Source organism: Coturnix japonica, chromosome 2 (genome assembly GCF_001577835.2).
Source record: "Coturnix japonica isolate 7356 chromosome 2, Coturnix japonica 2.1, whole genome shotgun sequence".
Classification (NCBI taxonomy): domain Eukaryota; kingdom Metazoa; phylum Chordata; class Aves; order Galliformes; family Phasianidae; genus Coturnix; species Coturnix japonica.
Genome location: NC_029517.1, coordinates 55,164,013 through 55,308,191, shown reverse-complemented (window position 1 = coordinate 55,308,191; position 144,179 = coordinate 55,164,013). Strand labels below are relative to the sequence as shown.

Genomic DNA, 144,179 nt, shown 5'->3' with positions numbered 1-144,179 from the left:
TGAGATGATGGAATGAAACACACATGAGCATCATATTTACATGCCTGTTACTATGAGTTTTTGATGACACAAAAGATTCTTAGTTTTGACTCATTACATCAACAATAACTAAAAATCAACAATATCAATAATTTGAAATATTTTAAAACAGAAGAGTTTATAATACAAATGTAAAAAATATCATGGGTTTTTTTGGTTTGGTTTTTTTTTGTTTATTTGTTTTGTTTTGTTTTTTTTTTAGAAGTGGTAATAAGCTCTCATGAGAGTTGTGTCTAAACTAGTAGGATTTATCAGGAAGAATATAGGAGCGTCACCCAATTATGCTGAGAATAAGGATAGGTAAAGCATAGCTGTAGTTAAAATTGGCAATGGAGTTGGAGGACAAGAAGGAACTCTATCTGCATGTTAAAAGCCAAAGATAGATGACAAAAAATATATTTCTACGACTAGAGAAATTTATGACAGAGAAACAGAAAAGGTACCTGGCAGCTTCTTTTTTTTTTCTGACTTTATTAGTAAGGCTATTCTCAAGCCCTCCAGATCTCTTAGACACAAGACGGAATCTGGAATAGGAAAGTATAGCGCACAGCACAAGAAGAAAGAAATAGGGACCTCTTGAGCAAATCGGCCATACACATACCCATGAGACTATGGGGTTGTATCCAACATGGTTGCCAGTGTTCAGTGATACCACTGTCTGGTCATGCTCTATTATCCTTAGAGGTTCACGGTGATTGGGGGAAGTTCCTTAGGAATAGGAATAGACAAACATATCTTCCTCCATTAGAGTCAAGAAGAAGGACCTTTGGATCCATTTGATAGTCAGCACGACCCTAATCTCCTGGGAAAGAGATACATCAGCTTTTCTTGGAAATCATATCCAAGGACAAAGAGGACAAGAAGGTGATAATTGGGAACGGTCAACATGAAATTTCTAAGGTAAAGTGTGCTTGATGAATCTGATTCCGTTTTATGATTAGATGACATGCATGAGTGGAGAGAAGTGAAAACTCTTTACTTTGACTTTGGCAAGGTCTTTGACACAGGTTATACTTGAAACAAGCCTTCTTTTAGATGCACATGGGAAGGCTGCAAACCTGGGCAGAGACTTGGTATTATATATGAGAAGAAATACATTTTTAAAATTACATGATTTCAGTGATAACAATTAATTTGTCTTGGAACAGTCAAGATGATGCTCATTCCTGAGGTGGTTCAACAGCTGATTTCTTTCAACAATGAAATGACAGAATCAGTGACCAAAACAAAACAAAACAAAACAATATTTAAACCAGTTAAACTAAACAGTAGAGTATTTTTCTGAAGTTTTCTCCAAGCCAAAATTGTCCCCTACTCCCTCCCCAAAATTTTTAATCAAAGTCCTAAATCTGAGACACTCCCCACTTCTTCCCCCCCACTCCTTTACTTCCCCCAGACTAGTTTTTCACCAGTATTAAATACTGTGTTCTCTGCACTTATTTACTTGTTTTTAACTACTAAAGTTACAAGCTGTTTTTGCTATGTCTGAAGTCCACAGCCACTGGACGTGATTGAGTTTACACTGATGTTACTAAAACAATTTACTTTTTTATGGTGACAGATTTTGTTTACAGTTCAAGGGGGAAAATATCATTTGATTTGCCAGGTTTGAAGAAATGATTTATGTAGCATTTTCTGACTACTGTAATCAAAATTGAAGAACTTATATTACACTCTGTGCACAGTGATCTAAGATCTCATTTATAAACCTAATATAACATATAACAGAATACTGGACAATCAATCAAGAAGTGGAGACACTGATGACTAAATTATACAAAATGTGAAAGATTCATGACTGAACTGCTGAAGCTGGATTTCTTGGGTACTGTAAATATCAGAGAATTCAACCTATTTTAATGCAAGTTCATAAATTCAGTTTACAAGCTAGTGTAAAGAAGAAAAAAGAAATAAAACCACCATGAGTAAAACATTTCTCTCCTAAGAAACATGACTTCCCAGTTTCATATTTTATACACTAATGCACTCCAAGATATAAATATAGTATGCAGGTGAAACTAAATGTAAGTTAATAGGAACCATTTGCATCAGGAAATTAACAATTATTTGTTTCCAAGTTACAACACTGAATTTCAGCTTTTACTTCTTGTCCAACACAGGGAAATCAGAAGCCAAATTATATCTGATTGTTGTTTCTTGCAACTTGTGAATCCAAGCGATTCTGACTAGAAAATCTGACAAATCTCAAATTAATTGAGAGACACTGTTAAAGCTAATTTTGATTGCATGAATTATGAAAATGAATTTATTTATGTAGAGGACAAATGTTTCTGTGTGATGTAATGTGGCCTTTGGATAATGGCAAAGCCCTGAACAATGAGGGATTCAAGAGCTGTGTCTGCCAGATCTGAACAGTGATGCCTGAACACCATTGTCACTAGGAACTGATTATTAATTTTCCTTCCATTTTCGTCTTCCTGAATATCACTCTGTGAGGCAAGTGCTATTGATTTCTATGTGCTGGCACAGTAAGGCTTCATGTTCAGACACAGCCTTTGTGTGTTTCTATAATGCAGTTAACAATCAAGAATTTGTGACACTTTCAAGTGAAGCTGAACCACAAAACATTTATATTAAACCTTTACTGAAAGTTCTGTCATGGATCTAAGTGTACTTTAGGAGATGTTGTTGAGTTTTAATGGGATATCACATAGACATATCTTGACCTTTCTCTAGCAGAAAAATATAGGAGTGGATCTCCTCCCATGCATTGTCTCATGGGGGAATAACTTTTTAATAGTAAAAGGTGAATTACTTCAGTCTTTGACACTTCTGATTAATTCCTTCTTTACCACACTAACCACAGATTTTCAAATATCAAAATTAACATGAAAGTATAAGAGAATTTCTTCTTATGTTCTAGTTTGCCTTTCTTAAGGTAACTTTCTTAGGTGACTTTTTGTTTGATCTGTCTTGTCAAAAATCACTCTCAACAGTAGAAGTGGAGACTGAGGCTTTTACCAGTGAAATGCCACATGATGCCATCAGTTTTTTTTTAAGTACAACTCTGCACTGAGCTAAGTAAGCTTCTCTGCATGAAACAGCAGTTAATGGCTTACTTTGGCAACCTTGCACAGGGTATGGGTTGAATACATTTTCCAGCACATTATCAACAGTTCTCAGCATAACTCAGAAAGAATCCTTTGACACCTTCAAAAATATTTTGCAGTTATATATTTTGAATCAAAATTATGTTTTGTCATTTGACTATATACAACCTCATTTTTGAGTGAGAAAACTAACATTAGATGATAATATGGGTTTTTTTGTATTTTAGGATATATAATTTGAAAACTTTCAGCCTTTCCTAAGTGGAAAGAAATGTTAAATGCTATACCACTGAGATGTACATTTTGTTTGAATGGTTGTTTTGCTTTGGGTTTGTTTGTTTTGGTTTGTTTTTTTGTGTGTGTTTTTTTGTTGTTGTTTGGTTTGGTTTTGTTTGGGTTTGTTTCTCTTGTTTCCTACTAGGTATCATATTTTTTTTGTTGTTTGGCAGTTCTCTAACAACATGGGCTTCTTAGCTGGATATAAGGAAAAACTTCTTTACAGAAACAGTTGTTAAGCTCAGGAATAGGCTCCCCAGGGAGGTTGTTGAGTCCCCATCTCTGATTGTGTTTAAAAACCATTTGGATGTGGTGCTCAGGGACATGATTTAGTGGCGGTTGTCAGAGTCGTAGGGTTTGGTTGTGATTGAACTTGATGATTTTTAAGGTCTTTCCCAACCTGAGCCATTCTATGATTCTCTGACTTGCTCTTCCATGCCCCATTATTCTAAAAAACAAATAAGAAATTGTAACCACAAGATTAAATGAAAATAGTTGAACATATTTGCTAAAGCCATAGGTACAATCTTGTAATAGTAGTATTTTAGTTTGTTTAATAGAATGTGCAAAATTTCACAGTATCGGAGAGAATTTGCTTTCAGAGTTCATGTATAAAAATGTTTTCCAAGTTGCTTATGTGTGACGCTTGAATTGACTAAGTTCTAGGAAGAAGGGCACTCTACCCTTAATAAAAAAGCAAGAGTTTTATAATTACAGATTTTTAATATCTCTTTAAAAAATTAGTCAGATACTTCAATTTGTTTACTTGTTCAAAAAAACACACAAATACTAACACATTATTCCTACTGGTTTATTTGGAAAAGATTTAGTAATTTCTGATGACATTTCTCTACAGTGAGTAATAGATCCTGCATCTGTTTCCTCTCAAGTTAAATACCAAATATTTACATTCTTCAATTCTTTCCAAACTATATTTCCACTCATTCATATACAAAATTAATTTCAAGTTACATATAGAATTTGAAACTTCCTGAATCAAGGCTATATGCAAGCATTTGATACAGGCATCCATGGAACACTGTGATTACAAAGCAACATTCTGAAGATACTTCAGTCTTAATACTCCTCCAGAGATGTCATATACTTGCTGTGCTCTCTTCAAAACAGATGACTGTGCTTCCTTTATCTATGACAAAAGCTGACACTGAATGTCAAATACGAATATGAACACAGTTGCTGAAATACATTTGACATGCATTAAAGCATAGTCAAAACCATGCTACAATGTCAACTCTCTTCTGCAAAAAGAAATAAGCACTGAGCCAATGTGTTCTTTCACCAAGACATGCAAATCCCAGTGGGAAATTTCCAGATTACTAACTAGAGGAGACAGAATTTTTTTCTTTGGAGATTTCTCAGCACAATTCTTGCATTTGGAAAATGATTACAGTTTTATTTCTCAGTATCAAATATGCTAGGATAGATAATCACATTCATCAAGTGTAGTGTGTAATAGGTCTTCTGTACAGACTGATAAAAGCAATGTTATAATCAGCAACCTAAACATACAATTGCAATCTATTACCTGCAGCTGCATTGTAGGAAGCTTCTTAATGCTCTAAGCTAGCATTTCAATTTTAAACTATTTTTTAACAAATAGAAAGGAGTACTGCTGCAAGTATAACCCACGTTCAGGTTAAACTTCACCTGTTTACTTTTTTGTTGTTGTTGTCTTTACCAAAGCAGGAAGCCAAAGGCACTTGCTTTGTAGTTTTTAACTTTTAAAGAGATATTGATAGATAAAAAAGAAAACCATATCTAACCATGTTTGGAATCTTCCAATGGGTGCTGAGAGAATATAAGTCCCTCTCACTAGATTCCAAGGATAATAATGGTATCTCTGAGATAGAAAACAAATCCAACAAGACATCAGAAAAGAAGGAAAAATAAACACAAGTCACAAATCATATATCCTAGGACATACCTCACTCAGTTGCTCTATTAACTTTTAACTCTTCTCAAATAGTTTCCTCTGTCAGAATAAGAACATCAGAGAACTCTATAATAAATGCACATGAACATATATGGTATTTAAAAGGCAAAAGCAACAAACTTGAAAATAAAGTTATTTATTACAAACTTAACAATGACTCTACTAAAAACATCAGGCAGTGAGTCACTGAATATGAGATCTCTAAATGGTATCCTTTATGAATGCTATACTTTATACCATTGAAATCCGAACACTGAAATCTCATTTTTGATAGAATCTGTAAGCATACTGACCAATGTAAAAATCATTGCAAAATATGCCCTGACATTTCTTTATATAGAAAGGCATTAAAATCAGCTTATGTTTAAATTAACTAAACCCTGGATATATTAAGGTACACCCTGTAAAATGAATGTTATTACTACTATGTTGTTAATTCTTTTTAAGATTCACCATTTATTTATCTACACCCTTGAAGAAAAATCTATCAAATATAATGCCTCAGCCAGGGGATCAAAGAACAATTCACTTTTTCAGTATATCCAACTTCTCTGCCTGTAAAATATCTAAGAGTACTTTTCTAAATGTAGATTCCTCCCTACTGATAGTTCTCATCTATGTAGGTTTGCCAAGAGTGCAAACACTGAAGAACACAATCAAAAAGATTCACAAAAATCATGTACAGAGAATAGCAAGCAGTGGAAAATGGTCTAAAGGATACATACGAGAATCATAGTCAGATACTACGGAATTCTGTTCTGGATTATAAACAGTCACATCTTCCTTGGTTTTTGTGTTTGTTTGCTTTAAATAAAGTTGATGTTTCTAGACAAAGCATAGCTTAAATTCTAAACTTGAGCACAATACTAACTAAGGAAACTCATCTCCGCTTCTTTGCACTGAAGAATAGGCTCTGTCAAGGTATTAGTTCTTTTTGTGAGAGTCAGCCACAGTTATCTTTTGTGACCTTAAAAACAGGAAATTACATTCCAAATTAAGTATTAAATTACTTAATTTTATTGAAGCTCACAGTAAAGTGCATATTGAAGTATGGCACTAGAGGGTGGGTTATCACATGTGACAACTGATGATAGTGGCATGGTTTACATTGCTTTACAAATTATTTCAGCCTATTGATTTATAGGTGAACACAAGACAATAACAAACCAGCGTGAACTAATTTCAGATTCATACTAGTCCATAGAAAACATCAACATGTGTCAGAATCACTCAACATTGAATGGTATCAACATTGTAATATACTTTCAGAACTAAAAGTTTATATTTGTCTTGTATTATGTTTGATGATGTTTTTACTTAAATACAATGCATGACACAAAAGGCCAGGGTAGAGTTATTTATGTCTCCATTTGTAATGATATATACTTTATCCTCACAAAACATGCTCTTTATGAAATATATTTTCTGCATAAAAGGGATAGCCTCTGCTTTTACCTTTATCCTGCAACATATATAGTGGCATGGAAAAGAAGACATTACTATTGTTCACAAACCATGCTTGGAAATCTGTCTAAAAACGATCTTCTCATACCAAAAAAAAATGACTGAAACTTTACCCTGTTATTGTGAAGAAAGAATGCTATCTTCTTCCTACTATACATTCCATTAACTTCGCTGCTATAAAACTAAGAGCAGTCATGGCTAATATGACATGAATTCTAGAAACGTTGTTAAGACATCTCTCTTTTTAGGAACATTGAGGCTGCTAATTTAAATCCGAGATTAATTCAAATATGTTAATCCACTGGCTTTGCAGAAAATGAAGGATTGACAAACCCTTACTTTAAGACTCATGGAAAATATTTTCCTATACATCTGGAAGCATAGAGTAGTGCAGCTGTTTACAGGATCATGATAGGTGTGTCAGCCAAATAGACAGAGTACTGTACTGTCAAATCAGATTTCTGTTCTCTGAACTGGAAGCTATCCCCTGTACTTTGTTAGATATATGAGAACATATTTCTTAGACCCTTTAGTCAAAAATAGTAACATGACTTACTCCATTCCACAGACTGTGGAAATTTCCTTTCTCACACTACTTTTCTTCAGTAAAGAAGACCTCTCTAGGCAATCTCATGGCACTTTAATTATTTAGTGGATAAATAATTAATCAAAAGATTGGGAAGATATGACAGGATAAAATGATTTATTTTCTCAAGACGGGGAGGCTACCAGTAGCATCCCTACAGAGATCTCTGAGGGAACATGTGTTTTTCAACATATTCTCAAAAGGGCAGAATAATAAGGTGGTAGGATTTGCTTTTGATGCTAAGCTACTAAAGGTATAATGGGAATAAAGGAATAACTACACAAGTGCTTTCTAATACTGGCAGATGAAACTCGTAGATAAATGTAAAATGCTGTACTTTGGATAGGGGAAATCAGTCCTAAGGTTACTGGCAAAATGATGGACTCACAACTGACTTAGTGCTCATATGAAATCTTGGAAGTGTCATAGATTTAAAAAGGTTAGTTTACCATTCAATAGTGGTCAAAAATAATCAATTTAAAGCTAGAAATTACTGAGCAAATAAAACAGGAACCAAAGTGATTTCTGCCACATTATGAATTTGTGTTTCAGTAGCATCCAGAATATAGTGTACAGTTCTGGGCACGCTCCATCTGAAAAAAAAAAAAAAAAAAGACTCAAAAGATTCAGCAAAATGTTGGAGAAGGCACAGAGTAAGTATGAAAAGAGTGACTTGGAAAGGTTTCTGTGCAGTGAATAGTGGAAAGAGATGATTAAGAGAGACATGAAAGAGGCCTGAAAGGTTACAAGGGGTAGTGAGCAGGAAAAAAAAAATAGGGATCATTTTTCACTGTTTCTTCCAAAACAAGAATTAAGTGATGTCAGATGAAACTAGAGGACAGCAGTTAAAAACAAAAGATTTTTTCCTTCACATGATGGATAGATAATCTGGAAAACAATGACAGGATACAGAAGACAATAAAAATGTATGAATGTTGCAAAACTAATTTGAATTTTCCTCCAAGGATTTGTTCACTGAGGGTTAATAAAATACAGGATACATTCTTTGGCATCTATCATACATACTTATACTTTGTTCCTATATTCTTGCCTAGGTGTAGTTTTGTTACACCTGGAGATGCTATTGGCTACACAGATTATTGATCTCTCACAGCACAATCACTGTGTTCTTATGTCAGATCTGCTCTGCTCCTGGCAGGGCTGTACACAGTTATTGTGCCAGGAATTAAATGTTTGCCTCACTGGCAACACTGTCCTAATTAACCTCTTTTTATTACTCATTTGTTAAGGAAGGATAAGGCTTTTTTTCACATAATGCAATATTAGAACATATATACACATATCAGACTATTTCTGCTGGAGTTGGAAAGGTAGCAGGGAGAGACTGAACTCAAGATAGCTGAAACCTTACCCTGATTGAATACTCTGACTAAAAATGTATTTAAAAAGAAAATAGAAGAGAATAATATATATATATATATGAAAAGATGATTATTACCTGTTTTACTAGCAGTGTTCAACTTTAGCCAGTTCTTGATGAACTGCGATGTGTAACAGAATGAGCTGTCATTAAGATTAAAGAAGATGTACTTTTTCAGTTGTTCTTCAAAGTAGGAGCATTCTTTATTTGCAGTGAATTAGCAGAAAATCAGCTTTAAATTCATCAAATCCTACTGAGATGCATTCTTTATTACAAGGTAATAGAAGTAGTGGAAGCATTCCTTTGTCTGTTTCCCTTCACCTAGATTAGCTTTTAGTACTGCTTGTTCCTTATCTGCAAATACACACATATATACACACATACACGCATATATATATATATACATGTATATATATATTCAGAAATCTACAGCTTTTTACCTAATACTAAGAATGGAGTAACTTGAACCGACAGTATTCTTCCTGAAGGTCACTTTCTAAGGCAATAGTATATCTCTAATGTGAAAACTATTAAAAAGCACTAAAGCTGAAGATACTTACACAGAATATCTTAAATGTTTTTTCATGTTTTAGAAACAATATAAGAACATAACTAATTAGCAACGTAAAACCTACACAGAAAAAGTTCAATTTGTTTGTTGGAAATAGTGTTTTTATTCAAAGAAGGAATTAAACATTATCCCAGAAATAGACCACAGCTATTTCTATATAAAGTATGAACTTTGAAAAATGAGAAGCATAAGTCTTGCAATAACTATCTCGCTATATCAAGAATATAGATGAAAAATTTGGTAGTTAAGCTAAATCCCTCTCAAACACATGCTGAAATATCCATTATATTGTGACCATTTGTAGCCTTTTTAAAATTTGATTTTTAAAAATCCTATTAACTGAAAGTATTAATATCTTCATGATTACTTTTGGTCCTTGTTATAATCCAAGATTATGATTTTAGACTGCATCGGCTAGGAGTATGAGTTCTCAAACAAGTAATTACATAAATTTCAAACCTAAGTACATGGGAAGAGGACATATTGGTCCTGCTCAACTTTCTGTGATATCAGCTGCTAACTAGTCTATCTGATACAGCTACTGCAGAACGTTCAGATTTTTATGTACAAAAAAGAAAAAAATCCAGTTTTCTTACCGATTTGTTTCACAGTGACAGGTTCTGAGTTGTCTTTTGCTTTCCTTTTTTTTCACATTACTGAAAACTTGTCTCATGTAACTACATCCACTACATCAGCACTGATTAGAAACTCAATTTAAAAGACTGAAAATTCTAGAAGAGTTAATAATAATATGAAAATGACTTCACTACAAATACTGCATGCTTAGCAACAGAGCCTTAAAACTTTTCTCTTTTACTGTGTCTTCCCTAGAACAATAAAGATACAATTATAAACCTTTTTTTATTTCTTAATATGAAGAAGTAAATAAAAGTAATGTTTGCATTGATATTAATTGTATAGCAGCTTTAAATTTTGACTCAATTCATATTATAAATACATGCCCCAAACCTCACAGACTCACTTGCAGCAATATTCTCCCAGGTTCCACTAACACTACACAAACTGTGCAAGGAGGAAAAATCAGAAACATGCCTAATAAAATGTGCATTGTGGTATCTATGATGGTGGTATCCGGCAGACTGGCAAGTTATCTACTGTGCCAAATACTACAGAAACCATTTCAAAGTCAGTAGATTAGATTAACTTTTACCCATGTTAACTCTTCTCCCCCACTATCTTTTGCATGCAAAATTGCATTCACAAACAATGCCATGTGCCTCCTCCTTACTCTCCCAATATACACCATGCATTAAATGCGTGAAAAAGAAGGGAAGAATGTGGCTAGTACAAGCACTATAATATTTCTCACTTGTAACCTGGCAGAGGTTTCCATAGCTATAACTAACCTTAACTGCATGTTGACACTGAGCTATGCACAAGACCTATACTTACTTATTCCTTTCCTTACAGCAAAACTGGGTTAGGTAAAAGGTAGTTGCTTCCACGCTGAAGAACTCTACCCCATACACATGGAGTATTCAAATGACTTTCTCAACCAAGATTTCACTGAACACACGCACCATTTTCCATCAGCTGGATGAGGAATCCTTTGACTGGGTTCTGACCTGTAATCTGAGGCAAATCTGTTTGTTCATTTATCTGAAGTTGATTAATTTCATTATTGATCACTGCAGCTTTTTTATCATGGCTACACTGTCATAGGTTAATTCTACTTGCTGTGGTCTTGGCACCATATCTACTGAATTATTGACTTTTGTGCATGGTACTCCTTCATTTTGCTTAACCACAGTAATAAATCTTCAGCTCTGTTTTCAAATAAACAACATAGCACTGCTTAAGTGACTTAAACTTCACTCCAAGTAAAAAGTCCTGCAACCATTAACTTGCAAAGCAATTTTGGTTTCTTCTATCCTTAGTATTCTGTTTGCTTCAAAAGTTGTAGTCTTTTATGAACAACAGTTAATTTTCCTGTGATTTTCAGGATAAAAAAGCCTAAGTTTCCTTTAAGAAGTTCTCAAAACAAACAAACAAAAAAAAACACCACCACAAACAACCTGATTACTAACTTCATATTCATCTGAGTATTTCCTACAACTCCCAATGACTCTCTGTCATAGAGTTACTTATATTCAAACCCCACAGTGTGGGAGCAGGAAAACACTGACCTGATATCAGTTAAGTAAGAAGAATACTGCACTAAACAGAGCTAGATTCTTTACTTCAAAAATTTTGACTTTTATTTCAATTAGAGTTCTTTTCACTGAGGAAAAAGCATTGATACTGACAGGAGAAAATTACCTTGAAAATAAATTCAGAGAACCACAGAAACCTCCACACCTATCATTATATATTGTCATTCAAACTCCAACAACAGGGTTCCATATTTGATCACAGAGTGCATCACAAAAAAGAGTAAAGCTCTTTGTTAGCCTACAAGACTAAACAGTCCTTATTTTAAAGATGTTCTTGGAGAAATAAATATTTGTATTCAAATAGCTACTGGGCATGTTCAACTGTTCTATTGTGAAGATTATAAATTACTATTTGCATTTGATTTCAATTCAACCTTATTTAACTTTTTCAGATGTTTTGTTGCCATCCTCAAGGAAAACGAAGCTTGCTATTGTAGTCACAGATGCTATATGTGAGAATGATGCTTTTGTCACCAGAATATTATTGTATTTAAAAATATCACTCTATTTTTTTTATGTTGAGAAAGATCCAATGTCTTTGCAAATAACTTCAGAAGAAAATGATATAAGCATACCCTAGTTTACACTGTTATAATAGCTCAAGAGTCCTCATAATGAGTGATTAAATAGCCAGTGTATAATATCAGAAAGAATCACAATAATGTAGTGTTTCATTGGACAGAGTAAGAAACTATAGCATAGTAAAAATTTATTTCTAAAGTATTTTACTGAATACTTTGATTTGATGAACTGTCAGGAAAAGTCTCTGCTGGAGATAAACTGGAAGCTAAACTGAAAAGCAATTAAAAGTAGATTATGACATTAAAAGCAGGGAAATGAAGTGGGGAAGTTATTTTTTGATTACACATTTACTTACAAGTAAAAGTCTTCAAGATAAATCAAACCATAAGCATAAAGTTAAGCTTAAGATCTCTTATTAAATAGATCACTATAGATTTTTTACCATGGCTATAATGTCACTGGTTAATTCTATTTTTTGTGGTCTTATGCTGAATTGTTGAATGTTGTGCATGGTATTGATTCATCTTAGCACAAAAGTCAAAGGTCAGAAAAATGAAAAGATTCAGAGGAAGTGTATAGTGTGATTCTTTAAGGGTATGGTATGATTCATTTAAGCCAAGCACCTGCTTCTTTCATCAGAAAAATATGAACCCATTGGAACAGGTCCAGGGGAGGCCACAGACATGATCAGAGGGCTGGAGCCCTATTCTAAAGAAATAAAATTATAACTTTCAACGTGTTATCACATCTTCTAATTTAGAGGCAAAATAGAAAGTCTTATATAGAGAGTATTCAGCAGTATTCAAGATATTTGGCCGACCAAATGCAGTAGGATGACAGTTCTCTGTCAAAGGCATTAATGTACTGACCAGAAAAGTAACATCTTCACTCCTTTTCCAAACATAATACTTCATATCAGAAGCTTTCCAAAAGCATATTTTCCCTCTAGAAAAATAATCCCCTATCTTACACAAAAGTTAGTTCCTTCATTTCTACCCAGTCAACACAGTACTAGGCTGATTTCATTAAGTGGTCCAAGGAAGCAGTACATGGTATCAAATATATATATATAAGTATATATATATAGTACCAACTTTTTGCATCCTTTCATGACCTCACTTGTTCAAAAGCCTGAAGTATTTCCCTACCAGAGTTCTCACTTGATTCAGTGTAAGGAGAGGCTTCATTTTCTCTTTTCCCTTTCAAGGACTTAAAAGCTCTTCCTAACTCTTACCTTCTCAAATCCATTGAGATTCGTTTAACAGCATATCTGAACCTCTTGGCAGATTTCAGAAATAAGTATTAGGTACTGGAAAGAGAAATTTAATAGCGTGGTGAGGAATATTTTACCTGCAAAAATGTGAATCTTCAGCAGGGATTTTAGCAAGTAGACATTATTCTTCCTTAGACAAAACTTTATAGAAAACTAGAACAAAAGAAAGCTCACCGGTAGCAATTTTAGTAACTTAAGAGAAAGCAGTTAAACACATGGAAAAAGGAAATTCAATATTTGCTACATCTAACTTCCAACACCTTTTTTAAAATAGTCTACCCAGCTTCCTTCAGACAGGCTCCTGGCCCTGCCCAGCATTCCCCTCCCTGTTCCTTCAGCCCAGGACCCTAATTCAGATCAGCCCTGTGTATACATGGGGGCAGTCCCAGTCCCAGGTGCCAAATATCTCCTTGGGGATGAGGCCAGGACCAGAGCAGACCAAGCCATGGGCCCACCAAATTATGTTGCCATTAGGTAGTAAGCACAAAGCCTGCCACTGACTCAATGATTCTTTAGTTCGGTAAATCTGATTTTGCTATTGCTAGAAAAATGCTCAACATGACAACACAAGGATCAAGGCTTGTCTATCTATCTGCAGTTCTCTGGAGTGTGTTACTGTTACTGTAAGATGATGAATAATCACTACTAGTTGTATTTTTGTTAAGCTGTTAATATATTCATTGTGCTAATTCAGTTTTGTCCATAACAAGATTTTGAGTTTTAAGAAATGTAACTAACTTTATTTGGATATCTCATTTTCAAAAGTAACATAAAACATTACTGAATTTGAGTGAGTGGAAAGGCTGAAATCTGCTCAGCTAACTGATTTTGTAAACGTCATTCAACTTTGAAGTCTTGTACAGTAACTGTCTTAACGCAATCATCTGAATGCCCATATAATTGAGGTTGGTTGTTTTGACAGGGATTAAAGGGAAACATTTTTGTGCTATTGATCTGACTTTCAGAGGTCTCATAAATACAGCAATATTGTAATTCAGTGGAACTATGTTTCTTTAACTTAAATTATTCATTTAGCTAAAATACCAAAAACTTGATACCTTTTCCAAGATCCATAATTTGTAATTCAGTGCAAGTGTTTTACTGTGATTCCCCAATCTTCATGCTAAAGTAGGGGAAAAAAAAAAAAAAAAAAAAGAAAGAAAAAAAAAAGAAAAAAAAAGAAATGAAAGAGTAAACAGAATCCTGATCCCTTTCTTCCCAGCTCACCCCCACTGAGTACACTATAATTGGACAGCCCTAGAGTGACATCTACAGATCAGAATAATAGGCAAAAGAAGTAAAAGTCGCATCCACTCATACTTCATTAGCTAGGAAACAAGAGTGAACTAATGATTAAATACTGCATTAGGTAAAAATAGAAGAAAAGGAAATCATTTTACCACAAAACACACTTGCCAGGAAGTAACAGGAACAATTCAGTCTACCTGTCAATTCAGATCTTCTGTCAGCAGTTTCCTACCACCACCACTTCCTAACAGTTTTAGAAAAGCTTAACTCTGCTCTAGGAAAGGAACATCAATTGAGTACAGCTTAGAAATAGTCAGACCTGGGGAAAAAAAGTCACCTGATCAATCACTCTTTTTAGATGATGGATCTCAGGAACTAGTAGGAAGTAGAGCTTGAGGAGTGATAGCAAAAAGACTTAGTACAATACACTGTGAAACAACAAAACTGTACGTTATCAATAAATATAAAATTCCATGACTTTGCCAGTAGTTGTGCAGACTGAAATACTTGCTTTGACACTAATAAGCAGAATCGTTGCTCTCTTTAACTTCATAAAGGGTAGTTGTAATGAGGCGTGGTGGGGGTGGGGGAGGGCAGCCTCTTCTCTCATGTAGTGATAGGACTAGGAGGAATGGCCTCAAGCTGTGCCAGGGGAGACAGGCTGGATGTTAGGAAATAGTACTTTTCCAAGAGAGTAATCAGGCACTGGAATGAGCTGCCCAGGGAAGTGACGGAGTCACCAAACATGAAGGTGTTCAAGGAACATTTGGATGTTGTGTTGAGGGACATGCTTTAGTGAGAAATATCGGTGATAAGTGAATGGTTGGACTGGATGATCTTGTAGGTCTTTTCCAACATTGGTGATTCTATGGTTCTATGATCATGAATTACAATTCAGATAGCAAAGCTCTTCTTCTGCTGTAAATGTATTATACCACTGTACTCTAGTTTATGGAATATTTTAAACACATAAATGTTAAACATAGCATTCAAAAATTAGTAGCCATTTCTGAAATAGGGAAGCATTTAATACTGGCTTTAATGCACATATGAAGAAAAATCCATTCTGTTGATAAGGACAATGACACCATGAAAAAAAAAAAAAAAAAACACAAACCACAATGCGTTTTTTTGATCAGATGGCATTTCTGGAACTAAACACATGATATTTTAATACCAAAAGAATGCATTAATATAGTAAAACTTAGTCATACACAATGGAGTCATGCTGAAAGTCAGAAAAGTTGGAAATGTCATTAGAACATTCATTAGAAGATAAGTGCCGGTTGCAAAATGATTCATGATCCCTTTAGACACAATAAGAAATGATAGTTAATTTGGAACATGCAAGTTTATTATAGATCAGCAAGCTTTGAAATATGATTCTGAAATGATGCGGCTTTCTTGCTAATACCAGGTTGTGACAGTCGGTGCAATGCTTTTGTGTGTGATTAGAGGAAATGTAGGGGAAATTATCAGCTTTTCGTGCTTTTAATTTTATTAATCATGCAAAATCTGGAATAAAATTCTGATATGCATGTACCATAAATTATGTCTGTACTATACGGATTTTTAATAGAAAATAGGGAAAGAATAATGAATTTTAAAAGGCAGCAGAAAAGATAGGAGCATGAGCAGGGGAAATAGCACAATAAATAACACATTTGCATTAGGCATACAATCCTTGTCAGGAAAGAACAGATGGTTTAAGAAGATTTCAAACTTTCTGGACATGACAGGTTAATTTTTACTGAAAACAAGCTAAAGATAAAGCCAGTCTGAGTGAAGGTGAAATGAAAAAGCTAATGTATGATGTATGATACCTACTTTGGGTCATGCAAACAACTTTGTCAATGAATGCGTATGTGTACTGTCACTCAGAGTAAATATGGAGCTCAGTCACTAGTATGTGTTCTAACACAAATGAGATACAAGAATTATCTTATTTAAAACCAAATGCCCCCAGAAATCTGTAAGGTAACATTTCTACTCATAGCAGTGATGCACATCAAAAAGTTAAGCAAGTATGATCATCACACAGAATGCTATGGAAGATTTCAATATAACTCCCTTTCTCATATATGCTCAGGGTATTAAAAAAAAAATAAAAAATCAAAGAAGAGTCATATAATCCAAGAGAAGCACAGACACTGCAAGAGTATGCCATGTTAAGAAAACCAAAGCCCACCTGGATAATAATCTGGTCAGGAATGTGAAGGGTGACAAGAGGGATTTCTACAGGTACAGAATAAAACAATGTATCCTGAGTTGTAAGGGACCCACAGGTAACACTGAGCCCAACTTCTGGCTCAATACAGCACCACCCAAAATCCAAAGCTTATGTCTGAGAGAGCACTGTCCTAGCACTTCTTGAACTCCAACACTTACGGTGGTACCTGCTGCCTTGGACAGCCTGTTCCATGCCCACTGCCCTCTGGTGAAGAGCCTTTCCTCATATCCAGCCTGAACATCCACTGGTGCAGCTTCATGTACATCTTCCAGAAATTTGTTTTCATGTGTTCCTCTGGGTACCTGGAGGAATTAAATGAATTTTCTAACTTTTCTTAATTCATTTGGTTTTATGCTCCCAAAAGAGTGATGAATGTATGTGACTTTTATTTTCATAGCCTCCATTTGTCATAGATGTAAGAAGATATTTTTTGATGTAATTCTCAGTACTATTCCTTCAAGACAAAAAATCCCTGGGGTAAATGAAATGTACTTCAGAGAAGCAGAAATCCACTTTACATAGTTAAATGCTTTTAAATGCTATCTCCCTATGAAAAGCCCAGAGAGCCATGCATTTCTGATAACCCAAGAGATTTCCTATATCTTTATGGAGAAAATTGAGTTAAAAAGGTAATACTGAATTTAACCTAAAATTATATGGGACTGAGGTAGTACAACGTTTCAGAAAAATAGCAATTGTTCAAAAAATAAAGAGAAAATACACAGGGAATCATGAAATGTAAGTATTGAGGAAATTAGTTCTTCTTTTTCTGTGGATAATTTTAGGGTTTTTTGTTGTTTTTTTTTTAACTCATTTTTATTTTTCTTTTCTGTTTTTTGTTTGTTTGTTTGTTGTTTCCTTTCATGTAGCTCAGCCTATTAAAAAACAAAAATAATATTTCAATTATAAACTATCAAAATGCATCCATATGACAACCAAGAACATCCTTGAGGCAGAATGAAACTCCAAAATCCATTAATATCCTATGAAGTCAATTAGTCAACAAACACTATCAACTAACCATATTTTACATATGGAAAAAAAAAAATGTTTGTTTTTTTCTCAAATACAGATCTACATGGGTACCCGTATTATGAAAATATACAGCCAGATTTGTAACATTTGTAACAAGCATTCTGCTTCCCTAATTTTTAATATGACAACACATCCCTCGAAATAATAATCTGCCTTTCAAAATTAATGATCATTAGCACTGTAAATACGTAATTCATTAACGCACATATTCTATTAACACTGATAAACACTCCTTGCTCACCACTGTGTTGTGCTTGAAGAATTTTTGAAGTCTCCATTTTGTTTATTTACTTGTTTATTTATTTTGCTGGCAAGATGCAATAAATTATTACTTTCTTAAAGACACAAGAGAAACTTTAAGGTACACACCATGCTGTCTAAAGAAGGTATTTGAATGAGGCATATCAAGTACCAAGCAGCAAGACAACCTTTGGTCAAAAAAAATACACACCCATACTAAAATTATAATTATCTTCCTAAACAGGGCATAATAGTATAGAATTTCAAACTGGTAATCAATATATTAATAAATATATATTAGTACATTCTCATTCATTTCTTTGGCTCAGTAGGACACTTACCAAATGCTCAATAGGAATGTTTTCCTACAAGAATCCACTCTGAGTGCAATAGGTCTACAACAAATCTTCTTGTCTATTGAACTGCAAAATCCACATTCAGAATTGTTAATGGGTTTCTTCCCTGGCCAACCTGACAGCTTTCTACCATGTAATGAATTATTTAAAGCAGTAGATGTTCATTATCTATATTTGAGCAAAACATTTGACACACATTCTCTACTTGCTGTTGGAAGGTCCTTGCAGTTTGAGCTCAGCTTTTTCTAAGTACTTTGTGATCAGGAAGAGGCCCTATAACTGATTCCATCTTTCTGCTTCCCAACCTCAAAATCGCTAACCACATTCATGACAGCAGGGCTGAGGAACTCATTCTCACACTTATTCAGTGGTTGTGAGACGAGAGTAGAAGTACCAGGTCCAAAACAGGACTCACCACAAAAACAAGGACATCTTTAGCAAACTACAGCAAATGTCCAGGAAACCCAGGTGAACATGAGGACAGAACACAGGACACATGAGGACAGGCTGACACAGCTGCCTTGAGTCATTCTGGATAAGAAAATAAGATACATTCTGCTTTCTTCAGCTACATTTTAGGACTCTCCCACAGCCAGGCTCTTCTCTTAGCTCCACAGTGAAATCACAAGAGGAAGTCATTCCATGTTTCACTACAAGCTGTTCTCATTTGAGAAGGGAAAACAAGATTAGAACATCAAGATGGCTCCCAGATAGAAATGGGGATCCTGGAGAAGCTCTGCAGTCCCCTCTGTTTTGAGCCTACATGGTTACTTACCAAGCTCCAGCAGCTTCAGCTGCCGCCTGCCTGTTCAGCACAGCTTGGAGTACGGGTTTGGCCCACATGCCATCCAGATTTCCTCCCTCAATTTATCTGGAACCCCAGAAAACATCCAGAAAATATCTCTTGTTCTTGGATACACTGAGATAAGAGAGACATGAGAGACAACGTATAATTCCATGAAATGAGAGTGAGATCCCCTGTACTTGCTCCATGTCATAGACAAGAATCCATTGTAGAGATGCCTTAAAAGACATGAGTGAGTTCAAATGCAAAGCAATGATCTTGGTTATCTTGATAACAGATGTTGGCTTGTGTCAAGGATCTGCTCAGGATCTTATAAACCTGAGAGGATCAACACTGACAATTGAGCAGCAAACCTGGTATCCCACAACCCCACAGGAACTCATGGGAAGAATCTGTAGATTCTGAGAGAGCCAAACCATCACATGGTGAGGAAGTTGAAAGGTTGTCATGGTTTTGTGATTTTTGGTTATTGGTAATATCATGACATCATGTAGTGCACTGGGAGTTAAAGAGTTAAGGCTCCAGTTCTGAGCACCTGTACAGATGGTAAAATACCTTTAAGGATTTATTCTTTTCCATCTCTCCTATTCTCCACTGCTCATTTGCACAAGGACGATTCATATAATGGTAAAGCTGGAAGAGAATTCTCTGTTCCTGGTAATATTAATTCGCAATGGAGAAAGTAAAGCTTCAAATTTCCTTCAAAAAGGACTGATTCACTCCCTGACATTGCCTCACTTGATGCCTTTTTACCTTTCTCAGGTTTCCAGATTGATGGAATGTAGAGAAAGTAATTTGAAGGTCTCATAAGGAAATTCAAAGTAAATTTAACTGTTTTGACCCCAGTTAAATAGATCTCTATCTCCAGCTAGTTTGATTTAATCTGTGAGGAAAGCAAGGAGGAATCTAATGTAATAATATTTTTATCGATGTATTGAAAGAGTATTGCATTCCTTCTCATGACAGTCCTTATATGGGCTCCCTGACCTCTGCAGATGATTCATAAGTTCTACTTTATTGAAAAAGCAATGTTGGTACTGCCTCCAGTGCAAGAAATAGATTTAGTGTCTCTACTAGACATTGGCCCTCTATAGACACTGCTGAGAGATCATTAAGAGCTTTGATAGCAGAGCAATCCCTATGTTACTAAGCTATGTACATCTCTTTCAAGTGAGTTATACATAGAATAGATATAAAATTTGCAAATATTTATTTTCCAAGACATAACACGTTAATCCATATAAAATGAAAAGAAATAAGAACGTAGTGAATGTTAAGTAGCAAAGTAGTACTTTCCTTTGGCTGTTACGTAAAGCATAAATCTAAGTATTTTCTGCAAATAACCAAGGCGGCTATTCCCCAGCTTTCATAAATTCACATTTAATTTTGACCTAATTTGTACTATGACGACATCTACCCAGCATAGTACAGATGAAATACAACAAGCAGAAGTTCCACTTTTATAAACGATATAAATAAACTACATTAGGTGCATATAAAATACAATACATTAGATGCAAATAAACTACATTAGCAGTCTACACCAAATTTCAGCATCAGTGAGGACAATCAGCTGAGATTTTGCCCTCATTCTTACTTGTGGCAGAAAGCACTGCTACAAGAAAACAGCAGCACCCAGTTACCTCATGCACATTGAACACAGGGACTGTAGCACAATAACAAAAGTGATTATTATTTTTCTTCATAGGCGTATCTATTTGCCAAATCCGTACATGCAGCTAGTTGTTTCATTCAATGACCACAAGATGGTAGTCCTGTCTTAAAAATAACATGCTGACAAGGGTTTACTAAATAAGGGAATGGCCATCTATCTCCTTTGAGAGCTCAAGGTTTTTCGTATCCTATTTCTTTGAAATAGCTTCACGTCTACTGTTAAAATTAGAGAACGGGAGATTTAAATCTCAGCTCAGTTTTCAACACAAAAATACAATATATTCATAGGGAAATAAAGAAAATACAATTTTGAATTAACACAATCAGTAATTTTAAGAACGCCAAAATATCACTTGTGTTCAGTGTGTAAAGCTCTTTACTCAAAGGACATTCATTTGTATTATGGGCCCGAGTCTGAGAGTTTCTTGTGATAAAAATAATGGGTGAATTATGTATATAAATCTGCTACTTGGGCTTTCATAGCACTAAAAATCTACTAAGCATCTCTAGTTCTAAGAATTCGGGAAAGGTTCACAACGCATGTTACAATCAAGCAACTAGCTAAAGGAATCTTCTGCGAGTTTTCCTGTTCCATATCTGATTCTAGCAGTTGGTAGTTCAAACTGGGCTGAGCAGCTAATTCATTTTTCGCATGCATTGATCACCAGGTGACTTGGTTTTATACATTGAAAGGTGGATTTTAAAATATGTTCTTTGAATCAAATATTTAAAGTCAATCTCTTGGTTCAGCAATTCTTACTTATGTGTACTAAGCTAGAATCCCAAAGGTAGATGTGCAGTCCACGGTGTTTTGAGGAGCAGAACAAGCAAGAAAACATCCATGAGATTTGGATTGTGGTTGTAGCCCCCAGTTCTTCAAAGCTGAGCTAGTTTCCTTAGCCTTTGGTTCATTCCTAACAAACACCACTGAATAAAAAGTTTATTTTCTTCACCAAAACTGGTAAAACACTCTACAGTGATGAGTTATGCCAAGTGTAAGGCAAAATAAGTAAATAGGGTGCTCCCCCAGAAATTCTCTGGTACCCAAGATCATTGAGTTACAGACAGATGAATCATTAGGTGTACAGCTTTTCCTGACAAATCTTGTTTTGTAACGAGATTGTGGTCTTCAGCAACAATTCTGTACAAAGTTTGGTTTTGTCTACATAACATCCTACAGTAACTCCTGCCTACAGTGGTCATTAATGGCCTTGTTCAAAACCAGCATCTTTCAATCTCTGTACCTGTAAGACAAAGTTTTTCATGTGTACAGGTTTTGATAACCATAGTTATCAAGAGTATTGCCGGATTTTGCTTCAAACCTACAAGTTTTAAGTACATAGATTATAAGTCTAAAACATATTCAAGTATTGCTGGAAAAAAATAAATAAATCCAAACATGATTTAGGTGGAGACCTATCACCTGTCCATGAAATCAGGAGTGTTGTTACCTATTCTGTCACAATGAGATGACATGGCTGGAAAGGATTTAAAATTCTACACTGTTCAAGACTTTGTTCAAAGAAACTTTTCATGAGCATTATGTATATGGATTGGAGGAAGGAGTGTGTTGTTTTGTTTTGTTTTGTTGTTTTTTTTTCCAGTAAACATTTGAACATCTTGGTATATCAAGCATACCACAGAAAGTCAGAACATCTTTTTTTCATTGGTCCTTTATGACAGTTCATTAATTCATTAACAACTGAAAGACAAGATAGGTTCAGAATAATGTAATCATGTGGGAAAACATCAATGGCTGTCCAGAGTCGCATGTGGCCTATGGGCCACAGGTTAGACTAGTTTGGCTTAATGAGTATTTTTATAAAGGAAGGAAACAATTCTATCACTGACTTTCTCCACTGTGAAATCATGAGGAAGGAGAGAACACCTTAAAATGAAGGAGTTATATTCACAAGAAAGCTTATGTACCATGTGATGAGTGTCTTCCTGAATCTATATCTCTGTCCCAAGAAATGCTATAGCTGTGATGGAATGTGTGCTGGGCTGTAAGTAGAGGTGCTCCCAAAGATGATTAATTTTGGTACGCTTAATGCAAATGTTGAAGGTTTACTTCTTAATGAAAATCTGTAAAGGCATAAAGGTCTACAGATAGAAACATAGGAAATCCCAAGATATTTTGTTTAGAAGTAATACTGCAGAAGGAAGCAGAACAGGGGTAAGCAGAATATTACACTTGTTGCACCAACAGCAGCTTCCTTTGTGTTTGAATACAGTTTTTAAAACACTAAAAACATTATATATTCAGAAATCTATTACTCTTTCAGATAACATAACACAGTACAGAGAAGAGCATATGCAAGACAAAGAGACTGCATTTATGCAGGTACATTTGTCTTATTTGATTCCTCAAAGACCCTATAAGATAACAAGATAAAGAGATATATTACATTCTGCTTTCTCCATATTTAGCTATCTCAATATTTGTACACAGTTTCAGGGTTTCATCCATATTAGCTTTATTAGAGAGAAACCTAAAAACAATGGGGATATTTTCCTTAGATGTCAATGAATGTCAGCAGAATTATGCATCAGAATGAAATTGCATGCATGAGTATACACAACAGAGGTCAATTTTCACATAAATTGCTTAGCTTGACTTTGGTCCAAACAACAGTAGCTAAAGCATCTGCTCTCTGGCAAGCAATTTGCTTTTCAAAGTAAACTTCTCATGTGTGACTATCGATTTTATGATTATGTCTTTTCTCTTTATTTTGCTTCAGTAGTTCAACTAATAGCAACAATAACTGCTGTTATATTTTTGTATTCGGCGCAGGAAATGTCAGATTGTACGTGGAAACACATTTACATGCTATACATAGAGCCAACCTTTGTAAGAAAACTTCAAAACAGAGAAATAAAGAAAAAAAAATATGATCGATTAAATCCTGTATTATATAGGTATTTGAGCAACACAACCAGTTCCAATGAAATATGCAATGCGAAAAAAAAAAAATAAAAAAAAATTCCTTTAATGGATACAACTTTAAGAAAATTTAATATGTTCTGTTAAATTTCCAAGTATCAAACATTAAGCAGAGTTTATTCAGTACATGAATTTAAAAGCAATAAGCTGGATCAGAAGCTTTTATTTATTTATTTATTTATTTATTTTCTGCCTTATTTTCTAACTGTTCACTGTATTTATGTTGTCGCACGATTAATGCATTCTTCTGGAAAGCTACCTAAAATTAATGCCAATATTTCATGAGATTCCAGAGGTAGTTGAAGTGTTTATATGATCACCAATAAAAAGTATTCTTATTTACATCTCAGATCCAATCAAGACTGCTGTAGTTCTACATCTGTAAACAGAAAAACAGTGTGAATTTGTACATCTTCTATATCCGCTAGTTTTATTTTACTATTCTATCAGAGAATCCAGAACAGCCTGATAGCATGTGCAAATTCCAGATTAATAATGTGGTTCAAAATCTGGGCAGTATCTGTTTGCATAGGTGCTGAATAAATACAATAGCTTTTAAGGGCAGGTCTGGATTTCTACAACAGCGCTCTCTGAGACATAGGCAATCCCAGAAAAACTTACATTAGAACTTATCTAGTCCAACTTCTGGCTTCAAGTATCTGAGGTAAAAACTAACTGCCAAAATGTTACCCGAGAAGAGACCCTGAAGGTTTGAACATCATATCTGAGGTGGCGCTTGATTTTGTTCAAGCAGCTGACCTTAAAGGAAATACACGTCAGAAATTTCACTTCAAAAACATTTTTGTAATCTCAGAAATATTAGTTTAGGTTATTTAGTCTATCTCAGACTTGGTGATCTCACCTTTTATCACAAATTTTGTCCCTTCTCCCAGTGCAGCAAGCTGAAAAATAAGCATATGTATAGGTCAGAGTTCCAAGTATGAAATCCAGGAAGGAAATCACTAACATAAAGCAAAAAATAACTCAAAAAATGTAAGCTTTTGCAGAATTGCATTTGTCAGCAATCCTCCTTGAGTGTCAGTAGCTTAAATTCAGATATAAGCACAGACCCACCTCTCCCTCAGATTTCTGTTGGGGGGGAGGAACAACATTTATTTTAGTAGGAAAAACAAAAACAAACAAACAAACAAACAAACAAAAAACCACAAATCATAGCCACAACTTGGACACTAATTCAGTCACAGCTTAATCAGCAGTGTCAAGACTCAGAGAACAACAGAAATTATATCTGTGTCATCTTTAGGAACAAAAATGGAAGTGGTCAAACAATCTTTATGGACAGAAACATTACTAACTAAAGAGACTAAACTAGACTGTTACAAGATGCAAATTCAAATCCTTCAGAGGAAATACAGAAAAACAAACAAACAAAAACCTTAAGTGAAGAAATATAGCAAATAAATGTACAGTTGTTCACTGAATGCCTAAAAAGACTTGTCTCCTGTTTCTCCTACTGTCCAAGAGAAAACGATCTGGGGATTGATGCTCAGCTGAACATGAGCTAGCAGTGTGCCCACATGTCCAAGAAGGCCAATGGCATCCTGGCTTGCATCAGAAACAGAGAAGCCAGAAGGAGCAAGGAGGTGATTATCCCCCTGTACTCGGCTCTGGTGAGGCCACACTTTGAGTGCTGTGTTCAGTGTTGGGCCCCTCGCTGCAAGAAAGACATTGAGGCACTGGAGCGTGTCCAGAGAAGGGTGATGAAACTGGTGAGGGGTCTGGAGTACAAGTCTTACAAGGAGTGGCTGAAGGAGCTGGAATTGTTTAGTCTGGAGGAGGCTCAGGGGAGACCTTACCACTCTCTACAGCTGCCTGAAAGGAGACTGTGGCAAGGTGAGGGTTGGCCTATTCTCCTGGGTAACTGAGATAGGACAAGAGGAAATGGCCTCAAGTTGCTACAGCAGTAGTTCAGATTGGGTATTAGGAAAAATTCCTTCACAGTGTGGGATTGTAAGATACTGGAACAGGCTGCCCAGGGAGATGGTGGAGTCATCATTCCTGAAGGTATTTAAGAACTGTGTAGATTTGGCACTGAAAGACACTGAAGCCAGCTTTATTAGCTCACTTGTCAAAACGAAAACTAATTTAAGTATTAGCACATGAGTATCTTCTTGTCATTTTCCAGGTATTTTGAGATCTATTTCAAATATAGACGAATTGCATTACTCAGCTTTTTAACTTCTTGAGTTGAACATTTCTCATCATAATTGAAAGGTTTTAAAACATATCTCCCAGAAAGAGATGGAATGAAAAATAACTAATTATGATAACTGTGAATATTATCTAAGTTCTTCCTATAAACCAGAAGCAATAGCATTAATAGTTTCACTTTTTAATCCTTCTGGGCATGTATGTTGTCCATTCTTATTACTAAAATTATCATTGCTACAGTTAATTTTCTTCCAGTGTTTTGATTCTCCATTTTAAAAATAATTCTCTATTTTAAGTATTTCAGCATAATGAGGCAAGTTCCAGTAAACATTTAGTTTAAAACAGTGATAAATTCACATTTGTACTTAGACTGAAATTAAATACAGAATTATCTTGAGCAAGACACTCTTGGGACAAAAAAAAAAAACCCACAAACATTTCTTGTTTAGAACCTCCAAAAAAAAAAAAAAAAACGGTCTCTGATCTGCAGCATATGCTTATTCTGGATAGAAGTCTGTAGTAACAGCACTTCTATACATGAAGGGCTGTTAACACCTTTAGCTAATTTAATGGCCTTAAAAATTCCAACCTATTTTATCTTTAATTGTTATGAAGATTTCAATATACTCTTCTTTCTCAATACTGCTCATCCTAGAGAATGTCATATTACATAGGTAGTATTTCCTATGGTGGTATGATGTTTTCTAATCCTTCTGTTCACTACTTTTCCTGTTTTTGTAAATATTTTAGAATTCCCTTCACATAGACCTTCTCATATAAACCAGTGTATGTATAGTAAAAAAACCCCAAACAACTCATAGCAAACTCAGCATGTTTGAGTGAACATGAGGCTGCAGATGATGTGTTCTGAGGTAAAGAGAAAGCCAGAAAAGAGGGCATGACAGTTTAGCCAAACTAAGTGAAAAACTATGACCTGTGCATGAAGAAATATATATTGTATATATTTACTTACACCAGAAGGACAGTAAGTATTTTCAAAAGTTTATGCAGATGATTAGTCACAACTGAATAAAGGTTTGACCTGACAGGGCAATCTAGAAATTTGCAAATATGCTAGATGATACAGGAATATGACAGTATTAGTTCTAAGTGGGAGAAGCTAAAAAGACAACTGAGCTCTCTTTGTAATTGGAGACGACTCCATACTACATTAATAAATAAAAAAATAAAAGAACAAAACCAAGAGTTGCCTTCTAGTTGTCATATTAAACAAGGTAAACCCCTCAGCGATGTGGCAGAGCTGCCCCCAAAGCAGACCTTGCTCCTTTGCAGTCAGTTCCAAAGTTAGGGACAACATTCAGGACATTCTTACCCACAGAGGTACACCCTGAGCAATTTCAGGAAACAGTGCACGATTTTCTGAAAAAGGCTCTGAACATTTCTAGATTTTTTGCTGCTTAGCTCACACTCTCCATGTGCCAATGGCCAAATAAAGATTTTCCACATACATTGGTTTAAGCAAATGACTTGTTGAATACACAGTGGTTACAAGAAATACATTTGTGTGAACAACAGAGTGCACACTGTTTCTCCAGCTCAGTTCTTTTCTTCAAAATAAGTTAAAGGAAATTTTTATAAGAATTCATTTAAAATCATGAAATTAGCATTACCTGTGAAATTCTCAAATGGTTCCACATATATATGAGTTACAGGAACATTATGAGCCATGTATCTCACAGGTGTATTCTACCACAAGCCTATCTCATTCAAAATCCTGAGTACGTGTAAGTGCTTGGGTGTTTTTTTGTTTTGTTTTGTTTTGTTTTTTGTTTTTTGTTTTTGTTTTTTTTGCTTTTGTTTTTTTTTTGTTGGTTGTTGTTGTTGTTGTTGTTTCCACACTTTATAGAACAAGTTTCTACAACACTGCCATTTGCAGTTTCCAAAATGTTCAACCTGCTGTTGGTTCCAGCTTTTTCTCAGCCAGTAACAATGTAAAATATTAATGAAGTATTTGAGAGCTCAGCTTGGCACAGACATCTCTATGTGCATTACAAAAGCATAATACCTGTAGCAATATACTTAGAAACAATGAGCAAGGAAAATTCCATTAGCAGATGTTGACTGTTTTATTTTTATTCTTTAAAACTTAAAGCTTTGTGCTGTTAGACACATGGTTCTGTCTATGGATATGCTCAAGGAAAAGAAATATTAGAAAAACTCCTACTTTACTTTCTCTAGACTCTGAAAATTACCTCCAATGAGGGAATTAAGGAATGACCTTTAGCATTATGTTATCTCTAGCACAGCTTTTATGTACCAGATTTTAGGAAGGTTCTTCCCCTGGGAAATAATTTCTAAGAGAACTTTTCCATGATTATTTGTTAATAATGCTGCTTAGTACTAATACTATGCGGTATCACTGCACACAGTAATTTATATGTAAACCTGTAAAAAAAAAAAAAAAATAAATAGACACAAAAACAGGCAGGCACCTTGGCCTGTTCAGGACTTTGTGATTTTCTTATCACAGTTCTACAATTCATAGGCTTAACTTCTTCACAATATTCATGATAGTCATTTGCATACCCTAATAAGATATTATAAATAAAGAATGCATCCTTCTTTAGAAAATAGGGTATAACCTTAGCAAAATGAGCCCCTTTGCCTCCAGCTGGCTGTAAACTATACATAGGAAAATGTATTGTTAGAAAAGATTGCAAAAATAATTCATTATTAGGTTCTGGTGTAATGCTAAATGCTAATGTTCATGTACTTTTCAGGAAATATTTTCTGTTCCCAAAACGACATCACAGTTTTGTTTGGTAATACTGATAAGCAATGAGATATAAGTGGAAAGGAGCGCTCAAATTAAGTAACAGACCCTCTTAGAAAGCACATTATTAAACAAGAAACGATCACTACTAGACTATCAACGAGTGGTAGAATAAGGGCAGGAGTGTCTGTGTCATAAAGCTAACTTAGAACATACCTAACATTAGCACTAGATAATTATATGTATCATATCATGACAATAATAACAGAATTTAAAAAAATAATAATGCTTGTTTTCATTCTTACTATTTTAAGAAGCTTGGCTGTCCCTGTTGTGTATTCTTCTTACACTCTGCAAATGATCTGGGTAACTGTGTTTTGACAATCATTTTATTTAACCTTCTGGCACACTTTGGAAAACCACATAATTCAAAGGAAGACTTTTGAGGTATATCTCCAAAGATAAGGTGCTTTAATTTTTCTGAAAATCCAGTCCTTTGAAGTTGTTGTGAGGGTGTAAAATTATCACATAAGCATTGCCTGGACTTTAACTTGTCTTTTCCCTCACTTCTGGTGATCTGAATTTGGCTATTAAAATTTTCCCCACCCTCAAGACAACCCCAAGTACTATATAAACTTTGTTTATTTGTGGGAAACTTCAGTACATCAAACAATGGGAAGGTTTTCATATTAATGACACTTACCATGTGGGGCATAACCTCCGCCTTTTATCTGGAGTTATACCTTCATTAAAGAATAGGCATCTGTGACTGTGCTGTCTGGCTGACCTCTTTCACTGTCTCCATCCATAAGATCAAAGCCAGACCCTGTCCAGCTTCTCCCATCTGCTACCTAACTCCCAACTGCCTCATCAGGACTTGAAGCCCTTCTGCACGCAGCCAGGAGGCTGCTGCACTGTGCCTGGCCTTGTACTGGTGCCAGGGCCTGCTTTTTGGCCAGATGTCCTTGCTGGTTTCCTACACTGACCTAGACTTGCTACTTATCACAGCCTCCTCAGCTGCTGCAGTGATCTTCCCCTCCATCACATTTCTTGTGAAAAGTCTAGAAGTACGTCTTGCCAGCTTTGTAAAATGAATTTGAAAGCAATTTAAGCTGTCTTCTTAAAGTTAAAATTTCAACATGGGGCTTCAGTTTATCTACATGCACTTAGTTTGCCAAGCTGTGACTATTTTCAGCTAAACAAAATCAGTGCTTTTTCTTCTTTGATGATTTATTTAATTATTTATTTATTTTTAAGACAAATGACTGTGTTTCATCGCACTTTCTGCAGTTCATCATTCTCTCCAGTGTAGTATAGAAAGAGGTAAATTTGAAAAACTTTGGAAGTTCCCTTGTATTATACTCCTTGGGGGTAGCTCCAAGAGATATAGTTTGGAGCGTCTAGTAAATTATAGCTGCTATACTATGAAAAGAAAGAAGACAAAGGCTAGGACAGCTTATGAGCAACACAGAGTAATACATGAGTAATCAGAAATACTATGTATGAAAAAGAAAAACTCAAAAATATATTTTTCAGGCGTGACATGATTTATACTACTATTAACATTATCATCTCAGTCAGTTTCAGGGCCTGCTCATTTCGTACTCTGTTGAAGCTAACAGTGCCACATTTTTGCAAATATGGTTTTCAAATTAGAAATTTCAACCATAGAGAGTCAAATATCTGAAGTATATCCAGAGCCTTCATCCCATAAAGCTGTATAAGTGGAATAGCAGAGTAAAACAATAAGGCTAATGAAATAAATGGCTAAAATATATCTGCCTTAAGTAATTTGTACAGAGATTGTGCTTCCATTCAGGAGTTGATTCAGGGTCAAGATTGCCCTGCTTCAAATTCTAAGGTCAAGCTCAATAGGCAGTATCAGTTCTCTTTTGACTGCTTATTGTCTAACCAACATTTATCTCAAAATCCTTTGAGATGTTTTGAATACATCGCAATATTCTGTTATTTATTCTCAACAAGATATCAGATGTTTTTTGTCATGAGCTTTCAAAAGGAGATCCTCATGGTAGCATAGCCCAGCAGGCAGTTCGAGATTTGCATGAGTTGTAAAATGTGGAAACAATTAGCTTTCAACTTTCAGATACCTATGTGTGCATCTCTGTAATTTAACATAAAACAGACATAACTCCTGACATTACTTACTTATTCATATTCTGTTTTTCCCTTTATTAAATAAAAGAAGTGATACTGACATAAAAACTGCTCTTGGGCTTTAATATTTTTACTTGATTGATTAATGGCCATCAGCCAGGAGATGCTGTTTTACCTTCCCAATAATTAAAAAACCAGCAAGGCATATTCAGTGTGCTTTCAGATATTAGAGAACCAGTGAATACGCCACAGGAACCTAGATAATATGCAGCACACTTCTTGAACAACTATCACACTTCCACAAATCAAGAGTAAAACTGGAAATAATCATTTCCAGTAAAGCAGGACTACAAGAATGCATATAGTGGGAAAAAAAATAATCTCAATAACAACCCACAAGTCTCTACAAGTGGATAATCCTAAAAATTCCTGAATAGCTTTCTTAATTACCCTTACTGCTGAATGTTCTCACAGTTTCCATAATAATAATAATAATTATTATTTGTAATTTGTCCAGTTTCAGTATCCATACACCATATCTTTTTTTTTTTTTTTTTTTTTTTTTTAATCTCTTTGACAAGTTCAAGGGATGTTCAAGCTTCAATCTTTTGAGACAATTTAATTATATCTATAATGTTTTCCAAAATGGATTGGGGTCCTAAAACTTTTAATATTTTCATGTTCTCTGGACATTTTAATGACTCTACTTCAATATTAGAGATTGTTTTTACAGCTCTTTGCCAGCCCAATAGTCCAGAACTAATCACATTGCAGAAAGCTGATAAACATTGCTCTGTGGATTTTATTCCACAGACTTTTCTGGATAGGTAACATCCTGCCTTCAAAAGGTAAGGGAGTAAATCTTTACTATTCCTTTTTAAATCAGGAGAAATCATATCAGTTAAGCAACATATTACATTGTAAAATACATATAGTTAAGGTTATCTGTCTACAAACTCTTATATCATTTTTCCCCTCAGGACTATATTGGTGGGAACACTTATGATTAGTTGGGGGATAAACTCATTCTTTAGTTTTAAAGAACTTTATATGAGTCATTACAGGCCACCCAGGATTTGTTCTCTTACAGCTGCTACTTCTTAGTGATATTCAGACACAAATGTACCTTATCTAAAAATGTATTATTTGACAAATACCTAGGGAAAAAAAAAAAGAAAAGAAAAAAAGAAAGAAAAAAAAAACATTTATTAAAAAAAATTGCTTTATTTGCAGTCGGGTTTATAATAGCACATTCCTTTGAAAGTAGGCATTTTAATAACAGTGCTTGATTTATCACTGTTTGCCTTCCATTGTTTTTAATATACTGACACAATATACTTCAAAATATACTTACAGAACATCAGTCAATAACATTATAGATAAGGAAAAAGAACTATAAAATTCAGTTTTAAATCCTAAAGTACCCTTTCTCACAACAGTTAAACTTCTTATAGTGAAACTAACAAGGATTTATGAAAAGAAGTGCTGTCTGGCAGTTAAATTTAGTTGAGAAAAAAATATCCATCTAAAACACTGCTGTGATAAGAGCATTTTTTTTTAACGTGGAGGCCATGAAAATATTAAGTAGATTGGTGTGCCTCTTTGAAGTTCTGCACTGCTGAAATATAATGGCATTGTTCCTAAAAAGATGTTTGATATTTCTTTGTGAGCACTTTTTGAAACCTCTAGCTATGAATAAGTTCAATTTCTCTTCTTTCTTTTTGTTTAAAATCCTTTTCTACCACTTCTTCTTTTCATCCTGCAAGGACTTAACACAGATAAAGGGCAGAATTTCATCTGAAGGGAAACACCAGACAGTACTTTGAAATAACTGCAATGGAATTTTCATATAGATGATGTATGAGAGTAGCGGACTCAGGTAGCATCATACTATGAGTCTGATCTGAATACTTCTCCCTCTTGCTCAGAACTTGTAAGGGAATGAGAGAGGCTCTGATCAGTCGCACTGATTGATACTGTAATAAAAATGGATTTGCTGAACATTTACCCCAAAGATTTCCATTTTCATATAAACAATACACATAATATTATGGTTGGTTTTGTTATTGTTGCTTGTTTTGAGAGAGCGGGGAAGGAAATTTTTTTAAGGGAGAAGTTTCATTGCTTACTCATGACTCCCTGTTGTGGCTTGCATGTACCAAGTCAAAGAAAGATGCCAAAAGTGTTCACTAAGTTTGGTAAGCTGATAGACCAGCACTCAAAGAAATAGAACAGGCAAAAACATTGTGGAGCTGTTTGATGTCATGCTGAATTTCACTAAAGAGCTGTTGAATCAGACAGCCAGAACTAAGCCTAAGTATAGCAGCTGGCTTCCCTAGAAAGTGAGAAGGAAATTTCAGCACCTGAGTTGTCAGTAACTTGACTGCTTGTTCATTCTATCTATCTTCAATTTCACAGTTTCCCACTACAAACTCACTGTATTTCAAATATTCATGCTTTTGCTTTCTCCAGTTTATTGCCCCACTGTCTTCCCCTCTTTATATAGTAAATCTGAAAAACTGAGAGCCGAATGTCTTTAGAGCAATAAAACATATTTTAAAACCTTACTTTTACACCAGGAATCCAATGTTGTGTTTTATAGTATGCTTAAAGATACCTTCTCTTCCATATAATTACATTAGAATATTACTCGAGCACTTTAATAAACAGGTGTGATCATGTATGTTGCGCACACAATATCTTCTAAAGCAAACATTTCTGCTGACCTTTGCAAGAAACACAAAGATGTCTTACATGCATGCGACACTGTAAGATCTGATTGTGAATCATCCATTTGTGCAAAGAGGAATGATCTGCCTAGTCTGAATGGGGATAAAATACATCATTAAATCTAAATAAATAAATAAATAAATGGAGATAACACTTAACTACAGTTGGAATTCACCAAAATCCACAAATGTTCATTTTGGATAGCCTGCCAGTACACTTCTAAGTCAAATAGTTTGACTCAGAGCTGAAATGAACTGCATTTACTGATGAGGAAAAAAAAAAAAAAGAAAAAAGAAAATAAAAAAGACCAACTTCTGCATTTGAAGTAATTATATAAAATACAGCTGAGTTATACTGCATTATACTGATTTCTAAATTAGGAATAAGAATGTGTACAAGACTGTGCAGTCCATGCATCTTCCCTTGTGAATCACAGAAATAACTCTGTAAACACTTTTTTTTTTTTTTGTATGTTCTTTTGTTTTTGTGCCATTAGCTTTTACTTCCATCTACTTAATTTAGGTAGCATGTGGAGGAGTTTAATAACTGCCACATGTCAAATTTACAATAAAGTCACTGATATCGGTATGGCAAGACAGTATAGATGCAGTGAGATGCTATAGCTTTAGCTGGAAATATCAACTAAATTGGAGACAATTTGCCTACGACTCTACAATAATATGTGTAAAATATCTGCTTAAAAAGTCCCAGAAAATTAGGGTTAAAAGAATATTAGGCTAAGAGCATTGTTTGTCTCTCATGTTTGTCACCTGCTGCTTCTTCAGTGCTCAATGGGCCTTCTCACAGCAAAACTGGCTAAGTATTTATAGCTCTTATGTAGGACAGTGCTCAGCTAAAAGGGGATCCCTTATGCACCAGCAATGTGATATCTGCCTGCCAATTAAAGAGGAATCGAGACTGCAATGGAGGATTTGATGTACTATAGCTCGAATTGCTACCTCCTGATGGGAGAAATCTTGTTCTTCACAGATGCTGAACTTGGAAGGGCTTTTTCCTTTTTTAAATACTATTTTTATCCAGTTCAGTGTGGAAATAAATATTCTTCAATCACAATAAAAGCCATATTTACTATATACTGAACAGATTAATAGTGATATAATAGACTTCTAGCACAATTGCTAAGCACTTACACTTTCAGATGTCACAGTTCTATAATGATGTCCTGCTCGCCATGAGTCAGTCTGTAGATCAGTAAGACTGACAGAAGATGACGGCGTGAAAAATCATTTCTAGCATTCAAGTTATCTACAAAAACTTGTTTTAGTACTACAGTATTTTCAGCCTTACTTTGAAAACAAAGATTATCTACTAATTTCATAGGAGTAAATAAAGCATCCTGGGAGTTGCACGAAGTCAAAATTTTTCAACATACAACTCTCAAGTAAGTATCACTGCATTAAAAAGAGACAACAGTACAGATGCTGGTGAAATAATAGTCGATTGCCTTCTCACTTATAATTCTATACAAAACTTGAGGAGATTCATTAATAATAATTCAGACATTATACATTCCCCAGAATAAATGTTATTAACATAAGCTTCCATAACCAACTCATGAACTTGCCTTGAAACATCATCCTCTGAAGCACTAGCTGATGGAGGAAATTAAATAATTTGGGAAATCATTCAAATATCTTAAGTTGTAAACAAGAAACTTTGAGTGTCCTCTATGTTGTAAAAAAAATAATTAAAATTATATTAAAATAACTTTGAGTTCTGGCTATATCCAACAGTAGAGATTTCTTAGCCTTGTCCAGACACCTTTTCCAATATTTAGTTACTAATTTAATTTTTTTTTTTTCCTCTGATAATTAATAGGATTTTTCTTGTTGCATCTTGTTCATCAGCCCTCATCCTTTCCCTGTGCCCCTCCAAGAAGAATCATGCTAGTCTATTCCTTTCCACAAACACAAGAATGATTTTGCTTTGATAGTATTTGAATCTTGTTTGTTCTATGTTCTGAAGTGTACTGAAATTTAGAGATTATATATACTGATCAAAACTCAACTGCTTCAAATTATTTCAGAAATACTTACATTATTTCAAAATGAACCAAACAGGCTGAAGAATTACTGCAAGTAAAAGCTGGCAGTAAAGAATAGTTTTTCCCTCTTTAATCCTGAAAATTCTTCATGAGTCACAAGCACAACATATAGTTTCTGCCCAATTTTATGTATGCATAGAATGCTTTTATGATATCAGTTGTGTTACAGTAAAAAAAAGAAGAGTATTCTAAACTAAGCGTAGGAAGTGTCATTAATCAGTGATTGTTGCTTCTTCCACAGATATCAGCTAAAAAGGGATTTCTCTAGCTGTAGGAAACTATTTATTCTCCTTACACCAAAAATGACACAACAGTCTGAGGAAAGGTAATATTCAAGCATTACTGCTTTAGGGAATGAAAATTAAGTAAACTTCAAGGAGATCAACAACAATCCTTCATTTAAAGAAAAACACACTAATTAAGGTTAGCCTGATAAAGTTCTTAATTGTCTTATAAAATCTGAGACTGTTAAATTTCCAGAAATAATTTTAAAGAGGGATGTTGGAACCAAATTAAGGCTCTGAATTATTTTAGATATTTTTCTTAAAAATGTATTCAATGTATTTTCTTTAGATACGGTCCATAAAAAGTAGAGAGAAAAAAAAAAAAAAATCTGCATTAAAAAATCTGCAATTGCAATGCTTTTGTTGACACAGAGATAAAAATTGTCATCTTCATATATTGTATGTGAAACAGATCAGTTAATTTTCTTCCCAAAAACTTATTCTAGCATATGTTTAACTCCTACATAACTGAAAAAAAAAAAAAAAAAAAAATAAAAAAAAAATTAAAAAAAAATTGTGCTCAAAAAATGTTCAGTGAAAGGTAAGAATAACTGTAAGTGCAAGGAGACTTAATCCTATCCTAGAACTAGCTGTTCCTAAGTTCCTATAGGTCAATCAACTACTGTGTAGGAATATGATATTTCTGCACATCCAGTGTCTAAGTTGTAAACTGTCTGTTGGAAGATTGTGGACTTCTGTGTTGCTAGCACATCTCAGACTTTTCATTATCTTTAAAAAATAAATTAGCAGTACAATATCAAAAAAAAAAGATAGTGATTTGAATCTGTTGTCACTCGTTTTAAACAAGCCTAAGATCATCACTTTTGAAGGTTACCAGTATATCAAAATAAGGTGTATGAAATCTTCATTCAGGTTTGTGTTAGTTATTTTTAGGAATCACAGAATAAATCTTGCAGACTGGCATCACTATGGGATTCTTCATACTTCAAGTACTCTGTGAGTGAGCGAATGGCTTTCAGACTGGTGGTAGTGAAAGTTTAGAAAAAGTTACAATTTACTTTTGATTTTAATTTCTGGTTATTTCTTTCATATCTGCAATGCACTGCTACTATTTTGCTGGTGTTATGTCAAACATGTATGAAAAAAAGCATGATGAAAATCATGTTCTGTCCTTTCATGTGAGATGAGACCTGACTTCAGAAGAATGGGTACAAAGCAGAGCACAACTAGGGGCAGATTTTAACAAGGCAGTCTTGACTATTTTCACTCCCTATGAAACAGAGTATGGGTCTGTTGGGGGAAGAGAAGGAAAAGGAGAACAGAGGAGCTGGGAATAGAAACTACATGGGATATAAGCAATTAAAAGGCTTTATTTTTATGAAAAACTATTCTAAGTATTGTCCCAAAGAGACAAATTAAAAATAACAACTCCTCATCTACTCTGGAACCACACTACCTATCCAAAGTACTGACATTTAGGCTAAATAAGAAAGACAGAAAACATTTTGTATGAATGTCCCGATGTAAAAAACATTGCTGCAATATTACTTTTCAGTGTAAATTAAAAAAATGCAAATAAAAAACATGAACTAAATGTGCTGTTGTTTTTTGTATTACTATTGCATTGCTTTTCATGTTAATATATGAATATAATACATTATTGATATATATATATAATTTATGTATATATGTATATATATTAATAATACATTATTCTTAGCTATACCAAATCAGAAGTGAATAAAGAAGGAATGTTTTGAACAAAACACAAATGCAAGAAAAGTCAAATGATCAGAGCACTTACCTGCACTAAGAAACAGCAGCGATCTTGTGTGCACTATACCCAGCATTTCCACACTGAGATATGACCAGAATATACATGTTCAAACATCATTCCAGTAGTAATATCAGTTCCACCTAGTGTTGTTTAGACTTGCTGAAATAAGTGAAACTAGTTTACCAAAATCACTACTTGCAAAAATAAGACAGAGATTGACAGAAATCCCTTTATGCATGCTGACACCTCATATTCACAATAAGGCTCTTTTGAGCCTCCTGAAGACAGCTTTGCAAGTAAACAAAATTGCAATGAGATCAGAGGCTTTATCAGGTATGCATTGTGACATTATAGATGAGGAACACCTAAACAGGAAAAGAGCCTGCACTGCTTTGCCATGCTCTCAAATGAACAGAAACAATGCAGCTAGGTTAAAAACAGCTTAAAATGTTGCCCAACACATTACATGGAAAACTTCATAAATCTTATGAGGCTTGGAAATAGTTATATATAGCTAAATTACAACAGACGAGCCTTCACATTTCAGAAAAATAAATAAATAAATAAATCAAAGCTTAAATATAATTTGCACCAGCTTGATTAAAAGAATAATTGGAGATGTATTTCAGTATATGGGGAACTCATACCCACTCATTACCCATCTATGTAAGTTTGTGTCCTCTAGGAAAGCCAATCTAGGTAAAAACTTAGAATTGGTTACTTATGACTAATTTAATAAACCTAAAATTGTGAATCAGTTCAAATGAAAGTTTTGTTTTTCTTTTAACAATCTAAGGATATTGTATCTAACTGCATATTCACAGTATTCTTTGCACACTCCTCTTAATTTTCAGAATTAGAATTAATGGTAGATTTCAAATAATGATTAACGGTAAGAAAATGCTTAATCCCAGATCTCTTTGTAATTTGTCTTTTGTTTTTCAGTTCTTTCAAGCTGCATAGCAAGCAACTTTTTGATCATACTAAAAAAAAAAAGAAAAAGAAAAAAAAAGAAAAAAGCTCTTCTATGAGTTTTTCAGGTGGAAAACCATAATTGAGTACAAAATATATTCTGTTGACACGTATCCTAGTTGTGTAAAAAGAATCATTTTCCTGTACAGAAAACTGAAGCATGTAGAGCCCACTGTCTCAAGTGATGGAAGAAATGTAGGATTAAAATGACAATTCATGAAATTTGCACATTTCATCACAGAAAGAAGTGGATAAATTCTAGTTTTGGTAGACTAAGAGAGAAGTGAAACATTAGATGTCCTGTTACAGCTGTATGGGAAACTGTTAATCACAGCCTGAACCTCTGATTAAACCATCTGAGGCAAGTGTCAGGTCAGCTGTGGGAGCACAGGTGAAGGTAATTGTACAGGTATCTGCCTAGCTCGACCAGAAAGAGTTGTGGTTTTTACATACCAGTTATACTCTGCAAATATTACCACAGGTAGTATTATTTTACCGCTCACAAATAGAAAATAGACCTCAAGAATCTGATCTCGATTTTGAAGGAAAGTAGAAGTCTATGAAAGTTTTCCCAGGGGCTTTGTCACTCCCTAAATACTCAGGTTCACAAAACTTTTGAGGACTCTTTGGCATTTGAAGAAAGCTGCGGCATTTTAGCTCCAAAGATGAAACCTGAAGTCCTCCCAGTAGTATGATAAAATCAGATCTCATGATTAGTAATTAGTGCAACATGAGTGGGAACACTCTATCTAGAAAAAAGCAATCCTCAGTGTGGGATAGTTTTGCTCCAGCTGGGACTGCCCATTATCTTGGGTACTAGCAGCCAACTTGCAAGTGTGGTGACATACAAACCAAATGCTATGGCAAACAAGCCAACAAAACACTGGTGGAAAATATGCATTCAGCATGTATGATTACAAAGACCACACATAAGTAAAACCATTTATTTACCACTGCTGAAACTGCATGTATTCATGGTATCATAAAACTTAAACTGGCTTAAACATCTATTTCAGCAGTTTTTTCAGGATAGCTAACAAGCATATAAAATACTACATAATAATGAGTGATTATTTTCACTGGAACGAAATGTCAGTGGAATAAAAGTGAAAACACTGAGTACATCATATTTAATCTAATCTTTAGCACTCTGTTCATCTAAACTGCAAAAGTGAAGTGGCTAGTATCACTCCTTTTTCTGCATCACAAGTAATGATTAGCTTTAGATACTGTGTAATTCCAGTGCTGCTGTTGACCCAATGGGAAACATGCAGAGTATCTGCTAAATATTTATTTAAAAAAAAAAAAACAAAAAACAAAACACAAAACAAACAACAACACATACAGCCCAGCCTTCATTTTTCTTTGAAGAAATTTTAAAAGCAATTGATATTTCAGTACAAAAATAGTACATAATAATATACTCCTAAGATGAGGTTTTGTGTCAAATAGTAAGGTAATTTTACCAAGATTAGTTACACTATGACTGTGTTTAGGTCAGTAAAACAACTGTGCCTGAGACCTTTCTCCAATGCTGAAGCCAGCATTTAAAATGTTAAACGCTTTTCCTTCAAAACAGGGTCATGTACAAACTCTTGGGAATAATTCCTGGAAATGATCACTTCATTTCATAGACTGAACTCAAGTAGCCTGAGAGAGTGCTACTTGGCATAGGCCAAAAGCAATACAAGAGATGTTCTAGTTTGTTGGCAGTACAGATAATTTACCATCATAGATACAGAATACAAATGCTTCATTTGTAGTCTCTAAAGTACAAATAGTACTACCAATTACGATAATAAGAGACTGAAGTAAAAGGAAAATTTGTGAGATACATATGATTGTTTTGCATAATTATGTTTTAAAACTTGTTCTAAGTCTTTAGGTGATTACAAAGATTAAAATCAGTTCAACAATAAAACCCACCACAACAGATTTTAGGGGTACTATTTCAAAGGAAACTGAAAGACTGGGGCAATGTTTCCAAAGGAACTTATAAAATTTCCATTAAATGTATAAAATTAAGTATGTTCCAAACATATATTTATTAACGCTGCATTAACTGCCTGAATATGAATGCTTGTTTGTATTCCCATGCTCTCAAATAATTAAATCATATCAACCTAAATCTTACCTTAAAGAATTCTGAAATTCTTAGAGTTCTGAAATTTTCACACACTTTAGTATTTTATGGTGATAGAATATTGTAGTAGGCAGATATAAGATAACCTTCTTAACAGGATTTTATGATTGACATATGGCCAGTCTTCTAGGATGCAGCTTTGCTAATGATTATTTTGCCACAATCAGATAAAAAGTAGTTAAAAGAATGCTTTAAAAAATTGACCATTTGGGAGGATGGGACTATAAAAATGTATAATGTATTAATTTTAATGTATTAATTTTAACACAAACAGTAAATATGTTTGGAATAATTTCAAAAGAAGATAATGCTTCTGAGTTAAAAAAACAAGCAAACAAACAAAAATTAAAAAATACTAAATGTGCCAGGTGATTCAAATCTACATTTGTAGACAAAAGCATTTTGGCCAGCATTTCTTTGTCATTGTTTACTTTTCTAATATTATTTAGCCCTGCTATTGCATCAATGTTATTAAACTTGTTTCTCTACAATAGTTTAAACAAATCTAAGCTAGAGTTTTTGCCAGTCTCCTGACTTCTTTGCACAAGTACTTGAACCTATGCAGTAAGATGGTCTAAATTTTCATTCAGCTGGGTGATATCCTGGATCTAGCTTATTGTGTATCCGTACATTTGTCTGAGGTAGTATGGTTAGAATACGTAGCCATAAACGGGGAAGGGGGAGAGATAGATAATAAATGTAAATGAGAAAAGAGTAGCTTTCTCAGTGCAGCAATTTAGTCAGGTGCCTCAAACATTTGCTAAATTTAGCCAAACTTCAGGACTGATTCAACTTTGAGACCATAGTTTCAATGCTAATGCATTTAAAGACAGTTGTTTAGTTTCTCATCTATACTTACATTGCATAGAAGCAGCAACTATAACGTTATAACACCATCAGTTGCCTTACATTTGGAATATGCTTATGAATATTGTATTTTAAATTTATTTTAATCAATAAATTTAATGATTCATTAAAAATAGTTATTTGACCAGCATCAACAGAAAACATTTATAATCAAAATGAGAGTTTTCATTATGCACAGCTCTTGAATCGATATCCATTACAGTCTTCTCAGAGGTCATTCCTCTGAATTGACAGTGTTCTCAAAATAAGTTATAGGGAGCTTCAGTTGGGCACAACTGCAGTTTTGCAATGATTTTTTTCCTAGCAGGAGTGCTTACTTACCCTAACTGGATTCCTCTGTAAGTCATTATAACAGCAGTGGCAAGCTTGAAAAGCAAGAAAGAAAATATAATTCTAAAAAGGAACAGACTGGTCTTGCTGATTGTGATTATAATATTTTTCCACAGTAATTTGGAATGGAATTGAACAAATTTAGTTGCTAGGGATCTCCTAAGACCATCAACTACAACTACCTGACCACTTTGGGAATGACCAAAAGTTAAAGCATATTAGCATTGCTCAAACATCTCTTGAGCTCTGACAGTCATGGTGCATAAACAAACACTCTAACAAGCCTGTTCCAGTGTTTGACAACCTTCACAGTTAACACATCTTTCCTAATGTACAGTCTGGTCTTCCCCTGGCACATCTTGGTATTGTGCATCCTGCCATCAGTGATGGTACCTCCCTCTTCTTCCTCTCCTCAGGGAGCTGCAGGGAGAATTGAGGTCACCTCTTCTTCTCCAAACTGAACAGCAAAGTATCTTCATGAAGGCCATCCTCTTAACCCTGTTACCAGCTTTTGCGTTCTCCTCTAGGTGCTTTCAAAGACTTAACATTGTGTTTATATTGTGGAGTCCAAAACTGCACACAATATTTAACGTAAGGCAAACTTGATACTAAATAAAGCTGAAGAATTGCTACTTTTGCCTGTCTGGCTCTGCTGAGTTTAACATACCCCAAAATATGATTTGTCCTCTTGGCTGCCAGGGCGCACTGCTGGCTCATGTTGAGACTGTTGTAGATCAGTGCTCCAGGTTCCTTTCTTCTGAGCTGCTATCCATCCACTCATATCCCAGTCTGTACCTATATTCAAAAGTTTATTTTTCTCCACAAAATTACCTGATCTTTTGAAGTTTTATGCACTTCAACATGAGCTCTGTTTGCTAGCACCTTACTAAATGTAATTCCTTATGATAAGGATGATGGAGCACTGGGACAGGCTGTCCAGAGATGTAGTGTCTCCTTCTCTGGAAATATTAAAGACCTGCCTGGATGCCTATCTGTGCAACCTGGGTACTAGGGTACTGGAACCTAGAGAATCTGTTTTATCAGGGGTGTTGAACTCGATGCTGTCTTGAGGTTGTTTCTAACCCCTGCAATTCTGTGACTCTGACTCCAACCAGAAAGCAAACAAGCATCTTCTGTGGATAAAACAACATGAATTTGTTAATAAATCTATTCAGTATATAATTTCTGTCTTTCATAGAAAATGGAACAGGATTTTGGCAAATCTTTATAGCAGTGAAAAACAAGTTCATTCTCTGCTTTAATTAGGTTTATTAATACAGAAAGTGTCATGGAAGTGAACTCTACTGTACTATACATTCCCTGGTGATCTTAATTCTACCATCCATTAACCAAAGTGCTTGATTTTGTAGTTCCACTGAACATATATTGTTTAGTTTCAGTAGCTTTCAACTTTATCCTTGTCAGATGCTTTTTCATCTTGATGACCTCATTTGTAAGATTAAGATTTCTTACATTTACAGAAAGTTGATAACATCTTTCAGTAACAAATAACTTTGTACAATAGGGAAGCAAATTTGAAGTTTTATACTATTTAAGCTACAAAGGATTTTATGCTGTTTTAAGCTCTCCAAGCATTCAGATACTCAAGTGATCCAGAATTCAATGTTTAAGTGAACTCAAGAGGAATTATCAACCCATAAGGTCAAGAATCCAATGATGACAGAATACCAAGAATTGTTATTAGGTATGCATGATATGGACAATTAACAAACAGACCGAATTAAAGTAAAGGAAGTAGAACTCTGTTATACACATGAATTCTCATTCAGGTGCCTATCGCCACAACAACCAATGTGGAAAGCATGAGATTTTTGCCCACACGAGACAGTCCCACTGCTCCACCTTCAGGCCTACAACTGCAAAATGGGTTTGGTAACCTCAGAGCTAATGAAATACTGAGAGTTATGTCAAATGAAGAATCTATGCTGACTAAGCATGATCCACAAAGATGAAATAAAAGGAAGCAGTGTTACAACTTGGTAACTCCCCATGAAGCAAACAGATTCCCATCTGCCTACTTTTCTCTTTGCCTAGAGGGGCTTGCAGCTTGTTGAAGATTCAGTATCTTCTCTAGAAAATTCTCTGAGGCTTATCCATGCCTTCAGACTACAACCTCCTGCTACTCTTGCCCTGACATATGCACCTGGCAAGTGCCACAGAGAATCTGGAACATAACAGGATTGACTACGCAGCCCTGGGCATAGAAGCCCAGGTGGTGCTATCCTAGAACCTGCTGAAAGGAGAAGGTAATTAGAAATTGATAGATCCTGTAGGTCAGCAACCTCTGTTTGCCTCCACTGCAGGGAACTACCAACATTTGCTGCTTCATCTTGATATTTTTATAGATGATATCAGCAATAGATCCTCTCTGAGGATTGCTGAGAGCTTGAAAGGACACTGTGCACTTGATGAAGTGGAGCGGAAGTGCCTTTGCCAATATTCTGACAAACCTGGTGAGTAGAGCCTTACACTAGATTTACACTAGACATGAGGAAGAAATTCTTTACTATGTGGGTGGTGTGAGACAGTGGAACAGGTTGCCTAGTGGGATTGTGAATGTCCCCTCCCTGTAGGCATTCAAGGCCAGGCTGGATGGGGCTTTGAGCAACCTGGTCTTGTGGAAGGGGTCCCCACCTAGAGCAGGGGGTTGGAACTTGATGATCTTAACGGGTCCCTTCCAGCCCAAACCATTCTATGATATTCTGAAGTATCCCTGGGAAAATGCATTTCGTTGACTAAACTCTTAATTCTCTCATCTCTAGCAAAGCAGGCTTCCACAGTAGCAGCATTTGAAACTCTATTTTTAAACATAAAATAGATACCAAAATTCTCAGTTCTCAACATTGCCATCCAGGGCAATAAGCAAACAAATATAGCCTACACTGTCAATGTGTAATATAAACCTACTAAATCATGACTTCCTTGTCAGCTTTAACTTAGTCCGGGTGGCATGAGCAGTTTGTACCTGCTCATACCTATGCAATCATATTTGTCTGCATTCTCAGCTGCAGCTTAAGCCTAAGTGTCTTTCTTCTGAATCTGACAGTACCGAGACTGAAGTATAACAGTAAAGCTGCTTTTTTTTCTTTTCTTTTCTTTTTTTTGCCTTTTCATATTTTTCTGCCTCACTTTGGTAAATCTTATTTCCATTCCTGAGGCTGCATTTCAATCCAGCTGCTTGTTCCCCACCCATGTTATGATTATTCAGCAAGATTATTCAACTGCAAGGAGAAATTAATTTCTACAACATTTGTGCCTGTAAGCTGGATGTAAGAGCAGGAACTCCAGAAATTATAAGCTTTCATAGCATAGGAAGTGTTACTTACTGGAAAATAAGCTTAATACATGAATGTACAGAGTAGTCAGTGGAATTAGTCATTTGCATCATAATGAATGTCAGCTAGCTGGATAAACTCTTTCACTGTCATATATTTCTTTCTCACATTTTTAGCCTTGGAATTTAAAAGACTTTAAGGGGGTGACTGGCCCATGTGCAAAAGAAGGAGTACAGAAAATAACTTGTCTATATTCTACATTACATTTTCTTTCACGTGAATATTCCACCTCTCCAGACAGCAAAGATAAAATACACATTTAAATGGTTACAGTTCATCTCTCTGCAACTCTACTGTGACCCATCACTGTTGAATTATCATAATTATTTAGGAAGTCAGAACACAACTGTTCTAGGAAATCCTATTAGTGTCACTGTTAACCTCACTTTCCCCCTCGTGAACTTAGCACTTTTAGCCCCATAGCAAGGAAAAAAAGTGATGTGAGAAAATATAACTTAAAGTAAGCCATCAGAAACTCACATGTTAAACCATGCCAAATGTCTGTTGAAATTTAATTAACCAAATAACTCGTGGGTGTCCAACCTTCCAGCTTTCCTGTGCTGCACTGAGTGAAGAGGGATTGTCTTATGCTGCATATAAATTTGTAATTGTTATAATGTTGATAAGTAACAAAACTTTATAATTATATTTTTATTAAAACGTTAAAAGCGAAACAAACAAAAAAGAGAGCAACCAGACCATAAGAGTGGTGGAATATTTGACCTTGTTTTTGTGAAACTGATGCTTCGGTTGAAGCAGCTGCAATGTTTAGACAATTTTCAAGGTGTCCACCTGAGATTTTTGATGAAATTTTATCCTTCCTGTGCGTCATCCTTGACAATAGCTGTTCACAAACATACAGACTGCCAAAAAGCAATGGTATGTGTAAGATGTGATTGTGAAACAAGGGATATTTTTCTCTGCTAAGATCTGGTAAAGAGACGTGATCAAATTTTAATTTCGGTTGAATGTATGATTGCAACTTCAAACACACGTTATGAAAATTCCCAGTTAATGTTGAGTTGAAACATAAAAAAATTAGCTTTTGTTTTTTGAAACCTTGAAATCTATTCTCGATTTCCTTTATCAAAATAGAAAGCAAGGCTGCTTATTTTTCTGTTGATAAGGACTGTGTATCAAAATACATGAAATTATTTGTCATAACTTGAGATTGCCAAAATTTAAGTTATATTTTAAACAGTTGTCGTCTGAAACATAACACAGAGAAGCTGATGTTCACCTTGAAAGTGCATGTTTAGTTCATTTAAATGAATGGTCAAATCCACTAAAAACATGAAATCTGAGAGCCATTTTTCGAGTTCTAGCACGAATTTTCCTTTTGATTCCATTAAACAATTTGTTTTCATTTCACAAATACAGTATTTTTAGCAATTTACATCTTCTATCAGAAAAGTAAATAATGCTCCCATAATCAGCATCCACACTTTTAAGGAAGTCCTGGAACTGGCGATAATGCAATCCCCTGGGCTTTATCAAATTTGCAGCTTTGATGATGATTTTCACGTTTTCCATTTTTTAAGCTTTCACTTACAAATTTTCTTGCTGTGTGATGTAATGATATTTAATCACACGTGAGTTGCTGATGGCAAATACATTATCTTCTATTAATTTTATAATTCTTTTTTTTTTTTAACCAGTTGTCATCAGGATGCCTAGCAGTGCCAGAAGGAAGCTAAGGAAAGTTACTTTTAATGTATTTTATAATGCTTTATGCAAATCATGAGATTTATTGTGTCTTTTAATGGCACCAAAGAAGTCATTTCTTCAGTGATATCATATTTATTAATATCTCTAATGAAAATGGCAGGATAAGACATATCTGTAGTACCACTAATTTTTCCTATTACCAAAGCATAAAATTTGATATTAAAAGTTTTATTCTCTAATTTTCTTGCAATAGATTTTTCTGTTTCATTGATTCACCTGGTCACAGTCTGGTAAGACATACAGATTTTAGGAAAACCTGTTTATAATTAATATTTTTTAATCAGGACACATTATATGTTTCAAAAAATTGCTTAGTAAATTCACCATAAGCAAAGGTTTTAACTTTTTTTGCAATTAAATTTGCTACCATTTAATTAACTTTTATAATAGAGTCTGATTGAGTTGCAACTTAAAGAACAAAATTGTTGAGATGACAGACATTTTCAGTTCTGCTATTTTGTCTTTACAAAGCATTCCTTGATATGCATCAAATTTGGCAGCATGTTTCTGCATATAATGTCTTTTCAAATTGTAATCTTTGAAAACTGACATGATTTCCTTGCAAATTAAGCATAGTGCCATATTATTTGTCTTGACAAAAAAGTACTCATCTGTCCATTTTTCATTGAACACTTCATTTATCCATGTTTTTTCTTTTTTGAGGTTCTGTTTTTCTATTGAGATCCCATTACATATTTTGAAATATCAGTGTTGGCAATCACTGTTTTACTCAAAAAGTGGCATAAGCACATGTAATGAGTAATACATATGGATTTCAATATTACCGAGTGCTTGTGGTAGAAAAGAAAGGCAAAGTCAGCCCATTGTATCCTCCTAATGCCTTAGTTTCTGCTCAGACATTCCTCACAAGATTTGACTGGTTTAAGTTGCATTTCAGATAAAGTATCCTGCCTTCAAGTCTTTATCCTGAGTTGCTAATTTCACCATTTTTTATTATTACTATGTATTCATCACCACTGTTATTTATCTAGGCATCTAAATCTGTAATTGTTGTCTGATATCTGCCTATGACAAAAGTGCACCAATTCATAAAGTATAGCAGAAGCTCTATGTCTTTTTCTTTAAAAGACAATGTTTAAAGTCTTCCATTCATATATTTCAAGTTACTTACATGGGCTACTATGCCCTCGTGTAATTCTCAAAGCTTACAAAGAAAATGGATTTTTCTCTACCTTTTTGCAATCTATTTGATGAAATAATAAATATATCCATGATAAACACAAATAGAACTATTTCTAAGGGAAGAAAGATATTATGCTACTAAAATCCACAGTATTTCAGCTGTCTTGTCTTTCTGGTCTTACCTTGAATTGACCCAATAGTGTAAATTTAAATCACAGCTTTCCCCCAGAAAAGTATATATACTTTAAGCCTAAGGTTTGGACAAGCTGTGTAACCTTCAAAAACTAGGTATTCTTTACAGCATAAAAAAATTAAGTTGTCTACAATAGATTCACATATGAATTTTTATTGTTCCATATGTGCTTATATTTTTGAAGCTGTGAGTTTTCTGAAGTAAGAATCAAGTGCTAAAGCCAGTATTTCCTTTTTGTCAAATATATCTCCACAGTGTACCAGAAAACACAAATTGTAATCTGGTTTTAGGTCATCAGAATAGCTTTATATCCTCTGAGATTTTCTGTCTCAAGTTACTGAATTGCAAGCTATATTTCTCTGGATATTCAGCTCCATTGTGTGGAGAATACAAGGCAATTCTGGAACATAATTCCCAGTTGACTAATGACCAATGAATTCTACTTAGTTTGATGCTTTCATCTCAAATGACACTACTTTAAGAACTATTCTTATTATTATTTTCCAGAATATAAAACACGTTTTTGTTCCATCCTCTATTTCACACTAATGAGGTATATGCTTGGTGAAATAACAGTAAATCAAATTCTGAAGTTATTAAGTACTTTCATTTTTGTGGCTAGAAATGATTAATTATTCCTTCCTGTCTTGTATCAGTTTACAATTAACATTTTAAATTCCAAAAGGTCCTCCTGAAACTATGTAACTAGATCAAGAATACTTTTTTTTTTTTTTTTTCTTGCAAATCTTTCTATCAAGAACTAATTCCTAATTAATTTGATATCTACATTAGCTACTCAGGTGACAAAAATAAGATTTACTCATTAGAGATCAATTTACTAAACCAGTGCAGTGGAGGGTAATATCACTGAACACAATCCATTTTTTGCACTGTCTTACATAGCCAGGCATGTGATGGTAGACAGTCTGGGAAACAATGATACATCTTCTCATATGTCTTTCTGTAAAGTAAGGAATCAACCATTTGTTTAGTATCAGGTCTTAAAATTATGGCAACTATATAAGTTTTTAACCTGGATTTCTAAAGCAATGTAAATGGATAGATGGACAGTATCACCTGCAGTGTCAGTACTGGGATCCATCACATCTCCAGATCTGAAAGATACTGTTATGAAAAGGATCTCAAAATCAGTCAACACTAGGTTTCTTCTAAAAAGTGTTTAGGTTGTTTTTTGTTTTCTTTCAGGAAAGCAAGATTTCTTCACAATCCAATAAAGAACAAATATTTACACAGTGACCTGTGGAAAACAGCCTTCCTGGAATATCTCACAGCTTTTGTCTAGGCCAACCTTTAAGCTGCAGTATAACTTTTACAGTGCCTTTCTGGATGGAAACAGAAGAGGATCTCCTGCATATGTCTCCAGTGGGAAACATGGAAAATATTAGTCTCCAAGCCCAAAGTACTTGCACAAAAGAGTTTAACCATACATATTTTATTTCAAATTTTACTCTGCTGTAATTAGTTTAGGGAATAGACTTCAGTGTTCTTCTCATCACTTCTGTAAAATAAGAAGTAGGCTGACCAGATTTTTTTTGCCCCAGAATAATTATGCAACAGATGGATCTACATTTGCCTTTCAATGCTTTTGTAACAGAAAAGATACTTAGTTCAGCATGAGAAGAGGTGTCAAAGGACATCAAGTATTGAAAATTATGTATTTCCCTAAATGAACAACTGCTCATGCTTTTTTTTTTTTAAGCGTTGTAAATGAGTTAATGTGCTCCTCTTTTTTATTAAACCTTTTGAAACCAATTAAATAAGGAAAGTTAATATAATAGGAACAGAACAAGTTCTATGAGAAATTCTCCTTTTCAAACAAGTCTGAGAACATCAGCATTTCCCACCTGAAATACAGTAAGGAAAGAAGCCTAATAATGGTGTCCGGAATTCAAAATGCTTAAATATTTGAAGTGTTAATTCTTTCAGAAATAGACAATACCTATTCATCTGCATTGTTATAAGAAGGATTATCTCAAATTCCACCTCAAATACCTCATGTTTAAACCTTTCAGAAGAAATAGCTTGAAATGATCAAATAAATTATAAACTGACAGAAAATAAACCATTTCCTTTCAGATCTGAGATGAAAATTATTCTAATAAGGAAGTAACACTTTCTTCTTCGTGCATGAATTTTCCTTCAAGGATATTCCAAACTTCTTATGATAATGATCCTTATCCATATTGACAAGTGAGGTCAAAAGAAATATTTTAAAATATTTTAAAATACATATTAAAGTATGTCACTTTTTTTCCTGGAGGTTTTAATTCACACAGAGATATTTCTTAATTAACTGTTACTACAAAAGATTACATGAAACTAATTATTTTCCTGAATAATATTTGGTTTATGAATTTCCATTATCCTCAAATTTATTCTGTATTTATACTATAATAACCTAAATAACTAAAATATGTAATATTTTATGTAATATGTAATATGTATACAGACAAAGAGACCCAATTCAAATAATTCAGATGAGTTTCTTTAGGCAAAGGCTATGCCCTACAGATAAACAAACAACATAGTCTTTCAAATCTGAAGATACTTAAGTATCTATGATCACCTCACGAAAGACATCTGGTATAGACTAGAGACGTCATCAATGGAAGAGATATTATTTATGCTGAAACCCAGAAAGATAAATATGAGACATTTACTGGCTTATAGGTATCTTCACACATACTTAAGAAGTCTGTGGCAAAGATAAATACTCACTGGTTGCTTGTGTTTAGACAAAAATGGAGAAAAATGGCAGAGGGATAACAGATTTCCTGAAAAAGGATGTTTCTTCTGTATACATGCATACGTACATGAATCTGTTACATGAACAATTGAAAACAGAAAGCCTAAGCTAAGGAAAAAAAATCATTGAAATACATTTTTACTTTTTATCAGTTATCTTTTAATTATTACATGATGTACTTTGTTATAAAACACACTCATTTTCAAGACCAGCTATGCTTTCTGTGGTCCAGGAAAATATGTACCCTTGAGCATACAGTTGATTCCTGAAGGTCTTTTCTAAAGCAAAAAAAAAAACAAAAATAAAATAAAATATTCCTCCCCCCCAAAAAACAGCTTTTTTTTGTTAAGCTTCTTCAGATGACCTTGATATACTACCATACCTAATGATGTTAACTGACCTTCTGTGTTTTCTTTTTATGTGCCAGCTAGCTCTGCACCTCTTTTGACCCCAGGCTTGCCCTTGCTCAAACTGATTAAAGAAGAGATCAGAAAACTTTAAAACCCAAAAGAGACAAGACAAATAAATGACTTTTTCCTAGTTTCTTTCGTACTTCCTGAGGAAAGGAGTTCTACATTCTTAGTAAAATCCATAGACTGTCCAGCTCATAAAAACATCTGGGTTCAATTCTTGTCAGACATGATTGTTATTTGATTCAGATTTGATAATGAAATATTTATCACTGTAGACAAAAGATACTGGTATTCACCTTAACATTTCAAGCTTTTATCAGTTTCATGTGTACTTACCTGGAGGACCTTCTGTCTACTGTTTCTCCTGAGAGGGATAACTAGAGATGCAAAGTAGCTTATATGAAGGGTAGCACTCTATAAAAAGATTAATTTTTTTCCACGTAAATAGATGTGGTTTTGCTGTGTTGTTTTTGTTTTGTGGTTTGTTTGTTTGTTTGTTTCCAAAGCACTGTGCCTGCATTTAGATGTTCCCTGTGAAACCAACATTTCTGCCTCTGAAAAGTCAGTACAAACCTGAGCTACTGCTAAAGGCTGTAGTTTCATCTTCCTCCCTTCATATTCTCTCTTTCATCTCTTACACTCATACAGGTATGCAGAAATTTGATACAAAGCAACAACAAAAGAATATACCAAGCCAACCAGCTTCAGACCAGGTCACATATAATTTTGGTTGACACATAAGGATTGGCTCCAGAATATTCAGAAAAGGTAATATTTTCTACATCAGGAGTCTTTCAGTAATTTAAGTCAACTAATAAGTAGAAAGAAGAAAATGAAATGATGTGTGTTACTGATGCAGCTCAGGGTTTACAAACAGACATTCTGTAGTGTTAACCTACTATACAGTATACAGCACTGTCCCAGGATAGCTGCACTTCATTGAGGAGCTATTTTCACATGTTGCAGACAGTTATTTAGGAGAAGGACAGGCAGAAGAAATTATAAGGCCAATGCTTTTCAGAACACAACTGCATCTACTTCCACAGGAAGTATTTTCCATTCTTGACATTTTATTTATATTTTTCTACACATTATTATTCCTGAAGCAAGTAATCTCATAACAGGGCACTATATCATACAGTATTGTCTGCTAAGGGGTAAAAAGTAAAGTAAATACTTACTCCAGCTCCAAGATTTGTCTTCAAAGTAAAAAAATCCTAGCAAAAGAAATCTGTGGTCTACTACTACAAACTGAACATATCTGAAAGCCTCTGTTGTTATGATCCTATCAGAGGACATGCAGAAATATTGTCAGTAGGATATTACACAACTAATTACAACTAGATATCTGAGCACCTGGGAAGGTCTAGGAATTGGTTCTAAATCATTTGCTTACAACTGAACAGCACAACCTGCTTTCATAATGTTGACTCACTTGTAATTGTAACAGGTGGAGAAATATGATCTGCTGGAATATACCCAATTCCCTAGACAGCAGGAATTAAAAATAGGCTATTCTACACTAAACTACTTACTAAAAATGCAGCCATTTTCAAGTGTCAGCATAGAAACGTTGTCACATCCCAAACAGGCTTTTCTTACTCAAGTAATCCATTATGTAATACACATTGTCTGTGCAGCTCCGTGCTTAGATGGTTGCAGTATCCTCTGTAGAGCCAGCAGGTGGAGAAATGTTTCCATTTAAAAAAATCCAAGTGGGAAAAGACAGTTCAGCAGCTACGGAGGAAAAGCAGCTGGGCTTGCCAAATAGCTTCCTTAGAATCACAGAATCTATACCAGTCTTTTAGTTTCCATGGTAACCCTGTGAGTGTGAGGCTACTAGTAGAAGGATTGGAGGAAGTATAAAACAGAAGACAGGATTTCAATTTCACCTTACAGAATCTAAGTTAAGAAATGTCAGCTTTGGCAGGAAACACATTTAGATTTTTCTTTTTCTCACCCCACGCACAGAGTTCCAGTGACTTTGTAAGAGACCAGTGTGCTGCACGGGGTTTTTTGTTGGTTTTTTTTTTTTTTTTTCAAGACAACATACACTAGCCTCCACCCGTTGTTATAGTTGGCATGTAGTATTTGATAACTTGTACTGAATATAAGCATGGACACTGAAACCAGGGAATATTAGTATCACACAATCATTGTCATGCACTTCACTTGGAAGCTTGTTCACGAAGCAGCCAGCAGTTGATACAGTAATGCTGATGGAACCAGTAACATTAAGCTGACCAAATATGTTCAAATAGCAAGTAGAAATTCCTTTCTGGCATTTCTTTATCTACTGTCCTTCTAGGGGTGAAAAAAATCCACACTGTGCCGGAATAGAATTCCATTCAATATGCACACAGGGTTCATGTAAAGCAACAATGATCACATTCCCTTCATCAAAAAATGAAATTTCTTATTCCCTATTATCACACTGTCTGTTCAATTATCAGCTATATTAAGAGCATAAGAACACAGACTCTGAAAACACTATGGATGGAGAGAGACTATAAACCAAAGAAAATGTGTATTTGAAGGAGGAAGCTTCACAGACATCTTTTTTCAGGCTTATTATTTAAGCTAATATCACAGACTTAAGTACCTAAATAATTATAGGACTATTTTGAAGAAAAAACATCTCTAAACTTTAAATTGCACTAAGATGCATTAGCATGGAATTGTGTCTCTTCTCCTAGAAACCAATCTATGTTGTTTCATTTATTTTCAACTAAAAAATTCTACATTTACAAACATTTTAGTATCATGTGGTCATCACTAACAGTGATTGAAAACTCCAACTTCAAAGTTGATTATATGATTTAATTGCAGTAACATAATCAACACTTGAAGGATGAATTAAAACCACTCTCCTAAACAACTCTGAACTCATTGTTCACATAATTAGTATTCTGTAGTCAAGCTGCAAGAGGAAAAAGCCCTCAGACACACTGTCATCATCTGAAGTGATTATTAATAGTAAATTGTAGCAATCAATATGAAGGCATTGTGAGGACATTTATGCTCTGGATCCAAAAGTCTCATGAAAATGTCCTGATGTTGGAAAATCCTTCAATTTTTTTTCAATAATAAACCAATATAAGGAAATGTCTTGCAGTAAGAAGTGTTCAAATATCAGCAGTATCGTTGAGCAACCTTGTAAGAGAACCTTGTGCTATATTTACTTGTAAATTCATAAACATTCCACATGCTTTCATTCTATTTTCCTGTCTTTAACAGAGAATGCATGAAATTGAAATGTAGGAAGAAACTACTCACATCTTTCAGTGAATGGGTTCCAGATATTTCAACATGGCACTGCATGTAAAACTGGAGGTGGCCAAAATGTAGTTGATGAGAGTTTGATAGATGATAGTTTGATGGAGTTTGGAACTGTGTTTTAGATCTCTAGATCAGCCTCAAGGTGCTTAGTGTTAACTGCATTTACAATTTAAGCAGCCATTCTGTCAAATTTTATTTTTAACCAGACCTGACCCATATGTGGAAAAATGTAAAAAGAAAAATAATAATTCAGTATTAACAAACATTAAGTTTATTACAAAGTTCAGTGAATGAAATTTGGATGAGACAATGATATTTTTAAAGGAGTAGGGGGAGAGTAATAAAAATAATCGTTTAAGGAACTTTTAACTAAGGAATATAAATGTATAGTTTTATTTTTTTTTTCTCTATAAATTCCTTAGGGAGAGTCACAGGTACAAATACTCAGATATAGCTGGGCCATCTGCTACACAGGCATTTAGCTGTGCACCTGTGATAAAATTTAGGGAGAAGGCTGATTTTGTATGACTTGAGATTTCTGCACTTATGTATTTAATCAAACCCATTGGTTAAGCATCCGACTTGACTCATCAATAAGATTTCTGAAGACAGTTTGTACAAGATACTTAATTTTGGCTGTTTGTGTACAGATGCTGCACAATCAGTGAAATACATACTGTGACTGAGAAAATAACGCTATGAATTATGCAAAAAACAACAACATCAACAGCAAACTAAAAATCTATTTGATGATATCACTTTTGAGAAAAATAAGTAACCAGATCTCTAGAGTTCAGGATGGCTTTTCCACTGGTGCAGCCTTTCAGTCTCACATGAACTGATTACTGTCTTGCATGACTTAAAAACAGAACTTTCATTAAGATATGTTTGCATTTTATCTGTGAGCTGCAAAACGTGCCTAGCATGCAGCCTTGCCCTACAAAGCCACAGGCCAGATAGGAATAATCAGATTTCAAGCTTCTGCAGCATCTTGCCATACCATTTTTCACCATTGCAATTTTTCACCATTTTGAGATTTTTCTGACATACCTGCAACTCTTTCCCTATGATCTGCAGCAGCATCTGCAGTGATAGTGCTGAATGAAGGCTGTATGTGGTTCGTCTGTACAGCTGGGATAACCTAGAGGACCAACCACTTTACAGTTTAGGAGTCCTGATGAAATCTGAGACATTTTGTATGGGAAGGTGCCTAATAAGCATAATTAGCCTGTGCCCTGCACAAACCTGCCAAACTGGCTCTAATCCAGATGCCCAAATTAGCCTGGAGCTACATCTGAATTCATGCATCTTGTCAGCCGTGGGCTATACAGCTTCTACAGGTTGTCAGTCAGGTCTGCAGGTTTGCTTTTGTGTGTCCCAACGAAGACATACCTCAGAATGGTAAATTAGAGGCTTTTACCATATAATTGATAGCTCCTTTCTGGGTGAAATATTCTCAGCAGCACTGAGAATAAATTGGTTTAGATATATTAGATTTTTTTATTTTTTATTTTCTAAATATAGAGAAAACAAACCTCAGCTGCTCTCTAGTTACCATAGCAACTGTAAGGTATTATGGCACATACTGAGACCAAATGTATGCATATAGCTTTTTCTACATATAAAACTAACATTTGAATCAACTTCACTTTATGCAAAGAAGATTTTTCCTTATTCTGCCTGTTTGAAGGTGACCCTTTGATGGAAATAATGAAGCAAAGACTTGCAAGGATACTGTTGATACAAAGATGGTAAGAGTAGATGAAGCATTCAGAGGTTTGTGACCCATTTGTGTAATAGAAGCAAAACACATAGCTACTGCTATGTTGAGCTAGCATCAGGATGGGAATTAATTTCATATAAGGCTGAAAAAAAGGTAGTTAGTTCTATGTCAACAGACTAATGGGGCACAAATTAACAGTGGAAAGTTCAGGGGTATACTAAGCAAACACCACCACCATCTTCAGTAAGCCTTTTTCCCAATGACTTCATTTTACAGACACAGCTTGTCTATGTATTTTTTCTCCACATTCAGTTCATGCTAACACTTGAAATTCTCTGATAATTTGGGAAAGAGAACCAGAATATTTAAATTAAATAAATTCCACTACTAACTAAACTGGCACAAAGGCTTAGAAGTTTCTTTCAATACCTCAACTCTGTTAAAATAATGACTATCAGTAGGCTTGAAGATAGTGTACATCTCCAGAACAGAGGTATCTCAAAATGAGTGCTGAGAAGGCTGCCGTATTCTCACAGGTAAGGATTTCTATAGTAGCACAATAGCTGTCACTCCACTGTAAGAGTTTATAATAAGGGCAGAATAAGACCACTAGCAATCTTTTGTCTTTTAAGAGAAATATTAAGCAAAATGAATAACCCTAAATGAATATTCATTATTCATTTTTCAATCATGTAGCTTAGAACTTCCTCACTTGATACAGGGGGTGGAAATGACAGAGAGGGGAAAAAAAGAAAAAATAAAGAATTTTAACTAACCTGTTCTAATTCTGTCAAAATAGTTAAGAAATGTAACTCTCATTAGTTTCTCTTCAGAGATATCTGTGCTTACAGTCAAATTTTTACTGTAATTCAACATGAAGTTCAATCTCACTTGTGGATTTCTTTAAAATCTTTTTTGTCTATTGCAAATTAAATAGGTTAAATTCAGCTCTATATAGATTATAAAATTATTCTGTAATGTATTCCTTTTTTTTTTTTTTTTCCTCTCAAAACAGAACAGTTGCTAACCAGAGCAACAGCTTTAGAAACTTTAGGATGGTATCTTGAGAGAATATGGCCATACAGACAAAAAGAAAAAACTAGGGCGCTGCAAAACCATACATACAGATAAATATATAGTAGCATGAAATAAGATGTTGCATATTAGCTAAGGGCCTTTTTCCCCAAGGCTTCAGCCTTGAGAAACTATTTAGACAAGTATTTCAGATAAGTGGTTGGATAATCAGGCTGTGATACGCGATGAGGGCTGAACTCAGAATGCTGCTTTAAGACAGTTGTAAGAAGCCAGGATGCTCATTAAGTTGGAAATAAGATTGCTCAACAATGGCTGAAGATGGCCAGAAATTCCTTCTGGAGGAGGCTGCACAGTGTAACTACCATAACTCTGAGAAACCTGGTGAATGGGAACTAAAGATGTGACCTTATGACTCCAGGCAAGGGTGGGCATAATTAATGTGCTTCTGTTTTCTGTCTGGCTTTAATCAAATTTAAAGTGTTAGCTTTTGTACTGAGCCTGAAACAAACAATCAGAAAAACATGTTTAACTAGATTTTAAAATGCCTGTTGTGTGTCCCTTGCAAGTACCTTTAATGTTGAAAAGGAGATGGGTTTTGCACCAGATATTCTGCTTATACTTTTATTCAATTCTCCATAGAGCAGGAATGTGCAGAAACAATTTTAATCTAAGACTGCAGAAGACTCACTGAACTGTTGAAGAAACACTGAAGTGCACTTATTTATCAGAAATAATTTGGACAAGAAAATCTGCTTCTTCAGCCAAAGTGGACACTCCAAACTAACACTAAATTTAGTAAGAATGAATAGCTTATGTTTTCCAGTGCAAAGAAAATATTCTAAAATGAATCTCAGAATTTTCTGGATTGGAAAGGTGCTTAAAAATCATCCAGTTTTATTCCCTTGCTGTTGGCAAGGTTGCCAACCACTAGACCAGGCTGCCCAGAGCCACATCCAACCGCATCCATCCAAACAAAGAGGAGAAACACTACAAAATGGAGGAAGAAAATGCTACTCGTGGACATTTTAGGATTCTATAATACACAGACACCCACAAAATAAGAAATTTAGCCTCTGAGTCTCAAAACCCGCTTCATAGGATATCCAAAAATTCTACAACATCCTGATGAAATGTATAGTTATATGTTCCCTAGTTATACTGACATACTGATTGGTTATCAGACTAATCTCCTTCATTCACTGTTTTCACTCATGAAAATTATTTATATGCCACAGCTGACATCTTTAGGAAATATTATTTTTCAACCTTTACATAGCAGATGTTACATTTAATCTCCTCCAGAAATGTCTAAAGTCCTTTCCTTTGTGCACCTCTAAATAAACACATAATAGTTACTTTAAACTTTATTTCTACCCAAAAAACTCTCTATCAACAAGAATTTATACATATAATCCTCCACTCTGACATAAAGCCTTGATAAAGGCAAATTAAAAAAGAAAGAAAGCCTTTAAGCAAATAAAACAAATGCCTTTGGCACTTTCCCACAGGAGCCCTGAAGATATAGAAGGTGTGAAAAAGACAACGCTTTCTGAAATGAAAAATGCCAACCGTTCATATTCAGATAAAATGTTCAATCTCATAGTAAGCCACTGTAAACTAACATGATAAAATAAATTCATGTCTATAGCTAGATATTTTTGTGAGAATACCTATGTTAAGATGCAAAGGTAAAGTACTTCCCCATTCTTTTCCTCCCCTTGGAAAGTATTCTTACAACATAAAAATCCTCTAAGTTCAAGAAAGTAATAAATGCCCTCTGAAAACTGCAGGAACATAGCCATACTTTCATCATCTAAGGGGCTTCATACAGCTGCCAGTTCTGGCCTGAGATAAATTTTCTCCCCAGGGTAATTCACTGGCCTTATGCACACCTAATTCTGACACCTCCACAAAGCCACAGCAAACTGGGCCCTGCCCTTAAGCTTACTGCAGCAAGCAGTTTCAAGTATCACACAGGCACACACCATCAATGGCATAGAACACATACATGGCCAAGCGTGGAGGGATGTTCCAAAAAGTGTGCCTAAGACCAAGCCGACTGAAATATTTTCCCATTCAAAGTACTTAAAGTATAAACACATAACAAAATAAATGCATAGCTGAGCAGGCAGTGGAAATAGTGAAAAAGTTTAAAAACCTGGTGTGAAACATTTAAAAACATTTCATTTTTTGGGGGGTGAATTCTACTCATTGTGTCACTCTTCTGTTACGATTCATTTATGAATAATAATACTGCTACATCACAGTTTGACAGCTGTCTTCCGGCAAAAAATAAAGTCACTTCTGTACCTTAATGAGCCTTTGTCCACCAATCTATCCTGAAAATGAGTCTAAAACCATAAGAAAGGTGCTAAGAACAATGTGACTACTGTCAAGGGACTTGAGAGCAGTCCTCTGGGAGCCCTATTCCGCAAGTACACATACTTGACAAAACATAATCCAAAAAGCTTTTTAACTGGTTAGTAATTTGGAATAGCTGTGCTTCAGAAGATCTAGATGTGAAGAGAGACAGATATCTTTGCAGGGATTTTAGAGGGAGAGAATGAAGATTCCTCTTCAGATGTTTAACTCATAAAATGAAAGCTACAGGAAAATAAAATACAAGTATCTATACATTCTTGAGTTCCTGTATATTTCCCCCCAAGCCTGCTCCCAAAACTCAGAAATTCAAAGGAGCTCTGACCTTCCCCAACAACAGTTTTTGCCGCTCCAGAACTTTTGTTAAAATAATGCAAGTAAGGTATTTTAGAATATATCTTTTCATATGGAATATCCACTAATACATGTATGTACACTTGTAAAAACAAAGTCCCTCAATCTTTCATAGAATCATAGAATTGCTCAGGTTAGAAAAAACTTTAAAGATCATCAAGTCCAACGCAACATAACCTAACTCTAACAACCCTCCCCTAATTCATGTCCCTGAGCACCACATCCAAACAGTTTTTAAACACATTCAGGGATGGTGACTCAACCTGGGGAGCTCCCTGGGGAGCCTATTCCAGAGCTTTCAAAATATCAGTCCCACTTTCAAGAAGAAACAAATGCATGCTCATCATCCTCATGCCCTTTTACTGCATATTAGTTGGCATGTTCTCTGACAATGTGTTGCCTGGCACTGTACGAAGCCTGAAGTTTCCATACTGAAATCTACCTTAGCTTACAATATTTCTGCTTTCCAAGTGTCACAAACTTCACATGCACAGTTCCTTTTAAGTATTAGGAAAACAGCTCAGCAGTTCTTTTGAACACATTTATATTAGAATGTGTTGCTTAGAAGAATTCCTTTGAAAGGACTACATTTGACTTCTGAAAAGTGAGCCAGCTTTGGCTGTCTGCACCTCTACACATGCCCTCTCTTTCATAGAGATGACTACTGCAAATAAGCCCCAGATCACACATATAATAAAAATGAACTATTGTTAACTATAGCCTTCAGTGGAGTCTGGAAACAACTGTTTCATATAAAGTACATGTCTCAGCATCTATATTTAAGTTAGATAGAGTAGCTGGTGAGCATTAAAGCAGCTACACAAATGGATTCAAGAACTTTCCAAAGCATATTTAATACTTAGGATAAAAGTTGGATTGATAGCCCATGGAAACAACTACTTGTTTTGCCATGGAAGAAGATAATGGTAACAGCTGCATGCAGTATTCATGTGGGCATGAGAAGGATTGTTGCTATTGTGAAATCATATTTTCACATTGCCTCAAATTCAAACTTCACCATTACACTAAGGCTCTGGCAGAAAGGCTGGCTGCTGGGATGCAGACAAGATAGGCAGGCATAAATTCCAGAAAGAACAATCTACTTGATAAGATTAGCAGTCAAGGTTTGAATCTGAGCTTTAGCCCTGAAGTCAAACTGAAGGAAGACTCCAAATTGTAGCCTTCTTAGAAGGGCAAGATAAGATTACAAATATATGAATGTTTTCACAGCAGAAAAATATGAAATCATTATAGGACACAGTACAAAACCTTTTAGTTTTAAATGTAATGAAAATAATTATTTAATGTCATTAGTCTCCTCTTCTGACTATAGAAACTGAGGCTTCCAACTCTGCTCATAGGACACAAAAGCTTTTTAGAAAATAATTATATTTATTAGTACAGTGTGGATTAATACTTGATTCAGACTCACGTCCACTATTTAATTACTATAAATTTATTAGTTTTCAGCTATAAAGAATTTCATATACTACTGTGCTTAAACAGATTGTTTTATTTGTTTTGAGGCCGTTATCTGAAGAATAAAAGAATTATTACTTTTGGAAAAGAACAAAACCACTCTAATTTCCTACTGCCTCCTTTTGAAATCCTTTAAAGTAATAAAATTAGTTATATGGGTTAAAACTTAGATGGATTATGAAGAAACAAAATAGGAGCAATGCTGGAAGTTTATTAAGTGTATTGTACAAGGCCTTTTAAAGGCTTACAACATATGTAATGCAAATTGTTTCATCAGTTCTCTTAGGGTAATTTTCAAATAAGCATAAATTGGAGAGTCTCATACTAAATTATAATACCCAAAAAGAATAGTTTATGTTCTTTCAAAGCTGTGGTATCCTTTGTGCATTAAAACCATCCATTCTGTAAAATCAGGATGTGATTTACTGAAAGCCTTGTATAACTGATCTCCCATGGTGGCTTGCCAAAATGAAAACTGTTACTTTATCTTCAGCATACAAATGAAACAGCTTTCAGTGTTGATATAAATAGAAAATAGAGACATCTTAATAGACATCATTAGGTTTTAAAATTTGTTACTCTATGGGCTATCATCTTAAAGAGATTCCTTCATTTTTGCCCTTCTCCATAATAACATAACAGGCAAATCATTCTCCCACCTTTTTTTTTTTTTTTTTTTTTTATTTTTATTTTGCTTTAGTGCCCTGGTTGAGGTTATACACAAGAGAACCATATACCTCACGAACTCTTTAACGTGTCTCATTTATAGAACATTTAGGTATTTATTGATATTAAACTAGTTTTACAACATGCATGCAAAATAAAGGATCATGAAAATCTCTATGCCATGTTTCCAACAGTGGATAAAGCTTAGAAAATACTCAAAAAATCGGCTTACCCAGCATGACTATGCAAAACAGATTATTTTATCCTCAGAATAGCTAGATAATCACAGTAACTTCATGTTCAAAGCACAGTCTTCACTAATCTCAAGTGTACCAACTGTGACCTTGTATCTCCCTTGACCAGACAAAACAAAGCACCTCACCAAATTACTACTGACAAACTCTTCCTCTTTAAAACTTAAATCACTGACAAATACAAGAATGCAACTAAATTTCCAGAGGAACATCTGAGTCCCTTGACTGATGCACTTTGTTTTTCTTGCATGCTTTCTAATTGATGTAAAAGTTAAGTCAGTGGCTTTATAATCAGACATTCCCTAGAGTGCATACAGAATCATTTGGGATACTCGGTACAAAAATCATAAAATAGTAGAGAAGTCCAAGCACTGAGGAAGACCATATACACAGCTAACATTTTCATTTTAGCAACTTTCAGGAGAAAGTTTATGTCACTGTCCTTATATTTTTTTTAAAGGGGAGTTTGAACAGAACAGAAAGGCGATGATCTATTACAGCTCACACACACACAGCCAGGGCTGAAAACACTGTAGCCAACATACTTGAACAAGCAGTAGAGTTGGCAGCAATATTTCCTTATCTTCAGCTTGGAAAAGTACTTGAGAGAAATAAGAGACCTTCACAATATGTTCTTCATTTGCTGATAAAAGTCAATAGTGAAATGCAGCAACCTCAACATCTATTTGAGGCAGCATTCATGAGTTCATGTATTGGAACAAATTACTGTGTTTTTCTGCTCTAAGGACCATGTTCAAAGCTTCCCTCCCTGTTCTAGCTTGAGCCTCTTGCAGCTGCACTATCTTGCCCAAAATCTAGTTCCACTTACTCCTGTTCCCCATCAGGTTTCCACGATGACCCTGTGGCACAGGTGGTAGGAATGCTGCATTGCAATGCTGGGGCCGGGGTGTTTGAATCCCCCCTGTGGCGCAAGTGGTAGAAGTGCTGCTCTGCAGCACAGAGGATCGAATCCCGGGGGTTGGACTCGATGATCTCTAAGGTCCCTTCCAACCTGCATGAGACTATTACTATTACTAATACTATTACTAATATTATTACTATTACTGTTACTATTACTGACTCCTCACTAAACCTTCCTGCAAACTTAAGCTAATTTTCCCTTCAACACAACAAAAACTCTCAGTAAAAGCCAATAAATTGCTCAGTTTTCACCCAATCTTCATACTTCTTTAATATTATTCTGGAATTTATTCTGCTTTCCTTTTCAACTTAGACGATTCTAATTGAAAAAAAAAATAATCCAAAAATGCAGTCCAGAGACTGCATGAAGCTGCCTCAAGGTTAGAAACCAATGGTTGAAATCAGGTGCCTCATAACAAGATCTGTCAGAGAAAACATTAGCTCCCTTATTACAAGTGGTATGGTTAGAGCCATCTCAACTAGATTTTATTTCAAACTAAACTTATTAAATATATATAGAAAATTTTAAATGAATGCAGTTTTTCGTACTTCATTTTTGTACCAAGAATGTATTAACCCGAGGTCAGGACTCATGAGGGAAAGAGAAGAAAGCAGCGACTGAGCTTTCATCCATTTTTTGAATGTATACAGATTAATATTTTACTTTGATTACTTGTTTAAGCTGTATTAGTAATAGGTGTGTACTAATACCCATAGTCTTTATCACTATCTTTTAAGTACCTAGGAACTGTCACATATTTAGAATGATATTTTGATATTCACTATGCTAGAATATTGTACAACATCTTCTGCCCTGTGCTGAGGAAAGCATCCATTCAGAAATGCATATAACATGCAAACCCTTGTACCAATTAACACATCTTGAATGGTTAATGATTGTTCAACCAAACCAGTATATTTAAGCTATTGTGAATCTTTTTCTTCTAAAAAAGAAAATCAATAATTACTCCTCCTAAAGGAAAAATATTTTTAAGTATTCGTGCTTGATCATTATTTCATGAAGATGACCTTAACACATCAGCTACATTATGAGATAAAACATATTTTTCTTTATCACCCAGTTCCTCATACCATCATAATAAGAAAAAAAAAAAAGTGTCATTGCTTATTAGCTTATCTTCTGAGTAAACAAACAGAAAGAAACAACACATAGAAACACCTTCTATGTTATTAAGATGCCCTTGGAGCTGCACAAAGAGATGAAAAACTGTTCTGCTCTTCATACAGTTTAACTTAAATGTATCTCTTGAGTTAAAATATACAAGTGCTTGCACATGGTCAGAAGATTGCACCTTCCTCAAGGAAAACCTCATCTTAGTCAGAAACAGGGCTGGTATGCATTACCTATGCAGCACAAACTGTTAATGACAGCAAAGAAATCTGAACTACTAGAACTACCAGCACTGAAGTATATCAGCAAATTGTACAAGGAATTACTGTTGCATGTCACAGAAGTCAAACTGTAGACAGCTAATAATTTTGATTTAATATTTTTAACACGAGTTTTAGTGTTAATATTAAAACTGACACACTCAGATTTAACATGTTATTTCTAGTATTTAAAGTAATAGTATATCTTACAAATTAATTCAGTATATGAGAAAAATCATTTGCTTTAAAGAGCCTGTTCTATGGCTTTCATTTTCCTATGTTTTTCCTGTTAGTTGCAACCCTCATTCAATAGTTAAAATACATCAATATGTATTTTTTTTACTTCCACATCTATTCAGTGACAGCAGAAAAACAGAGGATCTGCATCATTTGCTCAGCAGCAAATAAATTTCCTTCTATTTATTTTGCTCAGTTGAGATGAACTTATTTCCAGTTTTCTCTCTTGTCAAGTAAGTAACACTTGTTCTTTGTGATGCATGCCAGCCTGCTCACATTAATTAAAACTCCAGTACTGCTTGGTTGTGTAGGAACTTCAACTCATACTTAGGGAGATCTATTTCATTGTTCTCAAGACAGATCCATCTTGAAATTAAACCACATAGAGTTAGGATTGAAAAGAAATTAAAAGGTTGGAATACCAAATACCAGAGACTCCTTCTGCCAAGCGTGTATATGAAGTTGGAAAGAAACATTCTCAATTTAATTTTATAACCCTCACATTCAGAGCAGCTTGTTTAAGCAGTCATACCTAATTCCTTAGATTTTTGTGATATACTCAGAAAGTGATGTTGACAGCTGTTTCCAAATTCTGTGTCTGTAAACAAATAGCTGTGTGTTTGACTTGCATATCAGGGTGAAACACCATCTTCATCATATTAGTGGAATCAGCTGTTTGGTACAGATAAACTCAGTCCCCAAGAAAACAGCATGAGAAGAAGCTATATTTAGAAATCTATGCCTGCATATAGAATGTCATGGAAACAAAGTTAAAAACAGTAGACTAACTTTTGTCACTGTTTCAATAGGTAATACTGACAAAGCATTAAGGCTAAAATCTCCTATGTGGGAACGAGTGCTAAAAGTCCAAATTTTGCTGAACGTGCTGAACACTAAACACATAATTCTACTGCTGTTCTTCACATGGCTGGAAAAGGAGAGCAGGAAGAACTGACTCATCTTGCAGAGCTCAAACCCTATGCATATTTGATTTCTATAGTAGTCATTATTCTCTAGACAGGAGCTGAGCTACAGTACAGTAAATCAACAGAAAGCAAAGGTGGATTTGTCCCACAGCAACCTGAGATACCACTTAAAATCAGACTAGATTTTTGCATTCCAGCATTCACTTTCATCAGACACTAGATTTACCTTAACACTTCCTTAAGTGAAATGACCCTTGCGGGGGAAAAAAAAAAAAAAAAAAAAAAAAAGCAAGAATATTTCTAACATATCTATAACAAACTACATGTAACTATCAAGTCAAATTTTGGCAGATTATCCTGGAAGCCAAGAGTTGATCAAAGAACAGGATTAAGCACATTGTGAGCAAACCACAAAATGATCAACTTGGTAACCAGTTACCTAACAGTAAGTGGAGCATTACCTTGTAAACAAATGTTTCTTTCTAAATTTCTTACATGCAAGCATAGGACAATGTACCACATTCAATTCATGCTCCTTTTGGGCTTTTAAGACCCTTTCTGAATATTTCCTACAGAAGTACTCTTATTCATTTTTCTACTGTTGGAAAAAGGGTGAGATTATTTTTCCTCAGCCTACACAGTGAGATACGCATCAGCAAGACTTACCAAGGAGTTGTATCATTGAGGCACCAGGTGGCCCTGCCTCGTGCCCAGTTGAGAGCATCCTTGATCTGCCTTAAGTGCTAACACCAGCCTGAGCCAGGAAGTGACAGAAAGAAACGTCATACTTTCTGTATATATAGAAACACAAGTAAAAACATACATACAAGTATAATCTACCAGCTGAAACAAATATTCAAACTAGACACATGTTGACCATATTGGAAGTATGAGTATGGAAGAGGTGAAGTTTCCCGGAAAGAAGTTTCTCCTGTTACTTGACAAAGAGAGCTCTGATCATGTAGTCAACACCTGTGTCAGATATAAAACTATACTTGCCATAAGTTGCAAAATGCTGGCAGTGGGTCACTGCAGGACTGCCATGTGAGGTGAGGTCAGGACTACTTAATACTGGGCACAAACTGTTCCTGCTGACTTCGACAGGCCTCCTTGAAGGGCATGGTTAGACCCAGAAGACACATGCAGGCATGCTAGGGAGAGCCTGGGGAAGAAGGGGGCAAAACATTGCCTAATAGCCAGGGAGAACTGAGAGAAAATTAATAAGAGCAGATGGACCACCAATATCAGAATGGTAGGAGGCACTCTGTGGTAGATGAGTCACACAGCCGGGGGGAACTGAAGCCTCCAGAATGCCCATAAGGCTCACAGGTAGGCAGAGACCTTCAAAAGGTACCCTTACCTCCACTGCCAACCCTTAAATGAGGTCTGGGAAGGAATGGATCTTGGCTCCACCCTTTCTGGTCACTCAGGTACACTGCATGCAGCTGAACTTCCCTTGGTTGGCCCTGCCAACCAGGTGTTCAATTACTGCTTCAGGTTGTGAATTAGCATTTACACTACATGAAGGAAAGAGTAGCAGAAAGAACTCCTCTATACTGTTTGCTTCCATACTGAAGGATAGTTACAAGACAGGTGTATCTGAAGTAAATATTAGCCTGGGAAAAAGGGGAAAGTGTCTTTTTCCACAGTATTTTAAATCTGGGGGAATTTTGTTTGTTTCCTTCATACCCAAATAAGTTATTATATTTTTATGTTAATTGGCAATAAATAAAGTTAAATTCACCCAGTCAGGTCTGTTTTGCTTGAGATAAGATAATGATGACTAGTAGTTGGCATCCTGCTTGTTGTATCTGGTATGATCATATCTGCAAAGTTATTCAACGGGCATACTGATAGATGGGTGAAAACAGAAAATACTCCAATTTCATTGGCTATGTTAATCCATATCATAGTTTCAAAAGCAAATCTAAGGACCTATTGAAAGTATTTACAGATGTTTGAGAATATAGCAAAGACTGGTAGCACGTCATGTACTGGTAACTATTTGCCACTGAATCCATTGCATGAGAAGACAGCATTCTTCTGGTATTTTGAGGTAAAGTAATGAAGAAAAGAATTCAGTACAAGACTTTCAGTATGACAGTTCAAGAAAATCTGTAGTGTTTTAGGACACATATCTCTGTATATCTCTAACCAAAGCTTTGCAAACATGGCAAGCATTTAGAATCACATATGCAGAACTATCATCTCCCTGTAACATCTACTCCCTCTTGTTTTGTGAAGATCCAGAGCTTCCCAGAATCTAGGTGCAAACTAGAATAAATTTAATTTCAGTAACCCAAGTTAATTCCACAACCACCTTTTAGCATTCCAAATAAATTTCCCTGTAGGCAGAAAATTAATAAATCTTTTTCCAAACTGAATAGCCAGCTGAATATAGATGCCAAGAGTGAAGATACTTATCTTCATATCTTCACTATCCATCTTTAACACTTAACTGATATGGGACATATATGCATATAAAATTTAAAATATGTTAAAAAAAAAAAAAAAAAAGGAAAAGGAAAAAAAATGAAAAGTGGGAGAAATGGAGTAGGAAAGAAAAATGAAAAGAATACAATAAGGCTGTAAATGAGCCTTGTTTGTTCTTTTTAATGAATTAAGCTCAATCCCCTTTGATTTGGTTTAATTATTAAAACAAACACAAATCTTCTAAATGGAGAAAGTAAAGCAACACACATGAGACGCAAGGCAAAATAAGTATTTCCAGGACAAAATAAAGCAAATAAATAACAAAATTTCTCAAAGCATGCATTTAGAATAATGTTATATGAGTGGTCGTTAAATTGAAACCATTTACATATTTCAGTGTTATTACATATATACATATCCACCCACATACTCCCGTTCTTATTCTCCCTCCATTGTATGAACTCCAAATTAGAATAATTAGAAAAAACAGGAAGAAAAGCCTCTTTACTAGAACTTCTCTTTCAAGAGTAACAAAGGTGATTATAGGCCTGGAGCAGCAGCTCTCTTATGAAGAAAGGCTAGGAGATCTGGGACTGTTTAGAATTATAGAACAGCTTGGGTTTCTTGAAGTTCCATCTGAACATGAAAGAACTTATTCACTTTGAGGGTGACTGAAGACTGGAACAAGCTTCCCAGAGAGGTTGTGGAGTCTTGTCCTCCAGGGATAATCAAAATCCGCATGAACACTTCCCTGTGCAATCTGCTATCAGGAACCTGCTTTAGTAGGGAAGCCGTGCTAGATGATCTGCAGAGATCCCTTCCAACCCCTATGATTCTGTGATTCTGTGAAATGACCATTAACCAATAAAGAGCCTTTGATTATTAATTGCAAATTAATAAATGTACTACTAAGTATAGTTATACTAAAGGCATTGAGATTCTTCAACTATATTAAAACTAAGAACATGCAAAGTGAATAAAATAGTAGAGACTAAAGATGCTTGTATGCTTACTTGCACCTGTAACATGACAAAATTTTATATTTTCCATTTTCCAGTTTTCTCCTAAAGACATGAGATTAAGGTGAAAATACAGTTATATTAGTATAATTTATCTACAGAGAGGGAATTTAATACCAGTTTCATGCCAGAGAGGATGTGTAGAAAAGGATAATAATCTTTACTATATTAAAAAAATAATAATATTCTGCACTAAAGAAAGCCAAAAAAAAAAAAAAAAAAAAAATTAATTATACTGACCTCTATCTCAGAAGCCAAAAAATTTAAGAGAGGAAGTCTTCCAACTAGGTTAGCTCTCTCTTAGAGGCTTCTCTTTTAGGCAGAAAGAGGAAAAAAAGGTTTCAATTTCAAAAGTCTTGTTTTACTGAAACAAATTACAGTGGTTAGCTTCTTAAATAGCAAGCTTGGTAGCTAGAGAAGGTAGGATAGAAAATATTTTTTACAGAAACACTCCTCGCTGCATAGCATGGCATGTCTTACTTCTCGTCTTGGAATAGGTCGACTCTGGCTTTTTGGATTGCAGCAAATTCTCTACACTCCCCTCTGATCTCCATCTACTAGCACTGAGTCATAACCAACCAATGCATGTCTGTCTAATCCCTGCTTTCTCATGATTCTGTCGTACCAGAAATTGTAATTGTCAATCGGTGCAGTATAAGTTGCCACTGCTTCACTCCAATTCATGTTAACTACGTGTTTGATCTCACAGCTGTTGTGAGAGAGAAAAACACAAAAATGGCATTCTGACATGTATAAAATTTCTACTTTTAACTAGTTTGTGAAGCTACCCAAAAACAAATTTCAACATAGAAGACAATGACAAAAACACAATAGGGGCTAAAGTTACATGACAAATTAATTGCATAAATAAGAGTATGCAGCTAAAGGCTAAATATCCAGACAGCTGGTGTCCACTGAATCTTCAGTATGATTGCCTGGTTTCAATGTCAACAAAAATGTCTTTCTAGGCTATTTCATCAGATATACTGATATTGTCTAAGTGTTTCAGACAGAATTTAGCTCAGGAATGCTTACCCACTTACTAGCAACTAATTTCTAATGTGGAAAAAATTACCATGTTCTCATCTGAAAGTCTAATGATAAGTGCTTGAGGTCAGTTTTCAATATTATGCTCAGAGACACACAGGCAATGCTTTGCTTTAAAAAGGTCTATGTGATTAAGCTTTGAACTCATGGCCTAAATTCTTCAGTTTCCCATTACAAGACTGCATGGAACATAATAAAACAGACCTCTGCTTTATCTGAGTCCTTCAGTGTTTGTTAACTAACAAATCCATTTTCTGCCAGTTACTATAATTCCACCAAAACCAGATAATAACACAGGGAATGACCAAAGACTAAAGCATGCTATACTATTTATTTTGGACTAAGTATAGGAGCACCTATTCTTATCTAACTTATAGTTTTCCCAGTTATCTTTTTTTTTCATTCCTTCATAGTTAGTACAGAGTTACAGTATTTGCATTATTTGTACTGAGTTGAATGAAAGCACTATCACTGCCTGAATCGTGAATGATTTGAAATGTATCACTCCTTCAAGGCAGGCTAAGTACCTTGCAGTCTTACTATTTTCCAGCTATGTCACTACCAAATAGGCATATTGATCAAATAATTTCCATAGTTGACTATTTTATCAAGCTGTATTATATTTGTCTAAACAAACAAATTTTCTTGGAGTCATGTTTTTTGAACTGCTAATGTAACTTGCACTGCAGGGTCCCATTCCTCTCATTACCTATTTAAACGTATCCCAGCCATAGAATGTTTCTTTCTCACACACGACTGCTAACAAAACCTTACATGGTTAATTTGTTTTGGCTTTACAGCTATGTAATTCCATGGCTCTCGTGTAATGAAAATCTCTAGTATGAAGCAATGTATATATCACGCATCCTAAACACACTGCTTTTAAGTAGCCAACATATCATAGTCATTTTCCCTATTCTTTATAATAATAAAGCCAGTAAAGCCAAAGAGGCTGACATCACTGCCTAATATTTGTTTCCACTCCCAGCATGCTTGCTCAGCAAACTTGCAATAACCATTCTCTATTTCTTTAATAAAATGACAGTGCCATCAATTGCAAGACACCTGAGGCCAGGTCATGTTATAGCAGGGCACAATCTGCTAACACAAATAACTACCTGAAGGGAGGTTATGGTGAGGTGGGGGTCAGCCTCTTCTCTTATGTAACTAGCAATAGGACTAGAGGGAATGGCCTCAAGTTGCACCAAGGGAGATTCAGGTTAGACACTAGGAAATAATTATTCTCTGAGAGAGTGGTTAGGCACTGGAATGGGTGCCCTGGGAGGTGGTGGAGTCACTGACCTTGGAGGTGTTCAAGAAATGTTTAGATGTTGTACTGAGGGACATGGCTTAGTAGGAAATATTGGTGATGTGGACAGTTGGACTGGGTGACATTAGAGGTCTTTTTCAACCTTGGTGATCTATGATTCTATGATTCTATGATTGAACTCTGATATGGTAGTAGGTCATTCCCAGACCTGTGTAGGGTAAAATGGACATACTGTCATCAAATAATTTAAGTTGAAGTTACACCAAGAGGTCTCCAAACTCCTGCTTAATCAGCTATTGAGATGATGAGACTTGGTTTCTCAGTGCCTCAGGCAGTCAGAAATTTAACAGCATGAAGACCTCTAAAGCTGTGTGGGAAATCCATTCCACTGTTCTATTCTTTTCAGTGAAAAAGATTGTCCATATAGCCATAACAGTGTTTTCTTCTTTCAATTAATATTCATCACCATTGTTCCTGAAAACATATATCACACCTTTACTTACAAGCAAGCAGATTAGTCATTTCAGACTGAATGAACTCTGCATTTCTCAGTAAACCTGAAAGAGCATCTTGTAATATAATTTTAAATGTTACTGAATGTTAGGCTGCATTTATTAATAAACTACAGGGTTTCTATAAACTATAGATCTTCTCATTAAAAAATGTTTTTAAAATTGAATTTTCATTAGCTGTTAGCAGGCCCATTCTGTTGATATTTAATTAAAAGAAAAAATTTACCACATGGTTTTTAGGCCTTGGAAAAATTCAAGTTAAAAAAAAAATAATAAAATAAAATAAAAATAAAAACAAATCCACCACTGTTCTTACATTTATGACCTGTTTTCATCACCTGTGCCTCAGTGTCAGGTGGACCAGCAAATTATGTTTGAATTGCATCTCATGGAGTCAGAATTTGTGCTGAGTTAGGACAGCAGGGGCTGAAGAACTGTCTACTTACACAGAACACAAAAAAGGTACAACCATGTAGTGAACAGTCTGTATAACTCTGTGCTACATGGCTGGGAAATGATAAGTAATACTGCCAGCATGCCAGCAGTATGGAGCACTCATTGCTCTTTCCTATCTGAAGAAGCAGAGGACTGCTTCACTGATAGCATGGAGAAGGGAAGGGAATGTGCTGTTTCCAGACTGGGGCCTCACACTGCAGCCCCACAGCACTTTGTCAGGGAAACCCTGACAAGTGGACAGAACTAGGTGGCATCCAGTTTACTTCCAAGTCAACTTTGCAATTCTGTAGTAAACCAATAAACATTACCATTCCTTAAATCAAGTGATAAGGCAAGAGATCAGACAAATCTAATAATTAAAAGATAATTCAGTTTGATTATCTGTAGTATGAGTATCTTAATGTGGCTACAGTTTGCTTTTTTATTGACTTGTTAACTGTACATCTATTTAAGATACTTGCTAGAAGGGTTGCTACTTTAAATTTCAAATTAATTATGATAAAGAATAGCAGCCTTTCATGCTTTAAAAACAAATCAATGTTGAGAAGTAAAAAATGTATGTTTTCTTTCTGAATAGGAATCTGGAAGAATAATAACTGCAACATTTAAAATACTTATATCAAAGAATCTCAAAGCAGTGTAGAAATCATCTTACTTCAAAGAGTTACGTCACTGCCAACACTACTGATACCCACCAGCTGAAACAGAGGTCTTTATTAGCACAATGTAGCTGCTCTAGTCATTTAGATTAAGAGTTATAGCTCCTAAGACTGAGCAGAAAGAAAGCCACCTGAGCAGTTCCGTGTGGACTTCTAAGATATCAGATAATCTCTGAAGTCCAACTGAAAAATGCTTAAATTTTTTAACAGATAGAGCTACAAACCAAACACACAAAGAGAAGACAACAGTAAACTTCCTGAAGCAAACCAAAATTTTCATGGCTTATCCTATCGTAATTATAAGTCCATGACAAATTGTCATTATAACTGTATGTATATAAATATATTTTCACATCTTTACAGACACCTTAACTAGAAGTACTTAATTATTTAACAGTGAATTCATGATTGGCTGTAGGACATAGAGGCTGCCATCTAACATGCAGACTGCATTATAATGCAGATGTACTTCAGCCCTTCATGCTCATGATCCACATATTTAACATTCCTGAAACAAAAGAGACCAGTAGACTCATGAGAGGGAAAAGTGGTGGATGTAATAGAGTTATGCACATGAACCTTACAGGACTGAACCTCTGCTAGAAGACTTGTAAAACTGGATGGAGAAGTATTTCATTTTAAGACAACAAGCTGTATGAATTTGGGGCTATAGAGTAGACAGAGAACAATACCCACTCATAGGCTCACTGGCAACAACCTACAATCACTATTACATAGCCTGCCACTTCATACAATCCTCTGGAGATCTGTCCTGTATGGTGCCGCAAGTGTCCCAACTCCTACGGTTCTGATCTACTTCAGTGCACTGAACCTAGTACTACCCTGTTACATTCAGGTCTCCTAGCACCCACAGAGGGATCCAGAATAATTCAGCTGATGTATAAGGGCTGCTGTGAATGTAATGCTTCCTATTTTATTATGTCAACCCACAAAGCCAGAGATGAATGCTGGGGAGGTGGCAGCAGGGGTAGAACTTTCCCATCGATATCTGATTCCATGTTGTTGCCATGTGATAGATGGCAGCAGAGAAGATGAGGTATCTGGTAGTATATTTTAGTACTTCGGTTGCACTTTGTACATAAGAGCTACTCCAAGATTTTCCACAAAATTTTAAGCCATATTGACTAGCTGCAGTTTTCCCATGAAATAGTCCTAATCCCCACTAATATTTCTAAACTCAATGCCATTTTAATTTGTAATAACATGCAGTGAATTTGTCACTTCGCTAAAGGTTTGGGAAGACTTTATTCTTTGTGTGTTCCCATTTTGATTTTGTTATCAAATGCAAATATTTTCCACTGAGGTAGCTTGTGCAATCTAGTTGCTAGGCAACCAAAATCATTCTTCCTATCATAGTACAGCAAACATAGACATTTACCAGCCTGAACCTTGCAGAAGTTTTAGTGTTTTAATTAGATTTCTAATGTTTATAATCCCGTGTTATTCATAACTCAGCATACTCAAAATATAACTTTCATTCTTTTCATTTGAGTTTCCTGCAGATAGACAGACTGCTTGCTGTATGCACAAGCAAATAACAAATTACCTGATTCTTTAACCATAAATTAGAAGTTGTGTAAATACTTAGAGCTTTCTGCCTGGTGAAACACTACATTCTAAGTTGCTAGAATTAACTTCCAAGTCAATCACAGAACGTTTGCTGCTTTTAGTGCTCAAAGAGTATACATATTTCCAGACTGATGGATAGAATGTCTATATATAAATAAATAAATAAATAGAGAAAAAGCTGGAGTTTTCTGTGAACAGTATCTTAACTTTCTGCAGTAGATTATTATCTTATATTTGAAATGGATCACTTTCCACATTTAGAAACCTGTTAAGGGATCTCAAATCATTATACTCATTAGATGCTTATCAGTCAGCACTGAAATCTTTGTATCTAGACATGTGTCCGAAGCAATAACTACAAATATAGTTTTAAAAGCACAAGATTAAACATATTCAATGAGTCAAAAGTTATATATAGCACTTTCAGTATAAGAGAGGAAGAATGTGTCAGTAAAGCAGATGACTGTATCCCATTACTAATTAGGGAGCAAAATAAGAACTAGCAAAATATAAAAAATAATTCCCTTTGTACATAACAAGAAATCTATGGAGAAGGAAAAAAAAAAAAAAAAAAAAGCAAGACAGTACTGATAATAAAATCAATGCTTTGTAAATAATATTGATATTTCAAAAAGTTTATAAGCTTTTACTTTTTTATATATATATTTTTTTTTCTTTTCCAGCAGAGTTACAGATTTGCTTGGTGATTCTGGATGAGTATTTATAAAATAACTGCTGTGATAGCCTGAACTTCAGAAAGCCTCCAGAAAATAAATTTTGATTAACATTTCTTTCCCTAATGCAATTCATTAAATACTGTTTGTTTGGTTGTTTTTTAATAAAAAATAATCAAAAAATACCAAGTGTAGCAGTTATGTTATACATAAAGGAGTGGATTTCAAAGACAAGAAGAAGCTGAGGGTCAATACAGTAAGAGGAGGGACAGTGGTGGTGGGGCTGGCTCAGATGCCAAATGATTTCATCACCACAGCTCTACTATTTATGCAGAATAAAATAATTAGTACTTGCTACCTGGGCAAGGTAGAAAAGGTAGAAAAGTGGCCAGCAGAGAGAGGGAAGGGATTGTTTCCCTTTACTATGCCCTTGTGAGATCCCATCTGGAGTACTGTGTCCAAACCTGGTGCTGCCAGTACAAAAAAGATGCAGAGCTGTTCTAGTGGGTCCAAAGGAGGGCCATAGAGATGGCTGGAGCACTTCTCCTATAAAGAAAGGCTGAGGGAGTTGAACTAGTTTGGTTTGCAGGAGAGAAGGCCTCATGGAGACCTCGTTGTGGCCCTTCAGTACTTGAAGGGAGCTTACAAGCTGGAGTTGGACCAACTTTTTACATGGTCTTAAGTGGTAGATCATCGAGGACTGGCTTTAAACTAAAGGAAAGGAGATTTAAGTTACAAGTTACAAATAAATCTTACAGTCAGATGGTGGTGAAGCACTGGCACAGACTGTTCAGAGAGGCTATGGATTCCCCAAACCAGGCTGCATTCAAGACCAGGTTTGATGTGATCCTGGGCAGCCTGATCTAGTGGCAATGGGATTGGAACTAAGCCTTTAGATCACAAAACTGTTCCTTAACTGAAGGGAAGAATACACACGTTGCCAGTGAGGATAGCTGGAGAGGAACAAGTTGAGCAGTGGAAGCATCCTCTCCAGAGCAGCAGCAACCTGGAAGAGTCCTTGAATAGAAGAGCAAGGTTAGGACAGATGTACCTTGTTGCCTGCTAAAGCCATCAGTGTCATTCCTTGTTCATTTAATGTCTTCAGGCAATTAAAATGCCACAAGTACTTTGCTGAAATGAGCACTTTCTAGCCCTTGTTTCCACCCAGTCTATGCTGGAACAGCTGGAACATAGCTGCAACAGTCTGAATTCAGGATCTGCGAGAAGCCAGAAGCTTTAAAAAAAATGCAGTAAGAAAAGTGTGCCCAGGACATTTCATAAAGAAGACTTATCAAAAAAGGCTGTCTACATTTTTTTCTTGGACACACGTCTCCACATTTCCTCCAGATAATTTACAGTGGTAGCTCAAACAGCTCAAATGTCTTAAATGCAAGCTTTTTAAAATGTGACTACTACTCTGGTTTTTTGAAAGATGGCTCTTTGAACCAATTTTGTTTTTATTTTCCTCTGCAATTTACAACAAAAAGGACAAAAATAAAAATGGAGCAAGGACTTCATCATATAATGCACTACGCAAAATTAACAGAACAGTTTTGCATGATGGTTCCTGAAGCATACTGAGCCACCTACAACTGCAGGAAACCTTCCGTCAACAAAAGTAAAAGGAATGTCCAGAGGGTCATAACTGCCTGCTTTAAGGCAGTGTATAAGTCACAATTAAGTAGAAACACTGAAATGTGGAATTTATTTTTTTATTTTTTAATTTTTTTATTTTTTGCTATAAATAATATCTCTAACAAATAACCTTTTATCTCTTCACAGATTGACCAGTCAAATTAGCTGTAATGTTTTCACTGGAATCACTTGTAATAATGAGAATATTATTGGCTTTAATACTTGAAGTAAACTTTTTTCTGTGCAGAATAATAATTAAAAAAAAATATTAAAAATTGCAGAATTTAGTAAAATATACCTAATATCTTGGCTAAGAAAGCTTTTTTTTTTTTTTTATATAGTATGCTTGTAACATTTTTGGTTGTAAACAAGGTACTGAGCTAAGAGAAGCAAAATTATGTGGTATGTAGCTAGAATTAGGGAGTAGTCAATACACTTTGTAAACCTGACTACAAAGAAATTATCCAGAAATTTGAACCCAGCCAAAAGTTACATACATTTTTAAGACTAGGCTGTGCCTTGAAGATACTGTTCTAGGCAGGATCAGATATATACCATTATCTTAGTTTTATTAAATAAAGTAAAAAACATCAGAATTAAATGTCTTGATAAAGAACAGAAGTCAAACCACACATGTTCCTGAAATAACTAGCATAGGACAAATTTTGGCAGCAAGGGTATTTCTTGCATTTTAAAACTTATCTGAAGCTGTTTTAAAAATAACTGGTCTGTCAACTTGAGTCAATCATTACTTTTTTTAATCCTCTAATACTCTGTAGCATTTCTCTCCAAGGAATGTTTCTGGTGCGCTGTCATGTCGTATTAGGGAGGCTGATATAGAGACTGTATATATTGGTGAAACTCATTAAACTCAATCTTTATCCCAAAAGAAAATGCAGCAAACATAAAACTGGACTCAACACCTAACAAACTGGTTTCAAAGCTAAATTTTAACATAAGAGTAACTTTTAGTGAACAAAATTATGTGTTGTTTTTGTTGTTGTTGTTGTTGTTGTTGTTGTTGTTGTTGTTGTTGTTTTATGAATCTCAATGAAATGTAGCAGTGTTGTAATATTTAATTGAAGTGTCTCTTTGAATGCCTCCAAACATTAGCTGGATTTAACTGTCTGGATTGATTACTTTTTCAAAACCAGGCTAGAAGCATGGACTTCTCAAAATGTTTCATATCTACTCCTCATCTAGCATAGCATAAATTGAACACAAAATATGATAAAATTGATAAATCATTGAATGTTTGCATTTCTTTTCAGACTGCTTACCAGAGGACCAAAACATTTTTGGAATGTAGTAGTTAGGATATATTTTTCTTCCCTGATCAGAGTTTTTCCTCAAATCCTTCACAATAAATTGGAAGAAAGATCGCTCTTTCTGCCACATAACCAACAAATTCTTTTGACTGATTAATCTCTACATTAGGACTCTAACTTGAATAAAGCATTATTAACTGTATCTGATGTTCTCCATATAGAAATTTTTCCAAATAAAAACAGGATAAATATACATTTAGGATAAACATCCTAGCTCTGGAAGATACATTAAAACTAGGGTAGATTAATTAGCAAATATTTTAGTTTGATAAGTCACTGTTCAATTACAAGGAAATTTTGCTGTGGATTTTCTGAGTATCCCATCATAAATGCTTGAAGTTTGCCTTTAAAAGCAAAAGCAAACAAACAAAAAACAAAACAAAAAGCCAAGTATTACAAAAAGATACAAAAACATAAAAGTCAGCCTTAGAAAAGAATTAATCAATTGAAAAATGTACATCATTTTGGTTAGTACAGCATATGCCACGCTATTGTATTGAAAACGAGGTTGTTATTACAGCAGACAGGGCAGAAGCAGTGTGAAATATAGACGTATAAAGTTTTCAGCAGCAAGCTTTGGCAAAAGCCAGAGCTTTACTTCTATTCATGATTCCAGATTTTCCGATTCAGTAATTTCTTTCTTAAAATAAGGTACAGTGTAGTGTAAAGTGTACAACATGTAGTGTAAGAGCAGGAAGAGGTGCTTTCATTTTGAAAGATCTCTGGACAGAAAGCACAACTTTGCAGTGCTCTGAGATGCACTAACTACACTCAACTCTTTTTGGAGACATCTTCCTTGCTCAGGTAGGGGGGAAGGTGGCATTCTTTTTCTTTACTGTTTACTACAACTCCTTTGTGAACACAAAAGAAGGGGAAAAAGGAAAGTTGAAACTAGGGCAGAGGATGTATAGTTACAACTTATAAAGATGATTTTTTTTCATATTTCCAGCATTACCTACTGAATGCTATGCATCTTACACAGAAGATGGAAACAAAAGGATGTGAATTTATAATTAAGTGAGAACACTAAGGGTTTTCATATTAAAAAAATAAATAAAAAAGACATTGAAGATTATTTTGGAGTTGCTCTTTTATCAGTTGTCCTCTTATATGAGATAATAATACAAAGTTTATTACCCTTTTTGTCAAAACAGCAATTTTAGCTGTAAAATAATTATTAGATATGTGTCTAGTAATTAGCAGTAAGAGACTGGACCAAACAAACATTTTTTTAAAGAGCTTAGTTTTCTGTAGTGGAACAGCTCAGCATGTTGCCACTCTCCATTTCAATACTCTGTTCTGGAATCTCTACTCAACAACTCATTCTTTAAGAGAAATCAATAAAATGCTGCTAGAATCAAGGCATGAGGTTTAAAACACTGGAAAAGACCAAATGACTTACTCTAAATGTGGCACTGAAAACTTTCAACTTTTATAAGTTATTTTCCAGTAAGACGCCAGTGTTTAGAATACTGTACTGACGCTTTTGAAATATTAGTGTATTTGTGTGCATATATCATTATAATTGTCTCTAAGCAAACTAAACCAGAAATGATAACCATTTTATCCTAATGAGTTATTTAAAGTCACATATGCCATTGTAAAACATTTATTCATTCTTAGTGTGACCACTGTAGACATACTCTTACTTAGCAAAGTAGTGCACACAAATAAGCCAGAAAGCAGAACAAGGATGGCCTTAAAGTAGAAAGGTGCTGGTGCTATCATAGATTTCACACTAGAGCAATTAACTCTTCTGTGTTGAATCCTCAGACCAACACACGGAATAGCTTTGTTCGATACATATCCTGCAGCTGCTAATAGAGTGGAACTGGATAACAGCGTCTGGCAGTTTTAACTAGTTTATGTGCCTCTATCCATCCATCCTACTACTGCTTTCTTGTGAGACAAAATGTCTTCAGTGCACATACTGCTCCCATCACTGAAGATGTACTTGGTCTTCTGTGATTTGTTTTTTGAAAATCACTGGTTAAAGTTACCCAGACTTTGCTTGCTTCAAGAAACCATTATTTCACATTTGTTTCAAAATGATTTGTATGCTACTAAGCATTAGCAAAATAATTGCTGCATGCCCTTTCCTGCAGGTCAGAGTTACCTTTGACTTTTCTTTGAAAGGTCTCAAAGTTATCATGCAGAATAAAATGAGAAAGCTCTATTTTTCAAGTACAAAGGACCTCTTCACTGAGGCATATGCATACCTATGTGAAAATTTATGAACCTTTTTTTTTTTTTGCACTCTAATTGTTCTGTAATGCTGCGTATCTCAACAGAAGTAGAAATTCCGCATTTGTATTTGAGATGTTGCCCACAGACATAAAAAAAAAATTGCCAGTAAAACTACACATTACGACCCGATGAAGCACAAAGTGCAAAACAATTTCTAAAATAGAAAAGTTCATACTTAGACCTAAAACCAAACATAACCTAAGACCTAAACCAAACCAAACTCTTTTGATAAAGTATTTGAAATTAGATTCTGATTTCCTTTAAAAATATTATCTGTATAAAAAATATCTGACTACTGTAGTGAATATACAGAAAATATTTTAGGATAGTGGCTAAACAGACCATATTCTACATTTCTTAGTTCTTTCTGACTACGAGTAATTTTTTCCCCAAGCTGTTTGGTCATTTCACAAGACCCAAGTAATTAATGATAAACTGATGGACAGATAGAACTGCTAATATCTCCTAGACATTCCCGTTTGTCAGAGCAATAATTTTACTTTTCAGTTCTAATAAAAGCCCCTCATCTCTAAAGTAAGCCTTCATAAACAAATCATGGATGGAAATAAATTAGAATGAAATCTAGATCTAAGTAACCTCTATTTTCCAAACTAAATACTTGTTGTAAAACTACATCTCAAGCAGAAAGCTGTTGAAAACGTGTTTAAGTTAAAACTAATTTTCTAGAAATTAAATCTCAGAGGCTGATAGAATTCTTTAGTTTTTTTGTTACACCATTAGTGAATACTTAGGATTCACAAAGACCTTTTGCCTTCCAAAATCTTCCTCCAGTCAACTTGAACTCTCTAACTCAAAAGTGAAATAAAAATTAAAAGGTATTATTGGCTTCCAGTACTGAATATAAACCACAGGCCATCTCTGAAGATAGGATCATGTTATCTCAGCGTATTTCAAATGTTTCCAGGGTGAAAAACCTACTACTGTGTTTCAACTCATCTAAAAAGAGTTGGTAGTACAGAATATTATGCAGCATAGCCTTATCAGTAGAAGAAGACACTTACAACCAAGCCCTTAACTTGGAAATCTGAGCTACTACTATCACCCATTGGTTCCCACTGCCATACTGCTTAATCTGCCTTCAGTCCCCAATATGTAGCTCAGGCAAGAACAGGAATGGCTAGCAAGCTTTCTACTCTATGCATTTTTTGGTATGCATTTTGTGAGAACAGTTCCAGACGGCTTTGACATCAGTGCAGAACCGGGCTGCATCATTTCACATCAGATGATTCAATCCTCCACTAGGTACTGAAAAAATTTTGTCACTTTTGTAGGTCTCTATCCAGCTGAAGTTCGTAGGTACTCTGTGCCTTCGCTAATTAATGTGCATACCAACATGACCTGTAACTCTTTTCCCATAAATCTTCAGACCTGCAAGTCTTTCACATTCACCTTGTTCTGATGTGAGGAATGGCTTTGGTGCCAAATTAGTAATTCTCTGGATCTTTTTAGTGCCTATCAGTTTAAATCTTCCAAGCGTACCAGGCCTCAGCAGGCACCAAAGTAACATCAAGAGACTAGAGAGTACACAATAAGCGTGTAAAAATACTTTGCTTATTTACCACTGCAATACAAAGAGCAAAAGGCTTTTTATAGGTAGGCTTGCTGAAGTAGTGGTATTAGCAAGTCACAAATTATTAAGATAGAATCTATAATGGCACAAAAATAAGCTGGCAATTAAAATATATGGCTTGTTAAAGATCTTTTGTAAACATCTGGAAAGGAAATCAGCAAAGATCATAGTCACAATTACAAAACCGTTGAGGAGAGAAAAATGGACTGATAACCTGAACTGTTTGTTACAAGTGTTTTTTTTACATTCTCTGCTTGCTAAAACAGGTATATGCCTATGATTTCCTCAGACTGGAGTTAATCTGTCTGTTTTATTTTCTATTATTATAATATTAAGAGACAGTAAGCTTAATTGTTCCACAATTCATTTTAAAATTGCAGTCAAAACGTGGACTCAAATAAAAAAAAAACAAAAAAAACAACACTGAAAGAGTAGGTGCTATGGTAGACAGAATAGCAGGTAGCCATGAAGTAGGTGATTTTTCATTCGCATGTGTAATACAAATACAGATTTAAATTGTTTATCCTAACCAGAGCTAAAAATAGCAAATAAGTTTGGAAAAAAATATTGAACATGACAAGAAAAACATGGTACTTTTTTTTCGCAACAGAAACACTTCCGTATTTCATGGGATGGAATTCTTGAGAGCTGCAAGAGCACTGTGAGGTAGAGGGTTATGCAGGAGGAAACAAGTCCCCGGAGATCAGAGGCAGGATAACCTACAGAATAGATCTGGAAAATGGGATAAGTAATATGCAAAGCCTCAAGAGAGCCCAAATTTGCTCACTCTCTTATAATTACAAGAAAATAGATTGTATATATGAACTCTCATCAATGTAGAGAATTATATTTTTTCCCTCTACCTAGCACATTTTATTCTTAAACAAAAAGGGATACAGAAAAAATAAAATCCAGAGTCCTCTAGTTTCTCCTTATGTGGTAATAAAGATAAGCCTTTGAAAATAGTTTATTTTGAGCTCTCGGTGCAATAGAAAAGATAACAGCAAGAGGATCTCCTCTGTGGACCAGTAGAGTAAAAAGCATGCTTACATTTCAGCTCTTTGTGCCTAAACTTAAGTAAAGTAAGCACACTGCTCACAAAAAACATTTTTCATTTTCTGTTTAGATATTAGACTAAGGATGACACATCTGCTTGCTGAGAGGTGTGGTAATGGAGGATCAAAAAGAAAGAATTTGATTACGTAAGAGTAATGATTGAACACCATGTTTTCATTATGTAAATACTGAATAGCAGCAACAGTCCACCTACATTTCATGTCCAGAAGAAAAAGCCCATCCAAATCATTCCAAACACCATAGTTTCATCCAAGACTACGGAGCATGAAACAAAATTACTGGCAGGTGGCAACTACTCTTCTACTATCAGTTCTTCAACATGTAGTCACATTTTTTTAAGAGCTGAGCGCACAATGAAAAAAAAAATAAAAAAATGAGAAACCTGAAATGAGAAAGCTCCCCTTTTCCAAAGCCTCATTCCCTAAAAGCAAGAAGTCCATTTCAAATACCTTGAAAGTTTAAAATGCTCAGACCAACAGTATTTATAATCATCTCCAGGTTTGCCACTGTTTTATATCTGTCATAAAAGTTTGCCCTGCTCAATATCCTAACAGCAAAAAAAAACAGACCTTGTAGTCTGCTTCCAGAACATGCCTAATGCTTACTGTGGGAAGAGAGGGAAAAAAGCGTACAACAGAATCTGTGGCACTTTTATAGGTTCTGTTGAATATCTCCAGGAAAGGTTTATGCATGCGTTATAAACTCCTTCACAGGAGAAAACATCACTGAGGATGAAGAGATTAGTGTTTTAAGAATTGTTCTAAGAGTGTGAGCTTTTAAGTTGGCATCTTCTCCTTGTTTCCAAAGCCTGAGTCTCAACTGCCATTGTCCTTCCTTGTCTGTAGAGATTATTTATAATCTAGTATTTACAAGCAAATTACAGAAACAACTACAGAGGATGATATATTAAAAATTACTTGGTAACATTACTAACTGAAGTTGCTGGCAGCTCCACTCATCAAAACACCTTAGAGTCCTGAACCTTCTAAGCACAGCAACAAGCATAGTATTTTGCCCTTTAACAACTTCCACTCTGTTTCAAGCAGCTTCATGAAGAATCCATTAATCCACCCATACTGCAGGGTGGTAACGCTGCATATACTGTGCCATTATGGGAATTCAATCACTTCAAATAATTCACTCTGGGTCACTTCACAAGTTTAATAAAATCAGAATGAGAGGAACACCTATCCCAATTCCTGAACCTTTTAGAGTTTTAATTCTCCAGATGAACTGAAACACACACCAATCACTTACCACTCACCTCAACAAAGACAGTTCTAAAATGGTATACTACTACAGTAAAGCTGTGATGTCTAACAGCATAGAGTAACTTGCATTTAGAACGTGATATATGTAAACAGTCAGAAAGTAATAATGAAAACTGGGCAATAGCCTTCTTATCCATGCTGTCTGGAAGTATCACATTGTCTTCAGTAACTGTCTGGGAATAATCACAATATTATTGTATCCAAAAGCCACTATCTCCAGAAATACTTTGATCCCAACATCTGGTGAGACACGTCTGGCTCTAAGGGCTCCCCGCTGTACCCCGGACACTGGCATTCTCAGCATCGTCACTAAGAAGGCCATCGCTACATCATCACAGTACCAAATCTACCTTTCCAGACTTTCATTTTCCACTCCTAAGGAGAAAAATGTTCCTCAGCATCTCGCCACTCACACCTGACAGAGAACCCCCAGTGTAATTGATCTATACAACAAATATAGTTGCTAGCCTTGATTGCTACTCTTCTTTCTGGTAGGCAACATATCACATATTCTTAGAGGAGGAATGAAGCAGTACAATAAGCTGCATCTGAGCCTCCTGCTTCACAACTGGAATGTTGACCCATGGCGTGAAGGATTTGCTAGCTGGTTGTCCACTACTTCCCTCAGTAGTAGTTTACAAACTGATAAACCAGTTGCTTTTCTAATATTCACCTGCCTTTGGTCTACTGAGCAGAAGGAGTTTCAATAACTGTAAGTTTTATACAATTTCCTCAAGAAATTCTAATGTTTTCTAGTAGTTAGATGCTACATGTATTACTTACGTTATTATTAGTTTAAATTAGCAATCTATTTCATTTCACAGACTTACAACCTGTTCTTAACAACTGTAATAATTACCTACATGTTCAAAAAGTAAGAAACTGGTGTTTAATACTGGTGCTTAATAGTATTACTGTTTGTAAGGTCTGTAAGGAAAGGTTTGTAGGGTTTGTAAGGAAATAATCTAGTTTCTATTTTCTCATCTAAACTGTTCTTACCATGTTATAGTCTGGAATATCAGAAAGTAAGACAAAGCCATTTGTACAAAGAATGAAAATGATGCAAACAAAAGTACAGAACGGGTTACAGACCGCAATATATACACCATAATGCTGTCCATATGTTGAAGTTTTTGTAAGAGCAACTATTTTCTTTTTAAGAAATTCAATTCTTCTAATGGAAACATTAAAAATGAAACCAGGAAGCTGGGTTCTTCCCACTATGCTGTGATAATCCTTTGTAATATATAGAAAATTTAATTTGGTCCATACTTGTACTCAACTCAGGAATCTGTTAATTAGTTCCTTTTGTGGTTTTCCTAATATGTCTCAGATGAAGTTTAAGGACAGGAATTGATTTTTCAGGCATAGTGCCAATCTCCCTGCTGGTTTAGGAGTTTATTTAGCAACTGCAGCCTATTTCCAAAGTGAAGAATTTGGACAGAGTATAGCTTTAGAAATATCACACAGCATACTCATCAGCAATTGTCCACAAGCTTATGATTTTCTGCTAAGAAGTGTGTAATTTAAAGAACTTCATGCCATCTTTGAAAGGTTACACTGTTGGGGTCAGTGAGTGTAATTTTAATCTTATCTTATTCTTCATCTTCATTGTACAATAACACAGACCAAAGATAGAACAATTGTATAAAAATTCAAAAGCCAACTTTAGTTTTATGTCTTCTCATTTCTGACAAGCAATAACAAAAGACAGAAAACAGAAGTCTCATGAATTGTAACATGAAGGAAAATAAAAGATTACAAAAAAATAAAAAAACAAAAAAAAACAAAAAAAACCAGACATTCAATAGATTGCATAGACGCAATATCAGGAAGAAAATAAAAGTTACTAAATTTGATAATAGCTTAACAGCTGCAGCATGCACACCTTTCTTGTCTGCTTATTTGTCCGTATTTGAAAAATGGGATTTAAATATTCCAAATAGACTTCATCTTCTTCATTTGAAGGACAGGAAAAGAAGGAAAGACTGACAATGTTTATTCCTAGTTAACTCCCACACTTCATCAAAATCTTAGGCATCATCTCTGGTCTACTCTGTACCTGCTCTAGACACAAATAACCTAATCAGTAGTCACATCCTGCATGCGCAAGAATCACAGACTTAACTGGAAATTACTTTTTCTTCTCTAACCCCATTATAAAGCATGCAAATAGAATGGAGTTCCTACACATGCTGCATCCCTAGAGATTGCCCTACTATAAACTGTATTGATTTTAGCAGTGTTAACCTCATCTCTGCAAGACAGCTAGGACTGCATAAAATATAAATGAGACTCTAGAGTGACAGACCTATGGCTTGCTGAAAAAAATCATTCTTATTGTGATGAAATTATTTTAGTTCAGACCCCAAATTGCTGTGGACTTTTCCTTTAAATAAGATCCTCTACCATCTTCTCTGCTACCTTTTTTTGAAATAATGACCTATAATTACCAGGCCTGACAGGGCTGCTGACTGTTATGCTCCCTATTGTAAACCTCCACTCCTTGCTCTGCACCAAAAATCTGATAGCTTCAGAGCATCAGGCTTTTCACTAGCTACTCATTACTTCAAATCTTTGTTCGCTTCCTCTGTAATTAATTTGGTCAATAATTAATATCTAAATTTTTCAATTAATGTTATAAAATAAGAGAGATATAACTACTACTCTGCAAATCTGATTTCATAATTGTCAGCATTTTTAATTCCCTATAATTAATTTACTTTCTCCATTATCAGCTTATGAGCTTCACACCTCATTAATTTTTTCTTTACATTTTTTTCTATTGTTTCTCTGCATCAGTTTCATTGTTCAATCAGTTTTAGATTAATTTTAAGTCCAATATTAAGCTTAGAGACTTACTGTAACCAAAGCTAGTTACTAACTTTTTCATTATTGCCATTAACCCAGTTTTATTACATTCTCATCCTTAAGGTTCTTTAGTTCTTTAAAAATTTAGGCCTTTCAGATTCTTCCAGTATTCATTAACATTTTCTACTGAAGCAATAGGATCACACACAAAACTTTGTTTCTACCAGTTTCTCTCCAGATGTGGCAACATGATAGTCTTCAGCTCACTATAACTAAAAAAAAGATTTCTGCTTTTATGAATAGGCCTCATTTTTCCCCTCCTCAATGACCAATCCCTCAGACAAGCACTAGTGTGAAGTTTTTGTTTGTTTTAAAGGAACTATCTACTCAGGATTATGACTTTTATTTTTCTTTTTGTAAAGGTAAAATTAAAATACTACACTTAATGATAATAACACAACAAAAATGCAACTAAAACAATGAAATCAAGCCTTGAGTAGATTATCATGCTAAAAATATCGCTCATCCATTAGCCCATAGTGGTTTCAGATTCTAAACTTGCTGAACTATAAGTACTTTAAGCACAGACTTGAATGTCCAACCCTTTGGCTTGCCTGGGCTACTTTGAGTGAAGAATTGTGTTGGACCACATATAAAGTACATACTTAATTTATATAAGCAACCAAACTTCTTCTTCTTTTCTGTAATCTACATGAAAGTATTTTTGAAAAGAGAAAAAGAAAAAATGAGAGTACCCAGTTCCTTCAGCAGAGCACACATACCTGGTTCTTTTAGGGCTGTATCCAGATGGAAACCTCCTTTCATCCTACAGCATGGTAGCACACATTAGCTCCAGGCCCCGCTCATGCTCCCACTGCATGTGTTTCTGCTGCAGAGACAGCCCCTGAGCTCTGGGTATCTCAGCTTCCAGTGGCCCTCTGCAGAAACAAGAAGCAATTTTGTTGAGAAATGCTCACTGTGAGGATGAAAACCCCACTCCAGTTGGTATTGAACTGCTTGTTCTCAAGATGTTGAGCCTGCAAGAGCTGTGCTTGCTCAGGGACTGCTCTGGCAAGCCTGGCCCTTCACTACCTGTGAGTGTTGGTCTCATCTTCACAGAGAAGCTTGAAACAGGATTGGAGTGAAAGGGCAGGGATGCCCAAGGGTGGCTCCAGGGCTGTAGCCCTGGCCAAGGGACCACTCTACTGCCAGCAGGTGGAGGGAGGCTATCCTTCTGCAGCCCCCAGCACCTCACTCTGCACTGGCTGCAAGAATCATCATCCTCCTGCTTCAGTAACAAAGGCCCTCACCATGGTGAGGTGGTGACTGCATCAGGGTGGGTGGGAGGGAGTGGTCCCACTATGACATGCAGGGCTCAGAGCAGAGCAAAGGCTGCCAGGCTCAGGCAGCATCAGGGTGACCTGGTCACACTGCAAACTCAACCTCAACCTGTCTCTACCTCACAGTTGGCAGAGGAGTGTGCAGAGAAAGCCCAGAGCTGTCAGGGCAGGAGCTTTGCAAGTGCTCACTGTCAACGTACACCATGTCCTCAAAGACGCAGGAGGCCACCAGCTCAGGAGAGCCAGGTGAGAGCAAAGGATCCCTGCATGCAGCCCCTGCCACCAGGCATAGGGGTGCAGGTGTTGTGCTTGTGACTGAGAGGAGAGGTATGCAGGGGTTCCCCAGCTGCTGGCAAGCAGGGCTCCTCAGCTCCTTGGCTACATCCGGGCTGTGGCTGCCTGCTGGGACCAATGGGCTCTCAATGCTCCGTTTCCCTGCACTGCCTTCAGCCCCATCCCTTATCCAGCAGGGCAGGCACAGTGCAGGCCCCTGGGGACAGCCCTCAGGGACACCTGGCCCTGCACCGTGCTCACTGCTTTTGTTCTCCTCTCCAGCATGCATGCTGTGCGGCCAGACCTATGCCGATCCGGACATCTGTGGGCCCAAGCAGCTGGAGTTTGGGATATGTGCTCATGTGTTCTGTATGGTGAGTTCCCCCGGGGCTCCCTCCTTTCGCCTTCCTCCAAGCAATGCTTCCTTCCTTTCTGTCCTCACACCATCCTGCTCTTTTCTCTTGAACAGATGTTCTCCACAAGCCTCCTTCAAAAAGCAAGAATATTGAATGGAATCGTAGTGCTGCGCCCTGAAGACATCAGACACACAATCCAGCAGGCAGAACAGAAGGTGAGGTCCTGACTGTAGCAAGGAGGTTTGAGCCAGGAGAAGTTTGGTGAGTTTAGCCATCTCCCAAGAAAGGAACATCAGGCTTTCCAACCACCTGTTCTGGCAGAAGAGTTTTGCCAACAAGATGGCTATGCAGTGTGACCCAGCTGTGCCCTGCCCAGAGGTGTGGGGCCAGCCCACAGCTGGCCACTGATAGGACCGCTGTGATCTTTACAGCAATGCTTTGTTTGCGGTGAGAGGGGGGCTGCCATCACATGCGCAGAGACAGGCTGTAAACGCAGCTTCCATCTGCCCTGCACCCTAGAGGGCGAATGTGTCAGTCAGCACTTTGGAAAGTACAGGTAAGGGCTATGAGGCTTGGCCTGTTAGCCTCCAACCCCCTGCCATCAGCATCAGCTGAAGAAGTGAGGAACCTGCCATGATACCTCCCAACAGCCTGCCACAGCCAAGGCCTGAGGCTCCTTCCCATTCCTCTGCCATCCTCGCAGCTCATCTTGCCCATCCCTTCCAATCTTTTCCTAGATCTTTCTGCAAAGAACACAGCCCTAAGCAGGCTGCGGAGGCGGCTCCAGAGCAGAATACCAACTGCATTATCTGCATGGAGCCAGTGGAGGACAAGAAGTCCTACCTCACCCTGGTGTGCCCAGCCTGCAAACACGCCTGGTTCCACCGGGGCTGCATCCAGGTAGGAGCCCTCCCCTCACCCTGCAGGTGTGACAGCACTCAGCACCACCAGGCTCTGCTCCCACTCCCACTGACTGTGTTTCTGCTACAGGGACAGGCCATCCGTGCAGGCGTCAACTGCTTTCAGTGCCCCCTCTGCAGAGATACGGATGCCTTTCTATCCGACATGCTTGTCATGGGCATCCGAATCCCACTCAGGTTGGTGTTTTTCTTCTGGCTCTTGAGACATGAGGGCACCAGAGCTGTGCTCAGGGACTGCCCCAGCAGGCCTGGTCCTTTGATGCTTGTGAATGTTGGCCTCATCTTCATGAAGAAGACAATTTCCAGGCAAGCTGGAAATTGAGTCAGGGTGGAAAAACAGGGATGCCTTGGATCAGCAGGAACACTGGGGGCTCATCACTTCCCCTCCCTTCTCTTGTAGAGAGCCAGAATGGGAGGACAATGATGCATACGCATCGCTGGGATTGAGACACGAGCGCTGCGATGCCAGTGATTGCCTTTACCCACTAGGCAGGGAGCAGGCAGAGGGAGAGGGGTGAGTTACCTCAGCAGCCCTCTGGGGCTCTGCATGGGATCTCAGCCTCACCACAGGCTGGGGGAGCAAGGACTGAGCACCAGAGATGTGCTGTGCTGGGCACTCCCTGCCTTGGCTCACTTGCTACTCACAGCCACAACCCCTTTGCTTCCCCAGACCCTGGCAGCTGATCCTGTGCAGCTCCTGTGCTGCTGAGGGGACCCACCGTCGTTGCTCCCACTTGAGTAACACCGCAGACGCTTGGGAGTGCAAAGCCTGTGCTGGTGTGGGCACCGGTAAGAAGCAAATAGCCACATACCATGGGGCTGTGGCTAGGAAAGGCTTGGCAGCTGGTCATCAAGGCAGCCTTGCCAAAACCTCTCTCACCAAGGAGAGATGAGAGCCTCTCTAATGGCAAAGCTGAAGGTCTGTCCTTCTGACTGATCTTTCTGCCTTCCCTTACAGCCTCCAGCACCATCTTGGAGCTCCCAGGGCCCAGCACTGCCAGCCAGGAGGGCTTGGGGCCATCATACGGCTCTGCAGCGCCTGAGAGCAGCACTGCCAGCCAGGCAGCAACAGGGCCTGTTCACAGTTCCCAGGTGCCTGAGAGCGGCAGCCAGTCCAGCCAGCCCGGGACAAAGCAAAGAATCCACTCACATTCACATCAGGATGAAGACATCCATAACCAGCTCCAAGGACATCATGGGAACAGCCATGCTGCAGCCCTGGGGAGTGCCGCTGAGAGATGGACCTTGATATCTGCCAGCCAGGGGGCATCAGGATCCTCAAGAGATCCTCCAGAAGCTGGCAGTCACAGGTCCAGACAGGGAGGGTGTGCCCGGGCCCGAAGTCGCTCCCCATTAGAATCTCAGGCCCCAGATTCCCAGAGCTGACCACAGAGATGCTGTGGGAGAAGCCATGTACCACTTACAGGAACTGGGAGCTGTACCCAGGGATACATCAGACAAAGAGCACCAGCGTCATCAAACAAGGTATTCCCCAGTGGCTGATTGAAGAAGTGATACATGCTGTGCAACATGCAATAGCCAACATGCCAGCTCTCGTCTACAGAGGCCATTGCAATAAAATTTGGAGATTCCATACACATTTGAACTAAATGCTAATTTTGGGGGTAGACTATGCAAGACAAAATATTTTTCCTCCTTGATAGATGCCAGACAAATAGTTAAATTCTATACATAGCACAAAAAATCCAGCTGTCAGCTTGAACATCTTTTCACTCCATTATATAATTCAAAATATATTAAATCCCTGTTTCAGGAATCCAGATCACCTGTTTCATCTGTGTCAGTAAAAAGACTGATTTGAGTTCAGTTTGCCCTCAGAAAGTTCAGGAGCTACATCAAATCCAGTTCTAAGATCAGGCCAAAATAAAAGAAGAAGTAAAATATTCCCAAACTGTTACAGTTTTATCTTAATATGTTGTTCAGAAACAAGTGTCTATATAATAGCACAATTGCTAGCACTTTCTATAGTTTTTACTAGGTGAGACAAAATCTATTAACTTCAAGTGAATTCAGCAATTTGCCACTCAGAGCAAGAACCAACTTAATTGGAAAAAAAACCTGGAAGAGTTGCAAAGAGCAATTAGAAGCAGACTTTATGAAGGTCTATGTAGGCAATAGCAACCACAGTGTGCCAGTACTACTGCATAAAATTTGCACGACTCATAAATCTTCCTTTTCATTTACCCAATGTGTTGTGGCAGAAGTAAGCTGCTACAGGACAGACAGGTTTTGATCTTGACTACTGCTGATGAAACATGAAGTCATTTCTACTTCCTTTTCCTAATGATGTATTTCCTCAATTATAAGACTGTTTACACACCTAAGATCTTAGAGCTGAAATATTTGCTTCCTAGAAAAAATGAAATCACTTTGTGATGCAGTGAGTAGACCTGAAACCTGATGACATCACTAGAAATCCTTATCTGCAAAATTTGTGATAATCTGGGAGGGAATGTTGATTTGCCAGAGGGGAGAAAAGCACTACAGGGGGACCTGGATAGACTGGACCAATGGGCCAAGGTAAACAGTAGGAGTTTCAATAAGGCCAAGTGTCAGGTGCTGCATTTTGGTCACAACAACCCCAGACAACCCTACAGGCTTGGGGAGGTATGGATGGAAGGCTGCCTGATGGAAAAGGCCCTTGGTGTGCTGATGGACAGTCAGCTGAATAGGAGCCAGCAGTGTGCCCAGGTGGTCAGGAAGGTTGATGGCATACTGGCTTGTATCTGGAATGGTGTGGTGAGCAGGACTAGGGAAGTAATCCTGCCCCTGTACTCGGGGAAACCTCACCTTGAGTACTGCATTCAGTTTTGGGCACCTCAATACAGAAAGAACATTGAGGTACTGGTGCAGGCCCGAAGAAGGGCAACAAGTCTTATGAAGGGCTTGGAAAATATGCCCCATGAGGAGCGACTGAAGGAACTGGAACTGTTTAGACTGGGGGAAAGGAGGCTGAGGGGAGACCTTATTGCAGTCTTCCAATACCTGAAAGGTGCTTATAGCTAGAGCTGGAAAGGTCTCTTCTCCCTGGTGACAGAACAAGGTGAAATGACCTCAAGTTCTGCCAGGGGTAGTTTAGGTTGGATATCAGGAAAAACTTCTTTACAGAAAGAATCGTTAAGCATTAGAATAGGCTCCCCAGGGAGGTGGTTGACTCACCACCCCTGGATGTGTTTAAAAACCATTTGGATGTGGTGCTCAGGGACATGATTTAGCAGAGAGTTGTTTGTTAGGCTAGTATGGTTAGGTTATGGTTGGACTTGATCTTTAAGGTCTTTTCCAACCTGAGCAATTCTATGATTCTATCAATAGCCATATATCTGAGTATCTTAGGTGCAGTGGGAGAGTTTCTTCTTCATAGTGCCTGGTATGTTGCAATATTCTGGTTACATGAGAAAAAAAAAATGTTGAACACACACCAATGTTTCTACTTGTTGCTGAGTACTTACATGCAGAGACAAGGATGTCTTAGTTTTTTCAGCTTCTTGTACAGTCCTGCCAGCAAGAGAGCGAGGTACACAAGGACCTGAGAGGGACGGCTGACCCAAACTGACCAAAGGGATATCCTGTACGATAAGACATTAGTCAGTGGGCAATGAGCAATTGCTTGTGCATCACTTGTTATATACTGATTGTCATAATTATTCCCTCACCACCACCACCTTTCTCTGCTCTGTTTTAATAAACAGTTTTTATCTCAACCCATGCATTTGACTTTATTGCTTTTTTATTTAATCCTCTCTCCCTAGTCTCACTGTGAAGGGGTTAATGAGTGCAAGCTGAGCTAACTGCCAGCTTAAACCACAACAGCCAGCATGATTCCTGAGGGGAAAAAAAACAAAAAACAATCTGAAGCGATTTAACATTTTAAGATTCATGGATTTTTCAGAAGAAGTTTCTGCTGATTTGAAGTTAGCTCAAACTTTCTCAAAATATCACTGACACTGAAAATAATGCCACCATATTATCTTCTATTGAGTTAATATAGCCACAGGGACTATTGTTAGAATAGCAATTCCTTCAGTGGGCAAAATAGGCATCCCACAAGTGAAGTACATTTTTTACTACGTGAACTTAGAGTATTTATCAAAGAGTAAGTATTATGTATTTCATGTTTTCCCAATTACAAGATTTATCAATCTTTCTTAGCCTTAAAAAAAAAATAAAAAATAATTAAAAAAAAAAATTAATATTTTTTTCACTATTGTCATTTGTGATTTACCGCATTTCAAATGGAATAGGTTATCCCAGTGTTTGCTGATAAGTAATGAACTGTTTGAAAATACATCGGGATAAAACTACTTAAACAAGTAACTGAATCTCACTTTAGAGCTAGCACTCATTTAATGAAATGGAAACTACATTTTAATTAAGATAAATTTTTATAGCTGAGGTTTATTTATTTAAGATAAACAGTCCGGAGAACCATGCTCTCACAATGAATGGTGAGAGAAGAATGTGTTATACCATTTCCTAAAGGTGAAGAAAGACATACTCTTTTACCCTGATGATATTGCTAAGACAGATGCCTCCTGATTTCATTTTAAGCTTTTTTTCCCCAAGGAGCAGAAGAAGAACCAGTCATGATCATTTTCTGTTTGGTTGGCTAATCAGTTTCTCATTTTAAAAGTTAAAACTCCTTTAAAAATAAAAGTATTTGAAATCCTTCAGTTTATCTCACATTTCCTTTAACCCAAATCTGCTGGTCAAAATTTGGAAGACTCACAATCAGTAAAAGAAAATCAGTTCTAAGAGTGTGTATGGGAGACTGGTAATCACAGCCTGAACCTCTGTTTAATCAGCTGAGGCAAGTGTTGAGTCAGCTGTGGGAGCACAGGTGAGGGTAATTCAGCTGTGCTGCTGGAAGGGTGGAGCTTGACTCCACCTCTTCTAGACTTCATTTAAGGGCTGACCACCACTAAGGCAGCATCTCTTGGAGATTGCCTCAGTGTTTTCCAGCCAGACTGAAGGCTTCTATACTGGTGAGTTTTTCCTATAGATAACCTTTTGGATATTTATCACCATCCTTCTTGTATTATTACCATCTTTGTATTATTTTCACCTTACAGAGTGACGTTCAGTATTTTGATCAGTTCTATGTGAGGTACGTTATAGGAAAGAAAGATGCTTCCTCTACAGCTGTTTTCTCTCATTCTTTCTCCTCTCCCCCTCCTCAATCTTAGGGAGGAGTTCAATTGTACAAAAGTATGCCTACTTTTCATTACATCTGCCATACTAAATCATACTCTAGAAACAACTACAGTTGCTTTAAAAGATAATTCAGCATGTATTTGAAACTCAAATGTTATTTCCTAGAGCAATTTTGAGACATTGGCTGTATCGTCACATGAACTTGAGTATGAAATTCAGAAATGACAAGTATGCCTTTCTCCAGCTTCAGCCTTCTCCAGTATGTCTCTGCTGTAAGTGTCAAAAAATGCCACAGCTCATATACCCAGCAAAAATCTCTCAAGCCTACTCTAATGTTTCATTTGTTAACTAGAATTAATGTTACTAAGCAGCTGACCAGTTACTGGGCTCTCTGGGAGATAAGCAGAGAACAACTGCTCCTTGTCATTGTTGTGGCTTAAGTAAATAACAAGATTAAGAATTATTTTTTTTTAATACCTGTTAATTTATTTCTAGATGATTCTCACGTCCAACTTCTTCTTCCATAACCTACCAAACCTTTTGGCATTCTCTTTCTCCTTGAGAAATGGAGAAAAAACATAAAACATTTCACTTCCTAATGCAAAGTTCTTTACATACTTATAATGTGCATTTTGTGCTCAAACAGGAGATGACTGTACTATCAATCATTATTTCAAGGCTGTCTCTGGCCAATAAGCTCCTTAAATTTCTCTAAGTGTTGTATGTTCATTAATAGCTTCATGCCTTAAACAGTTTACTGAGACTGATACATTCAGAAGTCATCCATGTTTTGTGGCAGCAAACATGTGAGTGCGATTTTTTTTCATAACTTCTTGAATTTTAAATACCTGGCATTAAAATAATGAAATGTGAGAGGTTCTGAAGCCATCTGAAATAAACAGATTGGATGGGAAAATACAAAACCAGAAAAGCACACAGGAAATCACAGAGGAAAAAATGATCACAACAAGTGAACCGATGCTTGAAATTAATTCACCCTCATATCAAAATACACTATAGAAAACTAACTAACAAGGTCATTTTATGTAAATTCTCACACACATAAGAGCTTTATGCTTACTTTCCACTTCCACAGCCTTTGTCACATTAATGAAATATTTCCTGAGTGGTTTAGATACACATTAAAGAAACACCAGAAGTTTATTTGAAGTATGTGGAGACAAGCTCAAACATATTGGACAAGGTGTCAGTAAAGAGTTTAGACACGGAAGATTAGAGAGGTGTTGTAGAATCTTTTAATTTAAGACCATGTTAAACAACCAGTTCCCACACATGTGGAAGTTTAATTTCACAAATACAAGATTGAAATGGAATCTTAAAAAATCTTTCAGGACTACTGTACAAATTACAATATCACAGTAGCATTTTTCACCTTTCTGCGGAGTCTCAGAAGTGTTATAAGGACAAAACTTAACCAGTCCCCTTTCTGTTTGAAAAGTTAATCCCCTTTAACCAGACTGAAATGGAATTGTGCATTCCACCTTCGTATGAAGCAGGCATTTGTTGTAAGACACAAAACAAGACAGAAACAGGGCCGTGAAGAATTTTATGAGCTATGATTGATTCATCCACCAAATAACAGTATTCTTCACAACTTTCATCAGCTACCATTTTAGAGATTGTTTTGACTCCCCTACACAGTACACACCCATTTTATCTACTTCCAGTAGAAGTAAAATACCCCAATGGCTTAAAACAAGCTGTCGCTTGTTTTTAATAATGCTGAAAACAAAGAAGTAAGGATTTATGATGCATTAAATTGATCAAAAATAGTTTTTCCTCTTATCTAGTTATTTAAATTTTCAAACTTTGAGATTTCATTTTCTAGAGAAGAATTAACCCAGTTTCAGCACTAGCTTTAGCTGGATGCACGGAACTATTATTATTATTATTATTTTAAATGAGGCTAGATCTCCATTATTTCCAAGTCATCTCTTGCAGTCATCACTATACTTATGATGACAGTCCTCATTGCGAGTGGCAACGCCAGAGAGAAGAGCAATTCATGGTTGCATTCTATACTGCCAACAAAACTGCCTCTATTCCCTTTTAACTCAAGTTTCTTTTGCCATTAAGGCTTTCAGTTTAGTTTGGGCTTATCTCTCACACTCCAGTATTTTTCAGTTTAGGGCATTATCTCCAAAAGAACAGTAGAAACGCTAGGATTAATTTTTAAGTTCACATTCTTGCCTTTTATACTGTTATTCACAACTAAACAATCTTGCAGTTTCATCTGAAATGAATTACATAGTAAAATACTATTAGCATACATCTGCTTTTCTCTGCAAAGAAAAAAATCTTTGAAATCTGCCAGCAACTTCATACCTACATACTATGCCTTTTGAGCAGGGTGGGGGGAACATTGATGTTCTCAGGATTAATTCACTCCATACCAGTATTTGTACTGACTTTTTCTACCCCATATGAAAGTCTGTGAATTGTTATTCAGTTTTTCAGATCAATTGATCGCTATTTTCTTTCATCTCCTTCCACAGACTGTCAGCAAAACAACTTATATTAAACTTGGATCTGTTTTTGTACTTACCCTCGAAATTTAACTAAGCAACAGAATTGGGATCACTGCAGTCCCTATAAAGATAATAAGTTAAAATGAGTTGTTGTTAAGCTCAACAAAACAAAGTTTTATTGCAGAGGAAAAACAACAAATCACTAGTAAGATTGTTCTATACATTTTAAAAACAAAATAATCACTTGGTGGGTCCAGGTTCTACAGTTTTAGATGAGCATCTGGGATTTCAAGTCTTGAATCACAATAACTAAATTATTTTACTACGAAATGTTGCTGTATTTCACTCAAATAGACAGACCACTGACATTTCCTCCACTCTTCTTTCAAAAACAAACTTAATCCAAGATAAGTCTCCCTGGAGTCTCATAAATCTAGAATGCATGACAAAAGAAGTCATGCAGTAAATGTTCATTTGATATTAAAAAAAAAAAAAAGCCACACAAATAACTACAAATTACTTAAAGTAGGAGTTCTTCACAGAGCTGAAGAAGCTTGCAACTAGACTATAGCTAACACTGCAAAGAGTTGTATAGCAATATATCACTGCTCAATGTTAGGTATTTCTTTCATATTTTCTCCTCGCTACTTGTAATTTGTGTAAATGAGCTTCATTTGACTTACATGAGTATCATAAAGGCAGCAGAATAGGGAATGCTGCCTCAGACTTTAGCTTTCTAAGTACTGCTAGAGGTTTTCCACCCATAAGGAAAAGACCCCTCTAGTACTTAAACTGTTTTTCCTGAAGCCTTTGAGATTAGTATTTTCTTTGAAAAGCAAACAAACATTATAATATTATTTTATCATATGCTGGAAAACACCACATAAGAGAAATAAAGCACTAAGACATTAGACTTCCCTTTTCCTTCTGCATAAAGAAATGACCACAGCACATGTCAAGACTACCTTATACTCCAGGTAGCATGAGAAGACATGCTACCCAAAAACTATTAACAAACTTGATTCACTTAAATTCAACATTATCCTCAAGAGGAACTAAAGTGTAGCTCCCTCCACAAAAACAGTATTCACAGAAGCATAGCAGCTGGAGTGATTCAACTTCTCAAGATCATTCAGCCCAACACTCTGCTAAAGCAGCTTCCCAAGAGAAGGCTACCCAGGGAAGTTTCCAGATGAGTTTCAAATACATTTAGATAAAAAGACTCTACAACCTCTTACTCAATTCTTTAGCTGTTCTGAGGATTGTGCATTCAGAAACTATGGTATAATTAAGCTTAACTTTAACAATAGGGACAACTAATTAAATTAACAGGGAAAAAATTTGTAGGACTACCTTGTGTTAAGATGTATAAACTACTAAAGAGTTCTTCAGGTCTGCTTCATGTTAAACTATAATGTAGACTTAGAGCCCTTCTGGGAAAGGAAACATAGGGACAAAACATACAATCCTCACCCTTAGGACCTTGAAGTAAACATTTGCAGGGGTTTTGTTTTAATCCTTCAAGACCGAGTCCTGTTTAGCAATATCTGCTGGGAAAATGTCTTTCAGGAAGTCCAAGTCCACATACCCAGAAAGGTACTCATATTGAAACCCTTCTTCCCATTCACAGAGTCATGGAAACTAAAGCATAAACAAAGAAAATTAAATGATCCTCATCTATTATTGACTTTTCTGGAGTTTCCCATATAAGCAAAAGACAAAAATCTAAAGCGTGTATTTGTTCTAGTTTGTGGGTGGGTTTTTTTTTGTTTTTTTTTTTTGTTTGTTTGTTTTTTGTTTTTTTATAAGCACCCACTCACAATGGCTATTCTAGTGCTGAAGGAATGTCTCTCGATAAGTTTCTTAGAGATTAAAACACAACTGAAAAAAATTTAAATGATGTTTCCTGACATACTAATATATGTTGTCATCTTAATTATAGTGCAGCTTTAGAGCCTTGTGGCTCAGCCACTGGGCAGCTAAGGAAAACAGGAGTTCATATGAAGTTCATGCTCACTAAGCCCTCAAAAGTCTCAAGATAAGAAGGAGACTCCACAACTTCTCTGGACAGCCTGTTCCAGTGCTCCATCACTCTGACAGTAGAATTCTTCCTTGTGTTGGTGTGGAACTTCCTGTGTTGTGGTTTCTGCCCATCACAAAACTAATTTGTTTATGGGCACAGCCTTACCGAGTGACCACATGATATTATTAATCTACCTCTCCCTTACTCATGTGCTTTTAATTTCTTTCTCACCCCACTTATGTCATGGCTGTTTCAGTTTGAGAGGTCTTCAGGGGTTAACTATTCTTTGACTTCCACATACCACTGTTCAGCTTCCTCAGTAAGCAGTCATTGGTTATGGGTTATAATTTGGATATAAGCTTTCACAATTCATTAGACTGAATATGTAGAAGCTTCTCAGTTCTTTTAACAAAGGGAAAATATTTATGTTGGTTTACACATACTAGCTGGCCAATGTCCTAATGAAAGCAGATGACAAATTATCCAAAAGAATTTATAGAAGAAGAAAGCACTTCCATCCTGTGTAATCTTTACCACAACAATCTTTACTATCTGAAGAATTTTACCTTATGTATACCTGCTGTGTTTTAGCTAATATATAAATTTACAAGTGTTTCTTCAAGGAATTGCTGCAATCACCAACATAAATAACGTAGTTCACAATAAGTAGACATAATATACTACCCATACTGTCTGTAATTTGAAATTTTACTGTTTCAGAAATAATTAAGGGTAGAACAGGACACAAAAAATTGTTTTTCCAACCACTTTCATATTTCAGAAATCCCAATTAGGAATAAAAATCAAAATATTTATCATGTCATATACTGGCTCACAAACGCCTTAAGGCCTTTGGAGAAGGCCTTAAAGAAAAAAAAAAAATAAAAAAAATCAAAAGCTGTCTGTAAGATTAGTTTCAGTGGAACACAGCCAAATTATCAGGAAGCCCATTTGGCTTGTGGCCTTCCTACTAGATCTTTTTCTGAATGAGTTGCACCAAACTGCTAACTTTTAGTGGGAAAAAAAAAAAAAAAGAAAAAAGTTTGTTGAGATGTTTCTAAACTTCTGTTCACTCAGGTAACTACAGTCTCCACAAAGGATGAGCAATTCTGAGAAAGAGTTTATTAACCACCCTATGTTTTCCATAAATCTGCATGAGTGAAGTTTCCTATGTTCTTACACACTGAGGAAAAAAATGAAATTTAAGATCATGTCACCTTATCACAAGAAAGTTGACCTCTATTTCTAAATCAGGAGTGCCATGTTTATGAATTTGAGTTTTGAACAGCAAATGGTACTTAATGGTAGTTTCGTAAGTTTCAGAAACATTGGCTGAATGTGAAATGGAAGTCAACACATGGTCTTGGTACAACATTGTAAAGCAACGGTAACAAAACAATAGTATTTGTTTCTGAAGTCTGGTTCATAGAGTCTTATAGAATGGTTTGGATTGGAAGGGACCTTTAAGGTTCCTTGAGTTCCAACCACCTGCTATAGGCAGGGACACCTCCCACTAGCCCAGGCTGCTCAAAGCCCCATGCAGCCTGGCCTTGAGTTCTTCCTGGGCAGGGGCATCCACCACCTCATTGGGCAACCTGTTCCAGTGTTTCACCATCTACACAGTAAAGAATTTCTTGGTAATATCTAAGACAGTGTTGACATACAGAAATAGATGGTTAATTTCTGCCAGTTTACTCACTTCCCACAGAAACATATCATGGATCCATAAAGTCATTTATTGTCGTCCTACCCCACAGCAGACTCCAAAGAATAGGTGGAAAAGAAATACAATTACAGACTAGATGCACCTCTGACAGCAGAAAGCACTAAAAAAAATTAGATTCCCAGATTTTTTTTTACAAACTAGGAATGCAACTGCATGTGAATCACACGCCATAATCAACAATAGTTTCATCAAAATATTAATTCCAGACAGTTTATCACTTAAATGTAGCCTTCCACAAAACTTTTTTTCCCCCAGCAGAAAAATCTGAATTCTAAGAAGGGAGTACATAAGGCAGGTTGATGTAATCATCTACCTGATTAACCGTACCATATGCTTTTCTGACTATGACTACCTGATTTGGCAAGTACTTTCTTGATATTTGGGCTGCTTAGCTACTTCACATGCCAGTAAGGAACTCTTACCAAAAAAGCTTATCTTAAGGAATAGGCATTTACGTTCTTCACATTCCTTGGTTGCTTGTTGTTGTTTTGTTTAAGTGTTGAACTGCTCTACTTCATATGATAGTTGTTTCAAGTATCATATGATAGTTCACATAACACAATTGCTTGTTTCCAGAGAAGCATTCAGTCATAAGTATAGTTACTTTATTAAGCTAAAGTTCTTTGTTTTTAACAAAACAGGTGGACACATCCAGAATTATTGCTGAGATCACTCAGGTAGAGAAGAAAAAACATCTGCTAAAATATAATACTAATAGAAATTGGATAAAACTAAGAGCTTGAAGTTATCAACAGAACTTCTAAACTAGAATACAACACTTTTGCTGTTAAGTTGGAATAAAAACTATGTTTTAAACTTGCTCTTACATACTTTTGCCATCCTGTCTTCTCATGTCATACTTCAAAACTTCATTTTTTTCAGTTGCAATGAACCTTCTACACAAGAGAACTGCTGCAAGAGATTGTACGGTAGTCTAAGGAAACAACATTTAATACTGTTCAAATATGATTAAAATTAATTGATTCTTGCAAGAAGATTAATGACCAATCACCTCCTAGTAGGTAAGGCCTACGTAGAGGTAATTATTTTAAGATTCAGAAAAATTTAATTTTTCCAATAATTTTCCAAGAGTTCCAGTTCATGTAATTAGTTAATAATTACCTGGACTGATGATCCCAAGCTATAATTGCCTTTAACTAAACACATTCCATGATAATTGCCTTGAATGTCAATTTCATAATTTCCTATTTCCAAATTGAAATGGAATATATTTGACTGACTTAAAGCTATTAGCAAAAATTGCTTAAAATGTTGAGTGAACCAGAATTCAGAAATTAACAAAAAGCTTTTTTAGTCTCCTAATAATTAGTTTCATAACTAGCTGAACACCAAATTCATTTTGCAAAAGAAAATTAATTTATACACTCTCCTTTGGAAAACTGAAAATATAGACATATTAGAAAACCCCTTTCGAATCTTAAGTCACAAAATGTCCATCTTGATACAATTTCTGAAGTTAAAGTAGGGGGAAAAAACTACATCTGAAGTTTCTGACTACAAATATAGACACAAAAAAAACCTCTTGCAAGCGCCTTATTTTGCCAAGTTACAATGTTGAACACTTTCTACTCTGAAGTGCTTTCAAGTCATTTCATTTGTAAGAAAAATCTAAAACATTTGGACTGTAAATTGCCTAATGTATTACTGAAGTAGCCACATCCAGAGTACCAGATCCATGGACTGTTACTGCAGAAAGAAAGAGTCCTGCAGTATGTGAAAATGCCTTTCAGACATTTATAGTCAGCAGAAAGATGACCAGAGGTCATAATACTTAAGTTTTCCTTTAAATGGCAACATCATGTGAGGGCATTCCAGAGGAAGTTTGAATTCCTTGCTTTAAAGATGCCTCCAGAAAGCTGAGAAATCTATACCAGATGTCATCTTCAGTATTATGGCTGGTAGTAGGGCTGCTGAGCTTCTGTAATGAGATACTAGTAAAGTCTTCCTTTGGTCTTCCCCTGACAGGGGAGAAAGATCTGCTTTTTACTGTGCACTTTTTTTATTCTAGAAGTTTCATTTTCATTTGGCATTCAGATTAATAGCATCAAACGTGCTGGTAGCAGAAACTTGCTTTACTTGACCAAATTAATTATCCCAAGTAAGAATGTTGGAATTACAGCTTGAGACAGTCACTTCCCTCCACAGGGCATGCTGTTCGCTCTTCAGCAGAGGCTCCTGTCACCACACAACAGTGAGGGAAAAGATACTCACCGGACACTAGGTCACCTGATTGATAAAAGATCAATTTAAAAATCCATGTGTTCATGCATCTTTGAGTGAATGAGCATCTACTCAGGAAATGAACGAGTTTTTTTTTCCAGGCTTGTAACATCTACCCACTCATCTCCTAGATGAACCCATTTTACAGTAGCTGAAGTTTGTCAACTACTTTTAATGGACAAAATAAAAAGAATAAAAATAACAGATTCCATGAACAAATTTGGTTGGCAGAAGCATTGACTTGTCTTAGAAATCTATAATACTGAATATGCTTAAGAATACTTTAAAAAGTCACTGTTTGATACAACAGCTGTTTTGCCTTAACATAAACTTGCAAAGTTAAAATGGTTTCATCAATTTCACATTTGGGAAACCTATGTTAAATTCCACAATTATTATGCAATAGTACACACAGACACTCAGAAAATACATCCATTTACTTACCTCTTTTCACAACTGATAAAAGAGAGTTATAAATTGTTAATGACTGATAAATGACAAACTGTATCCTAGCCTATAAGAAATAAGTAACAGTTTGGGATTTTTTTAAAAATTTTTTTAATTTTTTTGGCTTCTTTTCATCTTTTTTTTCAAATATTTACTTTTCCCTTTGGACAGAACAACACTACAACTTCCCAGAACAACATTGAAGTTCGATTTCATTGTGTTTTGGGCATTTAGGCTGCACATGCAATTTGAATTCCAGACTCTCCAATGCAAATAAGCCAGCAGCTCAACCTATTCTTTTGTTATAACATTTTTTACAATGACAATTTACTAATTGCCAAGTTAACACTGAATGAGCAATAAATGTTTGGATTAGCAATAACTCAGTAGTTGACTCAGATACTATGCCAAAGTCAAGGTGAAATAATTTCTTAAACAATAATTCCTAGAACAAAGACAAGCAAACCAGTGCAATCACTTTTTCCTCCAGACTGACTACTCAGTGAAAAAAAAAGATAACTACTTGTTCTAGGATGTTCACAAACCACACAAGCACCTGTACATGACATAAGCACATAAGGCCATTTTAAGCTTGGGTAAAAATCTAAGAGGCTGTATATGTCTGTCAATTATCTTTGCACTCTGAGCATGCAAGTACATGAATCTAAAGCTACCAGAACTGGCAACAGCCCTTTAGCATGGTAAGTAAAATAACAATGTTAAAAAGGCTCATTTTAAAGTCACAAGTGCTAGTAATAAAATTTACTGAAATAACCTAACAACATCCTGATTTTAAGTATAGTGTGGGCGTCCTGGAATGTATAGTTCTGTCAAGCATGCTTCCTTTCTCACCCATCCACACTGATTTATTGTAATAAATCACATGTACAGCTCATGCCTCTGTAAATTATTCATATGCTACAATAAACAGCATTGAATTCCTTCATGATAAACAGTCTATTTTACTGATTCTTATTTCCTCCAGAAGCAGATGAGAGTTACATTGCCCATATTATTACTGTGAGGACATTTAAGTCTCAGGATAACTGTAACACACAGGAGAAGTATTCAGTAATACCTAAGATAACGTTAACAATTCATTTCTTTTGTGAAGACAGTTTTTTTTTTACAGAACATATCTACAAGTATTAAACACAAGATTGGACTTTTGAAACATCTTAACCTCACAGTGTTAAACTTCCCCACTTATAAAAGCAGAACACTGTGCTGGGAGCTGCTTTAAGGCAGGAACGAAGGAATAGCCTCCGTTGTAGAAAGCATTCAGTACTGCAAAACAAAACAAACAAAAAAAGCATCTGAGACCTTGATTTTTCTGAACCAGGTACCATATTCAGACCTGTTCTCATAGCATGTCACTGAAGCTCCATGCTGTGCTACAAGTCAGTGGCTTGCCAGATGAGGTAGCCTCCTCTCACTGGGTCTGTTCTTCCATGAAACAGAAGTTTCTCAGGAGGAGGGAAGGAATAACCTATGAATGACCACAAGAAGCCAGTCAGCTAATTTGGATGCATGGACTCACACACCTCTTACAAATACAAGCTAATGAGGAGAATGTATTTATTGGAGGAGGACTACAGCATGAACTAAGCTTATGAATACAGACAACTGCCCTGAAGAGTTATCAGAAACTTAATCTTACTCTATATCTTGTGCAAGCACAGTCCAAGTATCAGATGACAGAAAGTGTTCCACCAAAACTCATAACACCATAAACTCACACTACACATGCTAAGTAGATGCATTCTACCAGCAGATTGCTGGAAGTTATTACTACACGAACTATGGCTTCCTGCAGCATCATATCATCCTTCCTTTGCTGGTATCTCATTTATCATTTCAAGACAGAGCTGGATCTCCATACAATATTTAGTATATCAATTCAAATGGATACAAGGCAGAAAAATCAATTGAGAAGCAGTGGTTTTAATTAATTGTTCAAACAGAGTATACCTTCAATATGTCAGACTTGATGATTTCAGTTATTTGAGACTCAGAAGCATTAACGCATGGAAGTGGAAAAGGTCAGAAAGAAATTACAGTATGGAGTACACACCAAGTTCTCCAAATAATCCTTACATTGAAAAATTCACATTAAGAATAAACTGTACACAGAGCTTGTAAAATAATGACTAAGAAAACTTGACTCAGGCAATGAAATATTTGCAGAAGAAAACTGTGCATATACATATGCTGACATTTAGAAGGATGGAAGACAGATCTATGGAAGACCCATGTTTCTTCAAAGTCTACTTCAGTATTCAGGTTTGCCTGAATGGAAGAACAGATTAAATAGTAAACTATCTGGAATGTTACCAGATCTATACATCAATCCACCCTAATTCCTTTTGTCACTGAACCTCTCTCAGTGTTTTAAATATATTTCATTGAGAGCAACATGAAGTTATTTACTTCTGTTGTAACATCACATTAGCCACACTGCAAAGAGTTTCATTAGATTCCTTATAGTTCCTTATTATTATTCCTTGGGGTTAATTGTCTAAAATAGTGTTCAGATATGGGTTTCCCATACCTTCCCATCCTCTTCTTCCCCTTTAACTCCTTATCTTCACTTGTAGCTAAAACACAGAAAAAGGGGAAATGCAAACAAAAAGAACCAACTAGATACTCTACAGGATCTCACCATGGATTCTACAAATAAGTTACCACTAAATTCACATAGGTGAGATACTTTCAAAGAAAATAAAAAGAAGAAAGATGATGGATAAACAGCTGAGAAAATAATCTTGATTTTCAGAGAACAATGAGAAACAGATGTGAAAAAAAGATGCAAATGGTAGAATTGAAATAGGCTTTATAAGAATTCACTCTCTGGGCACATGTAAATGCAGAGATGTAAGCTAGCAGGTAAACTCAGAAATAGCACATCTTGCAAACCTTACTCATTAGCCAAGCTTGTGAAATTTTAAACATAAACAAAATTACACATCAGAAGCTTCCATGAGTTCACCCAGATAGTGATTGCAATGTCTGTGTTAGGAGTAGAGAGAACTGAAGCTACAGGAGGTTCTGGTTGTCACTGCATTTCTTCATTTCGCTACAGAGGGAGCTCAACTTCAGAATGTACTGTAGATTACTCTAATCTCTCCAAGAAAGCTGTCCAAGCCAAAGCTTCTGGGCTGCTCTCTGGGATAACAATTGATATGCTTTCATATATGTGACTTCACTACTCAGATGGTTTGTCTTTTCCCGTGGGGGCAGCACTAGTAAACAACTCACACTGGCTGTCACACTTCCCACTCCTTAGACCATCTGGCCCTGCATCTGCTGCTACCTACATATCAGCCAAACAGACCCTGCTTAGGCTTCTCCTTCCCCACCTGGCTCCTCTTACAGCCAACAAATCACCATTAATTATTACTTAGTCCAAAGACAAAAGCTAGCTTGACGGACAAGATCATCGAATAAAAGTTACTGTGTTTTCCTACAAACTTTGCCTTGCATGAGAAAACAAACCTTCTGAAAAGCCAACAAGATCCCAGGACTCTGCCTTTCAAGCATACACTATCAATCAGTATTTGCACAAGCGACAAAGGAAAAGCTGAAACAGGTACAGTCCTGCCCCATGTGTGGCTCTCCTCTGTATACATTACATTAAAATCACACACTGAGGCACAGTTCAAGTCAAATCTATGTGGAATTGCCACAGTACTGAATACAGACCTCTCTTTAAAAAATAAATAAATAAATAATTCACTATATGTGCTGCAAATGTGAACAGGTTAATAGAGAACACAAACAGAAGACAAGAACTCATGGCAAAATGCTTTTAGTGCTTCCTCAGAAGGTCACAAAATTTACAGTAAGATTATAAGCTGAGCCTTTCATAGGCTACCATCAAAGAGCATGTTACTAGTTGTCTGCCATTGGGATGTCAATCTTCATTTTGTTGAAATTCTAAATATTCTCTCTAATATTGGAGGTCTGTGGGATAAAAGCAAGGGAATGAGATAGAATATAAAGTGCTCCAGACATGAAGGAATTCATAGACTGGATATACTGTGAAAGCATGTGAAAACAACTGGTAAGGCAACAGCTTACAGCACATCAGTAGTTTCTCCTGAAGTGTCTCTGAGCCTGCTTGCTCTTTACAGCATAGACAAGCAGCTTACTTTCCAGTTAGGGTAAATTAGCTTAATATCTGTCTAATAAGAACATTTGGTCAATTACAATGCAGGAAAGATACAGTCACACTCAAGCTAAATCTTACATAATCAGTTCAGTGCCCACCTGTGTACTACATCAATCAGCACAGACAAATACAAGCACAATTAAGCCCTGCAGACCTCCATGCATGACTACTATGACCAAAATGAGACCCAGGCTATACTTTGCAAACAGAAACAAAATACACCTGCTCATTTACTGAATTGTTAATTCTATGTGAAGCACAATGGAGAAACTATAACAAATGATATAGCCAGAAAACACAATACGTTTCAGTTTAGGTGAGCTGGGCAATTAGGGTACACTTCACTGCTCCTTAATGCTTAACTTAGACTCCCCTTTTTCTTTCAGTTGAATTTCACATTAGCAGTTTCTCAGCCTTTCTGATAAACAGACTAAAGAAGAAAAGATTCACCACATTTTCACACAAAGTACAGGAGACCAGAGCTGCTGGAAGAAACACAGTGAGCCAGGAAACAAGGACAATCTCACTGCAGGCAAAGCTTTCCTTAATGATCTTCAAGCCCACAGCAGAAAGCAGTAACATCAGTACCCATCTATCCACAGACACAACAAGAAAACCTTCCAGTACAATGGTCTTCACAGAGCATTCAGTAAGAAACAGAAGGAAATAGGTTCTAAGTCAGGAATGGAGAGAAGTCACTACACAGGTCCAATGTTCAACTAAAAGTCAGGGTTTGAGACAAAACTTCCATAAAAATTCAAACACACAAAAAAATAAGGCTACCCATAATACAGTAGTTAGGAGACAAAAAACTAGTTGCAGCATAGATCTAGAGCCCTCCTGAGAAAAACAATCAGCAAGACAGTACTAAACACACAAATAGGTCAAGCAAGGCCTGGCTATCTTGGCTTAAGTCCAAATAGACCCACAAGGAAAGAAAAAGGACTCGGGTGAGACCATTAGCACAACTAGCACTAATAGGTGCAATTAAGTCCTTGGCACCAGGTCAGTGGTGTTCACCAGGAGTGCCTCTATTAGGTCACCTGAGACCCCATGCATATACAGCATAGAAATGGTGCAACAGCCTCTGTAATTTATGCTGTATGAGAAGTAAGCAGGACAAGGTTTTATTTGTTTTATAACACTTCATACAAATCTTAAAATCAGATTTTTGTTCTTATAAAGACCTTACAGTGTTTTCTAAATATTGAAATTCCATATGCATTCTCACAAATAATATAGGATTGTCAGTTTAAGAACAATAGAAAATTAAAGTAGATCCAGAATTGTGATTTACACTACTGCAAGCTGTAGAAAAGTATTAATTACTTCTCTGTACTCTCAGCTATCCAACTGGTTTCACTCTACTACTTGTTTTGCATACATTATTCTTCCTGTTTTAATCTTCACAAAATTCCCCCAGGATATTATTCTGAAAGGGCCATATTGACAGCAACCACAGGAAGGAATTCTGACAGCATTCGCTAAAATATATTAAAATGTTCTCACAAAGCGCTGCCAAAATAGCATGGCTTTTCACATATGTTCATACCATAATTGATTAGACCAAAGAATATTGCATGCCAATAAAACCAGTCAGTTAACTAAACGCTGCAAACTGTTGAATAATTCCAGCTATCAGTAAAATCAAGAGCATACCCAGTGGGTGCCTGATTCTCCTAAAAACTGAATAATCACTTTGTTTTTGGAGCTTTTCTCATAGAATTCAAAGGTAGAGTGGAAGGAGAGATCAGAAGGTCAGATGCCTGTGGTTTTCTTATACATCATATATTTTAATATATACAAACATTGAGTTCCAGTACATACGAGGAAAGCATAGCAAAGAGAGCATAGACCCAGATTACAGCAAGTGAGGATGTGCTCAAATGAAGCAGCCATGGACACATAAACAAAGAAAAGCAGCAGCTTACCCTTGGAAGACCTCAGGTAGGCAGCAAGAAACCTACACCTGCACTGCCAACCCTTAAATATTTGAGGTCTGGGAAGGGGTGATCCTGGATTTACCCCTTCTAGTCACCCAGACACACTGCATGTGGCTGAGCTCCCCTGGGTTGGTCCTGCCTTCCCACCAGGTGCTCAGTCACTGGGTTAAGCCCTGACTTAGCATTTCTGCTACACCTGCTGTCAGTAGCTTGGCTGTTACCACAGACACATTACCTGAATCATCTCATTCCAGTAATCGAACCTACAAATTTTCCTGAATATCTATGTAATATCCCTCTTCAGAAATTAATTAATTAGATATCTAGTAAGCATTAGCATTTTTCCCTTATACTTCTTGAGGAAGCTATGAGTCTGAAGTATGACCCTTCCTAAATACAAATAGTAAAACATCAGCAGGATCAGGATATCCCTTGCAGTAAAATAAATAAATGAATCTAGACCAAAAATATGATTAAATAAATGAATTCATGTTGAGCTGCTTCTCTTAGTTTACAACAAATTGAAAAATATGGCTGGATGAACCCATATGTACATTTGATTTCCTGCCTGGATCGAAACGTTATTTAAAATGAAACCCGAAGAGAATTCACCAGAGTTGATACATTGTTTCCAGCATGTAAGTGCCTTGCGATAGTACTGATTTACCCAAAAGTTCTTTCTGTCAGAACAGATGAATTTACCCATTTTTAATCAATTTGGTCCTCGGGTTTCTTAAAGAAGATCTGCTAATTTCAGTTCAATTTCTATATGAACCCTTATTGATGGTTCCATTAGTATCTCCTTTCAAGTGAGGGAATGGATATTCCTATATCAGGATTAAGAAATCATCACTCTTCTTTAATACAGTTCAAATAAAGAAAAGAAAAATCTATCTAAAACAAGAACTGAGCTCTTCCTTGATAAAAATCCCTGGTACTATTCAAGAGCTTCTGAAAGTTGTGGGCTGAATTGCAAACATAATTCTGTGAAAATTGCCAGTGCAGTTTTGCACTTAATAGTAAGTTAGTAAAATAATAGAAGGGGAGAGGAGGAGGGGGGAAGGCTACAGAGCTACATTCATTCCTTTATGGACTTAGCTGGACTAAACTGGAAGCATCTTGCATCTTGCCACTGGTTCGAGTTAAATATTGTCTTTACAAATAAAGGCAGACAGACATGGCTTGTGAAGCAGAATGTTCAAGCCTTGCATTTCACTGTTAAAATATTTCCTACTGAAGAAATAATGAAATACCTCAGCAAATAATAATATGGCATAGATTCAGAGTGATGGAAAGCTCAGTAAGGGTTTTCCTGGCTAAACATAGATAGGTAGATGAACCTAGGATTAAGTACTGACATTTGCCACCAAGAAAGCCAGAGTAACATTTGCTGCTAAATGTGTCGAGAAAGTCCTTGCTTTCCAACAACTAAAAGAGAAATTCAAGAAATATAAGCATGCTTTATTACATAAATATAGTAAACATAAAGTATTACATAAAGTAGTAAAGTGGCAAAATAAATAAATTAATAAATAGATTAAATCTGCAGTAAGAGAAAAGGAAAATAATGATTAACCAGTTATTTGCCAGTGTTCTGATTTTAGTACATATAAAAGAGGAGGGATTCAAGTTTTACCCCAAATCAGCACTAATCACTAAAATATAGCATGGTTACTGAAGTTTGGCTGCAAATCAGAACCATCTGCGATTTAAATGAAAGTAAAATATTTCCCAAATTTTGTACACAGTATGTTTTAAAAGAAGACAAAATTTGAAACAATGTTGTGCTTTCACTATTTTGTTGGGCATTGCAGTAGCCTGTGATCCCAGAAATCTGCTGCAGGGAGCAAATACAGTTTTTCAGTGCTTTCTGCTGCCATACAGTCCAGGAACACAATCAGTTATAATTGGGCAATACAAGGAGAAACTTTCATTTAAAAAAAAAAAACAAAAAAAACCAAAAACTTGTACTGAATTAAGTGAAAAATTACTTTTAAATAGGAAAATCATCCATTGAAAGTGCCTACAAAACTTGATATATGCTGATCTTTTGATATACTTTCTTTAGCTCTTTTTATATATGACTGTAAAATTAGATTATGGCTGTAGAATTCTGCACAGATACTCTACCATCAAGGTAAGACTGTTCTCCGTATTCTAGTTAAAATTTCTATGAGTGTTTTTTACCTCAATGGTAACCTAATTTATATTAATGAAATTGTGGAGAACTGTGCTGTTAGAGACAAAGAAGATGACCCTGTACAAGCCTCAAAGGACCATGACTGTGAGGACTGACTCAGTCGCCATGTCCCTCTGCACACATTCATTTCCTGCGGGCACCTTCACTCCCTTTTGAGAAGTGCCATGCAATTATCCATACTGACGCTCTGCACTGTCCTCACCTGCACTGCCCTCACCATGAAATCAGCTGTCACGTACCTTGTACCCAACTTCTGCCAGCTGATGGAATTTCTGTATACCTCTCTTCTTGTAAAGGCAAATTGGATCTGACAACAGCATACTAAGAATACCTTACTGGCCTCCCTGTTGCAAAAGAGCAATTCACCAGACTTGGGTTACCTAGAAGTCATACAAAATGCCCTTCTACAGCTGAAATGTCTGTTCTGGGGGAGACAAAAATGAGGGAGGAGAAAGAATTTGAGCATGATTCTTCTTAGCTGGAATAACAAGTAATAACTATAATGCATGACACAGAAATACAGTGTTTCCATATGGAGATAAGGCTTGAAATGTCCAGTCACTTTTATTTGTGCTCACACAGAAGGTTTTCCAAACACTGACCAATTCTCACAGTCTGTCTTGAGCTCCAAAGTTAGATATGGCCTGCTAGGATACATGAAGAAAATGAACAAAACCAGCAAAGTTAATCATGGAACACTTTCTAATATTGTTTTCTAACTGCAGTTTGCTTACAACCTTAAGTCACAAGCACTGAGGTCTGCTATACAATGTGACTGCAAATTCTGAGTAGTTAATGTGATATTCACTGTAACCATGAAAAATGCTATGGTAGCAGCTATTGCACGTCTTCATCCAAATGCTTGTCTGAAGCTCTCTCTTGGCAGTGATAACAAAAAAAAGGCCTCCATCTAGTTTCAGAATGATATTATAAGCACACAGCACTGTTGCAAAACACTACGTGCATGCACAAGCCCACAGGTAAAGCACAGGCCTAATTTCTCTTCTAATGGCAATGTCAAGGAACAAAGGCACATTTCTATGCCACTGTAGGGAGACAACATTTCTTTTGCTCAAAAACTGAACAGAAATGACAGAGAACAAAATTAATAAATGGTTTACAAATCAGTGCTGATCATGATTGTAATACATAATCACTATTTAAAAGACTCAGAAATGTACTGGTGTGGGGTTTGAGTTTTTTTGTTTTGTTTCATTTGTTTTTCATCTGATTATTCTGTAACTGAGGAATGGGCAACACTGGTTGTATATGCTAACTGGAGGAAGACAGGCCAGAGATCCATCCTGCAGAAAGGGATCCGGGGATTCTGGGAGACAGCAAGCTGAATATGAGGCGGCAGCCCCAGCAGCCCAAAGGGCCAGCCATACCCTGGGGTGCACCAGGCCCAGCACTGCCAGCCAGGTGAGGGAAGGGGTTGTCCTGCTCTGCTCTGTGCTGTGTGGCCTCAAATACTCCAGCACTGGGTACTGTTTGGGTGCCACAATATATGATGAACATAAAACTACAAGACAGCAATCAAAGGAGGGCTATGAAGATGGGGAAGGATCTTGACAGCAAGATGCATGAGGAGCACCTGAAGCAGAGGTAGTGGGCATGGAAGAGGCTGCCCAGGGCAGTGGGCACAGCCCCATGCAGCATCTGGACAGCACTCTCAGAAATAGGGTTTGGATTTTGTGTGGTCCTGTGTTGAGCCAGGATTGCAATTCCATGATCCCTGTAGGTCTCTTTCAAATCAGGATATTCCACAATTCAGTGATTCTATATACTTTTTTCTTTCCCTTTCCAGTATTGCCTGAATAAGTAAAATTAGATTTCAGTTATAAGTTATGCAAACATCTGAAAGATTTACATGATTTACATTTCAAGCCTCCTTGTTCCTTATTTCCTCAGTTGTGGCCCCTTGATGTGAATAGGTGATCTAAGAAAAAAAAACACATTCACCTTATGGATTATGTTAACTTAATCTCAAACTTTTGAAAATTCTAGCCCTCTGTTACATAAGCATTTCAGATATTTAGACAGGGATTTTCTGCTTAATATTGGTTTAACTTCAGCCATTGTGAGATAAAATATGCAGAGCATTAACTAAACAGTGCCAGGCTGCAAGGAGGAGGAATTGTAAGAGACTGTCTCAGATGACATTTAATCCTAATGAGCAAAATCCCGGTTTTTAGTGGAATACTTCTACGTGTGTTATTGAGTAAAACATACTGATCAGGGTAAATTTTTCTGAAGAATATTCAGAATATTGTGTAACATCACAGAAACTAAAACCTTAAATTGAGACTTTAATTTCTACTTTTCCTTTTACAGCTAGCTAGGTAGTCACATGAAATCTTGAGATAACAAATTGGGATGCAACTCATGTTCCCCAGCATGTACAATTTTGGAAATTTCAGAGGAAATGATTCTTATTACTGGCAACAGAAACAGAAATTCTGAAGTGAAGCAAACTCTAAAGCATTTTGGTCTTGCACTTCTCCATGTTCATCCATTATGTATAATACGAAGTGACACTGTGAGCCAGAAAAGAATCTTCGTTCACCTTCTGCCCCACCACTGTTATATCCCCAGGCACCCTGCTGAGTCACTCAGCTTCTAAACCTACGTAGGCAAAGCCTCAGACTGTGCCTCAGGGGAGGTAGTGTCTACCTACTTTAATTCAGTCTTCTCTTTTTCCTCCCCTTTGCATTTAAACTTTCTTTTTACAGCCCAATCCTGAAACTCCATCTCAATACTTTGATATCACAGTTCATAAATCTTCTGATAGGCTTTCTTCAGTGCTTATCAAAATAGGTTAGTTGGCTCACACCTTTGGAGTGCCAGCTAGAATCCTATTTTTTGTAGCTGCTGTGAAACTAGAGAAGGGCACGTTTCTTAAATTTCATAACTTGTATGCCACACATCATGACAGTCGATTATTAAAGCAAAAGCTTAAGAAAAGGACACATTTCCTGTGTTCGAAGAAGGACAGAGAGATTTTGGTCTGTTTTGCTGTTGCATTAAAGGGGGAGAAGGAGTCCTCCCATTTTGAAGTGAATGCAAACTAAACAATATTAATTACCATTAATAATTGTCAAGGATTAGCAACATCAGAGAAGAGTAATTGGGTTGAATTGTATTAACGAATACAGTTGTTGATTTCCTTTTAATAATTGATGCCTGAAAACACAATCTTGCAGTTAAGAGCTATGATTTTCTCACATTGCCTAGCAACCTGTGCAAATATAGAACTGCAGATGCAAAACTAGTGACCTTTCTTTCAAGCCTGCTCTAGAGTGCTTATTATTAAAAAAACAAAACAAAAAAAAAAAAAAACAACCACCAGAAAGAGGTTTCAAACACTGAGCTCTTCATTATATACTTAGTATTTCATATAAGAAAACCACGACAATACTTTTGCCTTGGGAGGAGGTTGGTACATGTGGAGAGAAGGTAAGATGCAATCAACCTAGGTGGAAATACTTCCTTAAGTTAAGACAAATGAACATGGATAAACGGAGATATTATGTTTTTCATTTCACAGACAGAAGTAGACAGTTATCAAAATATATCAAATGACAAAATATTGAATAGATATATATCAATTCTATGTTTGTAAATAAGCAAGAGCATAAATGCATACACATCCATACATCGCATCTGAAATCTGCTGAAATTAACAGTCTACTATGAGATTTTACACTCAGTTCTTGACACTGGCTAGAACTTGATGCTGTTTATTCAGCTGTCTCCTGTTGTTACCTTTTCCTGCACAGTTTAATTTCTTCCTGAAAGCCTTAGTCAGGCAAAAATCTTCCAAGACTTTGCAATTATCTGGAGTAAAATAACTAGGCACTAGACTAAACATCCACATAATCTGGATTGTCTAAAAAAAAAGGGGTTGGAGGAGGGGGGAGAGAGGAGAGGGAAGGAAACAATATAAACTATTCATATTGATTTATCTTACTACCTTACCCTTAAAAATTTGTTGAAGATCAGGCTATAACATATTAAGTGGATGTCATTCTTACATAAATGGTACTAAAATTTTAATTAAAATTTACTTGCAATCCCTAGAAAACTGTAAGATTTTTTAAAGGAAGCATAATGACAAAAAAAAAACAAAACAACAAAACCAAAACTCAAGGAAAAAAGCAGCGGAACTTTGTATTACGAAATTAAGACTCAAGTAGATACAGAAATCAATAAACATGTCAGTTTACTCCTCGCTGTGCTAAATTTCCTTTTCTCAAAATTCTATGTCATAGAGTTTTTTTTTTAACTGTTTGCTTGTTTTCCTATACACTGGAAAAATATCAAGTAAAATAAATTTTATATAACTTTGGGCATATGTGTTGTTGCTGCTATTAGACAAATTGTGACACTCTCTCTGAAAAGTTACCTGTTTCTGTTCATCTCTTCTCATTAGTTTCATATATTACATGCTATGTCAGGTCTCATTAATCTCTGCTATCATAAATGACACTTTGAAATAAAACAGTTTAGTCCACTGTGCTTGCTTTTTAGATAACAAGATATTCAGCACTCAGAAAGTCAAGAAATTTGTGTCTAAAAGCATCTCTAAAAGAAGGAATGGAGAATAAAAATGAGTAGGAGGAGAGATAATAATTAAATTTTGTCACTGTTTCTTTGAAATGAAGCACTTTAAAACATTTTGACAACCAGGTGTGAATAATTCTTTTATTTAGTAGAATAAATTTTATTAATCTTCTTCAGCTTTATGCGTACAACTACAACCTTATTAGCTAATTATAACTTATTAGTTAGCTAAATACTGCTCATCTTGGAATTCTTAAATTAAAGATGTTCAAACCCCAATTACTTCCTTAAAGTATGAATGCATGTAGAGTTCCTAAGCAATCTAGCTTCAGCATTCACATCCTCATTCACAGAATGAGAACAGCAGCATATGATACAAATACTACTGTGCAAAAATATTTGTATAGTTAAATGTAGTTGTGATAATACTTTCTCTATAGAATTTTGACTGCCAGAATATTTTATGCAAAATATGCATTACTTGTTGCTTGAATAACTCTATTTAACTGGTCATTCTTAAAGACAGTTACAAAAATATCCCTCAAATAGACATACATAAAGCAAGATACATAAAGCTGCAGTTTCTGGACTAACAATAAACGATCCCATTGCAATCTTTTAAAATTACTTTTCTATGCAAAGTTTCATAAGCAAACTTATAAATCATAGCAGATAATTTTAACAATTTGTTTGAAACATGCTTATTGAAAATAAACAAGATACACAAAACTTCATATACCACCAATGCATAGCTTGCTCTAGTCTCTTCAGCTCTCAGCTGCTGCTCAAAGATTTTATATACTCATTACACTCATTTACGCTCAGCAAGGAATCAAACAAGGAAAGCCACAAAACACTGGACTAATCTTAAAGGACTGAACACCATTTCTGACTTTGAAGTAATTTGCATACATCAGTTCCTTTAAGTCTAGAAAAATGTACAAGCATGTTTTAAAAATATTTATTTTCTTCCTCAATAGTCATTTCACAGTAGCCAATTAAAATTTTCAGGATCCATCAATTATATTAATCGGGAAGCAATAGAAAAGTATTCAGATATTTTAAAGCACTTAGGAATTACTTTTCCTATAATTGCATTTCTTTACAATGTCCAGCATTTTTTAAATAGTAAAGGATTCCACCCAGGAGATAGATTGTAAAATGCAATTAGTTACATTGGTTGCCTTGGAAGTAATGTCTCCTATTTATTTCTATAGAAACTACAAGAGATACAAATTTATTGGATAGAGCAAATTTTCAGCTACAAAGTACTATCTTTCAAAAAAGCCAGGACCATTAGCTAGGAATTTTTGCCAGGAATGAAGAGCATGGATGCTACAATCATACATACATGCATGGCCACCTAGAACATGGTCTATCTTTCATATCCCTGTCATCTCTACTGAAATGCACCACCCACCGCCTCACATCTATTCTTTGGTCTTCATCAAGTATTCTTGACTTCATCAAGTAATGATGAATTTCAATGGCTTCCATTCCTTTCTGCATGCAGGAATTCAATGGCACAACTTTAGTTCCATGTAACTTCCATTTCAGAAGCATATTGTCAGACTGCCCCTCTACTGCTGTCTGTCACATGGCAACAAAATGTAACGGAATATTGGTGGGAAGGTTTAACCTCTACTGCCATACCACCAACATCCACCTCTGACATCATGGGCCAACATAGCAAAATAGGAGGAATTATTTTTGGAGCAGCCCTCTTAGTAGAAGTTTGTATCTAACCACACTATTCTTTGTAAGTAAGGACATATATTCCTTAATTCTTGTTAAAATCACATTTGAAGACTTATTTATTGATACTTTGATTATTTTTTAATAAGAACATCTGAAAAGGCACATGTTTTTATTTATATTTCATGATAGGGTAATAAATAGTAGTAGTCCAAATCTGTGGAGCTGCATTATTTTCCTGTTTTGGATGAGATTCTGCAATATGACCATGATTTACAGAAGAAAAAAATATCACATGCTATCTCATCTGTAATTGTCCAGCTGAAAAAGGATGTTACAAAAGGAGTTAAATTTTTATAAGAGCTCTCATTAAAAATTAGTATTTTCTGACACAGTTTTCACTCTGGGTTAATTCATTTGGCTTTTGGAGAAAATTCAGTTGGATCTACTATTTAAAACACATACTGTCTCCTTTCCTCACCTGGGAAACACGTGCATTAAAAATAACAGTCATACTTTTAATGCATTGTTGGAAAAATCTCAAGTATTCTACCAATAAAGATAATGAAATTTATGAAAAATTCTATTTTACTGAGACACCACAAGTTATTAAGCAATTATTTAGCCTGGCTGTTGATAAAGAAATCACACATATTAAAATTTACTTCAGATCAGCATTTCCAGAAGTATCCATATCAAGTCACTCTAATAACAAGTCATGTATAAACTTCATTTAAACTTCGCAAGTTTTCTGTTTATGTTTTGCTTTGACATTCCTAAAGATAATATTTCCTCCATACACCCAGTTAACAACAGTAGGAGTCCTACTGCAGGCCCCACCAAGAAAAGTTTCATGTTGTACATAGGTAGACTGTAGAACTTCTTCCAGGTAAGTGAAATTAATTTACATATAGAAGTACAATTGTTGGATTTTTTTATTTATTTTTTTTTTTTTAATTTTTTTTTACCATTACACAGTTTTAGCGTGATACAAATTCAGTGTATTCTGAGACAGACATAAGAAAACCTTGTCTAACTTCCACTGTGGGCATGTTAGAAAACAACATAGAGACATAAGTTCACCCTACCCTGTAATATGTGACTACAGTGTGGAATTAAATATTAGAAAACAGAAAAGCACATTTGTAGGATTGTAAAGTGTTCAGTTGTTTTGTGGGAAAATTCCACATCTTTACTAACAACTGAGACCTAAAATAAATCTCATTTAAGGCAGCAATAAGGTGCATTAAAAATAAATAAATATTTCTCTAACACTATTTTGATAAACCATGCTTTTTCACATATAATCCATTGAGCAAAAAGAATAAATGAATGAATGAAGATCTGATTCTGAGCATCTGTTGTTTAAAATATATTTATTATTCTAAAAAACAAAGGCATCAAAACATCAGCAACAACCACGACTACGTTTAAAACACAAAAGTGTGTGTGAACAAGTCTATCTGTGTATTTTATTTTATAATTACATCAGTCTTAAAAGTACAGGTGATGAGGACATAAAAGCTAGGAACATTCTTAAGGCTTACTAAATCAGAAATATGCTGCATTAAATTTATTAGAAAAAGAAAATACTGTTTATAATGGCTACAGTCAAATACTGTGATTATGTAATTCTTCAATGTAAAAATGTGCCACATTTCACCTACTTTATAAAATTTATCTTCTTTTTTAAGTTACAACATAGAAAAGAATGGCAGTTTTTCATGTTTCAAGTTCTTACTGCTATATTTGTAAAGCTTGAAAAATCGTAATGGAACACTTAATGTCATCTCCACATTCATGCATTGAAGGTTTTTAAGTAGGCTACAATTTTAATTGCCTTTACAATAGTGCTTTATTCTCTTAGCCCTACTTTCTTTCCATCGCAATTATCCAAAAGTCTTCAATCCTCTTTTTAAATGCAACATTAAATAAACAGCATTTTGTTATGCTTCACAGTAACAAAAAAAGGTTTGTTTATTCTATTCACTTTTCATTTAAGAATGCTTACAAATCACTTCTCAAAACTTTAGAACTTAACTGTTTTGGCAAATATTAGATACCTCTATATCTATTTCTTTATCTACATTTATATCTACAAATTTTAAGATTTACAATTAAAATCCAAAACAAGGCCTAAAAAAAAAAAAAAACCAACATTCCAGGGTTGTAGCATATATCCTACACTAGTACACTGGACGGTGAAATGTAGCAGCCACTTTTAATTTATTATTGAGAAGAAGAAGGATCTCCACACTTTCCACATTTCTTGAAAGCAACTGAGACAAACTCTTCACAGAAATTACTGACGGACCACTGCAAAACCTTAGCTGCACTAGCACAGCATGAAGATGGGGAGGTAGAATATCACAGAATCATAGAACCCATGGAATGGTCCTTAAAGGGCACTTGGTTCCAAACCCAGTGCTGTGGGCAGGGGGCTCAGGCTGCCCTGTGCCCCATCCAGCCCAGCCTTGAGCACCTCCAGGGATGGGGCACACACAGCTCCTCTGGGCAGCCCTGAGAAGCTCACCACCTTAACATCTAACCATCCAACTTCCACCTAACATCTAATCTAAATTTCTCCTCTTTTAGTTTAAAGGTGCTTCTCCTTGCCCTTTCAGTATCAGACTGTGAAAAAGACATTCACTCTCCTAACTTCAAGTACTGGAAGACACAATGAGGTCTCCCCAGAGACCTTCTCTCCAGGCGGAATAAACCATGCTTTCTAAGACCATCTTCACAGAATAGGTGCTCCAGTCTTCTGATCATCTTTGTAGCCCTCCTCTCCATCCACCACACCAGCTCAGTGTCTTTCTTGTCCTGGCAGCCCCAGGTCTGGATGCAGTAATCCAGACAAGGCCTCATGAGTGCAAAGCAGAGGGGGTCAATCCCCTCCCTCTCCCTGCTGGCCACCCCTCTTCCAATGCAGTCCAGGATACTGTTGGCCTTCTGGGCTGCAAGAACACACTGCTGGCTCCTCCACCAGGACCCATCATGGCTATTCTTAATGAGTTATTCTCCCAGTCTGTACACATATCTTGGATTGCTCCATCCTTTTATCTTCCATGGTAAACTTATTTCAGCTGCTTTTGACTGATTTCACATTAGAATCATGTTTCCATCAAATGCCTAAATGTTTCCTTTTATATCACAGAAACAGTGTGCTTGTCTCTATAACCTATTAAAGGTTTCTGAGCTTTTCTATTTTTCCTTTTTTTGGCACACAGTCATCTCAAGGGAAGCTTTGAATTTATTTTTTTCTGATGGATAAATCCTTCTGAAACTGCCTTGCTTTTCCTTATGACTAAGTTGAGAGTACTGAGAAGGTAGAATATAACAGTGCACAAAAAAAAAAGAAAAGGAAGCATACAAACTTGCAGGCAGCATGATATACTGGTATGAACACAGTTTTCTTGCTAATTATTTTTCTTTCTCGGCACATAATAAAAATAGAATTATTTCATTTTTTATTCATATTCTGATTCCTAAATTTTTTCAACATATCTTCCTCATTCCTCATAGGTAGAAAGACTGTAAATGGTAAAAACATGTTCTAACAGTCCACTGTGCCTTTTTTCCAGTACACCAAAGCCAAAGCAGTAACAGCAGTATACAAATCTCTATCAGTGTCGTCTGCAAATTTGCTGAGGGTGCACTCAATCCCCTCATCCAGATCATCAATGAAGATGTTAAACAGAAGCGGCCCAAGCACCGAGCCCTGGGGGACACCGCTCCTACCTAAGTCTTTTGCCTAGTTTCTACACTATAATATATATATATTCAAATTTACAAGTATTCAAAACCAAAATTCCCTTGTTGTCTTTGTCACGCATCATCAGTCAATACTAAAAGTAAAGCTGGGACAGAAGTTAAAATTTAGCATCCACTATCCATCAAAAAACATGGTACAGTACTTTATAGTATTGTTACTCAGTATAAAATCTTATACTAGATTTCAGAATTAAAGTTCATAGAGTAACATACCGAATTAAAACCCAGTGCAAATAAGATAAAGGAAATTTCTATGAGACGAAATCCAATAAAAGCTTTGATCTATACAGTAGAAACATTCAACTTAAATAGTTTATTGCCATGGCCTCTATTGACCATAATGTTCATAGAATGTCATGCATATTAGAGAAGATGAGTGTAAATTATTTTGAACTTTATAAAACAAGCACTACACACCCAAGAAGACTAAGGAGAATGATAGTAACATGAGGTGAAACAAATATATTAGGGACTTCTTTTTCCATTAGAATCTTAGTTACAGCTTTGTGTGAGAAACACAAATATCAAGGTTTCATGAAAGCTAAAGGAGATTGACTACAGCCTACATATTTTTTGTTTTCACACCAGTAAGCTTTCTGCCAGCACTTGCAATCTATAATAAATTGATTTTCATATTACATAACAGCATATTCTGCTTTGTTCCAATTCTTGAAGCAGAATGCAATCACTCAGCTGATATTTTGCATCCAGCAGTGTTTTAGAAGAGAATAAATATTCTAGTACACTTATTAACAATAAATAAATAAATAAATAAATATGGAGAAAGAGAAGGAAGGAGAAAAGGAAGAAGGAGAGAGAGACCAGGGACAAAGGAAACAAACCAGTTCTGTGATTTGAGATTTGAGCCTGAAGGCTTACATGCCTCATCACTCAAGGGAGTTATATTGAACAAGTGGCCAAAACTTGCTTCCTTCTACATTATGCAGTTCTGACACAGGGTTCTGAAGACACCATGCCTGAATTGCATGGACATCAGCCATTTCTGCCATCTGCCCCACAGCGGGAATACCAGATGAGATCAAACCAGTTTGCTGAGTGAGTAGAGTGGAAAGCAGTTCCCTACAGCTGATGAATTGTGGAAAAATGTTTGAAGTTGAGTACTGGCCATTAACAGAAAAGAAAATATGTTGCACATCTGAAGTAAGAGAGATTTTAAAAATACAATGATGGAGTGTCAAGAAGAAGTAAACATCATCCCTCCCATCTTGCAATGGAAATTAGAATTAGTGATTAAAGGGGAACTAGAAATAATCCTGGGAGCCATTATTTAGTAATGAAAAATTATACACAATTCATGACTACATTCCTTTTCTTTGCAGGAAAATAACTGATCATTAGCAAGTCTAGAGACCTGGGTTTTCCCATACCAGTGATCCAAATTTTGGTTGATGAATATTAGTAGTGTTAATCTTATTTTTATCCTCAGGATAGCTAAGCAAAGATTTTCAAACATGGCTGAAGAAGCTAGAATAAATATGATCATCATATATAATTTTGGAGACTCTTCCAACTCCAGGAAAATTGGTAGGCAAGGAGTTGAGAAGTTAAACACCAACTTACAACAAAGATGAAAAAGATCAGCAAAAAAGTATAATATTTGAGATCCTGACATCAATGGCCTGTAGCTTGTTATGCAAGACCTATACAGATTGTGAAAGGGAATGCTTAGGATCATGACTGATTTAAATATCATAGACTTATGAGTTGAAACAGAGAGTGACTTTAACGGGAAACTGAACAGTGAAAATGACATTTTCAGCAGCAGTTTCTCAGATGGAGGGAAAGGATGAGCAATTAGCAGGAACCCAAACTGACACATCTACCTTACAAATTAATGAGATGTCTGTCTGGACCTAAAATCTCATGGGGACTAGAGGGAAGAGACAAAATTTGTAAGCTACAAACTTGCAAAGTTGCAAGTTACATTCACAGAACACATGACAAAATGTGTTAATAACTAAGCTTCTTTGGAATACACTCATTATACCACTCACAGAAGTAAGAGAAAGAAACTTGAATTTAAGAGCAGAGACTGCAAAATCTTTATCTATAACTTATGAGACACAACAAGTTCACAGAAAGAAACAATTAGTTTCATAGAATATGAATATTTGATAAGACAGTCGATTCAGCATAAAAACACGTTGATAAAATACAGTTTCGAATTCAGGTTTTGGAAACTACCCACACAAAGTTACACTAAAGGTCAACATTTTGAATTTAATAGCCCAAAATCCAGCATCTATCCCAATGAAAATAATACTGTTGTTTTCACAAAGATCAGACCAAGTTTTTCAAAAGCTTTGACCACATACAGCTTTAAGCCAACCCTCAGGTCGATTTGAGCTATGAGAAATCTAACAACAGACACTTCAAAAAGACAAAACAATCCCTATGAAAATAAATCTAACATTCAGAAGAACATCTCTGATTAAACAGAAATTAAGAATAAATAAATCTAGAGCTCATTCTCCAGTTCAGGGTGTGATCTCATCCCTAATGAGGTGTCTACATTTGCATAACCACCCAAGCTCAATTGCCTCACGTACTATGGGAGCCTATGCTTCTCCATCCAGTGCTTACAAACACATCTACTCATACAAAATCCACTCCAAGAAATCTTCAGTCATAACCAAGGTATTTCAGCTTGAAAAATTGAATGGGTTAACTTTTTTTACTTACACTGTAAAAGCTTTCAGTCATAACATTCTATTTTTTTATTATTATTGTTCTCAGACATGAAAAATCTACAGACACGCTTGCCTCTGCAAGACCTCAAATGGAGCTTGTAATATTCACTGAGACGTTCCAAGTGCTCCCTGAAGTTCAAGCTTTCACATCTAATAACTCGAAAACTTACAAAACCATTCTTAGCAAAGCTGTCTTGTACTCCTGCTTTAATCAATTACTGTCTCATCTGTCATATGCATTCATGAGGAGCATCACGGGGAACTGGTCAGCTTCTGCTTTGACCAGCTCACTTCCTACACAAAACAAAGTCATGGATCATTTACTCTAGTGACTCACAGACCATTTCCAAGATGTCTTTTTTTTTTTTTTTTTTAATCCTGGTGAAGAAACATCCAGTAACTCAGATTTTAATTACCAGCCTGAAGATCTAATCACAGACAAAGCAAAATTCATTCTCCAAAGAAGCATATAGAACCCTACTGCAACTTGTTTTTTACACTTTCAAACAATTTTGGTTTTACTTAAGCTTTCAGAGAGAAAAAGAGAGAGAGAAAGAGAAAAGACTATTCCAAAACCAGAAGCAGAAATAGAACTTTTCCCCTATTTCTGCGACAGTTCATCCAGTGATTCTAATTGTGGCTATGAACACATTTGCCCACACAGCACGATACTAGTGTAAGCTGCTTTCAACTCAAGTGCAAAAGCACTGGTACAAAGGCATCCTTTTTTACTAATAAGAAACAGGGGGGAAAATAAATATGAATACTTAACATAGAACATCTATCAGAGCTGGGGTTTCATTCACCTGTAGAAAGAAATCATGAGTTGCTGGTCCTTTTCTTTTTGGAAGTTTGAAGTCAAAAATAGGTAGGTTTATCAGAAGGCACTTGCTTATGGATGTTGAAAAGTAGATGTCATAAGATGCTGGCTTTCTCCTACTCTAGTAACAAAACAAGAGGAGGAGGATTACACAGCCTTAGTTGTCAGACAAGATAATAATAATTAGCCCCAAACTAACATTAGAAGTTATTGTAGACAGCCAAGAGAAAAATGGTGAATCAGACAGTCTGTAAATGAGGTGTTTATTTTTAGCTCAGGTTTTCACCTCTATTGGATTTGCAATTTTGGTAGGAGGGCTGTAGGTGCTGCACCATGAGCAGAGCCCAGCAGTGCCCAATGTGAGAACAGAGCAGATCCAGCTGCTCCAAAGGGACCCCCCACTGCTACCACAGCTGAGTTGTGAGCAACACTGGGTGTGTGCCTTGGGGAGAACGGATCTAAGAGGGGAAATCTGCTGATCAACAGCAGCTGGGAAAAAGGAGTGAGAAACGTGAGAGAACAGCCCTGCAAGCACCCAGGTCAGTGTGAGAGGAGCCCCAGAAACACAGCACCAGCTACTTGCAACCCAGATGAGGCCCATGGAGGAGCAGGCTGTCCTCCCGCAGCCCATGGGCTCCACGCAAAGCAGATTTAAACAGTGGGTGAGGCCTGAAGAAGGCACAGCCCTTGGATATACCTGCAGGAATGGCCAGGGCCAGAGCTGCAGCCCATTGGGAGTGGCAGGGCTGGGGGAGGTTGTCCCTGAGTGATGCTCCTAAAGAATGGGCACCATAGTACAGACTCACATTGGAGTAGCTCTTAAATAACCGCAGTTTGTTGGCAGCCGATACAGGATCAGTTTGGGAAAGACAGCATCCCGTGGGAGGTATCCCACTTGGCAGCAGAGGAAGAAAATGAGGAAGAAGGAACAGCAGATGACAAAGTGTTATGGAGTGACTTTAATCCCACTCCATAACCCCCTGTGCCACTTTGGGGGAGGAGATGGAACGGGTTTAACGATGTGAGGTGTTTTCAGTTTGCCTTTTTTTCCCCTCTCTTCTAGTTGCTCTAGTTCCTTTGTAAAAATCAAACTACATTAGTCTCCCTACACTGAATCTGTTTTGTCCATGATGGTAATTGCTGAGCAGTTTCCCTATTCTTTTCTCAATCCATGAGTTTTATGTCATTATATTTTCTCCTGATCATTTTAGGAGGGGGAGTGAGATAGCACTGCAATGGTGCTCTCAACATCAACTGCCCGAATGCTTCATAAGAATTGCTTTCAAATAAAGAACCTCCAATTCACCATTTCTACATGGTAAGGGGGAAAAATAATCAGCGTAGGTATTAGTTACAGTATCAAAATAGAACTGCATTACTGCAACAGCTCTGAAGATGCACTTGTGACACCTAAAACTTACCTACTTCTACTATTCAAATCAACCAGTATAGTCAGGTAAGTTTTCCTTTCATATAGGAATTGTGAAGGTTATTTTTGAAGCATTTAATGCAACCCATATCTAAATCCCACTTCCACTGTCCAGACAAGATAGTAATAATTTCTAGTGCAATGATTCTTTCAGGCTTGAGAATTTCAATCCAAAACAAGCCACATACCTACCCATCTGCATCTAAAGGAGAAGATGACTATTTTACAGACTGATGCTTTGGTCACCTCATGAATTGGGATTTTTCTTGTTTTTCTTTTTTTTTCCTTCCCCTTTTACTTATTATAAAATATTAGATTTTCATATAAATAATATCTTCTGCTTAGTCTCCAACACCACACAAAATTTTGGGGTGGAATTTTCACATGCATTGCCTCATAGACTGTTCACCCTTTTATTTTCTCAGCAATAATTTCAGAACTCGGGACATTAGCTTTTGCCTTTCATTCAGTTTCAGTTACACATGCTCATCCTACAGATCTGTTTCACATCTCACAATAGAAAAAAACATTAAGACAAATACATGTCCACAAGGCCAGCTTTCATCTTCATATGCATATCTCGTGGCCTCTGAAAAATCAGATCTTCTGTACATGCAGATGAGCAAGAAAACAGCATGTACATTTCTTTTTCATTGTCTTTCAAGAGCAGATTCGAATAGGAATAGGATGTACATTCTTCTGCAAGTGTTCTGCCTACCACTTACAATAATGTGTGACAGCAGTCCTAATGTATTGGGAATTCAGGACAGCAGTCCAGAACTGGGAATCACAGTATTAGAAAAGTGCACACAGTGCCTCTCATACAGAATATAAAGTGACATTTCTTAACCTGCTGTACCTTGTTTATAGAGAATCTACCAAGTCTGGTCATCTGAAAGACTTTCCATCTCCTTACTTACACCTTAACAAATTCATTTCTTTTCAAGAACTGACTTTACTAGAAAGAAAAGCCAAGGGAAAAGGTAGGTAGAAATGAAAGCATCCAAAGAAACAGAACACTAGTGGCACTGATAACACTAGGACATCTCCTTAATAACCCAGAATACTGTTACTATGATGTGAAATTTGAGAGCAGAATCTATCAAGGTTTCAGGAAAGAGAAGAACATAAAAGTCAAATAGCAAGCCTTTGTAAATTTTCAGTAAGCAAAGAATCAAGCCAACACAGTAGAACTAGGTATTTTAATTCGATGGTATTAATATTCCATAGAACATGAATATAAATACCATGGCACTGAATATAAATATCATGGCACTTTATGGCAATGATGGAAACTGTTTCCACAAAGAAAGAAATAAAAATAAAAACAATAAAAATGAAAGAATCCTTTGGGAGAAATTTGGAAACAGAAAATAACAAAAACCTTCAGAGTACTTATCCTTTATATCTTGCTAAGACACAAAGCTTTCACAATCTTTTCCCAGCACAAAAGACAAGAAATCAGCAACAACTACAGGAAAAGGGGTAGAATGCACACTACCAGGATTCTTTGCAGTGGAATAAGACAGAAGGACGTTCAAGAACATTTTTTCTAATCTTGAGAATTTAAAGGAAAGAACATTCACATGTCATCTCCCACTGAATCATTCTGAATAACAAATAGATGTTATTTTCTATTTCCCATTTTGCTTTTGACAAATAGATTTTATTCAAATCACTTGTAAAGCTTTGTTGTATAGCCACGAGGAATATAAAAGTTACTCTCAAGCAAAACCACACAGACCTAACACATGATCCTAAGAGTCAAAGCTTTAGAAAACCAACACCAAGAAAATCTCAAACAGTTCAGTCAAGGTTATGGGAATTTACAGTCCTGTGAAACACACAGTAAGCTTCTGCACAGACTGCATCTTGCTTTGCAAAACAGTGCTTCATTTCCTCGAAGGTGGCCTCAGGCAGTGGGATCCACTCCCCGTCAAAAATGCTGTTGCAGTCCAATTTCAGTTTCCATCCTTCCTCTCAGAGACTGCACGGAATAATCCACAACCATTTTCCAGTAGAAAAGTTGTATACACAAACATACATTAAACAGAACTGAAATACAGCTCTTCTAAAAAAAGAGAATGCTAGCTAGCCTTTGAGAAACAAAAAAGGAGAGAGAAAAGGAAAGCAAGAGCAAAAGATCCGACACTAAAATAGAAATCTTGCCTCTAGTGGTAATATTTCCATTCTTCTCAATAGAAGAACAGAAGTGCATTAATAAAAAGTACAAAGTGATTTCATTTGGAAGGCCAAGGGAAAAGTTTTCTTCATTTCTCTACTACAAAACATCTGAGCATTAAGTAATGCATACACAAAGTACATAATGGCTACCTACCAATTCCATTACAGGATTAATCATTGGCTTCAAAATATAATTTTAGAAATCTGTAAACACAGGAAATGTTTTATAGTGAGGTATTCATACGTACAGTAACAACACTTGGCTACACTGCCTACATATTCATATAGCTAGCTGTAACGACAGTATGAATCCAATTATTGCAGGACAGTGCTTACAAATTGATTATATAAGATATATAAGGATACATTCACATCAACGAGTATATTTTTAAAACAAATTTTGTTTTCCTTCTTTAGTGACTTTTATTCGAGAAGTCTAGAAGCATTTGAACTGGATTCATATTGGGTTAAGCTAAAGATGCACTACTCAGCTGTCCCACACCAACTACTGATCATTCAAATCCACAGGACTAGCAAGACTTTACTAAGGAACTCCTTATCACAGCGTTCACAGTAAGGATTCCAAGCCCTGAAACCCAAGTGCTTTTCCTACCCTCTCTGACCCTATTAAGCTGCACCAATCACTCACATAAGAATGTTTTTAAAAGAATTCAGGATCTTTTCTGGTCAGGGAAAAAAAAAAAACAAAAAAAAACCTTTTTTTTTCAGAAGTTGGATGATCAGAATGATCAGGGGAGATTATATAGTTAAAATAAAACACATGTCTCAAAAGTCAGAAGCAATGCACTTAATTTGTGAGCAATGGATTCATGCTCCTGGATTCACACATGATGGCAGACGCTAGAGCCATTAACTGCCCTCTTCCACAATTCCTTTTAGCACCAGCTGCTTTTGAATGCAAAATAATAGCCCTGCCTGCCCAACTGGAGACACCTGACATTCTTTCTGCCCAGCCCCTGCAGTACCCTAACAATCATTCCCTTAAAAATACCAGAAAAACAGAGGAAAACTAAGTGATCATCTACATTCTCTACTGAACTAGGAGCCATTCACTTCTATCACTCCGTAAGAAATGTTTTTTTGATGTGTTTTACTTCACATGTGTTAGCTAAAGTTACTGTAAAGATTTAAGAATACAAAAGAAAACTCTTCATCCTGCACAGTTACAGGCTAAGAGACTTTGCCCAACAGGATCCATCTCTTCTAAATAATGGTTAATAAGCAAAAAATAAAAATTGCTTTTGACACTGTACAGGGCCTTTTTATGTACCTTGTAATGCAAAATGAATCTGGCTAATTAAATCTTTTTTTTTTTTAAATCATTTTCCAATTTGTGAAAAGACTTTTGATTAGCACTTGAACCAAGAATCGCTAAGCCAAATATAGATTGTTTGACTTCAGGACACAATAAGATCGATATTTTCCTTCCCTACCCTTCAGCCCTAAACAGATTAAACTGTTGTATCACTGACACAATTTCAGAATGTTAGATCATAATGGGTCTTTTTTAAGCATGCCTTTGAATTAAGGCAGGCACTATAATAAAACTGTAGCAGGCCTGGGATTTGGAGAGCAGCATTTTAACAGCATGATGCCCATCTTCTCATGCTGTGAACATATTCACAGTAGTTCTATGAAAGTCCCACGACTGCTGGTGTAGCATCTGTTCACTACCAATGAAGACTTGGATGTTACACCAGAATCTGTCTTATTTTTAAATCAATTGCAGTTAGTAAAAGAAGACTTCTTTGACTATTTGGGCTTCCTCCTGTAAACATCCTAATTGTTAAATATGTACCTTTACTATATTATTGGACAGTTATCAGGCTTCAGCTACACTCCAGGTAAATAGGGGATCTTACAATTAGGTGTTATCCAAAAAACACATACACATCTCCAAAGATATCAACAAGCTATTGGAATCTTGGAACAAACAAATATTTAAAAGGACCCAAACTCAGCATAAGAGAGTTACTAACACATCTCTTCACAAAGCAGTAAGTGCACTGTCAATTCACAATCCTATATACTTGGACTGACATTAATATTTATCACCTCAGACCTTGATCAGCATTGAAGAGTGCATGTGTTGGTTCCATATAGGGATTCCACCATCAGTTTCAGTGGGATACTCCCCAAAAATAATTTAAACAGAAGTTCGTGGTGTTCATTAAGCTGAATGCATAATTTGCTTCATATATTAAGGTTTATTTATGTTTGAATGTGCATACTGTATCAGTTATGCTCATTTCATAAGCTGATTCAGGATGAAAGACTGGTGATTGCATAAAGACAGTTCTCTCCCAAGTTTTCTTCCTACAGAGCACAATCAGGAGCGACCAGCCATTTCTCACCCAATCACAACTTAAACTCAATTGACCTAGTAGTTTATATTGCATGAACAGATGCAAGACCATCCCAGACAGGATGGAGGCAGACAGAACAAGTATGTCTTCCTCTTCTTTTCCCAGAAGATAAACTCTTCCATCAACTCATCAGCTTTAAATGTACCTCAAACTATTTTTTTTTAATAAAATGTAAATGTGAGACCAGTCAAACATCCTTGTCCTATTATATAGCTGTGGAAGAAACATTAACATACCCTCATACACACAACACACACAAGTACATGCACACACTCTAGAGTCAGCCATCTGGTCTCCAGCATTGTTGTTCTCTGACAGGGAAGTAACAAGGAATAGGTAGTGTTAAATCTTAAGTTCTCTTCTTCTCCGTCTGTATTCTAAACAATGCATGTTTCAATGGAAGGAAGCAAGAAAGCTGAGCAAGGTAAGATTGTCACAGGCAATTCTCCTGAGTGTTCTCAGACTAGAAGACAGACAGATCAGCAGGTCCTATTTGCCCATGTCAAGGTTACTGAGAATGGTTGTTCAGTGATTTCAATAAATCAGATTACCTCATAATCCAATAGGAACATTTAGCATACTACATATTAAGAAGCCACTGTAAAATTGTCATGCTAATTAGATAGTCATAAGCAAGAGTACAAAGAATAGAATAACCATGGAATTACACGGTGGTATGAAGCAGCTGATCATCACCAATTATGTGCCAGTCTAGTTCTTGAATAGGATTACATTTCAGAATAGAATACATTTACAGCAGCTCCACTGGCCATCACTAAACTAGCAGCAGATTCCATATACAGACCTTTATATCCTTTTGATACGAACGCCCATTGTACTTTCATGCTTCACTCTCTGATGTGGAAGGCACATTTAGCAGCCATTTTGCGTAGCACAGCAGAGAATATTTACATAGGAGAGAGGAACAGCACAATCCAGGACATATACTGAAAGCACAGATAATTTAGAAACATTAGTATCACTACATAATTGTTAAGCAGCTAATCAGTTCAACATCACTTAATTTCCACAGGCTTACTTCACCTCACTCACTCTTTAGCACTGTGTGAATAAAGGTTTCCCATATTGAACTGCTGTTGTACTGTGAGCTGCCCTTTCAGTCCAGTTGAGCACACACAGAGTTATGTGGAACATTTATAACATTACACTGCGCAAAACGCACCAACAGGTACCTGCTTTTTTTTGTAAAAACCAAAACCTGAAATAAAACAGAGTAAACTGTATTACTGCTGCTACAGTGCATTCTAGATTAATCACATGCCGAGACAACTACTGAAAATGTAATTTGATTTTTGAACTAAGCATATTTATTGATATTTAATTGGAGGCATCACCTTTTTTCCCCCCCACTGCTGAAGCATAATGAGAAGGAAGCAATTTCAAAGTGTATTGAGAGGCCTTCGGCTGCTCTTAAGTAGAGCAGGTTGCCATAGCAACTGCCATCCCACCCTCAATCCATTCTGAGGAAACAGAAGAACAGGGTGCAGCTGCAGCATCAGTGCAGGCTGTCTCTGCCAGCACAAAGCAGGGCTGCACACCTCTATGACTGCTATTGTTGCCACGTGGACTGAAAGTCAGCGTTAAAAAATAAAAGGAAAATAAACTCTTTGAATAGGTCTCATTAAAACATTAAAAAACAGAGCATACAGCATAGCAGCTCCACTTTCCTCAAGGCATGAGTTGTTGTGATGACCTTGACATTCAGTTGTACAATTTACCCTTGGGTAAGAGAATTTACAGGCCTATTCTGTTTAGGTTCAACATCTTCCATTGTTTTCATCTCCAAGTGAGATTTGTCTTAATAAGGTAGCAGCAAATCAAATTCTCTGTTACATCAGATCCACTTCTGTGCATTTACAGTATTATTGATTTGTAAATCTAGCACCTGAAAAATGCAAAAACAGCCAATTAAGCTTTGGAAATGCTTTACACATTGGCTGATCCCTTCAGTTATGTGCAGGATAATAGTACTTACCCACACAACTGTGAAATAGTCTGGAAAAAATGAGAGATGTCCATGATCATTAATAATGGCATTATGAGACTATAAAAAAAAAATACAGCCTCTAACTTGACCTGGCTTTTATAGATAGAAGTGGCCATATCTGAATTTATTTTCCCAGTACAAAGATCATCTCTTACCCTATCCACTTACTCCTAAAATCAGCATCTAGAGAGAGATACCCGTTATTAGGCCAAATGAGGTTCAGTCCTGAGGAGCAAAACAGACCAAGCTTCAGGGCACACAAGTCCTTTCTCAAGGCTAACACCAGCCAAGCATGCACTGGAAACAATTACTATGGATACAATCTAGTTAAGAGGAAAAACATCCAGAAATCATGTCTAACATTCAGGTAATGCTCCACACAGAGGGTGGTGACACACTGGAACAAACTGCACAAGGAGGCTGTGGATGCCCCATCCCTAGAGGCATTAAGTCCAGGCTGGATGTGGCTCTGGGCAACCAGGTCTGGTGGCTGGCAACCCTGCACCTAGTAGGGGGGGTTGAAATCAGATAATTATTGTGGCTCTCTTCAATAGAGATCATAGGATAGAATAGAATGATCTGGAATAAGTTTTGTTACTGATATGTAAACTATGAGAGAGTAAGCAGAAATCTTGCCTAAGACTTGTGGGTTGGTTTTTTTTTTTTTTGTTTTTTGTTTTTTTTCTTTTTTTTCAAATAGTGAGTTTCCTTTATATCTTATATAAGATATATATCTTATATATATATATATATTCTTTATATTTTTTGAGCATTATTTTTAACTCACATGTTCAGGCATGGTCACCTTTGTACCTACTAATACATTTCTAGAACTGATACACAGGCATTCTTTCCCTCCCTTCTTCCCCAGATTCCTTCTACTGTTTTCAAAATTCCATAACTTTGTTAATAAAAATCCAATGAAATCCAGAATAACTACTCCCATTTAGTTTAATCTTTGCTTTGTCTTTACCAGACCTGAAAATGAGTTTGCAAGCCTCAGCCTTTTACTCTTTTCAAAATACATTAGGTATATACACCAGCAACCACAGCTACATAATGCTGCTATTAACTTCTATTTACTGTAAACCAAATACCAATATTCTGTTATTTATTTTATTGATTTATTACAAGCAGAAAGCATGATCCCAGAATTTACATTGTTTAACATTTAATAACAGGAAAAAAAAAAAAAATAGATGAAGGTTGACAAATATTTCTTCTAGATGATCATCATCTTTGATCCTCTCTCCCCAGTTGTTTTTCTATAAAATGGCAGAAAGTACCATTGAGATTCAAAGTTCTCCATCATAAATACTACAAATCAGTATACCATGCACAAAAAAAAAAAAAAGAATTTACACACATACAAAAATCAAGTGTATTTGACAAATCAATTTTAGTTAAGACATTCAGTAGGAACATTCTCAGCAAATATGGCAGATTACTCAATGGTAAAAGACTTGTCCAAGACACAATCAGCTAGAAATGTGCTACATTATCTGTTCCATACTGCATAGAAACTCAGTTCCTGGCTTACAGCTTGTTTTATTCTGAGGATATCTGAAAGCAAGGAAAATATCAGTGGATTCAAATTTACATGTCAGTAAAAGACTTCCATAAGGATCAATACAGGTTGAAACTAACACAACTGTAGTAGATAGACTACACAGAAGCTAAAAGAGACATCCAAAAGTGGTATAGCTACAGATAAGTTGTCAATGCTTTTGCAAAGCTTGAAATGTAAATCACTGTGTCTTCAGAAGAATTTTATTCTTGCCCACAAATGGAACTGAAAAGAATCTGACCTATATACTGCTTCTTACAAATGAAATTAAATTAAATGAATTTGCAAGCCAGAAAACGTTGCTATAAAATAATGAAACCTTCAGTAGGAAATAAAAAAACAAACATGAAAATAGATATTATGTTAAATTTCTCCTCTAGAACATCCAAGGAATGTCAGTATAACACACAAAACTTGGCAAAGGGCGGTACAGAACATCAGATGTCTTCTTCTGAGACATCTTTACATACTGTTCTGAATAGGCAATAAAAGTCACATTAACTCAAAGTTTATCATCCAGATGTGCAGCAAGATTTTCTCTGTAGTCTTAAACCTTCCTGCCTCAGGATGACTCATTCTCTAAAGGCTTCATAAAACCTAGTTAATGCCATTAGAATGTCACACCAGGAAATGAGATCTAATTTCAGTAATATTTGTTATAAAAATTACACTTGGCAATTTCAGAGAAGAGTACTGCAGTTCTTTTGTTCTGATAAGATTAAAAATATTATACAAAACGGTCTTATTTCACTGGGAAAAGCCAATTGAATAAAAACCCCACTTGAAACAGATACAAAAGCAAAAATGCATTTTGATTTATATGGAAGACTTTCTAGTCCACTTTCCACACAGGGACACAAATCAGAATAGTATCTGATCCCCTATTTCTTGTGGTGCCATGCTGAAAAGTATCCAGAAATCCAGACTTCACTCAATTAGTTAATTAAGGTTAAGGCTATCTAAGAACTGAATTCAGTGGTCTCAACAGAATGTGCTAGAACCTTATCCAAAGTCCAAGCTAGGAGTTCAAACTACTGTTCACAGAATTCAGTCCCACAGAAATTTCGCATTTTTGTGCTGTAATAAGAGACAATACAGTCATGAAAACCTGGGTTGGGAATATAATGTTACTCGCTAAAAAAAATTTGGTCTCATTTTTCTCTATACACCACAGCAAACAATACATGGCCAGCTTGTTCATGTAGGGCACTTGCACCTCACGCTCCTCATAAACATCTTGTCTTCTCCCTTCTAGCTTTTGGCCTTCATTAGGTCTTAAGTTAGTTTTGAAGCCTACCTTCAAAATAATTCCAGCTGCATCTTGCTCTAAGTTGTATAGCAACAGTAGTAATAGTACACACATTTCAATGTGTGTGAAACAAAGAAGCCAAAACTGTGTATACCTCAGCCTCAGAAACCTGTCTTGGTTTCTATTCCACTTTTAGCCACATTTTCTGTGAGTTTTTCCATTTTCTGTGAGTTCCAGCAGTTTCTCTTCTCCATAAGCGTTTCTGACCACTTATTTATTGGAACAGACACTACCGGGCCTGAAAAATGGCTAGGAGCACAAGCATATGTATATAGTTTGCTTAAAAAAAAAATAACGTTGGATATTTTGTTAACAATGCAAAACAAAATGATCATGATATGAAGGCTTTCATCCTGCTCATACAGAGCACAGCTCACTGACTAAGTAGAGTTATTTGGTAACAGCAGCAAGGAGTCTAAGGATAAAAAGAGTGTAATTAATGAATTAATATAGAAATGTGTTAGATTACAGAAGTAAGGCACTGCTTCCATTAGAAAGTACCAACATTCTCTTAAGTTTATTTATTTCTCTCCAGAACCCTACTAGGGACAAGGTGGAGATCATATCTTACAATCTAAATTGTACTCTCATTTCTCATTAAGTTATTTAGCACTAGAAGGACTGCTTGCAGAAACACATATCAGTAAGGAAGTGATTATGAGCTTGAAAGCTTGCTTACTAAGAACAGATGCTGAGAAGGAATAAGAACTCTGAATAGTTAAACTACAACTAATAGAGAAGTATGTTCGTAACAGGCATGGAAAACACATATTTCCAGTAGAAGAAACAGGCTTAGAGAACTAACTAAAAAGAACTGTTTTATTTACATCCAAAAAAGTAATTACAAGGATGCTTAAAACCCCCTCCATTTATTTCAATAAATCAAACCAGTTAGATTGCCCTGTTTAGAACATAATGTCAAGAACAACAGTAGCAGAGCAGCAACACCTCAAACCACATCAAGTGAGGATTCACTCAAACACAACAGCAGAAATCACAGAAATAGGAAAAAGAAGCTACTTACCTTCAGACAGGACTCAGGTGTGCACAGATATCCAAAAAAGATAACCTTACCTCCACTGCCAACCCTTAAATGAGGTCTGGGAAGGGGTGGATGCTGTCTCTACCCCTTCTGGTCACTCAGGTGCAATGCATGCAGCTGAGCTCCCCTGGGTTGGCCCCACCTTCCCACCAGGTGTTCAATCACTGCTTCAGGCTGACTCAGCATTTCCACTTCACTGCTCCAATCAAGGTATGCCTTACTGAAGTATCACAGCTGCATTGTAATCTTGAGAGTCACCTAGCACACCCTAGCTGAAGGTGCAAGTTATTTCAAGTTTAAGTAAGGATTCTGGCTGCTGTGTGTGGAAAACAGATATGGTAGGACAAGTACTGTGCAGGGTCTGATCACAAAGATCATGGGACAAAATGTTTTAAAGAAAGAGACTCACTAAAACTCTGTCATGTTTGCATTTAAGAAATCTATTATGAGAGAAAATGAAATGTACAATTGTGACTGCCTGAAATGAGCAGTTAAAAGAAATGATCACTCTGGGTATCAGGACACATAGTCCAGAGCTCTTAGCCTATGGTTTCCATTGAATGTGTGCTCCAAATAAGAACAAATGTGTCTGAAACCACCTTCTGGACAAAGACAGGAGAACTTGGACAATGCTTACAATGAAAAACTTATGCTCAGCAAAGAGCACCAGAACTGGGTGAAAATGGAGGAACTCTTCAGTTTGTAAATCGAGTAGAAACAAATTAGTGGGGCGTGTTGCTGCTGCTGTTGAAGCAGTAATAAATAATGCATATTTTAATTTCTGTGCCATGAAACAATACAGGTATACTGTTTTCTATTTTTTTTTATCTTCTTTAAAAAAAGGGCTCATGTCTGTTTTGTCACAGTATCATTTTCTCTGCAATTACCTGCTCAGTTACAGTATCTAGTCTAAAATGAATGTCCATCTCTTTGAGCTGCTACGGAAGTGGTAAGAAAGGCAGTAAGGGGCCTGTTCATTTATGCAAAATGGTGGATGTGTACACGAAATGATCTTCCACCTATGCTCAGATCCAAAGAGATTGCTATTCCCTTGCAGGTTCTTATGCTGAGCCTGTCAGAAGGTTCATGTAGGTGTAGATGCAACATGCCCCACAAGAATCCCTGTCAACATATAATGACTGACTTGAAGGACAGTGTAAGAAAAGAGAAGGAGAAAGGATGCATGAAACAGGCAGTCTCAGGGTACGGCACAAGACAGATGTACCTTTGTAAAGTAAAGTCCATTTTCTACTCAGTAGTAGCAGTGGAAAAATTGCATTTCATTAAGAAATATTTGAATCCCTTAATATTTTTGGCACGCTACTAATGCTCATTGACATAGTGGAAACCTCTGAGATTATCTCAGGTTTTGAGTTCAACAACATTAAAAAAATTGAGGAAAAAAAAAATGTTAACTCACCAAATAGCTAAAATAAACATGATGGAATCATCCAAGAAAATATTTAATTTCTTTATGATATCAGTCAACCTGCTCCAAGAAATATTCAGAAATGTTCACATTAACTAATAAATGTTTTATGTAACTTAAAAGAATTAAAATAATAATAATAATAAATCCTATTAATATATGTAAAATAATGTTTATAACAGAAAAATCCCCTGCACCCGTAAAATGGTAAATGGTTTATAATTACTGTTCATAGACAACCAACTATAAACCACTATACTGCATTTAATAGGTTTGTTCAAAATTCTGCTTCCTTTCTTTCTCTTCTTATCCCCTTGCCTACTTGCTGCAACATACAGGCAAAATTAATCAAGAGTGACAAAGCAACTTTCTCAGGAAATTAAAATGGAACATCAATAATGCACCAGCGGTGAAGCTGGAAATGCTCTTCACTGGCATGAGGCCACCAATTTCAATTCAAGACTTAAAACCAAGTTTTAATCTTAATACATTGGTGGAAGGCAAGATAGAAAATGTTAAAATTCTTTTTCTAACATCTAAGCAACTCATTAGCAATCACAAAAATGAATAAAAGGCTCATGGTGTTTAACACCTCCATGGAAGTATGGATGGAGCAAAGGTGTGTCACTGAATTCCTCCACGTGGAAAAAATAAATGGCACCCATTGACATTAATCAACACTTGCTGAATTTTTTTGGAGACCAAGCAGTGTTCTGCTAACGTGTTTTATAGGATGCTGTTTCATATGTTCCTGGCATGAATAGCCATGATTTGAGCACAACCAGTGTTTACTAACACTGCCTTGTGAGCACACAAGCACCAGCAGTGTGGGGCTGCTGTTTCATTTATGGGAGTCGAATACAGAAATGTAAAAACCTGTACAAAAGTGCTACATTTTGGATGGCGAAAATAAAATGTAAATTAAAAAATGAAACTTCACAGCTCTCGGCTTCAAAAAAATCAGGAACTCCAAGGAAGTAGTACGCATAGTAAGCTTAATTTATTTATCGCATTAACTCCACTTCATTTGATTCACACTGCTACAGCAATGTCATACAGCCATTCTCAGACTGTCATTTTTTCTCTTCGGAATATGACACTTTGGGATTGCGTCATTTACCTTCCTCCCTCCCTCCCCCTCCCCCTTTTCAAGCCATGAGTCTAAGGAAAAAAAATAATAAAGAAATGCAGGAATATGTGTTTTTTCTGCGCCCGTGCTCCTTCTGCATGACACCTAAATATAAAGAAGAGCTGGGAAGGATAAAAAAAGGAGCAGACCCAGCGGGTGGGCCGGCTCTTCGCCGCCCGTTGCTGGCAGCCCACCCTGAGCAGCCAATGGCTGCACGCCGGCATCACCCGAGGTGGAGGTGCCCGCCTCTCCCTGCGCCTCGGTGCCGTCAGTGGGGCTGGGAGGGTCGGTGGTGTTGCTTGCTGGCAGTGGGGGCTGTGGCGTCCCCGAGCGCCCTGCTGATAGTGTAGCGTGGGAGATGGGCTGAGATCGTTTCACGGTGCAGGCACTGATGTTCCCTTGGTCGTTTTGTGTGTGTTTTTCTGACGCGGTGCGCCTGCCTCCAGCAGAAGACAGGCGGTGCTGTGGAATCCGATCTTAAACTGCTGCAGGAGCTGCGTCGAGGTCTGATGGCAGTGGCTGCAGCTCCTTACAGGGAGCGGAGAGACAGCGCTGAGCTCTGCTCAGTGTGACAGCCACAGGGCCCGAGGGAATGGCATGGAGCAGGGGAGGGGCAGCTGGGGGTGAAGGAAAGGTATTTTCTACAATATGTTCAATAACGCCCCCCAAAACCCACTGGCCAAGCAAAGTACTTCAGAAATCCCATCCCAGAGTTTGTTAAGGGTTCAACAGAGGTTAAAAAACGTTTTTTAAGCTTTTTGATAATCTTTATGGTATCTTATCACTTTGGATGAAAAATCTAATGCAGTTTGCAATAGGAAAAGAAGGTTACTTTAGGTTCAGCAAGCTAGAATCTGGGGCATAGGTATACTCAAGTGCATTCAAATGACCATGACTGCTTAGAAAGTGAGATGTGTGAAACGGATTTTGCTACATTATTGCATATGTGCATGTAAAGACAACATCTTATTCTAATACAGTTCTTGAAGGAGGAAAAAGTACCAAAGAAGTGGGAGTGAAGTCTTCATAAGGAAATAGGAGTTTGTCTTGGAAAGAACAAAGGCAGTACGTTTGGCAGAAGGAGGTGAAGGTGAACAGGAGTCACTACAGGTGTAAAAAGCTAGGTACATTCCACAGTTTTTATTTGCTAGGATTGTGAATGGGATATGTTTTGCTGGTGTGTTTTATTGGTTAATGCTGTGTGATTTTGTTAACAGACAAAATATGGGACCTGCACTCAGTTTGTTCAGAAGTTGTGGCAACACAGTTGACTTGCTGAACTCTGTTCAAGAAAACCTGTAATTTACTGAAATGCACAATATGTCTTTTAAAGCAAAAATAAATGCAGCAGGTGCACGCGTGCACAAGCATAAATGGTGTTTATCTCAACATGCACCTGGGAAATTTTCTCCAGTCACAAATAAACCTCAACTCCCTGCCTCACTTCAAGGTGAGATCTAACTCTCATTTTGTGCTGGAATGGAGCTTGAAAGAACAAGGCAGCACCGGTTACGTCATTCCAGCCAAGTGGAATGCTCTGCACAACCAGCTTCAAAAGAAGTTGTACATGGGCCACAGAATGGAAAATAAATGAACAGAAAGAAAGAAAACAATAACAACAACAACCAACAAAACAAAGTGCAAAACTTTTACTTGCAAGCCTATCATGCAAGGATGCCTGCTGATTCTCACAGCTCAGTCTAACAGCAAATGCAAACAACACTTTCAGTCTCTGGTGTATCTTGTTACCCAGCAAATGATTACACTTCTTTTATTAAAAACAATGTTAATTAATGCTGCGTAGCAGGGAAGGCCCTTGCAGATAGGCTTTGCACTGAGACACACTAAGCTCAGCAAAGCGAAAATACTTCATTATACAATACACTATGTTAATTTTTTAAATGCCACATGCTTGAGAGCTTTCCAGTGTTAAAAATCTCCATGCTCAGGAACACTGAGATTTAGTTTAGTTCAAAAGCCTCTGTACTTAACTATTGTACAGGTATGTGAAGCTTAACACAGTTTTACCATTTTATTCATCTTTGTTTTTATAGGTGTGCAGAGAATAAAGTAGAAGATTGGATTTTTTGGCCCAGCCATGAAAAACAAACACATTGCTCCAATGAATTATTACACTTTGGTTGAGCTGCTAACCCCTCAGCTCTGGTTGAAACAGGGAATGATTACAAAAATTAAGATATTTAAATACATTTTGCCTACACTGGCAATAACAACTGACTTCTTTATAGGATATCTGAAAGAAAGCTGGCTTCAGTCTTTCATTTTTCTTTTTGAAACCATGGCAGAAAGTAAAAGGAATGCAGAGCACCGTTGCTTTGCTATCACACACATTTCAGGCTTCAGCTTATTCCACCTCTTTCTCTTCTTCAGTCTAGACTGGAGCTCCACCCATGTTTGGGGCTTTTTTAGAGGGGAAGGAATGAGGAGGTGAAGAGAGAAAAGGAAGGAAGCATGGTAGAAGGAGGTGGATACCAGTGCCAAAATTGAATCCCTATACCCATCAGTGTTTCTGATTTAAGGTTATATAAGGAAACTCCAAAATGGCAGTATTTTACCACACATATTATATTAAGTGCATTTTTGCTGTGGGCCACTGTACTCAACCATCTACATAAAAGCTTTGTCTCCCAGGTAGTAAGCATTGAGACCGACAGGAAGCGTACAGAAATTGAGATGTAGGAGTGCTTCAGCAGAGAAGGTCAGTGGAGTGATGAATTAACAAATTTACTCAAGTGTGCAGTAAGGGCAAGAAGATTTCCATGGGCTAGATATACTTTATAAAAAATATATCTTTATAAAAAAGTTTCTGACTTCTGAGCCACTTCTCAAACTATTAGGTTTTGCCTGCCCACACACAGCAATTCTGAGTTGGCCTCATTTACACAGCAGAGCTCCTCGCTGAGGGCATTTCAACTATCCAGAGAGGAAAATGCTGTCTGTTATTTCTCAGTG

The 144,179-nt window shown here is 36.2% G+C and overlaps 1 protein-coding gene and 2 long non-coding RNA genes across 4 annotated transcripts; 1 reads left to right on the top strand and 2 right to left on the bottom strand.

Annotated features, from left to right (window-relative positions):
* Positions 1–24,036: 24,036 nt before the first annotated feature.
* On the bottom strand, positions 24,037–89,127 carry LOC107309549. The gene is made up of 4 exons (XR_004306095.1): positions 88,951–89,127; positions 88,641–88,796; positions 24,706–24,745; positions 24,037–24,222 (listed from the first exon to the last, which is right to left on the bottom strand). It is a non-coding gene; the product is annotated as an uncharacterized LOC107309549 (long non-coding RNA).
* A 621-nt stretch (positions 89,128–89,748) lies between these two features.
* Positions 89,749–92,133, top strand: LOC116652925 (PHD finger protein 7-like). Its single transcript, XM_032442585.1, has 8 exons — positions 89,749–89,845; positions 89,941–90,042; positions 90,259–90,383; positions 90,565–90,727; positions 90,818–90,924; positions 91,148–91,261; positions 91,418–91,536; positions 91,706–92,133. The coding sequence occupies exons 1-8, from the start codon at positions 89,759–89,761 to the stop codon at positions 92,131–92,133; spliced, it is 1,245 nt and encodes a 414-aa protein (XP_032298476.1). The 5' UTR covers positions 89,749–89,758.
* A 36,407-nt stretch (positions 92,134–128,540) lies between these two features.
* LOC107309509 lies at positions 128,541–138,694 on the bottom strand. 2 transcript variants are annotated; one of them, XR_001553205.2, is made up of 3 exons: positions 138,631–138,694; positions 133,528–133,669; positions 128,541–130,138 (listed from the first exon to the last, which is right to left on the bottom strand). It is a non-coding gene; the product is annotated as an uncharacterized LOC107309509 (long non-coding RNA). The 2 variants fall into 2 exon arrangements; XR_004306094.1 differs by lacking the exon at positions 138,631–138,694 and adding an exon at positions 134,078–134,158.
* Positions 138,695–144,179: the final 5,485 nt, after the last annotated feature.

Excerpts from the sequence above, each read along its gene's own strand:
- LOC116652925 (XM_032442585.1), top strand. The coding sequence starts at position 89,759 with ATGCTGTGCGGCCAGACCTATGCCGATCCGGACATCTGTGGGCCCAAG. Across the intron at positions 89,846-89,940 it reads GTGCTCATGTGTTCTGTATG|ATGTTCTCCACAAGCCTCCT; the intron begins GTGAGTTCCCCC and ends TCTCTTGAACAG. Across the intron at positions 90,043-90,258 it reads TCCAGCAGGCAGAACAGAAG|CAATGCTTTGTTTGCGGTGA; the intron begins GTGAGGTCCTGA and ends TGATCTTTACAG.